The sequence below is a fragment of the Colius striatus genome, chromosome 2, assembly GCF_028858725.1.
Source record: "Colius striatus isolate bColStr4 chromosome 2, bColStr4.1.hap1, whole genome shotgun sequence".
Classification (NCBI taxonomy): Eukaryota; Metazoa; Chordata; class Aves; order Coliiformes; family Coliidae; genus Colius; species Colius striatus.
Window position 1 is genome coordinate 102,388,511 of NC_084760.1, and position 144,179 is coordinate 102,532,689.

Consider the following 144,179-nt stretch of genomic DNA (forward strand, 5'->3'; position numbering starts at 1 on the left):
TGGAAAAAGTAAATTCCAATCAACAGGGTTTTCACCTTTTGGCAATCCATTAAAGCAATGCACAGTGCATTATACTCCCCTCTCTCACTAATTCCATGGCCTTTAGGCTATTTTTACCATCTTGATTCTAAGAACAAACATAAATAAATGTAGTTATAGGAACCACAGAGTACAGAAACCAGAGGGATCTGTAGTCATCACTACAACAGCAGCTGAAACAGCAGAAGAAAATGGGGACACAGGGAGGGAAGGGAAAATCCAAATGAGAAAAAATGTAGAGAGGAAAAGGGAAAGCAAAACAGGAACAAAGAGGCTCCTGTTTTTCTCCCCACAGGGGAGGAAAAAAGACCCTAAACCAGCCCATCTGTCAGTCATTTTGAGCACATGCAAGTGAAAAACTTACAGTAGGGAAGGAAGCCATCCTCCACCCACAGCCCATGCTCACATACCCTCAGCTTTTACTCCTGCTGCACAGGGCAGAGGGTGGGGGCACACAAGGTTAACATTCTCACAGTCCCTGGGGCTTTTGTAGGCAGCTGACAGCAAGGGCTCCCTCCCAGCTGCCTCACACTTCTCCTTGTGTGTGCTCTGTCTGAGGGGAAAACAGCCTCTGCTGTAAGGTAAGCACGATCCTGGTGGGTCTGTGTTTTCTTACCCAAACCCAGTGTTGCTTCACCACCATGGCACTTGCATACTGGTTGCCTGATAGAGAAGATGGGGTGCCATGCATTTGTGCACCTGCAAATAGCCTGTATCTGTTAACCACTTACTTTAATCCTATGCAGGGAAAGCAGCAGAAATGTATGGCCCTGCAAGCACGTCTGAGAACACCTGCTCGTGGGGATTTCAGCTCAGTGTCTGAGACAGAATAACCAAAAAGACTAATCAGCTTGACCAAGACCAGCTGAAAGCTAGGCAGACATAGGAAAAGGGGTTCTTGCATACACATTTTTATAGTCTATGTGTGGCTCCTCTCATCCTTTTCCTCTTCACCTGATCACTCTGGAGGCCAGCAGAGAGGCCGCTCTGGGCTCTGCCTTCCTCTTCAGATAAATATGCTGTAAGCACACCACACATCTGCCAGGACTCTTGCTAATGACTTTGAATAACCAAGCATTTAAGCCATGAGATAAGACAAGCCTAGTTCACTAAAAGCTATTTTACACAATGGAACTAACAAAGGATACTTCCAGAGATGAGTGTACATTCCTGATAAAACAAAAACATCTCCCCATGTTATGAGACAGCTGTGAATTGCAAGTTTCTTTTCTCTCTCAGCCACATCTGTCTCAAGTCCTGCCTGGAAAGACCAGGGAAATCACATCAGGTTTGTTTGTGATTTCTCATGGTTGCACATCTCTCCCCTGTGGCTCCATGTCCATCAAGTTTAGAAGCAAACATTTCTAAATACTAAGAAAAAAGGTTTGCATGAAAGTTTCCAGCCCTGTTTTATGAAAATAAAGGTGAAACTTCGAAATCATATCAAGGAAGGTGTCAGTGCAGTGGAGGCTTCTTGGAATGCCACTCACTAGTTGTCTGCTTCCCTAGCTGTTTCTAAAATGGAACTTTCATTAAAAAATCAAAAACCAAACAAATCTCTTATAGAGTTTCTAACATTATTCTTTTTTATCTACTCTCATACCATTTCTCATTTTACACTTACATCAAATATTCGGAAAAAGCCTTTTTTCTGGTCTTTCTATCGCATAATTTTTATTGCTGAGAACTTTCAAGAACTTTGAGGACCACTAGCAGGTCAGTGTAACAAAAGCTCTAGCAATCATGTAGATGAAAAGAAAGTAATAGAGCAATTCTCCTAGATCACCACTGTTCATCATACAGACAGCTTGGTATAGAAAACATTTTGGGTTTAAAGGACTCCATCAGCCTGAACACCTAGCTGATCAAATTGCACATGAGAGAATCACAGAACCACAGAATGGTAGGGGTTAGAAGGGATCTCCAGAGATCATCCAATCCAAGACCCCTGCAGAAGCAGGTCCACCTTGATCAGGCTGTACAGAAACATGTCCAGGCAGGTTTGAAGACCTCCAAGGAAGGAGACTTCACACCCTCCCTGGGCAGCCTGTGCCAGGGCTCCCTCACCCTCACAGGAAAGAAGTTTCTCCTCGTGTTCAAGTGGAACTTCCTGTGTTCCAGCCTCTGGCCATTACTCCTTGTCCTGGCACTGAGTGCTACAGAAAAAAGACTCACCCCATCCTCTTAACTGCCATTCTTTGGGTATTTATAAGTGTTTATAAGGTCCCCCACAAGTCTTCTCTTCTCCAGACTAAACAGCCCCAGTTCCTGCAGCCTTTCCTCATAGGAGAGATGTTCCAGTCCCCTGATCTTCTTGGTGGCCCTGCACTGGACTCTCTCCAGAAGCTCTCTATCTCTCTTGAACTGGGGACCCCAGAACTGGACACAGGGCAAAGTACAGGAGGAGAAGAACCTCTCTTGATCTACTGGTCACACTCTTCTTGATGCATCCCAGGATGCCATTGGCCTTCTTGGCCACAAGGGCACATTGCTGGCTCATGGTTAATTTACTGCCCACCTGGGAACTGCCTAGTCTCTTTCCACAGAGTTGCTTTCCAGTAGATCACCTCCCCAGCCTGCACTGGTGCTGGGAGTTGTTCTTTCCCAAAATTCCTTTTTCTGGCTTTCCAAGATAATAACAAAGGGGTTTTTACCACCTCTGGAAGGAAAAAAAAAAAAAAAAAAAAAAGAGATATAGGTGTGCAGAAAATAAAAATGCAGCAGGAATGGGATAAATTCAGAGCAGCAGCAGAGCCTCAGTGCATTCCAAATGCACCAGCAAAAATTCATCCTGCGAAGATGATGGGAACAAGTAATTCCTCATCACTTTTTTCTAATCTCTCTGTAGTTGTTTTTGGAAGCTCTTAATGGTAACAATCTATTTATAGTTGACTCTGGGGTTGTAGTTTATCTCTGCTATAACATTGTGTCCTTTGTCCTAACTGCACAATATCAGCCCAAAGGAATTCTTTACAGCTAGGTTCTCACCTCCTGCTTGATTAGCATACTTTATTAATAGGAATAATCAGGCCACTTTCAGGCCACTTTCATCAGGCTGCTTAGCCAGGCATACACGCCTGCTGTTCACAATCCAGCACCTAGCACACTACTTTAAGATGGGCATTTTTTGATATGCAGACCTACAACAGAGTACTTCAGTTGCTCAGCACTTTCAGTTGTTTCAACATTTATTTGTGTTTAAACGTCAATATATTTATTACACCGATTTGTCTTGTTTCCTCTTCCATAGTAAAGGCTCCTAAGCATATTTAAGAAAAAAAATGCAAAGATGTAAAAATATGACACAGGTATGCAAAGCAAGGTGGATTCAATAAACATTTTAAAATCAAGAAATTGTTTCCATTGGTCTGAAATCCTGAAATTCTGAGCAACCAGATGAGCTGAAACAAAAGCCAGTTCAAGCTGAGTGTTACTGAAAAGCCTCCATCATTCATATCCGTTTTCCCTTTAAACAACCCTGCAGTGAATGTATGGAAAGTCTAACACCTGCATCTTGGCAAGCTGGACCAGACAAAACAATGCAGATGGCAGAGAGTTCCTGAGATGGTTGCTGTTTTTCTAGGCTGAGCTTTCAGTCATCAACAGACTACAGATCAAACCCATACCTTACAAGAGGACTTTGTGTAAGGGGAGTGCAGTGGTCAAGAAACTCAGGCAAGCAAACCCTGGTAGTGTCACGAGGATGCAAAGTATAGCAGCAGGTGGAAAGGCTTAGGCACCAGGAATTGGAAGGCATAATCTGTCAAAGACTGTTCCTCCTGCTGTGAAGTTGCTGCCCTTGGCAGCCAGTCTCAGCAGAAGGTGTGCAACCCTTGACTCGGCCCTTGTACCAGTTGTACGGTAACCTAGAGCTGGGGCTATGGAATCATGAAGGGACATCATCAATCACAGGCAAAGGATGGGACCACAGCTCCCCCACCAGCACCACACTGGCCAGCTGCAGGGCAATAGGGAAGTAGGGGGGTTTGGAAAGTGTGAGCCAGTGCAACCCACTGCCATGATGGGTGGCCTTCTCTGGGGGCAGGCCCACCACTAGTCCCCCGAGGCAGCCAGTACTTCCAGTCCCACCTATCTGTTTCTCCACGCTGACATGAGGTGATGGGAAATGGGCCAGTTTCAGTGAACAAGCAGTTACTGAACTAACTGCCAACTGTGTAAAACTTTGATATAGGAGACTAATCCAAAGATGAGCTTTATTAAAAGGTTGTTTGAAGCATTAGTTCATATGGTATTTTTACAAAATTATAGACAAAGAAAAGCAAAAGGGATTTACTTTGGGTTTGTTTAATAAATTAAAACAGCAAGGTTACCATATATGCATCAGCACAGCTGCTGTCACTGTCCTGATCCCTCAAATACCTACACCCTGTTACTCTCCTGTTCCATTAGTCCGGGGTGAAACACTGGCCTTGCGACCAACATAAGAGGAGGCCTTGGTCCTTGCAACCACAGCCTCAGCTGTGATCCCTGTTAGTTCATACTGTGCCAAGATTTGTTAGATATTCATTGTTTCAAGCTGTGTCCAGCTTTCTGTGTACAGAGGCAGCAGAAGTTTTGCCAGGAGGGGATTAAAGCATGTTCATTAGCAGAATGGGAGGGAAACGGGCACAAGCTGAAACACAGGAGGTTCCTCTGAACATCAGGAACTACTTTTTTACTGTGAGAGTGACCAAGTGCTGAGACAGCTTACCCAGAGAGGTCATGGAGTCTCCATCCTTGGAGAAATTCAAAAGTGTCCTGGACATTGTCCTGGGCAACCTATTTTAGGTGATCCTGCTTGAGCAGGCCGGGGCTGGACCAGATGACAACCTGTCGGTGATGATTCTATGTTTCCTTTTCTCTGCAAAGCCACAAGCAACCACAGCCTGCTACATATCCTAAGCCATTCCCTTCACTGGCTGCTAGGAAACATAGGCACGCTGGATTTGTCTAACCTCAGCTCTGCTTTCTTATGCTTTTGTCAGAAAATATCCCATCAGAAAACACAAGAAACTACAGTAGTGCCAAGTAACAAAACTGTTTCTGACAGTTGCACATTTTAGTAGTACAACACCAGCTTTGCTCACCAGGCTTTCAGTCTAACTCCCACACTACTCACATATATTGTTACACTAACACCTGAGCTAGACTAAATCTGTGCTCACCTCCAGGCACTCAGCTTTCTCTGTTGAGGCATGCAGGCAAACAACCAATCCTGACCTATACCTACATGAACAAAATAACTGCATGAGAAATTATAAGGTAACAACATGAGAAATGGCAGAAAAAAGAAGAATTCAATATATGATGAAAGGAAAGCAGTAGTTTAAAGGGATGGCTGATCCAGGTAGAAAATATGGAGGCTATCATACCAGAGATACCAAATGCCACTGTAAAACCAGGTGGGCAAGGTGTTAAGAGCAAACAGGGCAGTCTGTTTGGGAGGGGATGAAGATGTAGATGGGAAAGAGTTTGGGAGAACAGCTTTATCTGCTGCTGGTTTGTTCTGTTGTGGGCTGGCTGGCTGTCTCTGCTCACCTTCACCTGAACTCCTTGGTTTCTTCTTGTCCCAGGCTAATGTTTGCTGCTGCCTCTGCCTCTCTTCCTGCCTGCAAGTGGGTTTAGCCATTGGATACCTTACTGAGAACGAAGAGTAGTTTGTGGAGCAAAGATCTGTTTAAAATACTGTGAATTGGGCAAATGAAAAGATGTGCAAAGCAGGCAGCAGGCACGGAGAGAAAGGAGAGGAACTGCAGAGTAGACTAAAAGCCTCTCTTGGCCAAAGCCATGAGTGTCCATGAGATCTCTCCAGCACTGTTGCTGCAGTCAGTATTTCAGAGGAAGCTCTTCTTAAATAGGAAGAATTCTTCTTCAGAAGAAGGTCTGCTTCCTGTGCAGGGAAAAAAATGACGTCAGAAGCTGTTGTCCTAGATAGCACCCAGCATCTTACTATCCACTGCTGTGGCATCCATGACACATCCATGCAGCCGATGCTCTCCTGGTGGAAGTGAGTTTCCTTTTACCACTCATTTTTCTAAGAGGAATAAATTCAGAGTCTGTACGTGCATACGTGGTGGAGGCAAGCAGTGGCCAGGCCAGGTTGTGGCAAAGTGGCACAAGCTGCTCCCGAGGGGTAACTGAGGAGACAGTTTGTGTGCAGAGGCCTGAGGAAAGGGTCCCTGACTAGAAAAACTCGATCCTGAGTGTTTGCAGAAGAAGCAGGAATGCAAGGCACTGAGTCTGAACAGGGGTACAACATGACAGTATAACCCCCACAATCAAGGAGCAAAACAAGGATGTTCAGGGATGGCCAGAAAGCCCTATGGGTGACCCTGAACACACAGCCCAGCTGGCACTGAGTCGTGTCTTTCTAATAGAATAAACTTCACCACATCATGTTCTGAACTCACAGGGAGCTGTGAGGCCAAGAACAAGGGTTTGCATCACTGGGTGTCACTGTGGGTACTGCCTGGGCACAGGCTCCTGCCAGCTGCCATGCTGTGGGAGCAGGAAGGTGTCAATCCTCAGGAGGGGACCACAAGTGATCTCAGAAGTGAGAGGAAGCACAAGTGCTCTTCCAGTGGCTGTCACTCTCAGGTACAGATTTCCAATGCTGAAAATCATCATTGTTGACAGTTAATGCAGAACAAATAATGACATCCCCTCCATAGAGTGTCCATGGGTATTTCCACACCTCACACTCAGCTTGGGTCACCAGTCACTCCCAACACCTGCCTAGGAAACCTCGGCTCATTTCTTTGGAGCTTCTGAAACATTTCAGACATTTTTCGTCTTCTTACTTGCTATGCAGCAGCTTTTTCATAGGTTATTTTTTTCATAGACGTCACTGTGCCTGTAAACCCCAAGATAACCACAGCACAGACAGAAGTTTAAACAAAGGTTTTACATGCTAGCATCTGACTTACTGAAGAGCTTTGCTCTTAACAATTGTCACCTGTAATTATCTAAGAGCACACACAAGTGTTACAGGATGTTCTCGATAAGATCAGAGTTTTGCAGTCTGAAATGCATTTTTGCCCTGCTTGGTAACTGTCAGATTTGTTTTGCACTGGGTATGGCTTTGCAGTCTGTTGGCAGTGCGGATCAGCCCAGCGGAGCACCTGTATGTGAACCACCACAAAGTACATCCACCCCATGACCAGACTGTGGTAGGGTAGGTCCAGTTGGGTATGTAAATCTCAGCAGAGACTGCTTTCCAGCAGATAGCTGTATTTCTGTCTGTTATTCACCTTGTGCCTGTGGAGTCCAAGAAAACAGCATTTCTCAAGTCGTGAAGCCACACAGACACCAGATTTGCCTGATTGCATGGGAGTGTCTACACGCTACCAGGAGCAATGGCAGGCATGGAGGCTACAGCCAGCATGGCTGTAAGGCCTTTAGTGCTGGGTAAAAATGATGTAAAGAACTGAGCTGCCATAAATGCCCTCACTTGATTATGGTTTGTCCAGAAAGTACTGAAGAGAGCTTCTAGAACTAACTGTGCTCACTATCTGCTGGCTTGGATATCACCTGTCATCCTGTGCCGGCCTTGAAACTGATGTCAAAGCATACAGTTGGCATAGACTCTATGTCACATGCACTAATTCCACAGACCCATGTGTTTGTCTCCAGGCAATTACGGTCAACTTTGTGTGCTATGTGACCTGGGAACCAGCGCTAGTGCCACTGGTGTGAGTCAATTCTGCAGGCTGCAGCAGAGACATACCCTGAAATCAGGCGGAAAAGCTGAGATCAACTGTGCATTCTGCTGTAACTGAGAGGTAGATGCAGTTAAACATTAACATTGCTTTGATATAGCTATGGGCTGGCCCAAAAATGTATGTAATAGCACATACCTTATCACAGGTATGACTAAGAATAGTCACTCACGTGTATGCTCCCCATAGGTGTGACTAACCACCCTGCCCACCCATTTCCACTCTTAGGGTCTCATGCAGATTAATGACAGTTCAGGCTCACAGCTTCCTGATAACACTCGTAGTCTGCTTACTCTTGTATTTATAGGAGCAGCTAATAATTCAGAAGTTATTTGGAACCTCTTGTACTAAATAGGCAGCTTGCTCTGTAACAGCGTCAGGACACAAATTTTACAAGGTCACTCAGTCCAAAGTACTTCCCTGGAAAACACCCTGTTCACTCTAAGACTGCCCATGGCTCTGATCCCTCAGGAAACCAGAGTGAGACCAGTGCTGTTTGTACCAGTGGGGTGACTGTTTGTCCATCACCTGCTGAGTAACCCAAGACCCTTCCTGCACATATGCTGCCCATACATACACACACAGAGACACGCTGCCGTCCCTGGACTTGAATTTGCATCTCTTTCTGTGAATGCTTCCTGCAATTTGTCCTTGTTTTTATCTTTATTTGACTCAGAGAACTGAGGTCCTGCAGTCATTTACTTACTTAACAATCTTGACGCAATGCCTTAGTTTCTGTCTGCCAAGAATGTCTCTCCCACAGGGAGCTTCCTTGCTTTCCCCTAGCTAATTCCTCCTGACTTGAGAACAGACCCACTCCAGCCTGACAGTGTCTTCACATGGGATTTATCGTTCATCCACACGAAGTGCCAAGCCCAACAATCTCATTCCACCCACTCTCTTAGCTTTAAAGAGGCCAGGCTTTCCCATGGCTATTTCACTTCAAAAGTTGCTTGTTGAAGAGGTAACCAACCCTATAATGCTCAAAGGTAACAACATGATCACACTGAAGCATGTGGGCAACCTCTTCTCACCTACCACTGCCCAAAACAGGATATCTAATGGTGACCATCAGTGTCTCATTGCTTCCTTCACCACCAATATTCACCCATTGCCTCATTGCTTACACCAGCACCTACAGCAGCAGGTTATCTAGGCACCTACAGCAGCAGGGAGGGGAACACTGAAGCCTGATGGGCAGCACAGCAGGACAATTACATACCATGGGGGAAGACTTAACCAGAAGACATCTGTCTCCATTTCCTAAGTCCTATTCCACAACATAAATGTTTGGCTTCAACTTCTCTGATATCTCGTTTCCTTGCCCTTGAATCCAAATCCTCTCACTTCTCTAACCAGCCTCTTTTAGTCTAGTTGGCCTCACTGAATTTTCAGCAGCTGTGGGGATACAGTGAGGCAGGGCTGTCTGCATTCATGATGGGTCTGTTGCTTCCAGCTTCAGCCATCTACCAAAGACCACCTGCTTGTCAAAGAACATTGGGTCTGTATGTTCTCTTTAGACTTACAGATGCCTTCTTAACGTTGCTCCTTGGTAGCTTTATTTATCCCTGCAGACTCTAAGAGATTGTGTTTGCATTATCTCATTTGTAGCTGCAGCTGGCTTTGTGGCATCGAGATGTTTCATTATCTCCCAGAAGTGTAGATGCATTCCCAAATATTCATAAAACCAAGTTCCCAGATAACAAAACTCAAAAATCTACAACACAAGCTAAGATATGGAAATAAAACTTAAGAGCAGGAGTTCTCAGCTTCTCCAGAAAGGAAGAACTAAGAAGACAGTGTTGGATATCTCCTCCTTTACTGGGGAAACACCTTGCTTGCACCTATATGTTGTCAAAGGCAGCAGACCTGAACATGGAAGCTTACAGACAAGTGTGCCATTTCTCAGCTACAAAAGGGCTGGTTTTACAAGCAATCTGAACAGAAGCAACAGCTTCCTAGCCTCCTACTGAGCAGAAAGCCCTTTTAGAAGCATAAATACCAGGCCTAATAACAATTGTGTAAACAAGCACTGACAAACTGCATCACAGCTGTGTGTATGTGATACGTAAGTCCCCAAAGATTCGGGCTTGCGTAATATAGTTCAACTCCTTTTGCCTCTGGAAAAAAAATCTATACTCAAACTCAGAGGCAAAAAGTGTTTCACTAAATCTGTTGCACTGATTGACACTGTGACTATTTTTCTAGATCAGACTGAACTGCTTCACTGCTCTTCTTAAGAAGTGCCATGTGGCTGATTCCAGGCCCTCTGTCATGTGAAAAGCAGTTTATAAATACACCAGAAGAGATGGGTGTGTTTATTTATTTCACAGAAGTGCTAAAATGGTGTTTTAACTGAGAACCACAGAGAAAATCCAAGAATGACTGCCTCATGACACTGACACTGAAGCCTTCTGGCATGGTTTAGGTAGGAGATTCTGTAAGCACTTGTTTCTCATTAGACTGCAACCACATCAGTGATCCTAACAGCTGCGTGGTGATACACAAGAAATTCAGAAAATCAGATTTCAAAATGTTATACCACTTTTTATTCTATTAGGACTATCTTGAGACAAGCCACTACTCCAGGTAACTGTATTTTGCTGCCTCAAAGATCAAATGGGATTTCATTAAGGGTCAGGCCTAGGATAGGAGCTGCAGGAACAGACAGAGGACCCTGCCACAGGTTGCAAGTGCAACCACTCAGCACTTTGTGACACTGAAACCTGCTTTGCCACCAGCAGAAGTGTATGTTATGTTGCAGCCTCTGTTACCAGGTTCATTCCATCCTCTCTTGTTTATCAAGTCCCTTGTGTAGAATCTAGCCTTGTAATTCCTGTGCTGTTTGCACTACTTGTCTCATGTTGAGTGCTGCTACCCTTAGAGCAGGTATCAGCAGCTCAACTAACCAAAAGAAATAACAAATGTAAGGCAAATGTAAGGCCCCCTTTGCAGATGGGGCTTGTTCTTTCCAGCCATACATGGCTGTTCATCAGGAAACTGAAGCCCTGGGACCTGAGTGCTTCCCGGTACCATTAGTGCATGTGATGGCAGACTGGGCTGAGACACAAGGATAATTGGCAGACAGCCTGTGCTGTACCACCCCAGAGCTGGAAAGGCTGATCTGGACTGGACCAGCCTTAGCTCTGCTGCTGGATATAGTCACTTCTTCCAGATACCTCTGGGAGGAGTATTGTGAACAGGATCGGTGGGTAGGCTCAGGGGAAATCTCTGATCAGCACTTTAAAAAAACCTCTGTGTTTTTCCTAAAGTGCCTAGCACACCCTCCAGGCTCTGTGTTAGTAGTTAGAGGCAGCCTGGACTCCTTTGCTCCCTTTGGTAACCTGTTATCTCCGCCCTCTTTGATAAGAGTGACTGTGCAATCCCCAAGCGCATTGCACAGTGACCTTGCCCGTCTCCTTGGGAAGTCAGAGCAAAGCAATGGGACTCTGGGGACCACGGCACAGATTCACAAGAAGCCAAGCTGCCCCTGGGCCAATTCCCTTTTCCAAGACAGCGTGAGCATCCCTCATCCTAGCCCGAGCAATGCCTCATACAGCACCCTGGCAGCTCACGGACACAAATGCCAGTAGCATAGCAGTTCATCAGTGCTCCCACCCTTGGCAAAAGCCAAGTAATCTGACAACTGCAGAAATGCAGAAATGCAGTTGTTTGTTCAGAGAACAAACTCCAGCAACACGTCATGCTCTATGCCACAGCAAAAGCCAAGGAGAGAGAGGACTGTGCACTCAGCCATCTTTGTCGCGGAGGGAGGTATTCTTAGGTTGCACAATACCAAGTGGTAATTAGTGTTCAATAAGGAAATGAACTCAAGCTGTGACTTTTGGATCTATAAGTAAATAATGAGAAACTAGAAGGTTTTGCCAAATATAGTGTGATTATCATCTAAGAAAAACGCATTAGTAGTATGCAAGCCAACCATGAAGTACACTTTGTTTCTCTCAGTTGTAAAATACGTTCTCATGGTGAAAGTAAATGTCAAGTGCAAACACATGTTGTCTGAAATAATTTGAGTGGTATAAAAACAAGGTGTGTAGGCTCCCTCTATAGTCAGCTCTTAGATCACCAGCACTCAATGCTGATCTGAAGAGCTGAAATCCCTTGATGCAGAACACTGCTGTAGCACAAGACTATTTGGCAGTTCAAATTTGCTTAAACATTTTTTCACAGGCACCTTTCTCCCAGCAGGATTCACACAAAATCAGTTGCTGTCTCACCCCCTGCAGTCAGCCCCATCATGAGCTCAGCACTTAATGTCCTGGTTAATTTGTCAGAAATGTGCCCATGTGTCAACACCTTGTCCAGATTAGCTGTGTACTGTGAGAGGTTCCAATTACTATTAACAGCTCTAAGTACACAGATCTGACGTTAACCACTGCTGTAGGCTCCTGCTATGCAATGAGGATATATACCTGGAGATACTTGTCTTTCTCTTTGGACTGGAGAGCCTGGACAACAGGTACAGACAACTAGTTCTCAGTATAAATGCTCATCTTTTACATAGTTGTCTTGTATCCCGGGAGAAGCCCTACTAAAAGCTACAAGACAACTAGTCTTCCCATCACCATAAGGAGGACATCCTCCTTTTTACCTCTCCTTTCCAGCTGCCCTCCCAGTGGCTCCCAGATACGTGGTCCTGTCCCTTATGCTGATTCTTCCTCATCCCTTCACTGAGCCCTTACAGCTGACTACCCAGATATTTGGTACGACCAGCCTAACAAATACAGTGAGTCATATTGATCCAATTCATGCTGTACAGGACCATTAAGTGCCAGAACAGGCTGCAGGAAATGAGGAGTGTGACCTTCACACCAAGAAATCAGACTGGCTCAGCCTGTCTCACTTTCCTGCACCCCAATCCACAGGTAGCGCATCCCAGCGGGAGCACGACTTGCTGTTTGGATGTTTCCAGCTATTCTTCATCACATTCCTCTGAACCTAATAAGTCCTGTTCAGGTCCATGGTAGCACATGATTAGGGAAGACAGCATTGTGCTGAAAGCTCCCTGTTAAACATCTATGCTCTTGTTACACTCACAGTTAACAGAGCTATGATGAGGCCCATATACAAACATAAGCACCAGACCAAAATCATTACTAAATACTGTGAATGAAGGAACAACTCACCAGAAGGAAGCCAATGCAGAAATGTTTACCTGGGCAGGAAGGCTTGTAGGAGAACACCTAAGGAGGTATCTGAGTGGAAATGTCTGTCTGAGGAACCTCTAGTCGATCATTTTAGCCAAAACTCTCAAAGAACTGAAAACCAGTATCTCTGAAGAATCAGCTTGTTAGATCTCTCTGGCTCGGTTTCTTGGACTTCAGGAATTATTTCATGAGAAGATGCTTTCAGATATTCGAATCAGGGCTATTGTTTGACATCCAAGAGTTGTATACACTATCATTATTGATATGTGCTGGTTTTATGGATGGATTAGATCTGGTTTGTATCTGTAATTTTTTTACAGCAGTGCTTTAGGCTTCGCCTTGTTCACATTTCACCCAATCTTATGAGCATACATCTAAAGCTCAGGAAGGTCAGAGTACAGGAGTGCTCACTCCAGCTTTTGGAAGGCTGATATGTTTTAAAGTAGGTATGGTAATGCTTTACTACTGTAAACTGAAGGGATTACTGATTATACACAATAAACCAATCACATCTGACAGTATTTCATGAACCTGCCACTGCAGAGCAATATGAGTCTTCTGTTGGAGCCACAGATGCCCTCTGCTCACAGAGGTGCTCCAACTCTGTTTACTTTGCTCCTCTGGCTGCCTCATGCATTATATACTGATTGATGTCATGCCGCATCTACACTAATAAGTAAAACAGGAAAACCCGTTTTTATGAGGCATAGGGCATGGCTTACATCTGTATTCACCATCACCATTCGGGCTGATCTTTTCCCTTCTGCCTACCAGAAACAGCTTGTCCAGCATCACTACCCCAAACCTGCCTAGGTGTTGTATGCACATAGACCCACAGGCAGAATGTCATGCATGCTTACTCCCTGCTCTGGTCCTGGTGAAATGGGAAAAAAAACACTGCAAAACACCTTAAAGAGATCACACAAACACACTCAGGGGTGTCCAGGTGACAAGACTAATATGCCCTGTTGATGGGATGGACTTCTCAGTTCCTCCGAGGCTGGTATCACCATACACAGGGCAGAGTCTTATCAGGATATTCATAAGGCAGCTCAGTCAATAATAAAACCTCAGTACATCATGCAATATCTGAAGCTACTTACTGGTCACTGCCACTGTAGGACAATACTTACTAGCAATAAAAGAGAATACTCAAGTGACACCAGAGGTTTTGCAAGAGAACATAAATCTGCCTCAAAAGCAGAGATAGAACCTTCTGCTAGCATAACTGGCATATGAACACAATACCTCCATTGGTCTTCCTTCTTATTCTCCTCAGCATGAAACTACACTAGGCAGAATCTGGAAAGGGAGTAATGCAGATTTCCAGAGGCTTTGTGCACTTCTTGCATTTAAGTTGGTTTTGACTAGCCCAGGTTGCAGCTGTTAACAGATGCATCAAATGTGTGCACTGCTCAGTAGTCTGTGTGCAGGTGTGTGCGAGGTTTAAAAGCTGCTAGGGCAGTAAGCTGCTTGAGCATTAACAGTGGGAGTAGCTCGTTCCCTGATGCCGATTGAAACCACATCTCAGCAGAGATAGGTAAACAGTTTAGCTGTAAATGATCAAAGGTCTGATCTTTCCTTGGCTGCAAAAGATATTTATTGCAAAGTAGCAGTCCCATTTGTGATTCATGACAGTTACTAGGTATGAAGGTGGTTGTAACTTAACAAGGTTTGTTACTAAATAGCCCTTTAAAATATCACGTTATTTATCACCTCTGTTTCCCTCCAAGGTTCATCATTTAGTTTTGTGCTTCATAAAACTCAGAGAGATCACCAAGTCCTCCTTGGGGAGACATTAACTCAGCGGTGGCAGCCTGATGGGGGATTCCCTTCAGAAGCACTATACAAGCTACAAAGCTGTTACACTTTGGCTTGAAGGTGAAAAAAATCTGTCTGTGAAAAATTTGCCTGTAGATCTTTTTAGACCAAATCCACACTTTCGATGTTTAGCTGCACTGAACTTGTAGTCCTCCACCATTATTACATTATTTGACACAAGCTAATTGTTTACAGGACAGGCAAATGGGGAGCAATATGAAAGGATCACAGGTGATTCCCATATATAAATCATCCCCCTCAATAGAAGAGTCTGAGGATGTCTCCATCATTTAAGCATACATTTACACATCAGCATTGTCTAAAAAATTCACATGAAATAGTTTGTGAGACAGGGCTGTGGTTTAAGGCAGCTTCTATCTGCTGTGTCCCCAGGGTGCAGGGCAGGAGGCAGAGGGCAGGGTGGGCATGTGAGGGCTGGTGACAAGTCTTGGGGTCATGCTAAGCTCCTCGAGTGCAGGGAAACTACTTGTGAACTCCTACAAGTTCAGTCTGGGCATCTCTGACTAAAAGAAATCTGTCCTGTTCTGGCTTCTCTGTGTTGTCTTCAAAGCAGCATGCATGCAGTCATCTATATCCAGTGTAATTTTGAGCATAAGGTTCTTCAGTTACATATATAGGATATGCTTTATATAGGATATGCTTTCATGGTATTTGTCCTCTGAAAATGCTGGACAGAGGAATTATTGCCTACTACACACTGTTTACTGACAGACTCACTGACAGTCTGAAAGGGCCATAATCTGACACATCAGAGCTTCTATATCCAGCATGTAATATACAAGAGAGAGGCCAAAAGAGGAGAGCTAAAGTAGGTTTAGAAATGGCACTGGAGAAACAAAAGTTACAATGCATGCCTTGACAATTGACAAAGTTAATTATTTGTTTGTGAGCATTGAGTAAACATGTCAGCTGTTATTTAAGCATGCAGTGAAAGGCAAAGCCCTGGCAAGGAACCGAATTAGGCATTTTAATGAGTTGCAACATACAAAGATGCCAACCCTGGATGACATTTTAGAGCAGATTGGAGAATTTGACTTCTTTCAGAAACAAACCCTCTTTGTCTTATGCCTGCTTTCTGCTGCCTTCACTCCTATTTATGTGGGGATTTTCTTCCTGGGATTCACCCCCGAGCACCGCTGCTTCAGCCCTGGGGTGGCTGAGCTGAGCCAGCGGTGTGGCTGGAGCCTGGAGGAGCAGCTGAATCACACTGTTCCTGAGTGGGGTGGCCATGAGGCCAGTTTCAGCAGCCGCTGCAGGAGGTACGAGGTGGACTGGAACACGACGGGCGTCAGCTGCACCGATCCCCTCCGCAGTCTCGTGGGCAACCGGAGCTCCGTCCCCCTCGGGCCCTGCCGGGATGGCTGGCTCTACGACTTCCCAGGCACCTCTCTTGTGACTGAGGTAAGACATACTTTATCCAGAAAAATCACTCTTCCCTGCATACTTTGGCACTGGAAGACAGTGGATTGCTAAAGCCTGCTTTTGGGGCACACTCTGAGCCTGACTGACAATAAATACTGAATATCAAGACTGGTTAGCAACTTAGAGAAAATATTTATTTGGATAAATAATGGGAAATGATTGCTTTTCCTGAGAGGATAATATCACAAGCTTGTCATCAATCAGACAATAGCTATTCTCATACTTCAGTATTTCAGTCACCAAAATGAGGGTAGCACTCTGTAATCCAAACTGAGCAACTGCACGTTTGGGTGATAATCCAAACATATACTCATGTACAATGAACTAGAAGTATAAGATGGGGCTAAATTATTGGCTAATGAGTTAGCAACAGGCTGAAGTCTAATTGCACCTGAATGTGTATTTCCATCTGGAGAGAAATTAACATCAGTTTGCCCTCCTCCCCTGGCTGGGTGTGGGTTGATAACCTGTTAATGGCAAATCAAAAGTAAGTTACAGAGTTCCAGTTCACTGCAGAGAAAAGTCAACCAAATCCCGGGAGTTTTGCCAGTGTTAATGAGGAGCAGGACAGCTGTCACTTGGCCTCCCTCTGGCAGAGCTCATGGCAGCCCCCTCACCTCTCAAATCTGGCACAGCTTTCACACAGTGGGACAGTACACGGTTAGACACACGCCTTAGCATCTGGGAAGGAAATGTTGCTCCAAGTGTCTTCCAAACTTCAAGCAGACAGGAGGGGAGGAGAGTGTGAGATTTTTCTGAACTTTTAAATGTGTTTATTCCAAGTTTGTCTGCCTTTCTCGCTCTCCTTATGTGCCATTGTGCAATCATTTTCCAGGGTGTAACTTTTCCACAAGGTTTAGGAAAACTCAAACAAAGATATATTGTAGATGTCAGTCCAAAAGAGTAGAAGCTTTGTTTCTGGAGCCTGTGTTCTAGTTGTGTCTCCTTGGTTTCCTTCTAGCTGTGTTCCATTGCTTTCCTTCCTCCTCAAAGAGCCATGATTTGCGTTGAATGTTCCTGCACTTCTAACAATGATTGCTCTTGCAGTTTAACCTGGTCTGTGAGGACTCCTGGAAGCTAGACCTCTTCCAGTCCTGTGCAAATGCTGGGTTTTTTATTGGTTCCGTGAGCATTGGCTACATAGCAGACAGGTAGGTTCTATGTAGACAGCTGTGACATGAACTGTTTCCTCTGGTTATCCACAGTCTGCATGTTGCTGAATAACGTTCACAATTCAAAGAGGAAATTAATGTGATTGAAACTTGATTCAAAAAGCCTTTGTGTCACTTACAAAGGGGGAGGATGGTGGTTCCTCAGCCGCTGTTTTCAAAGGCTGTTGTGACCAAGGAACCCATGGAAATGCCACAGTGTTGCTCCAGTTTTACAGCCTCTCAGTGGGGAATCTGCACATTCAGGAGTGAAGGGATTTTGTTTTCTTTCACGGTGGCAAACTGCAATGCAAGCTCAGAATTTTAGACTACATTTTAACTCACATGCTAAGAACTATTTGCCCATCTTTGAGATAAATTTGTTTCACATTAATTTTTAAGAGTATCCAGATGGGTATTAATCAGTTTCAAAATAGGAGAGCTTTTCTCAGATACAGAAATAGAAGTTGCTCCTTCCTAAATTTATTTTTATTCCCCTTTCTCTCAGTTGTCTCTGTATGTAGCCAGATCTAGACCTAATTATCCCTCATCTGCTCTTTTCCACCACAAATGTCATTGTACCATGTATCTGCCCAGCGAGTGGGATTTTTTTAGGTTAGTTTGAACAAATTTAATGCTTTGCAGATGACCTTTCTGTGCATGTTTACCAAATTTTTCAGTAAAATGTCAAGTGAGTCTGAGACTAGAGTTTGAGGAGGTAGAGGTATGAGAGAGTGAATAGTCCCTCTGAAGAGTTAGACTGTCTTGGAGAAATGTGGTTCTTGTATTCTCAGAACATAGGAGAGCACAATGAGCAAAAGCATTTTCCTCCCACTCTGATCAGTCCTCAAGGTCATCTCCATTGGATGGGTATTGCCCATTTCCTTAAGTTCATTTTCCCCCTCCTCCAAGGGGAAAGATCTACTGGAAGGGGCACAGTGTGTGTGTGTGTGTGTGTGTGTGTGTCCCCAATCATTGGTTAGGTTGTACACATCATCTCTGTGGGGAAAAAGCAGCTACCACAATCCTAGCTAATCTCAACCTGTCCCTCTGCATGGACTAACCTGCTTGTGTAGAAGCTCATCAATACAGGGATTGAGCAGACCACTTTCCAGTCCTCAGTAAACCATGATCTGACTGCCAGTGAACCAGAACATGGGGTTTTTTTGAGCTTTCTGCTTAAAGAGAGTTTTCATCAGAAGATAGTGATTTATCAGAGTAACTCATTCTGGGAACATCTTGTGCATGGCTACACCTTCAGCAAAAAGCTTTCTCAGGTAAAAAATAACAAATGGCTACAGCAGTACTGAAAAGACAGGGAGATGTAGGCATCCAGGCTTGAGTCCTGGGTTGGAGTTCCCTGTCTGACTTGAAGGACAAACGTTGGCACTCTTACACCAATTTTTGCTTTTCTTCACACTCATTTTGAGAGATCTTCATTTCTTTTTTGCACTGGAAACATAAATCAGCTCCATTCCCCCATCCTCTCTTTCCTTTAAATCCAATCTTCCAATGAATTTGAAAGTATTCCATCCTTTTTCCCAGAACTGACACTCCCATAATGATGCATAGTTTATGGGAGCAAGGGAAGCAATAAGTAGCAGTATGACAGGACACGAAACAGCAGTGAGCAGATCCAACAACCATCAGAGGCATCACTCTCCAAATCACCTTTTCAGCATGGAGGTGGATTAAACAACCATTTTCACTAGCAAAGGCACTTCTTGGCAGCGTACAGCTGTGCAAGACAATAGAAGCCAGAGCTCCTCAACCCACAGCCATTTATATCTGAAATGCTCAGTCTCTGCATCAAAATACTGAAGGATCTTTTTACTAAGTCGTATTATCAAGCAAAAGTAAGAAAAGACACAAGGGAGTGGGATATCATTGCTGCTAAGACAAAGCACATACATGTCATAGCATCGAGGAGTTTCCTGCTACCCAGCTCACTGCCATCCTGCTTCAAGTCTCTGTGGTTCCTGCACAGCAAACACCCAGGACCAATACAAAATCCCATACATACCTAGGAAGTGTTAGGCTTAGGGCAAAAACAAACCCAGAATCCTCAAATTTTGTAGAAAGAATTGGAAAAAGGCCCATGAATTCTGTGTTTCCTGGATTTCAGGTATCCATCCTCTGCTCATCAGACAACCAAAGTGCAGTTGGAGTGTTAGTTTTCCTGTGCATGAGTTATTGCTGCAACCTGCTGTACTCAGGACAGCTCCTGCAAACGTTTCAAGTGCTTTTAGGGAAGGTTTCAAAAGTTCTTTCCAAATGTGCCTCTCTCCGAGGGATTAGAAGCAGATCAGATTCTGGGTGATTCATAGGTAGACAGATAAAATCCAAAGGCTGAGGTAGGCACATTTGGTGGATAAATTCCCCATGTTCCCCAGCACTGCAACAAAGAGTACCAGCTTAATAGTCTCATTGGCTATTGAGTCCTGATTGGCTTATTCACGGCATCATGGGCACACATCCAGGCAACAACTTTGACCTTCAAGACTTGTAGGTGTCTTGGAAATGAACCTCTGTGTCCCTGGAAAGCTCCCCAGGATTGCCTTTCAGAGCTGGGGCACTAGGAAAGGAGAGTGTTCCCCTCATGGTCTGATGAGGCTCTCCAAGGCTGGACTTCAAGGTAAGTAAAAAATATCTGTATGTCAGGCTCATGACAGGAAAATTTGAGTGATGTGATCTGCTGATGTTATTCTGGAGAACAGAAGACATTTATTTTGGCTGACATTTATCATCATGGTATTTTTTTGTTAGTGGACATTGCCTAATTCAATAAATCATTCTTTTAACTGAATATATATCCCTCCCCAGTGTTCCAGTAAGCTTGTTTCCTTTGGAAACAATTTATTTTTGACTATCAGTGAATCACAGTGATACAGGGAATGGTAAATAACAGGGATGTGAAAAACACTCTTCAAGAAGAGCTCAACATTCACCCAAGGTTGATGAGAAAATAGGTAAAGGTCAAAGTTATCGAATGAGATCGCCATTAATAAGCTATTACAGCTTTGAAAGATGGGCTGAAGAGCCATATCAGAGCATTTCTTATACTCATTAGTTAAGTCATTAACCAGAAGTGAGCAACAACTTCAAAACACAGGACAGGAAAGTTCCCTGAGTTTCCACCGAGATGAAAAATGTTGCAAAGGAAAAAGCAGATACAGACTCCTACTCAAAAAGAACAGGGCCTTTGTTCTTCAGCCTCTCTAACCTCTTCAAACCCTTTGGTTTGCCACCCTACACAGCTTGGCAGACTCTTTCTTCTCTTTTTTCCTTTCCCTCTGCAGGTTTGGCCGTAAACTCTGTCTCCTGGTCACAGTCCTCGTCAACGCAGTCTCAGGGGTTCTCGTGGCCTTTGCGCCAAGCTACACATGGGCAGTGATCTTCCGCCTGATCCAGGGACTGGTCAGCAAGGGGGGCTGGCTGACAGGCTACGTCCTCAGTTACGGCACCTTGCAATTACACTTTTTGGGTGGGCAGGCAGCTCCCGTTCAGCAGGAGAGTTGACTTTGGCTTGTGCCATCGACTTTTAAGTAGCCATGTGTAACCAGAGCAGACAGTGACACTGTGCTATGTATGACACTTTTCTGGGAAAGGCAGCACGCAGTGCTGTGAGAGCACAGCCTTTGTGTCAAAATGATTTTTGCTGTGCTGTTTCACATACATGGAGCTTAGGGAGGCTCTTTCCAAGTTGTATGAGAGGAGGGAGACGGAGACAAGCAAGTGTCAACTATCTTATTTTCCCATTTAGTTCTTAGCTGGAAGGAATAGCAGGAAGAAAGCACTGATTGCCCCATATTAATGGGTGAGGGCCTGACAGATTTGAAGGCAGGAATGAAATTGCCAGCTGACCAGTAGAAAAATGAGGGTCAGGGCTTGTCCTGTGAATTTCACCAAGCACTTGCTCTGCTTTCCCATCCAAACTCATGCCTGCACAGCATACCACAGAGGCACAGCAATGCACAGGGGTTCCACGTGGATTTAGCTGGAAGGACTTCCATTCCCCCAGCTCTCCAAACTAATTTCTTTTTGCTCATACCACTTGTACTTGCAGTAGCAGAATTTGTCGGCTCAAACTACCGGAGGACAACGGGCATCACTTACCAGCTTGCATTCACCATGGGACTCCTTGTCCTCACTGCCCTGGCTTACCTGCTTCCACACTGGAGGTGGCTCCAACTTGCAGTCACGCTGCCCAATTTCTTCTTCCTGCTCTACTATTGGTAAGTGCCTGCTCTTATTGCTCCCAGCGACATCAAGCCAAAAACAGGGGACTGTGGCAGCTGAAGTTTTCTATAGGGGTCAACCATAGAACTACACAAAGGATTTCTAAACCAACATCAAATCAGATCTGGCATTTTTCTGTTCTTCTGTTCCCCCTGACCAGGGGGAATCATCTAAGAGCAAGATTAGTCTGAATCATCTAAGAGCAAGACACTACCTGCTACTGGGAGAAGTGAGTTTTTTAATTATCAATTAAAACTGGGGTTTTTTCCTTAATGAAGTCAACAGACTTTTGTTGAGTATTTGAAAAAAAAAAAAAAAAAGAGTGAAAATGCTCCTTAGAAAGCTCCCTAACTGGAAATAGGGAACAGATTTGGGAGGGATGTTTTGTTTTCTTTGAGGTTTTTTATGTTTATTTTTAACACAAAGAAGTTGGAGGAACAGTTTGCAGCTGGGGGCGGGGAGGGGGGAGTTATCCACAGACTATTAGCCCTTTCTAAAACATGTCAACAGAACTTAACTCTGACCAATGTTTCCAAGCTATGAAAAACTGCTTTTGTCCTTAAAAAAACCCAAAATTAAATTCAGTCTATTTTGTCATTCAAGAGGAGCACAAACCAGAGCATAATCACTGACAGTCTCAGCTACCACGGAGTTCATTATCACTCTTGGATATTCAATGCACCATAGGATCCTATTTTGAGAAACTCATTCCATTTCCATTTTGTATGTACTAGTAATGTGCATCTTCCTTCTCCATAGCTGCCATGAGTGTATGTGTTGCAGGTGCCTGCCCGAGTCCCCAAGGTGGCTGATGGCTCAAAAGAAAAATGACAAAGCTATGGAAGTTATTCAGCACATCGCCAAGGGAAATAAGAAGAAGCTACCCCTCTCTTTCCAGGTGACTGCACTGCATTTCCCGCACATATGCAAAGCTCAAGGCAAATAACGTTGTGAGTTTAGGATTGGTTTGGGTTTAGAGTAGGGGGCATCTTAGAGACCAAAAGCACTGCAGTTCCTTAAAGGAGAGGCAAGTGATTTTTCTTCTTTTTGACTGCCTAGAATCCTCACAGAGCACATTTGGGAAGTTTGAAAAAATAGCCAGCAGACAAGAAAAATGCTTCCATTAAGTAGTATCAATCACCAGTAAACTTGTCAAATCTCATGACTGAAAATTCCAGAACACCCTTACTCATTATTTTTTAAAATGCTGTTTCATGCCATGTAACAGCTTCATAAGCCTCATACATATAGATGCATAGATCTGAAGACTGTCTATGTATTTTCATGATTCCCCCAAAACACTCTGAAGAAGTTATTTTGCACTGTTACTTAACTGGCAAAAAAAGCCCTCATCTTCCCCCTAATCCAGAGGGAAATATTCATTGCAGTGCCCACCATCCTCTCCCCTGTGGACTGTATTCTCTTGTCCCTCTCTTGCTTGTGCTCCCAGAATCTCCATGCTGAAGATGAAGATGGAGAAAAGCCAAAACCTTCATTTCTAGACCTGGTCAGGACACCTCAGATCAGAAAACACACATTCATTTTGATGTACAGTTGGTAAGTGAAGGTTTTTGCAGCCCAAATGGAGGTGTGTGATTTGTTGCCCTAAGTCACCATCATTGATTTAAGCCTGTTTTGGTCCCGATCAGATGCAACTCTCAGTTCTTTGCCTAAACTCTCTCCGAAAGGGTTTGGCTTCATTTTCACCATGTTTTCTGCACAGGTTCACGAGCTCTGTCCTCTATCAGGGGCTCATCATGCACATGGGAATAGCCGCTGGGAACATGTATCTGGATTTCCTCTATTCTGCTCTCGTCGAGTTCCCAGCCGCCTTCATCCTCATGCTAACACTGGATCGCATTGGCCGTTGCTACCCCTGGGCTGCAGCAAATGTGATGACAGGTGGTGCTTGCCTCGTTGCAGCCTTGCTCCCAGACAGTGAGTCATGCAAACCACCTTAGTCAAAGAATTCTCTCCCTGTCTCTTGGTTATTGCCCTGGAAAATGGAAAACAATCAGTGCTAACCTCACCTATGTCAGCACTGTGATTCAATGAAGACAAACACCATAAAAGCTAATGTATGTCCCACCATTGGCATTTACACCGGCTAACAAGACGCAGGGGAAATGGGGTGAACTAAATTTCCAAAATGGCATCAAATCCGATGGCAAGTCAGCAGGTGCTGGACCACAAGACATGCCATGTTAAGGACACAACTTTTTTCTGGGCTAAAATTTGGATTTGAATGTATTGTATGGGGTTTTCATTCAAAAATCCCCATGGTTTCTGTTTCTGAAAAGGAAAAATATATGGGCACATGCACACATTTAAACACCATCTGGGTGCAGTAAGTGCTTTCTGCATCTCCACATCAATGGTGCTACTGCCATAAATGTAGGATGTTGAGCAACCACAGTGACAGACACTTGGCTTTTGTTCAGCTAAGCGTTCTCTCTGGGGCCATCATCTTAAAGCAATGCGTCCCTTAAGGGACATCAAATGAAACAGCTTTTCTTTTCCTTTATGGGATACAACTAGACTGAAACCACAGACATAATAATGCCAAACAACTATCAGTTCATGGCAGGACAAGGACAAATCCACAAAATGCTACAGAAAAAATGTCATAGAAAAAAAACCCCAAAGTGTCTGGATGATGGAAACTTATTTTAACAAGGAATGCAGGAGTTATGCAAGGGGCCACTGGGCTTTGCCAGGGGACCATGGGGGTGGGAGTCACATGGCCACACAACCGCTGCACACCCTGGCATGAGGAGTAGCAGTGCCCTGGAGAGTACCTGCCACCAGGGACAGACATGGCTGATGAAGGTCCTGCTGCCAAACCAGCTCACCTCATGGTTCAATGTCCTGCCAGGCAGAAACCCCAGCCCTCCTCGTTTGCCTCTGTCAGCACTGCCATCCCCAACAAAGCCCAAAGTCCACTCCTCCAGAAGAGGGGTGTTTTTCACCCAGGCCAGTTCTGTAGGAGCAGTGGGGCAGAGCCCTGGAGCAGAGACAGGGATGGCCCTGGACTGTCACAGTTGCAATTGCTGCAAACCACATTCAGCAGTGGCTGTGTCTCAACTCTGCAGAAGCTCTGCCCACAGGGCATACTGGCAGCCATAGCTGGACAAACGAGGGAGAAATATCTGGAGTCCTGTGTCCAGTTCTGGGTTCCCCAGCTCAAGAGAGACACAGAACTTCTGGAGAGAGTCCAGTGCAGGGCCACCACGATGATCAGGGGACTCTGAACACCTCTCTCATGAGGAAAGGCTGCAGAACTTGGGGCTGTTTAGCCTGGAGAAGACTGAGAGGGAACTTCATCAACACTTACAAGTACCTAGAGGGTGGATGCCAAGAAAATGTCTATGGTGCCCAGTGACAGGTCCAGGGGTAATGAATGAACACAAAAAGTTCCACTTAAACAGAAGGAAAAACTTCTTTCCTGTAAGGGTGAGGGAGCCCTGGCACAAGCTGCCCAGGAAGAGTGTGGAGTCCCCTTTGGAGGTTTTCCAAACCTACCTGGACATGTTCCTGTGTGACTTGATTGAGAGGAACCTACTTCAGCAGGGGGGTTGGACTGAATGATCCCTAGACATCCCTTCCAACCCCTACCATTCTGTGATTCTATGAAACTGGATGCTTCATGTGCTCTAACAGCTGAAACAGCTGAAGCCATGATCCAAGGTCAGTTGGGAATCCAAAAGCCCATGTGGCACACCAAAGATATACCTGAACTGACTCTACTTGGAAGGGCTCGGATGATCATTTATTTGCAGCAGACACCTGTAGCTGCAGATGTGAGAGCAATTGTAGAGAGCATACTGAGAGGCAGGGAGGCAACATAAACTTGTCCCAGACTGAAAGCCATCAGAAGCCTCATTGCAAAAGTACAGAATATCTTGCTGATGAGCAGATTTCAACTACCAAACTGTGAAGCTGTCCTCTGTTCAGTTTCATTGCAAACAAGAAATGATGTCTCACATAAGCTCCTGCTAGTGCACTGGTCAATCCAAACTACTTTGTGTCACTGATTTCTCTTCTCTATGACAACAACCTAGCAAAGTCTCAAGTCTTGGTTATTTGCTGGAACCACGGGACAATTGCATTATAAATTCTTTATTGAGTGAAATGGAACACCATCATGTGCTATCCTCTTGACCTTTCATAACAGCAAACTTACTGCTTCCTTAAATATTTTATGTCAAGAAAAAAATCATAGTTTTGTATTCAGCCTTAAGGTGCACAATGTCTTTCCAGCTCTTTATTGGCTCAAAATGCCTGCAGCTTGCCTGGGCAGGATGGGAATTACCATGTGCTACGAAATCATTTGCTTGGTAAATCCTGAGCTGTATCCAACATTTCTCAGGTAAGTGCACCATCTTCTGTTAGCTGGTAAAAGCACTGTGTGTTTCTTTGGAAGTCACTGTGAGGGATCAACTCAAGGCTGTGGGTGCAGCTGTGGAACCTGTGGCTCATATGCTGTCCTGGAAAAGGCATTTGATATAGAAAATACAGCTTGCAAAGGTGAGGGGCAGATGCTGGGTGATATAGCAAAAACTCACCACCTTCCCTGAACAAAGCCCCTTCCCTGCTTCTGAGACCAGCCCTGAGGCAGCAAGTTTCTGAGAGGATGTGTAAGAAACCTTCCCAAATCAGAAGGCAAATGCTCATTAACATCTCACTTCCAATATAGGGTTTGTCTTAATGTCTTGCCTTGTCACTTTCTCCCTATTCACTTGTTTCATCTTGCAGTATTTCTCCACAGGAGAGTGTTCTGTCTGTTCTCTCTGATGATGACCAGGCTCTTTTAAGCACCTTTCTAAGCCCCTTGGTGTTATCTGCCTTTTGCTTCATGAGGCTCACAGCCCATCCCCTCTCCCATCAGCTGCGAATCCCTTGAGCAGGGTGTTTACCTGTTCTTCATGTTCTGCTCCCAGGGGCTTGGGGTGCAGAGGTGTGCCAAGCACTCTGAGGCAGAGACAGTGATACTGTGGGGAGCGGAGTGATTCATGTGTGTGTTCCTGCTTTGCAGGAACCTGGGAGTCCTTGTCTGCTCATCCATGTGCGACCTTGGTGGGATCATAACACCCTTCCTTGTGTACAGACTAGCAGAGCTGTGGCACGAATTGCCTCTGGTTGTCTTTGGTAAGAGCCATGAGATGGGTTGGTTGGCCACAGCCTAGAAGAATGAGTTTAATGATCTATTTCTTGCCTTTTAAACAAACATAGAGAGGTGTAGATATGTGTGTGTGTATGTGTGTGTACATATGTAAGGCACAGCTTAGACCTTTCTGCAGCAGAGGGGACTCCATGTTTTTGGAACAGGTCTTTCAAGTTTTCACTTCCTCCTGCTGAGCCCTTCCCAAAGAAAGGAACATCTTTGGCTTCTGTCCCTCTCATCTGCACATAGTTACAGGACTAAGTGGGATGGCCTCTCATCTCCCTACAAAAAAGACACACTCCATCTCAGGGACCCAGTCTGTCAAGAATCCTATGGCAACCTAGGAAGGCAAAGCAGCATGTCAGCATTGCTTTTGTGATCCTTGTTCTGTGTTTGCAGCTGTGATTAGCTTAATTGATGGCGGTTTGGTTTTGCTCCTACCTGAGATGAAGGGAAAAACTCTGCCTGAGACTATTGAAGATGCTGAAAATTTGAACAGGTATGGTATTAAGGAGCCTCTCAAGGAGCGCTGCAACTCACCTTTACATATGCAAAATCTGCTAAGAAAAAGCTATGCATATCTCCAAGGGTCTGTTGGGTTTTGTTATAGATGTATAAATACAGTGGATGGCTGGTGGGTAACTCACCCCTGGGTAGCAAGATTAGGCTCTGGGCTCTCCTGCATGATCTGACCAGAATCCACTAACACCTTATGCAGGAGCCAGACAGTAAGAGAAGGTTTGGAGGGAAGTTTCAGGCCATCTGAAAAGCATTGATCTAGGCTTCAATAGCAACTTGGGTAGCACATGCAGCTGCTCTGCCTTGAGAGGCATTTATCAGCACAGGAAAATAAGTCTTCTTTGCCACAGCTGGCCACTACTGACCTCAGAAGGTGGCATTTGAAGCAGAAGAGCACCTTGTAGCAGGAGCTTTTGACAGTTCATTCAGATGTCCTACCTGCTCGAGGAAGGTGAGGTAGAAGGGGCAAAGGCATGGCTCCTCAGAGACAGGTGAGCAGGGTGAGAGCATGGAGACTCTACTCAAGCTGGCTGTTGAACCTCTGCAAAGTAAAGCCAGAGAACACCACTCTCAGACACACCATCCTCCCAAAAACTCACTGATCCTGTTTCAGTGTCTTTGGCTGCCAGCTATACCCAGCATATGCCCAGGGGTGCACACCACCCCAGTCTCATATCCCATATGCACCTGTGCCAGTGAGGGGACTGCTAATGTCCCCAGATACGCTCACAACCAACAGGGACAAAGCTGACTGAGGTGTATTTTTAGATATGGGGAAGCAATGCAGGGAATGTCCTGTGGTTTCAGTGCTTTCTCCTTCTGATATGACTCGCACCTCCTAAAACAGCACCCAGAGTGAGTGTAGAGCCCCATAGGCACTAAAGGAACACCTCGGATTTACTCAAGCTGATGTGGAGCCAAAAGACAATTGGCCTGGTAAAAAGAAATTGAGTATGAGAGGGAAAGGACTCAATCTGTCTAAAAAGAAATGGCAACATAGCAAAGAGTAGAGCATAGAGAGATTGCTTCTAGAAGTTAGGAAGTCCATACATGCAATGATGTACCCAGGCACTGCTTTAGAAACCACCTAGAATAACAGTTTTTATGGTAAGAACTGACAAAGCAACAAATACTTTACAGAGAGCAGCACGGCTGCAACAATGCCACAGAAAGTCTTCAATTTGCTTCTTATTCTACTGTTCTTCAAAATAATTTGAAAAATTTCCAGTGATGAGACATCCACTAAACCTAGTTTACAAGGAATGCAAGCATATAGATTATTTGGTGGATTGGGCCATTAGCCACCAGGAGCATCATCTGTCTTTTCCTTTTTCCTTCCACAGGCAAAAGAAAAGCAAAGAAAAAATGATTTATCTCCATGTTCTGACTTCTGAAGCTGCCCCCAATTAAGAATCACAGGATCATAGAATCATTTAGGTTGGAAAAGACCTTTAAGATCAAGTCCAACCATTAACCAAGCACTGCCACATCCACCACAAAGCCATGTCCCTAAGCACCTCACCTACATGTCTTTTGAATATCTCCAGGAATGGTGACTCCACCACTTCCCTGGGCAGACCATTCCAATGCTTGACAACCCTTTCACTGAAGATATTTTTCGTAATCTACAATCTAAACCTCCTGTGGCACAACTTGAGGCCATTTTAGCTCATCCTGCAACTTGGGAGAAGAGACCAACCTCCACCTTGCTACAACCTCCTTTGAGGTAGTTGTAGAGAGTGATCACGTCTCTCCTCAGCTTCCTCTTCTCCAGACTAAACAACCCCAGTTCCCTCAGCCACTCCTCACAAGTCACTCCAGACCCTTCACCAGCTTTGTTGTCCACCTTTAGATGTTCTCCAGCACCTCAAGGACCAGATTTTGCCCCGGATCTGCCTTTGTTGGGGCAGAGAGGCAGAAAGGGGGCCAGCTGAGCAGACATAGCAAACTCAGCACTCAACCCCACATGCAGAGGACGAGCCAGGCCAGTGTGACGATCTTGTCCCCATTGCACTTTCCCAGTTGCCAGCAGTCTGTGGTGTGGGGACTTCCAGAGTCAGAGGTCATCTGCCTGTATTTATGCTTCAGTCCTATTTACGGACCGTCCTTCCACAAATTTTGCTATTTGCCTTCTGAACATATTCACATCTTTGCCACCCTAGGGCCTCTGACAGCAGTGACTCATCTACCTTGAGTGGGAAACTCATGAAGGAACATTTTCTTCTGCTTGTTGTAAAACCAAAGATCTCTTCAGGCTGCTCACTTGTAGTTCATTTCTGAAGCACCTGAACTCTCCTCAACTCCTCCAAGCTACAATTAATTCTGCAAGCACAAAAGCAGTAACTGATATTGTCACAATTCCCCCTACACCCCTTAAAATCTTGGTAGTATCTCTCCGTCTGTGGCTCCTGACGCCCAGCAGCTAGTACCACCCTTGCAGTGTCTTCATCAGGAGCCTGGGGCATCCAAAAGCCCCTGTTCCCTCCTAGTTTCCCTCTCTTCTTCCAGAGAAATAAGTAAAAAAACCACACAGTTCTAAGCCCAGATTGGCTTTCAAGCTTTGGCATATCAGAGTTTCACTGGATATTAAGCACGCTGGAATATGGAAAGCAAGGTGAAGAGAAGCTGGTGGAAGTGAAGCCTCAGGCCATGAGAGGCTGCATGCAACTACAACATCATTAGGGATCAGTAGCGGGTTGCAGGGAGAAAGCTTCATCATGGACACTTGTTTGGAGTGAACAATAACAGGACCCTGCACATTAAAGCATATTCATGTCTGTGTTTATACACGGCTGTTTTCCTAATGCTGTATTTTTGCATGGCCAAATTCCAAAACAGCTGTAAGGAATAAGGCACAAGGCAGAGATGAGCCAAAAAAGGAATATATATGGCTTTTTAAGTAGATCCCCCTCTTTCCCATGCTAGAAAAATCACTGCTGTAATGCTTTTGAAGGCTGAAGGGTCATCTATACAGCCTTTGGAACGCACTTAAAACATGATTCACATCATACTCATCAAGTTGTGTATACTATCTGGATTTGGGCTTGCCTCATGATCAGCCCCACTTTGGGGAAAAGGTCTTTATGCTTTGAAAGATAAGGCACAGCGCCAGACAGTAGAGATGGGATTGGTCCAAGCTGAAAATGAAATCTAGCATGAGCATTATTTTGACCACAATAAACAGAGGAGCTGGAAACCCCAAAAGCTTTATACTGGCCCATAGGATGTGTTTTTCTGTGAATTCGTGAACACATGCACACAAGAACACCTTGACAAAACTACCATGTTAAGATTACAGCTTGCAAATAAGAAGCCTAAATGAGTCTTTGATACACCACAGAGCCTGTGGCCACATTTGATGTGATAAAATTAGCAGTGGAATTTCCAAACAGCAGCTGTGCTGACAGGACAGTGCAGTTGTTTAGTAGTTGGGTGAGGGACAAGGTCTTAAAAGGTCAGTCCCATTTTCATTAACCTGTACACAGCCCTGTCCAGGTGCTTCTTGGGGTGCCTGCACCAGTCCATGGTCAGGCTCTGAAGTGCTCATGCCCCAGCTCCAGGGACAGACCTGCCACTGAGCCGGTTATGCTCCTGCAGGCCCAGGAGCCATTTCAGCTGCTATTAAGGGGAAGGTGGCAATAAAATCTTGGACCACTTCTGCCATACTCAGGAGGAGATCCTCTCCTACCATACATCCAGGACACAAAAAGCTCTCCCTGCTTTGAAAGCAACCATGTGCAGCTGGGCCAATTTTGACATGTTTCATTGACTTTCCAACTCCAGAAGGGAATACATGAAGGGACAGGTGTCATGATTTTGTGTGGAGCCATTTCTGGTAAGGGGGAAGGGGCTGTAAAGATGGCTCCTATGAGAAGTTTCTCAAAACTCTCCCCTGCTCTGAAGCAGACACCCTTCCAGGGCTGAGCAATTAGACATCTCCACTATCACTTTTTAAGAAGCAGCAGGCAGAAGAGGAGGGTTGTTCCTGCTTGCTGTTCTTCCTTCTTTTCCAGCTGGTAGTGGTACAAGGAGTTGGAAGAGAGAGAGAAGTAACCATGCAGACCCCCAGATCAGTGAGGGAAGAGTGGAGGAGGTGTACTGGAGCAGAGACTCCCCTGCATCCTGCAGTGAGGACTGGTGAAGCAGAGATTTGTTTTCACTTCATAAAAGACCCCACACTAGAGGTAGGGACTATACCCAGAAGAGACTCCATCCCATGGGAAGGATCCCATATCATAGGAGGAGAAGAAAGCAAAGAGTCATCCTCATCTGAGCAGAGAGAAGTGGCAGAGCTCATCTGTAAGAGACTGACCACATCCCCCATTCCCTGCCCCCTTGAGTCATTGAAAGGGGAGGAGGTAGAGATAGCAGGAGATATTGGGCCTGGGAAGAAAGAAGGGATGGGGGAGGGAGAATGCTGGTTCTATTTTTCTCATCATCTTGCCCTGTTTTTGCTGTTTATTCTGTTCTGTTTCTTGTAGGTAGTAGAATAAACTTTCCTACTCTCCTCTAAGTCGAGTACTGGAGTCTGCTTTGCCCAGAACTGTAATCGGCAGCGAGCCCTCCCTGCCCTTGTCTCAATCCACAACATCCTTCCTTATCTTTTTTCCTCCCATCTTGCTGGGGCCTCCACCATCCTAACGAGGGTGGGGGTGAATGGGGGGACAGAGTAAGAGACTGTCGTGGTGCTTCATTGATGGCTGGGAAAAAACCATGATAACAGGGTCATGAGTAAGGAAATGGATAAAGCGCATTTGCTCCTGTTCTCATCAAGGTGCCCTCAGAAGCAAATGACCAGAAGGCGCTTGTAGGTGACACTCAAGCAGAGTTGTACCAGAGCCTGCCACTTCCGTAGCTCCTGTTGTGGCAGTAACAGTGCTTAGGGAAAGAAATGCCAGTGGCATAGGTAAGGATCTCAAAAGTCAGCTTCTCTAGTTACTCTTTTATTCATCCCCGTATTTACCTTGCTTGACTTCTTGCGACCTCCTCTATTTTATTTCTGCAGCATTTTTAACAAGTTTTGAATCAATGAATTGTAATAAAGAGAGTTGTTGTGATAGATGTGTTGCAGAGTAGAGATCCTTCTGCAACCACAGCACGACATCAGCTCTGAAGACCCATAATTACCTCCCCACTGGCCCACTTGACCATATCAGAACAAGCTTGTTCCCCTCCGACCCTGAAGTAAATACTAGTTTTGCAACTGCCTGGTTCAAAGTCATGTCATTCTCACTCTATCCCTGCTCTTCTCAAAGAGATCTCATCATTGGCCTGCTTTGCTAGCTAACATACTTCACTGCCTTTGAGGCCCTCACGGCAGCACTGAACATTAACCTGGGCTCAAGCAAGTTGGAAGGAAGGGCAAGGTCACTATACTACTGCCCTGGGAAGCAATCCTGGGGGAATTTCACCCTGCCTACAAGAGTCCAGCAAGCAACACTTTGCTCAGCTGGGAGGTCTCTCCCTGCAAACGATCGTTAAAGGGAAGCAGTATCATGTGCCCTGCTCACAGCATCCTTATTGAGAACTAGTGTTTCCAAGCAGTACTAGGGCCCAACCACATGAATAGCAAAGCAGAGGTGCAGAACCGTTGTGCCCACTTTCCTCTGCAACCATGAGTCTGTTACAGTTGCACAATGGGATGGACTAGGAAATATGTGAGAGGTGCTGGATATTTCCCGGCAGACCCAGTGTTGTCCCTAATGCTCTCTGAAGCACAAGACATCTGGCCAAATCCCTGGTCAGAGCCCTGCAGATCCTGAGGCCTGAGCCCAGGTGTCTCCAAAGCAGTGCCCCTACAGGGCTGCTCCCTCCAAGCAGAGATACAGCCCTGTCCTGGCTCCAGTCCCATTCTAAGCTGTCAGCACTGCAGGACTGGTGGGCTCTCAGTCCCTCATCTGGCAGCTTTTCCCCTGACTGGACTCTCAATGTATTCTTTAACAAAATTCTGCATGTCTGTGCTTGCACACATTTATAATGCTACAGTGGCCTAGGAAAATAAAGAGTTTTGTACAAAAAAAAAAAGGTATAGATTATCCACTATGAAGTTGACATCTAATAACAAAACTTGGTTACACATTGAAAACTGACCAAGGAAGACTATGAGTCTGTCCCATTCACGCACTTGCTCTGGAGTTGCCATATGCCTACGGCCAAAAAAATCCACAATGAGGGCTACTGTATAACCATATGGACACACTATAAAGCTAGCAAAAAAGTGTGCAAAGCTGTTGCAAGTTGTAACTAGATTTTACAGGGTTTGTGGTCACCTCAGTTACACAACAGAGGTAAATCTGTTAAATTATGCTGCTTCTTCATAAAAACAAATTCAAGCTTTATGGAGGCTTAGAAGATTTTGATAGGATGGACTCTCAACCACCACCAAAGTTAAGATCTGTCCCCATATTGAGGTCTATAGAGATGGTATGAAAGTTTCCAGCCTTAAAACATAACTATCTTACCCTGTAGAAAGAGGAAAGCAGCTATTAATAGGAACAATCCCATCAGAAAAATCTAAACATAGGCATAAAGGATAGGCAGATTAAAAGAAAAAAAAAAGAAGAGGCAAGACTTTTGAGAGACTATTTATTCCAATTTGCCTTTCCATGCCCTAAAGCAGACTTCTTAAGCAGTTATGCCTTCTTCAGTCACGTCCTACTTCTGACGTCTGAACATGGAGATAGATGGTTTTGGTCTTTGGAACACTTTTCCTGTAAGAATATTAAGATATGAGCAGCAAATCAGGAATGAAGTTGTTCATTGAGCACATAACTTCAAGTTCTTCATTTGCTCTTCCTCTATCCCAGTGAAAATGAGCATCTAATCCTCTAGGTTTGCTCTGGCTCCTTAGTAGATACTGGTGCTTCACTCATCATAGAAGTAGCTGCTACCAAGATTATCCTTTTTCTGTTCCACTGTTAGTTATTTTGAAGCACAAATAACATTTATAACAGTGTTACACAGAGACTGGTGCAGTTGTTATTCACAGGCTAGTAAAGGACTACATGGCCTGTTTACAGATATCTAGGCAGACAAATGGTAAAGAGAGTACAAAAACTCTCCAGCTAGAGTCTCAGAATTAATTAGCAACTTCCCTGGGCTTCCCCAAAGAGCTTTTGACAATGATTTTGCACAATTTTGAGTTAAAGCTGTGAAGAACTCATCATCCTGACTCACCTGTGAAAGTTTTCAACATCTTCAACAGTCTCAGGCAAAACTCTTCCTTTAGTTTCAGGTAGAAGCAACACCAATCCACCCGCAATCAAGCCAAGAACCGCTTCAAATTGAATAGATGTACATATATGTTGGCATACATCAACCTCCAGCATATACACCACGTTCTACTCCCTGACACAAGGGATTCTTTTACTTTTTTCTTCACACAGGGTGTGTATCAAGGGTAAATGTAAAACTGTCATGCCGATTCTGGAGGATGTGGTTGCCATGTGGAGACAGCAAAGTTCAGCTGTGACTCGTGCTCTGAACTAGGGCATCTTAGACTGGGTAGGTAATTCTTCCTCTATAGAGGAAAGAATCCTTTCTAGTGCGACAGTATGCCAGGAAACACATTGAACTTTTCTGCTATCCACATAAGAAAATACATATACAAGGGATTATATATTATATATAATATATAATTATATATAATATATTTTATATATATATATTGTATATATTATATACAACGGGATAAAAGAAATTATCAGTGGAAAAATTTATCCACTTTGTTCTTTGGTGTCTATGTCTGTGGTAGTTTAACCCCAGACAGTAACTAAAGACCACACAGCTGCTCACTCATTCCTCCATCCTCCACACCCTCCAACCACTGTAGGATAGGGAGGAGAACTGGAACAGAAAATAAAACTCATAGGTTGAGATAAGAACAATGTAATAACTCAATTAATAAACATTATTATTAATAATGATGACAACAGAGATACACAAAACCCAAGTGATGCCCAGTGCAGTTGCTCACCACCTGCTGACCGATGCCCAAGCAGCGATCCACCCCTCCCCGTCAGCTCTCACCAATTTATATCCTGGGTGTGACATTCTGTGGGATGAAATAGCCCTTGGGCTAGTTTGGGTCAGCTGTCCTGGCCATGCTCCCTCCCAGCTTCTTGTTCAAGCCAGCCCACTCACTGGCAGGGCAGGGTGAGAAGCATCAAAGGCCTTGATGCTGTGCAGCACTGCTCAGCCATAACCAAAACATCCCTGTGTTATCAACACTGTTGTCAGCACAAATCCCAACCACAACCCCGTACCAGCTGCTAGGAAGAAAATTAACTCTACTGCAGATGAAGTGAGGACAGTATTTCAAATCTACTAATCATCCTATCTGTTAAAACCTGCAAACTGCCATTCCTGACATTTTTTTCTATAAATGTAAGTGTGCTGATCTAAAGATTCAGGAAAGCTTTGCAGAACCTAAGAATTCAGGTCACTAGTCTGCACAAGTGTAATAGCCACACTTGTACTCCATTAAATGGGCAATTGGGCGAAGTTCTAGGTTTTGGCTCCTAGACAATATACTTCACAGAAGAGCAGTAACTCATCAGATTTGAATACATCAAATATTAATCCCATCAAAATGTTTCTTGTCTCCTAGCCATCTAGGAGACATTGAACCTGTATTTATCACTAACTTCCTTTAAAATGCAAGGAACAATCATAAGGGCAAAGGAGACATAAATGCATAAACAAGCTTCAGGTTGTTACACATTGAAGGTTATGGCTTGTATAGACAGGTAAGAGCTTCTGTTGAACTTGGAACAACTGCTCCAGTGGCTTTTCCCTCCCTCTGAAACTCAGGCCCCACTGCTTCACCTCAGGAATGGCCAGTAAGGAGGTAAGGTGGCACTTACTGAAGACTATCAGTGGCAGATCAGGCCAGACTTCCACCAGTCTGTAGACAATGAATGGGACGATCATTCCACCAACATCACACAAGGAAGAGCAGACCATCACTCCAAGATTCCTGATTCAACAGCAAAGAGATCACGTTAGTGTCAGAGTACTGCCAATGGAAGGTGACAGATCACAACTCTGACCCTTGTGCAGGACAAATCCAAGCACCACATGACACCTCAGATCTCTCATCAACCCTGATTGTCTCCGCATTTTCCTTTATTTCTTATTGATTAAGGGAATTAATTAATGACTTAATATTTTTCTAGTTATATATCATTAGAAAATAATTATTTGATAATATATTATTCTAGATTAAAAATATAGCATAGATAGAATGTTATGTATTACATAATTATTAATCGATTGCTGTTTCATAATTAACTAATACGAAGGGGGGGAAAAAAGTCACATTTCCCTTTGTCATGAGTTTTCATCTGCCTTAAAATACAATTGTTTTCTTTATTAAGCTACACCTTTTCAAAATTTTTTACTCCATCTACTTTATACTCAATAGTACTCACATAGCTCAAGTATTTGAGGATAATATAGCATAAAATGTAATATACACACCAGCCTCAACTATTTGTTTCCAAGCCAAATGCCAATAAGGAGGAGGATGCACCTACCTGATGTATGTTGGATACAGTTCAGTGTTTACAAAGCAAACCATTTCAAAAGCCATTGTGATTCCCATTCTCCCAATGCAAGCAGTGACCACTTTTAACCAATGGATATCTGCAGAGAAATGCATTCAGACATTTAGCAGGTGTCAGTCAATACACCAGTGTCTTTTTAGGGGGATCTCCGATTCTATGTCACTCGATGTTTTTAATGGGTCTTGTTTCTCCTGTGTGAATGAGGGAAGGAGAAACAGTCATCACCACGTGAGCTATGGCATGGAGACCCTCCCAAAGCAGCAGTGGAGACCCAGGTGCTTTGAAATTTATTGCTAGCAGTCCTACAAAATTGACCTCATTTCACTTCCGCAACACAAGGAGCATCACTAAAAGTCAGAGAGACGGCATCCAATGGCAGAGGCACGGGTTTGCAACATCTTTGGGGCTGGACCTTAGGGAAAGGGAAAAAGCTAGGTGCTGTCCCCCAGGGGCAGAGGTGAGAAGGTATTACAAGGCCAAACAATGCTGGGATGTGGAACTGCAACAGGGTCCAATGCCAGCTTAGGGAGGTGTAACAAAGTTGTGGTAAGGTGGAGGTAGATCTCTCCAATAACGAATGATAGGATAAGAGAAAATGCATTCGAGTTGCACCAGGGGAGGTTTAGTTTGAACATTAGGAAGATTTTTCTTTCACCAAGAGGGTTATTAAGCATTGGGACGGACTGCCCTGGGAGGTGGTAGAGTCACCATCCCTAGAGATATTCAAAACATGCACGCATGAGGTGCCAAGGGATATGGTTTAGTGGTGGGCTCAACGGTGTTAGGTTAGCGGTTGGACTCGATCTTAAAGGTGTTTTTCAACTGAAATGGTTCTCTGGTGGGCCCTCCTGCAGGTGACTCACCGTCTGGTATGAGGGCTGTGACAAGGCAGGCAGCCCCAGCCACCAAGTTTGCTGCAGCCCAGGGGTAGCGCCGCCCGATGCGGTCGATGCTGATGATGATGAAGGCGGCAGCTGGGAATTCCACAAGCGCAGAATAGAGGAAATCCAGGTACATGTTCTCAGAAGCTACTCCCATGTGCATGATGAGCCCCTGGTAGAGGACAGAGCTTGTGAACCTAGGCAGAGAACAACATCGCAGCTTTGTTAATCAGAGAACACGGGTCTGTGTCCCACTGGAGCCTTCAAAACCAGAGCTTCTAAAACAGTTCTTCAATATTATCTCCTTACCAGTTATACATCAAAATTAACGTGTTTTTTCTCATCTGTGGTGTCTTGACAAGGTCAGTGATTGAAGGACTCTGCTTCCCACCATCTTCCTCTTCAAATGTAATATCCTGTGGGAGAGATAGTGCAAGCTATAAAATACAGTAAGTTTCTACTGGGAAGAACCGATGGAGGGGACTAGCATGATGTTTACTTATACACATAAGCAAACCCTGAGCTTACCTCAAAGTGGGAAGGCGTCTTTTTCCGATTTATTTTAGCCATATTTCTGACAATTTTCATAGCTTTGTCATTTTTCCCTTGAGATATCAGCCACCTAGGAGATTCTGGAAGGCACCTACAATGCAAGTGAATCCTATTATATGCCAACACATGAAGTCCATATAGTGCTCTCACGTATGCAGACTACGGAGAGAGCACTTAGGTTGAAAAGAGGCAGGTGGGATTTTTGTTTGGGGCTTTTTTGTGTCATACTCCCATCCACTTCCACCACCATCTCCTGCCCCATCAGAGAAAGTAACAATACTGAAATGGGAGGAGAAGTAGTTGTGGTAGCAGCTTTAGTCAGAGGTGAGTTTAGAGATAAATCAGGGAAGGGGTTTGAGTGAGATTAGTGTTATTTCATTCAGTCCTTTTCACCATAAACTGTCTTCCCAGGGAGCTATTTTCTAGTTGTGCCACCACAAGTTAAGAAGAAGTAAACAAGCTAGAATTGGCTTACCAATTTGCAAATATGGAAAAAGGAAGACAACGAATCTCTTCCTACTATTCCTAACTTCTTGACCCATCCAGACAATTTCCCAAATCCAAAGCACTCAAACTGAAAAATATCAATCAAAAATAAAGATGAATCCACGTGCCTTCTTTTGGTTGGACCGCAAAAAGATGCAACTTTTTTCATTAAAAGAATATGTAAACAACCTGTTGGAGTTCTGTTAGCATTCAGTGATCTCTCAGCAACCTTTCCAGTTTAGGATCCACTAGATTATGTCAAGGCATTGCTTTTCCTTAACAAAATACTTCACAAAGATAATTTATGATCCTAAACCACTTGATTTCTCAACATCGTCTTTCTTTTGAACAAAAGCCAGCTTCTTATTTCCCTCTCCTTTTTGCTGTGTACCTCCTCTTTGCACTAAGGTGCGCACAACCGAAAAGTAGTGTCAAATCTTGCTCAGTATCAAGCCTTGAGAAGCGGATGAAGCTGGGGTTTGGTTTGTGGGCAGGGCAGAGGTACAATGAAAGCCCGTTTACCAGTAGTAGAGTAGGAAGAAGCAGCTCGGCAGGGTGACAGTGAGCTGCAGCCACCGCCAGTAAGGAATGGCATAAGCAATGGCATCAAAGACCAGGAGACCAACGGAGAAGGCTGTCTGGTAGAGGATGCCCACTGTTCTCCGGTACTTTGGGCCCACAACTTCTGTCACTGTAATCAGAAAGAGGGATGAGTGAATGACAGCTCAGCCACGACTGCTCAGCACAAAAGTAACTTGCTCTGCAGTGAATTCTGGAACAGCACCCTGAAGAAACCTTCTTGGTAATCCTGGGCTTCCTGGCATAAAGGCTCCAAAGAAACATACCCTGGTGCTTTGCAGACAAATGCTCATTGTCACCCAAACTCTCAGCAAAGGAGAAAACGCTGCTCCTGCTCTCACACTGACCTAAGGCATCCAGTACTGTCCTCTGTCACAGAAAACTCTTGAGGAAATCAAACATTCCTCAAAGTGTACAGATGACTCACAGTAAAGCCTAACATCAACCTCCTTAAGTCCAACCCAACATGTCTCCAACCCTATAACAAACCATCATATTTTATTCTCTAAGAGCAGCCTTTCAGCCTGTGTCTCACTCTAAGTATGTAAGAAACACTTGTGCCATGAGATGGCATAAAGCTTCCTGGTCACCATGGCTTCACGACTCATCTGCACTTTGCAACTGCATGTCGCAAGAAGAGACCTACATTGTAAGTCTTGTTAATACCAAGATAAAAGTAGCTATTCCACCAGGCTGGCACAAATATGCTCACAATTCTGATTTTGTGATTTCAAAAAAGAAAACCAATTAGAAAAAGAAAAGAAAGCAGCTATTCAGAGGTGTTGTGTTTAGGAGCCTTGGATTAGCTAATACTACTCAGTTAAATAATGCACAGAAATAAAGACATGTCCTCAGGCTCAGCAGGACTGAGCTAAAAGCAGCTGAAGAGTAGAGAAATGTCACAGGAGAGTATGACAAGAAGGTTGCTCTGTCATCCTACCCTTCCCTAGGCCTTCAGTATTGGCTGCTGTTAGGGAGAAGATAAAAGTTTAAAGGGGCTTTGGGGGTGATTCTATGTGACTTTTAACTCATGATAGAGTTTCAAGGAAGTTCCAGAAGTAACAACGTGTAACGGAGGAAAAATATCAGGACAGGGCAAGTCATTGTCTTGATAGCAACTTTATGCTCTAAAATGGCATCAAGTTCCCCAGAAGAGGTGAAGAAAGATTTAATTTGTGCCAGGAAAATATTTAAGAGCCAAAGGAGCATCTACAATATGCACAGGAAACAGCAATCACGTCTTGGCAGATGATGGCCCAAACTGTGGGCTAGACATTTTTATTTATATCAGACATCTGGATAACTGCATTAGCAAGATGTCTCCACTAGAAGACTTCACATTTCAGAGTGTTGACATGGACAACTTTATCACCATCACAGTGAACTGGATCACTCAGAGCTACTCTGTAGAGCAACCTGACATGATCTATTTCAGATAAAGCCCTATTGGGCAGCATTTAATGTATTTAAATTGTTGCTTTGGTGATTCCTTGGCATTGGGCTGTTTCAGTAACAGCCTGAAATCCACACAAGAAAAGTCCCAGGCAGGTATACCATGTACCCAAAAGCTGAGCTGGCCCCAGCCCTGCTGCCACACAGCTGTGATTCACTGCCAGCCATGATCAGTGTGAGGTGCTGGGAGAAGCACCAGGCAGGTGGTGGAGACCCCATCCCTGGAGATCTTTAAAAGTCATGTAGATGAGATGCTGAGGGATATGGTTTAGCAATGGGCTTGGCAGTGCTAGGTTCAGCAGTTGGACTCAAAGATCTTCAAGGTCTTTTCCAACCAACCAATTATATGATTCTACAGCCTGTCTCCTTGCATTGCTTTTCAGCCCCCTGGGTTGGCCTGCACTCAGACAAGCGCACAGATACCAAACAGCTTGTCTTTTTCTCAACAGGTACATGCTGTTCTTCATTTGTTTTTAGGCTGTAAAGCATCTGTTTGCCTTTTAATACTCTTTGTGTCATAAAAATACCTCTAATTTCCCTTACCCTATGCCTGCTTCTTTAATGGCCTCCTCTGTCATCACACTCTCAGAGACTGGGCTAGAGTAGCTGCAGTCTGCCCTGGGACCATCACCTTCCTCAGACCATGCCTAAGGGCCCTGATCTGTTGCACCATAGGAGAAAGCTTATGTTGACATAACAGCCCATTAGGGAGAAGAAATAGTGTTGCTATTGGAGGCCTTTTTAAAAGCAGTTCATTGTTTTGTTTGGTTTCTTGGAAGGTTTTTTTCCCCCTCATCTTCTGCATCTAGTCTGAGTCCTGGGCAAAGGTCTGAACTCACCCAGGATGTAGCCTGCGGTCCAGCAGCCCTTGCTGACAAGCCCTTGCAAGAAGCGGAAGATGACTATCCACAGGTATGTGGGCACGAAGACCAGAAGGATTCCACAGATAATGTTTGCAAGAATTGTAATCAAGAGGCAAAATTTTCGGCCAAATCTGCATTGGAAGAGAATAGGAATAAAGCAAAACACTGGTCATGAAAACACAAGTGTTTGAGTAGAAAGAGCTTTATGCATCTTTGGAAAACAAAATCCAACTTTGCTATACAAAGGATAGATGAATATTGATTTTTATTCTTAGCCCATTACTCAACTGCTTTTCAGCTCCCTAAGAAATTACAGTGCCAATTGCTCTGCAATTCCTCAACAACTTTCAGGCTTCTCAAAGTAAGAAAAACATCCCAAGTTAAAGAGCAGCAATAGTCCCAATATTTGCACATATTTGGGCTGTGACATCTCTAAATTTCAGAACAGGCAGTTTAGTGATTTGGGGTTTATAATGACATGAAAAATGAACACGGGTATTACATACCCCAACCTAACCCCAAAAATCTTGTCTGGAGGGGCCTTGCTCTAAGTGGGCTGCATTTCGCATCTGGATCAGCTCACAGTCTGTGTACTAACAGTGTCTAGGTAGGAAGGCAACAAGAGGGAAAGGTTATACTGGCTGCCTGGGCAAGAGTGGCTATCTCTGAACAGAGGTGTTAAAGATAAGATTCTGTGATGCCAGGATATGGGGGTTTCCAAACCGACACTCCTGCTGTGTCTACCTGGCAATCTCTGTGGATAAGATTTCAAAGTTTGTCCCGAGGAAGAAAGATGTTTCCAAGCTCCAAAACAGCATTTCCTGGCTTTTGTTACACCTCCAGGCTCTGCTGTCGCACAGTAGGGAGTTTTGGGTGTATGGTCCTAAAATAGCTTTTGTAGACTCTGTAGGACCCAGAGCCAAAGAGATTTGTGCACATCACCAGGTAAGACCTAAGAGACTGAGTACTCCCTGGTAATGCTGTGACTGAACATCCAGGTAGCCAACCTTGAGAAGAACAGAGATGATAGCAGTTGCACAACTTTTCTATGCTTTTACCTAAGCTCAACTGCTGAACACTGATCAGAGAGGTCAGAGGGTTTTATCACCAGCACACACATACCTGTCTGCTATGTAGCCAATGTTTATGGAGCCAATAAAAAACCCAGCGTTCACAGCAGACTGAAAGATGTCCAGCTTCCAAGAGTCCTCACACACCAGGTTAAACTAAAAGAGCAACCACAGTTAGAATCAGAAGAGTAAAATGAGGAGCTTGCTTACATTCACAAGTCTCCTATGCTTCAGTTAAAGATTTTGGCTTGTTTATGGGTCAATGCCTGTTCTCTCAGCACTCAGAAAACCTACTAACTTAATTATATGTCCCACACTAGAATCATGTTCAAAGCCCTTGAGAGTTTTCTGGTCTTTCCCATTCATATCCTATTCTGTGTTACTGGAAATAACATAACTGACTTAATACCTGGCATGATCAGCACACTACCTTGTGTCAGGCCCTGTTGACCAAATCAGCATGGACCTGATGATCACCCCGAGTTTTTCAAACAACCTTTTTTTAGGGCTGTTAGTGGACAACTCTAACCAGTTCTGGTTGCCTCATCCCTTCATATGCTCCAGTAGTCCCTACAATCCCCTCAGAACCAAATATGATGCCTTTGCTAAGTGTACCCTACATGGTTGCAGAAACCTGCCTCATCCCAGATCCCATGGAGCAGCAATTCCCTAAAAGGAGGGTGGGAGGAGATTTCTGTACCTGAGGCCCACAGCATTTTCTCTCTGCTCTGGCCTTTTGCTCAACTAAATTGTCCTACAGCCTAACATGTCTGGAGACCAGGTATTTCTTAGCACACGAATGGACACATACATTTGCAATCTGGCCTTAGCTCTTCTTGAGTAGATATACATAAAAGCTACTACAGAATAAGCTATTCAAAAAAATCTCTCCTAACATGACTGAGAATCCCTTGCTACCCTACAGGTAGCTGTGCATCTTTCATCAACATAAAGCCAGAGATTCCTCCTGATGCTCTGTGGTGTTTACTGCAAAGATATTATTTCATGTGTAATTTTTCCCTTCAAGCAAAGTAACGTGTTTTACTCTGAACTATCCCTTCCTTTGCTTATCTGCCAGAGCAAAGGACAACGTAAGAGTTGAGAGCCTTCACGGGAACAGTCAAATCCAGAAACAAAACACATTGCCAAAACACACAGACATGCACATGACATTTCTGGTTATCCTGTGAAAGAAACAGCTTGCGTGCCTGGCCTTAGATACCCTTCAGAAAACTAACGTGAGAGTGTCGATTACACAAATCCACAGAAACTGCAAGCTGTCAGCTTCACACAATCTCAAGAGATCACTGGGAGGGGGGTGCCATTTGGACCACAGCATCTGCACAAGCCTTTTGCAGCAAGACATGCCTGCTGTGCCACTGCTTTGTAGAAGTCCTGTATCACACCCCACCCCATTCAAGGTATCTCAGTTCTATATCACACAGTCCATACTTTGCTGAAAGTACACTTATAGTACATCACCCAAAACCTAGCTCCAACCTCTTACAAAGCTATTAATGTTGAAGTTGCTAGAAAATAGAATTTACCTGCTGCTGTTGTACATGCTAGACACGTTGGTGACAGAATCCCGACTTTCACCACCTCTTGAAGCAAGGTAGAACTTTACGACAAAATCACATTTGTCATCCCTGATACTGATTGACAAAAACCCTGAAGTACCCCAAGTAACTTAAATACCATTTTCAGTTTATTCACATGCATTTTGAGAAAAACAGTCATATTTTATGTGATTTATTCCTGAGTTCAGCTGTTTCATTGTAGGAGGTGATCACCTTTTCCCCCATGAATTTTAAGAGACTTCATTAAAAAAAAAAAACCTAATATCTTCACATCTGGGCACAGCTCCCAGGAAGATTGGGAGGTCTGTGTAATACACTTGCTGAGGGATCAGCCAGTTTTGTTTGCAGCCCTTTGAGCCGCTGCTCCCCCAGCAGCGCTGTTTACACACCTCCACCAATCGGACCTCTCATGGGACGGGAGTTTCTTTCAGCACTAAACTTTATCTACTGAGGGATTTATTTGCTGAAATATGCTTTGCCCCCCCAGCTGGGGATATAAAACTCCAGAGCAGCCAAGGCAACACTTCACAGCAAGGACAGAAGGAAGACAACTTGCAAAGCTCCCTGAGGCAAGTTCGCAGCAAGAGGATCCCCCTCATCCAGGTAAACAGGCCGCAATTTTAACGCTGCCTTTGCTATACCAGCCCTCTCCTACACCTCTCAGCTTGACTGCAACTGAGGGGCAAGGGAAGGGAGATGTTCATTTTTACCTCAGTCACAAGAGAGGTGCCTGGGAAGTCGTAGAGCCAGCCATCCTGGCAGGGCCCGAGCAGCACAGAGCTCCGGTTACCCACGAGGCTGCCGAGGGGATCGGTGCAGCTGACGCCCGTCACGTTCCAGTCCACCTCGTACCTCCTGCAGCGGCTGCTGAAACTGGCCTCATGGCCACCCCACTCGGGAACAGTGTGATTCAGCTGCTCCTCCAGGCTCCAGCCACACCGCTGGCTCAGCTCAGCCACCCCAGGGCTGAAGCAGCGATGCTCGGGGGTAAACCCGAAGAAGACGACACCCACATACACTGGGGTGAAAGCAGCAGAAAGCAAACACAAGACAAAGAAAGTTTGCTTCTGAAACCTGTCAAATTCTCCAACACTCTCCAAAATGTCATCTAGGGTTGGCATTTTTGCATCAAAACCACCTCAAAAACCTTCATGTAGGTCTTCTCTGCAGCACTGATATTTAGTTGGCAGCGAAGCTATTTAAGTAACGAACACATTTGACCAAAAGTCAAGACTAACTCCATAAATTATTAAACTACATGTTGCAAGAATTTTTTTAGGTTTCATTTCAATTCAGACCTTAATCCACCCAGGGAGAACTTGCATTTAATCCTTAATCAGAGCATGTATGTTCCTTTTCCATACATTCCGTACACACTCACAGGACTTCAGGGCTTTTTTTAATCAGTCCAACCAGCTTCCCAAAGGAGAAGCACTTTACGGAGCAAGTACAGATAGAAAATTCCACCAACATGCAAGCAAATGAAAAGTTTAGTGTAGAAGATGCCAGGCACCACATGTCAACAAAGGTGACCAATCGGGTTCTATAAAGAATCGGTAAGTAGACTGTGGAACAGAAGTGTCTCTACATCGAGCCATGTAACAGCAAAGGAGTAGCGTTTCTGCAAACTCCAGTATTGGCCACGTAGCCACACTTACTCTCCCCACTCCTCCATTTCTACATCAGAGAACACAATTATCACCTGACCATATTTTTTCAGTAATATAGGAGATAAAAAGCATTTGCTAAGGAATTAGGCACTGGGAATAGCTTTTGGAAGCCATAATATACCTAAAGCCAAAACAGCTATTTCTTACCATAGAAGACCTGTAAGACCTCAAGTAGAATTCATGGCAGAGCACTCACAAAAAATCCAGTTATATCAGGCTCCAATGATACTCTGTGCTGTCTATAGACAGATTTGCTACTCCAAGACCTTCTGCTGACAACTGTTGCTTCCATTAGAAAAAGCGTAAGTGAAGGCAGTATTTTAAAGATGGAACAAAAGTGAAAAATGGTCTTAAAAGTGACTTGTGCAGTTTTAGGCATCCAGGCAAAAAAATTAAGAGAGACTTCTGCTCAATCCACTCCAGAAAACAAGCAAGTTTAGAAGGCCATTCTGGCCTGGGGATAGAATCAGTTCATTTGGTCTTGCTGCTTCTTTGCCATCAGAACAACAGTGGCTTAACCACCTGGGAAAGCTACTTTGTGTACCAGCACTCTCTAATATCATTCCCTGCACTATATAGACATGCCCCTTCCTCTCAGGCAGGAATGGCTGAAGCAAAGCAAGAACTCCTCTCTGCAGCCACTGGCAGATGCATTACCCCAAACCTAGCCCAGCACCACCCCACACCAGACTTTATACTCTGTGGCTGCAGGAGCTTCCATGTGGAGCTGAGAAGGGGGATGAGGACATAGAAGTCCACAGCAGTAGCCATGCTCACAGGTGCCCCCACAGCCTTCCTCAGCAGGAGGCCGTGTGCAGTCATCCAAGGCCAAAGAAAATGAAACCAAAGCCTACATGGGAAGTGGGAGAAGCTTCAAGCCATTCATCTGTATATTAAAAAACACATCCAAAAAACCATCACGCTTCTTTTCTAGTAGCTTTGTTTAGCCAGTTAGTAATGGCATGCATAAGTTCCACTTCACTTTAAGAGCCAGAGCCTTTTGCACTGATTTCATACCACCCTCTCTACAGTCCACAGGGGCTGGGTGGCATGTGCCATGTGGTCTCAAGGGCTCACTTCCCAGGGAGTTGGGCTGTCCACTGACAGGGTTTCTCCTCCTGGCCCAGTCACTTGTACATACTCATCCAGTCCGCACTGTCCTCCTAAGACTTTCTGTCTAAGCAAGACACTCTACCGGAAAAACAGTCCGGTGAAGTGAGTCATACATCCAGCACTCAATAAGACTCAATTAGCTTACCTACAAATGCCCAGACAAAATGTGGGCAATAGTTCCAAGACTAGGCATTGAAGCCACTCACCACTGTCAGCTGCATATTACAAACATATCACCAATATTGCTCAGATAAGCATCCCTTAGGTGCTTAGGCAGAGTGCCTCTGCTCTACCTAAGCCTTCTTAAGCACAGTCACAACAAAGAGATCACATAGTCTTAGGCCCTAATACACGGGAAGTCATTTCACGCAGTAGGCTTAAACAGCTCCAAGATGCCAGCCTTGAAGACCTGGGGGAGGGCAAAACCAGTCTTCAACATCCATTGAGAACTGTCACAATGACAGTATTAAAAAAAAAAACCCAAAAACCACAACACTGCCAAGCCTCTCATTCCTTCACATCAGTCCAAGTAGAAAAAATGCTGCTTTTGTTTTAAGTATGACAAGATGCAGTTTTAGTTGATCTGATTTACAGCTCTGCTGGTAACAGTACAAGAGAAAGAAAACCCAAGTCTGATAAAAGAGAGAATACACCACTGGGGCACTTACCTATATATTCTGATCTGTCATCCAGCATCAGTTCTCATTTTGAGTGATGGGATTAAGATATTCGCTATCACAGCAGAAAAGGTCATCACCAGCCTGATGAGCATTACAGACTAGCGTAAGAAAGATTCCAGACTTGAGATGTGGGATTTGGAATACCCACTTCATATCTTTTATTGAAACTGCTGAATACTTTATATTACACTATTTTGATTCAAAATGGAGTTTTTTATAAAAAGAAACCATTGTTGAAACCAAGTAAGCCAGCCAAAAGGAACAATGAGATGTTTCAAAAAAAGGTAACTAGTAACAATGCTTTGAAACCCTATCATTGCCCATAATTTAACTTAGGAAACACCTGGAGGAGAGCAAGACTGCTAGAGAAAATTTCACTTTCATTCATTGCCAGCAACATTTCAAATCAATGACCACAGCCAGGACTAGCATAAGAGCCAGAACACAAGCTATCAGAAAACAATTCTGCTTCTATGTCCTTGGAAATTCTGGTTCTCTGTGCAGACAGCCTGGTCCTGACATAATCTAGAGAAAAAAAAAAAAATATATCTTTGGGTGCTTATCAGCTGCTTAGGCAAATACTGATGAAGTCAGTCATATGACCAGTACCAAAAAAAACAATATTCATGCAAAGAACAGTAACCATTTCAGGCTAAAGCGATACCGAGCCGTACCTTTCAGTCAATACCTTTGAATCAATGATCTGTTTAAATTAGAATGGATACTCAAATTTACAGGATAAATTAGACCAGTTCCAAAATTTACATCAAATCACCCAAACACACAAAAGTTATAATTTTTCCTTTTCTTACAATAGGTGAACCCATAGAATAATACCCTGCCGGCAGGAAGAACGTGTTGCTATTACACAAACCTGAGTAGTGAGGATCAATAAATACAGGAGTTAAAATGCTAGTAGTCAGATAACTTGAGTCTCAGGAGCCAGGGGCTTCATTGAGCCTTAATCCTTTCCTTTGAGGTTTTTCTCCTTTTTAAGCAAGCAAGTAATATCTACACTGAGGCTTTAAAAAACCAAAAAGGTGTCCTGGCTAGAGAGAGTCAGTATAACTGAGCCAACTGGATGTTAGAAATCCAGTTGTTACGGAACAGATCATTGTAAACCACCATGAAATCTCTCTCTTCTTCCCTTTTCAATGGTTTCTTGTTAAAGGCAAAATTCAGAAAAATCTTTTCAGGCTGAAGTCCTCATATTTGGTTGGAAATGTTGTCCCATTATATATAATCTCTCTATATATATCTTATTAGGCACAAGAGGGGTTATTAAACATTCAACAAGTCCTCGTCACTATCATCATGAAATGATACTGTATTTCTAGAGTTCTGTGCCTTCTGCTGGCTTGGCTTGGCTTTTGCTTTCCTTTCATTTCCCCCATTCAGCAAATAAGCTTTGTCATCGCTTCCAAGACTGGGTGGCTTCTTTTGTGGGTGCTTGCTCTTCTCTAGTCCTCTTCCTGTCTGAATCTTTACATCTGGAATGGTTAACACTTCATCCTCACTGTCCAGATCATCCACACGAAGAGAGGTAAATGCTTCAGATGTAACAGACTTGGTAGTTACGTGACCATTCTCCTGCCCTCCTTTTGTTGTTTTATGATTCGGTGCTGCAATTTCTTCCATGAGCCACTCTGTTTCATTTTCATTAGATTCCTCTTCACTGTTTATCTGCAAGAGTGAGATTACATATTAATAAAAGCTTCGAATTAAGAAAGCTTGAAAAGAAACAAAATCTTCGATTTTGCCACTGTATTACCTTTGTATATTTGTAGGAAACACCAGATGTCCTTCTGCAGCAGTTTGTTATCTTGTTTATGACGATTTCCCTAAAGAAGGGAAGAATATTGCGTTAGGGAGACTGTATTCCCCTCATTAGCCCTCACTTTTGCTCATCAGATTTTTATCAACATAAAGCATTTCACAAAAAAAATGTAGATCTTCCCCTTTCCCACAGCTTCACAGTAACTGTTCTAAAACACCTCTGACCTTTAGGTCTACAAGGTAAAAAACCAAACTAGTCTGGAAAGCAGAGAAACAGCAGAACTTGCACTTGTTCCTTGAAGCTGTTGTCTGGTTCCAGCTTGACATCAAAAAAGGAGAGAGATAGTAAATACTATTGCCACATTGGTTTGTCGTCCTTAATTAGCAGTTGTCCACAACAGACTAGCCCAATTCAGTTGTGTTCTCTGACCTTCAGACAGTAATGAGGAATTTTGTGAATAGAAACCAGCAGTTAGACAGTGCTGCCAACTGAAAACCAGAACTTAAACCTCTGAAGTTCACTACTTCCCTTTAACTGAATAAATCAAGTTCTACACAGGAAATATCTAAAGCCTCACAATCATTTCTTACCTCCTCTCTTTTTTGTAGAAGAGCAAGATTATTAGGCATGCAGTGAGAACAACAAGGAGGACACTCAGCACAGCACCAACAGCCTCACTTCTCCTTGAAAGGCCTTTAGATACTTGAGTCTCCTGATCACTCTGGTGCTCATTGTTTTCTGGATCGCTGGTTGATCTAATAACAAATCAGGGAGAAAGGGATGAGCATGACCTATTGACTGGTTGCATCAAACTGGACTAGATGCACCAGATTCTAAGAAATTAAACACAGCACATCATCCTGTCAGTCCTACCCGACAGCTGTAAAAAAAATGAGTTTAGAGGATATCACGGTAAGTAAAAAAAAACCCAAAAAACTCCACTGAAAAATGTATGTATTGTCTCTACATCCCAACATGCTTTCCAACAGTGCATAAAAATGATTACAGTCAAGACTGAATTGCATTATTAGGCACTGCAGAGCTTGCACAGCAGCAGCTATTCACACGAAACTGCTATTTTAGAAACAAATCTGCACCTGAGCAACCTGCAAAAGCTAGAGCAAGTATTTAGCTTCCAGATGACGATGGCACCTACACAGATCTCAGTCACTAAATGCCTGTTTAAACCAGAATAAACAGTTTCCCTGTGTTTTCAAGCTAGCAGCCAGAAACTGAACAGTCCTAGAAGCAGTGACTCCATTCTTTACTGCAAGGCTGCCTACACATCAAGAATGCTGGTACCTACACGCAATCACTCAACTTGTAACACAGCCACCTCACTGGGTTTTTCTGGATCTGTAGACAAGCTGATTGTAATTAACTGCAGAAATATCACATTTTTTCCTCTATGACCTGTAATGAATTTCACTCCATCTTAAAGAAGTAGGCAGAGAGATGGGAAGGCCAGCCTTTGCCATGGCTTTCAAGTTTTCCAGACTGTTAAGGCAACGACAACAAAAAAAGGTTACCCAATACTGGGTACTCCTCTCACTAACAGGAGACATCATGTTCTGTTACCTACAGTAGGTTTTACTTAGTGAGAACAACAATATTAATTTCACCATGCCTCTCCCTTTCTGTGCAAACGAGCAGCTTTAGGTCCAGATCAACTTGGCAAGTTTTTATTTGGTGGTCATGTGCCAAACATGAACATCAACTCCATCGGGGTAGATGGAGTCTACTGCTTTTTTAGCTTTTCCTTTTCGCATAGTCACTGTGATGAACAAATTCAAAAAGCCCTTCCGCTGAGGAGTGTTGAGGAGAGCTGCTTTCAGAAGATGGTGAACTACTTACATTAACGGACACACAGCATCTGTGTACCAGGTAAATAAGTACTGGCAATCTGCTGTCTCATGAAGGAATTCAGGAATGCCTTCCTTCACATGTGGATTACAGTGGAAGAAGATGGTTGAAGACACAAATTTTGATTTATCTTTACCACATCTGGAGTCTGATGAAAATATGACATCCAAGTCATCATCTACAACGAGAAGAAAACTTTACATAGTTTAATACTTCCTTGAGAACATGCCATTAACTCTAGATCCTGGAAAGTTATGTACTGTTCTACAGTCACAGCTTACAACTTGGCAGTATCTGCAGTTGAGCTTACTTTTACGTGGTTGATCCCATCAACTGCTATGGAACAGGGAGCTAAGCTCTTCACAAGAAAAAGTGGCTAGATGGAGATTATTCTTATGTAGCACAAGCACAGAGTGAAACAGCAGACCAAGTCTTTTATCTTATATTGTCTCTACGAAAATCTTTCCGAAAGTGGCATGCCCAGAATCTGTTAAGCCCCCATTTGCAACTGAGTTTATACTGTAATTAAAAAGAACAACCTAAATTCTGCTAGACAAACTCTAGCTACCTTTAGAGAAACAGACTAGCACAGACACTGTGAAACAAGAGCCATTTTCTGATGAAGCAATTCAGAGTATCAAGCAAGTCTGGCTAGTGAGCAAGTACTTACCATCAACATAATATTTAGCTTTTCTGGCAGAGCCAATTCTCCGAAAGCGACGTTCATTAGTTTTAACCTGGCAGATGTTTGCTCCAGAGCATTCCGGGAAACTTGAGTTTCTAATACCAGAAAGTTGAATTTCATATGTATATTTATCACCATTTGTCCTTATGTCACCAGAAGCCATGTGCAACCTGAGGAAACAAAGGGCAGGCTTATCTTTAAATCTAAACTCAAGACTTAGGTTATTCCTACAACAAGCCTGACAGTGGTAGCTACTACCTCTGATTGATTCCAGAGCAAGTTGGAGTGACAGGTCTAGCAACCAAAAAAATGCAGGACTGATGTTCCTTCCTGAACATTACATATGAGGATTATATTTAGCATAAATACAATCTTTCTAAAAAAAAAAGCACAAAAAGTCAGCTTTTCTTGTTGTATTGCCATCAGTAGACATATGAACAGGTAAATACCTCCAAAGAATTAAGAGAAACTGGAGACAAAAGCATGATTCAGCAGCTCATACAGTGACCTAGCTAGCCTACTGATCAGAAGAACCACATTGTGTGCCCTGTAGCCATGAAAAACAGCGGAACTTAACTGCCTTCTCCCAAAGGGCAAATAGTTCTAATACAAGTGTTACCTAAGTATTATTTACAACTGTATCCTTTCACGCTGCTGGTCAGAGTGAGAACGCTCTAAGATCCATAGCTCTTTGTTCTAGCTCTAATCTAGCTCTCTAATCTCACGTTACATCAAGCTCTATTTTTGTCCTGACTTCCTCTCCTCCTTCAACCAAGTCTGGTTTAGTTTTGTTTTTTTCTCTATGCTTGTAATGCTACCACCACATCTGCATAGCAGGTTTATTCACAACCTACTGCTCACTTACTCCAAGTCTGTACACTAGGGGTCTGTACCCTGCAAGCAGAGTTTATTTTCCCCCTAACACTAGTACGGACAGATTTCCTTCCACAACACTAACTATTGATGTTCATTATAGCAGTTTATACAAGGTTCTCAACCAGAGTTATGTGCAAGGTGTAGTACAGTCAGTCTAACTGCTGGTCTTGCCTTTCATCTCCTGAGTTCAGTCATGTTGGGACTATTCTACGATTTCTCCAAAGCTGTCCTTCCCCACTTCTAAGGGTTCCTACTTCCATACAGATCACCTAAGTAGGAAAAAAGTTGCTATGTAAAAAGCCAAGAAGTACTCCAAGTGAAAAAAAAACAAGTTCCCTGGCAATGAACTGGTGCCTAGGTACAATGGAATGAGTAATAACCCACAACTAACATCAAGTACGTACAGGCTTTAGACTAGTCTTCAGTACACCTGGACATGCTCAAAGCTATAAGCCCAGCTGTGAGCTGCACTATTAATTAGACCTTAAGTCAGTCATCAGTACAAAGTGACTTCATTGCTATTTCTACTTGACAGCTAAGAGGAACATTCACACCAAGCTCTCTTTTCTTGCAGTACAGTTCTGCAGAACTAAGGTATTGTGGATTTTCATTGTTGGTGGGGTTTTGTTGTTAGGGATTTCTTTTTACTTACTTGTAATAAACATCCCCCAAAGAGAAGTTTTTCCCAGTTGCAGGATTAATAACTGTTCCATTCACGACCTCCACCTCCTGCTGCTTGACAGCACAAGCGGCACGTGTGTCCCAAGTGATGTAGTAAGCACAATTTTCTTCATCAATCCTACCAAATAACAGATAAGTCATGATTCCAGGAAACAGTAACAAGCTCTTAGTATCTTGAGAAAGGAAAGACACAGCTTCTAACTGACATGTGGTAATGTCCTGCCTAAGCATCATAGAATCGTAGAATGGTAGGAGTTGGAAGGGACCTTTAGAGATCATCTAGTCTAACCTCCCTGCAGAAGCAGGGTCACCTAGATAAGGTCACATAGGAACACGTCCAGGTGGGTCTTGAAGACCTCCAAGGAAGGAGACTTATGCCAAGAGTAAGCTAAAATCATCAAGGAGCACTCAAAAAGAACTACTTGAAGAGTTGCACTGCACTTTTCTCCAGTTCCAAGATCTAAAGAGACCTTGGCTGCACTTGAATCTCCTACTTTAAAAGTTCAGAAGTCACACAGCGTATCAGAAGGTTTTATCAAAATATTCTAGTTAACAAACTTGTCAGGTTGCTCTTGGCAGGTTTAAGGTGCTGTCCATTATTTAACTAGGACAAGGAGTAAAAACTAATTGGATTTTGCCACATGGTTCTTTGGCTTATACTGAGCATCTTGCTCAGTTTCACAATTCTACAAAGAATATATTATTAACCAAAACAAGACTGAGCAAAAAGTCAAGCTTACTTAATATTTATGATCATACATAGATACATATATCTATCTCAATTTGGACAGTTTCTAGTTAAAGAATCTGTACTGAGGCAGTAACTAGCCATGTTTTATTAGCTCCCTTATCTACATTAAGTATTCTCTACTAAACAGATTTTGAGCAAAGTTACAAAGTGATTGTACTACAACTGACATGGAAAACAACATCGCAGCCTGTAAGATATAACTTGGAAGTATAATGCTTAAATTTTTGCCCAGAAATTTTAAGATAAGAATATAGTTGTGTATGGAAGTGAACAGGTGCAAAAACCCCGGAAGATTCATGTCTTACCAGTACAGGCCAAGGACAATTTTAGAGACTGTTCGACAGAATGGACAGTCACTGTCCCAAGACTTACAGTTTACTTAGAGAGGTACAAAGGAATAAACCATGAAGATCAGTGCTATATTAATTTGTTACTCACCTCTGCAGCACGGGCATGCCAGCTGTTTTTGCACATTTCAGTTCTATAATTGTCCTTACTTTCTTGTTTTTCCTGCATTCCTGCCCACTGGAATAACTAATATACACTGTATCACCTAGAAAAGAAAAATGATGATGCTCAGTCTTTGTAAGCAGCTATCAAACTCCCTTTCCACATTCTCCAGATTTCATTAGTTTAGATTAACTTGCAGAATTTTTTCTCCCCTGCATAAACCATGTATCAATTACAGCACTTGAGTACTTAGAGGCTGTCACACTGATGGTCATTAAAAAGTTTTTTAAAAAAATCCCTCCTCAAATTCCTTTGTATGTGCCTCGTGTGTTCACAGGATCACACAATTGTTACAGTTGGAAAAAACCTTGAAGATCATCAAGTGCAACTGCTAACATAAGAGTAAATTAAGATATCTAGCAACAGGACAAGGGGTAATGGGATGAAGCTGGAACACAAAAAGTTCCATTTAAACATAAGAAAAAACTATTTCACTGTGAGGGTGAGGGAGCCCTGGCACAGGCCGCCCAGAGGGGTTGTGGAGTCTCCTTCCTTGGAGGTCTTCAAGACCCACCTGGACACGTTCCTGTGCAACCTGATCTAGGTGACCCTGCTTCTGCAGGGGGGTTGGACTAGATGAGCTATAAAGGTCCCTTCCAACCCCTACCATTCTATGATTCTATGATAACCATTTATAAAGAATCTCAGGGACTAAACACATGTAACAGATACCATTGTTTTTGTAGCTGGATGGGAAATTTCCCTCACTTTCAGAAACTCAGCAGTAATTTTTTAAAAATACTCTTTCAACTGCAAACTTGAGATTTCTGGGTTTTTTATTACTCTTTCTCTATAGTGAAACCTATGAGTCATCTCTCACATGCAGCTTCAATTGAAGAAATTAATGGAAATGGAACAAGACTTTCAAAATGGGATGAATAATTACTCCTTCCACAATTAGAGATTCACAGACTGGTTGAGGTTGGAAGGGACCTTTAGAGGTCATCTGCTCCAATACCCCTTGCTCAAGCTAGAGCCAGCTGCCTAGGACCACGTCCAGGCAGCTTTTGAGTATCATCAGGGATGGAGACTCCACAGCCTCACTGGACAACCTGCACCAATGCTTGGTCATCCTCACTGTAAAAAAGCATCTCTTGATGTTCAGATGAACAATTCACCTACAGCTTTAACAACAACACTATTTCCTCCAGTGTTTCCTCATGGCTTAAACATCAATTTTGAGTAGTAGCATTTATTGGTTTTGGTTTTAAAACAGAAGATTCAGTGATAAATGTATTTCAAAATAAAGGCTTCACCATAATTTAAGAACCACTATGGCAAGTCTGTAAGATTTAACTATCTGCAGCTCTCCATGGGAAAGAAATTAACTCTACCTGTCACGTTGAGCTTCTGTGTATGAACAAGTCCAAGAACTTGAACATCTCCACTGTTGCTTTTTCTGCAAATACTGGCTCTTTCAGGGCAGCCTGTGGGTCCCTCATGTACCCTCTGACAGAGATTCATGTAGTACCTATAGAGAATATGCAAAGTAATTTAGACTAAACTGAAAAAGTGAGATATAAACTTCAGAATCCTCATAGGAAGCTAGCTAAGGTGAAAGAAGTTAAATACCCAGATAAGTTGACAGAATAAAGCACATACTGCTAATGTTCAGCAGATTACTTCTATTGTTTTCAAGTAATGACTCTGTGAAAAAAAAGTTGATCATTGACCAGATTAGTTCACTAGTTCATTTTGACCTAGGACAACTAGCAATTAGAACTGAGTCAAGAAATGCCTGGGAGTTTTTCCAGCTATAAAGGTTATAGTACTACCTTAAATTCAGCAACTTTTTGAAGATATACCAGTCACGTTTCATTAGAACAGATGAACTACTAACAATATGGTGAAAGAAACAGTTTTGTTACTCCACAGTTTAACATAAATTTAGAATTAAATGCTCTCCTCCTTGTCACATTGTTTCTGTTTGCTTACTGGAGGGGAAAGGTTGGAGATGCTGATGACTTCCTGCCTTTTATATTTTCCTCTGAGTTCATATTTAGAGGAATAGAGGGGAAAAAAGCTCTACTTAAACTTCAGAGAAAAGTTACACACTTGAGTCAAAAGATACCAAGTCATTAAGATTTTTGTTCAACGTGATCAAGAACTCCAAAAGTTGCATTTAAGCTAAAAAACTACTTTAAGATGGTACTTTAAATAGAAAGCTCTTAAAAAATTTTTATCCTTTAAAAAAGGGTTACCAATAGAAGGAAATGGTGAGGATGATGACAAACTATTCATTTTCTCCAAAAAAAAATAGGTTCCTTTGTGGTTTTTAATGTCTATATGGAGTGACAAATATCAACAGTTTTGAGATGCTGTCAGCAATTTAAACAGACTCTGAACAGCGAACAACAGAAGTACTATGCCACATTACAACTTGAAGTGTATTGATTAGCAAGCTGCTCCCTAGGAGTTGGCTCATTACTCACGAGTTTCCATTGTGGAAAATGATCCATGATCCTGTCACGGAAGAGAGCATTCTCAAGTCATAAGTTTTGTGTTTTTGGACAAACTTGCACTCCATCCTCTTGGGAGGACAAACAGCCTGAGTCTTCCATTCAAACGTCACAGCACAATCAAGTGTCTCACTCAGAAGGTACGGTCTACCAACACCAGCATTTTCATCACACGTGAAGATAATGGTAGACTCCCTTCTTGCAGTTGCTATAAAGGAGGAAGATTGAGGGAGAAAGAAAAAAAGGAAAAAACTTCCAATAGGCTTTCAGACATGCATGAATTTTACTGTAGCAATTTTGCAGTATTGATAAAAATTTTACTCAGATATTGCTTCAGACAGCAAAAAGGCACAAATGCTCTACCCAGCAATTTTATTCCCTAGGTTAGCTTTCATGCTTTTTAGGAAGCAGTGCTCCTTCCAAAATAACTGGTTACCACCAAAGCAGAACTTGTGACTTGAACATTCGTGATCTAAAGGCATGAACTTTTTATTTCAAATGTATTATGCTCACTCACTTGAGCAAAGTCAGGTTTGTCCCATCGATTCCTTGTCTTGCCCACTCCTGACCTTCTGCCTCTGCTGTATTGCACCAGAGACCTTTTTGCTCTTTTGCTCAGCCTGATAATGGTTAATTGTGTTAGTTCAGATCTTTACACATGAAGTAAAAGAGATTCTTACCATTGCCACAAAACCCCCATTTTCCATCTCCCTGGTAGTTTTCAGTTGTAGCGCACCATGGCCTATTCTTTTCTGCTGTAATACACTCCTCATAGGTCTTCCCCTGGTACTTGAAGGGGAACACACAAAGCTCTCCCTTTTCAGTCACTGAGAAGGAAAGGCACATCCTCTTAACATGCAGGTATATCACTATGCAGTACCACAATCAAAGCCTGTATTTCAACACTACTGAAGAATAGTCATATGCAGAGACACACAACAGAAACACTGAGACACTGAGTCTAAACTCAATTAGTAAACTAAGACGTAGTGTCTAATTAGATACTATAACCCCTACAGAAAAAGTTGCACTCTCTCCTGTAGGAGATACACATTGCGTGTGATTTAATGAAACTACATGTTTTAATTAACATACACAAAACCTATGTTACTTCCCTCGTTTTGCAATAAAATCTCACATCTTAAGGTTAAAACAAAAGCTGACAAGTTTCTACGTCAAGAACGGCTCTGCTTCGCTCTCACCTGGAGGGCATCGATCACCTCCTGTATACTGCAAGATGACTGTTTCATCCTGGTGGCTGTAGTCCATTTTCATTTGTTTCACATTTCCAAAAGATGAAACACCACTTTCAGATGTCAGACACACTGCCCCATCTTTGCATTTTCCCGGGGGCAAGTCTGCTGCCTTACTGCAAACACCAACATGGTAACTTTTGGATCCAGAAAATACCTGTGAAGACATCCACAAGTGTCACAAACAAGGCTGCCTCAGAGCCTACAGGGAGCACTTACAAAGAACCACCCAAGTGCTTTATAAGCCAAGTTTCATGCAGTACCTGCATAACCCAGTAGGCAAAGACAGTAATTTGTCAAGTCTGGCCTTCCTTAATTTGGCACAACTACTTACTGGTACTACAGATATAGTACCAGTAAGTCTGTTCAGCAGATTTCTTTTCATGTTCAGGACTCTGCCACAGGTGAAGACTTCTCCTTCCTTTCCCCATCAGTATATGCATGAATTTCTCTCTCCAAAACATTAGAAATCTTAATGTTATTCCCATTGATACTATTCCCTCTGTCACAGTCCAAAAACCAATGCTGATCACAGGTGCAGCACATACTTAAGTCTCCTCTGAGACTCCAAGGTGCTCAAAAGAAACTCTTGCCTCAGTTTTATAATGTTGACAATGGGCATTTGGAAAAACAATTAAAAATAAAGAAATAAAATGACACCACCAGAAGGCATTACCTCAAATGATCTTCCAGAAAGGCTGGTCAGGTTAAAAGTATAGTGTAGCTGTTCATCAGTCACAGAGCAGCCTAAAGTTTTCACTTTGTCAGGACACACCACTGGAGTTTCCCACTCAAACACAAAACTGCAGTCAAGTTTTCTTACCATCTTTGGTTTGCCCTGTTACCAAAGAACCCAGCAAGATACATTAGGTTTACTTTTTTTGAGAGTTTGTTTCTCTTTCTGCATTCCTGCCTCATCCAACAGTTAATCTCAGTTATTACTGAGGCTAGACTTTACTGACTCTAGGACAAACACCAGGTCTTTCTATTACAATCAGTACCAAAAAAGCTACAAGTGAAGAACATTCTACCGAGCTCCAGAAAACAATCAAAGCAGTAACTGAAGTACACAAGCTTGCTTATTAATTAGCGTTAAAGATTTTTATTTCTGGCTTAGTTGGAAGCAGTAAGAAGAGTGTGTGTGAGACCAGTGTTTCCTCATGATAAAGAGCATTAAGAAAGTTCAGAGTTAAAGTTCAGAAAGAATGCTGTTTCCTTAGTTATTTTTTAAATAGAAATACAGAGTATGGCCTGTGTAATATTCAGAGTTGCCTGGAGTTTCAGCTCATGACCCATGTTGACAGAAAATAGTTTCACCATGTACCTTCAATACACTCTAGTTTGCCACACGTCCTATCCAAGTGTTTCTCTACAGTTTGTTGAAGCAGTCAAAAAATGCGTGTCAGTTTCACACCACCATACAACCTCAATTTAGCATTTAGGTGTCAACACAAAATTAAAACCTAAGTACTTAAAGGCAATTTTTTTTAAGTTGTGTATGATTGGGGAAAAGGTTACAACATAGGGGACACATTTCATAGTTATAGTTACATTTTACAGTTACACTGGTTCTTGGGTTAGCTTGTGGTAGAAGTACAAGCTTTTGGACCCAGACAAGGTGCAACACAGCATTAACATCAGTAGTAAGTTATTGCTACATTACTTCTGTGGAATCTGATCCCTGAAACTACCAGAACCTGGTACTGTCAAAGCCTAAAGTCCAAGCACTCTGAAATGTGGCAGTGTAAGGTTAGTGTTTGGACTTTATGATCTTCCAACCAAAATGATCCCATAAAATTTTGCCCGGTTAAGAACAGAAATACTAAATATTGAAGTGTTAGGTATTTAAGTAGTCAAGAATACAAATACTAAGTATATTCCTTGCTAAAACTAAATCAAGGATTTGTTTCGAACAAAGCTAATACCGGTTACTACCAGTATCAGTATAAGTTAACATATGTCTTACCAGACTACTTCCTTGGCTGCAGTGAAATACAATAAGAGAAGAATAGTTCAATTTGTTGTTTGTCTGACACGGAGTAGTGCTGTTGTAAGTGATGTAAACTTCATTTACCGCCTCATTTAACTTGGGAGGTTCAGTAACACGACCAATATCCTACAAAGGCAAAAATATGTAGAGACATATGGATCATACCTAGATTTCACATCAGATTCAAATCAATTCAGACTCATCTGTGTGGTTTACACAGAAACACAACTATTGTACTTTCAAAAACTGCATTCTGCACTCAAAGAACAGTTGTTACATTTCAGTCTTAACAAAACACAAGTTGGGCAGCTCAAAACACTCTCTGATTAAGCTTGACAAAAGCCAAGGACATTCTGCATCTTACAGACAGTAAACAGGGTAATATCTGAGTAAGGTCTCTGGATCAATTTGGAAGTTCATGGAAAACTATCGCAGCTTTTTCTGTGTCTCTTCTATAGCTCACAAACTAGATCTCAAAAAGTAAGAACCTCCATCTAGAGGTAATAGCACAGACAAGTCAACTAATATTATATCACAGGCCTGCTGTTCATGCCACAGTCAAGTTCTTCCATTAAAGTACAAAATGCATTTTGGGGCATACTAGGATATATTCTACTTCATGTTGTAACTGGGCATGTTTGATTCCCTGACAGCCATTTCTGTGTCACAGAATGGCATACTAAGATGGATTCTGCTTCCCAGACTCTGCACCTGGCAGACAGCACTACATAAAAAAATTCTTTCTACACATTTTTCCTATTTGTTGAGGTATGGAACCTTCTGACACCAAAGAAACCATCACTGAGGTTCAGGATAGGAAAATACTTTTTCATAGGGAAAAAACTATGCAAGGCATTTGGTTCAAATCAGGTCTCTAGGAAGGGACAGTGCTTTAAACTAGCAGAGAAATGCACGTTTCAGTGATTCTGAGCATAGTACTTACTACTGGTGATCCATTAACAGGAACCATGCAAACAGCTGCTCCAGGTGGGCAATTGACATCTTTGATAGGATTGAGAGGCTCACAAATGTTAACATAGAAGTCTGGAGAAACATCTGTTGTATCTCCATCCACAAATGCCTCATAATACCCAGTGCGATGAATCAGAGGAGACAGGTCAATAAGGGAACTTCCATTCAATACAGAGCACTTCACCTACAAGAAATCACATTTTATTGCACTTACTCTTCTGTTATTTGCTCTGATTTGTTGACAAGCATCCTGTTCTTCATATGGTCAGAAGTGTGGCTGCATTTAAAAGTTTCAAATTTTATTGAATTCAAGCAGAATTACTTTCAGTTTGTCTATAGATACTAAGTACCTATAAGCTACATATGAAAAACCTCTGTCATTTGAACATTCTTACAGAATAGAGTCCATATCAGAACAATACTAAGATACAAAGCTCTGGCTTGTAGACTCCAGCATACATAGTCCCTATGTTTTCATAAGATCAGTAGATGCTACCATTCCTTCCTCTCCTCATCTCTCACTCATCATTGGACAATCTCCAACAAACAAAGCTTAGTTGTAATAAATGACACAAATAAATAGCAAGTAACGTAATTAATGTATTGAAAGTTGATGGTTTAAGCACTGTGTTTCCTCAGAAGCTATTTCATGCATTCTTAAAGCACATAAGTTTACTGACAGCCTATTGGAATTTGGGAATTCTACTCTTGTTTAGATACCAGACAAGAAGCAACAAACAAACCATTTAATTTCAGGATAAGTCATCATTATTGCCACCTAGCTACCATCACACTGATTAGCCAGAGTCACTGTGGATACACTACAGAAAGTGATCACAAACACACTGATGATCACTGAATAGAACTAATAGGCTAGAAAATGCAATGGATTTAGGCACTGTTAATTTGTATTGCAACATATCAGATACTACTGAGGAGGAAACCAGAGTTATGTATAAAGAAAACATCTAAACTCACCTTATAGCTCATTTAGCCCTGTATTACCTTTCCTGGATTTTAATCTCTCCACTCACTACTGGTAACAATCTAACTAGCTAAAATTAACTAAGGACTAGGCTCTAAAATATTGTCTAGAACACCAAGTCAGCCTAGAGTTAAGTGATTCAAATTATTATAGTACATGTTACACAGCAGAGGCAGATTCTAAATTCATGCTGTCAAGATTTATCAGCTTACCAAAGACGGTAAGAAAACTTGCCTGGTCACTAGCACTTGCTTAAGGAACAGACTAGTGCCATGCACAGAATCACTGAATCGCTTTAACTGGAAAAGACTTTTAAGATCATCAAGTCCAACCACTAACCTCACACTGCCAAGCTCATTGCTAAACCATGTCCCTCAGAACACCATCTTTGTGTTTCAAGTATCTCCAGACGTGCGAAATCCACCACCTCCCTGGGCAGTGTATTCCAGGGTCTAACAACCCTCTCAGTGAAAAAGTTCTTCTTGATCTCCAATCTAAGCCTTCCCTGGCTCAACTTGAAGTAATTTCCTCTTGTTCTATCACTCATTATTTGGGAGAAGAGACTAACCCCCACCTCACTACAATCTCCTTCTAAGTGGCCATAGACAGTGATCATGTCTCCCCCAAGCATCCTCTTCTCCTGACTAAACAAACCCAGTTCTCTCAGCTGCTCCTCATAAGACTTGTTCTCCAGACCCTTCACCAGCTTCATTGCCCATCTCTAGACATGCTCCTGCATCCCAACGTCCTTCTTGTAGTGAGGGGCGCAGAACTGAACACAGTATTTGAGATGTGGCCCCACCAGCATCGAGTACAGGAGGACAATCACTTCCCTTAGTCCTGCTGGCCACACTATTTCTGATACAGGCCAGGATGTCATTGGCCTTCTTGGTCACCTGGTTCATGTTCAGTCCACTGCCACTCAACATCCCCAGGTCCTTTTCCATTGGCCAGCTTTCCAGTCATTCTGCCCCAAGCCTTTAGCGTTGCATGAGGTTGTTGTGGCCCAAGTACTGGACCCAGCACTTGGCCTTGTTGAAACTCACACAATTGGCCTCAGCCCATCACTCCAGCATGTCTAGGTCCCTCTGAAGAGCCTTCCTGCCCTCAAGCAGATCTACATACCCACAAAGCTTGGCATCATCTGTGAACTTACCGGGAGTGCACTCGATCCCTTTGTTCAGATCATGGATAGAGATGTCAAACAAATAGGCCCCAGCACCAAGCCCTGGGAACGACACTGGTGACTGGCTGCCAACTGGATTTAACTCCATTCATCACCATTCCCTGGGCTCAGTTGTCCAGACAGTTTTCCACCCATCACAGAGTAGATCCATCCAAGTCATGGGCAGCCAGTTTCTCCAGGAGGATGCTGTGGGAGACTGTGTCAAATGCTGTGGGAGACTGTGTCAAATGCTGTGGGAGACTGTGTCAAATGCTGTGGGAGACTGTGTCAAATGCTGTGGGAGACTGTGTCAAATGCTGTGGGAGACTGTGTCAAAGGCCTTAAAGTCCATGAAGACCACATTCACAGCCTTTCTCTCATCCACTAAGCAGGTCATCTCATTGTAGGAGATCAAGTTAGTCAGGCAGGACCTGCCCTTCATAAAGCCATGTTGACTAGGCCTGAACCTTTGGTTGCCCTGTTATGTGCCTCAGGATGGCCCTCACGATAATCTGTTTCATAACCTTTCCTGGCGCTGAGGTCAGACTGACAGGCCTGTTGTTCCCAGGACCCTCCGTTCTTTCTTGTTGATGAGGGGTCACAGTAGTCATCCTCCAGTCCTCTGGGACCTCCCCAAGAAGCCAGGATAACTGGTAGGTGACAAAGTGGCTTGGCAAGCACTTCCATCAGCTCCCTCAGAACCCTTGAGTGGATCCAGTCCCATCAACTTGTTCATCGAGTTGAAGCAGTAGGTCACACCATTTCCCCATGGACTAAAGGGCTTAATTCTGTCCCCTGTCTCTGTCTTTCAGCTCAAGTGGACAGGTATCCAAAAACAAGTGCTTTTACTTTCAAATACTGAGGCGAAGAAGGCATTAAGTACCTCAGTCTTTTCCTTTACCCTTGGTTACTAAGCTTTCCTAAGTCCATTAAAGGATAAGAATTCTCCTTAGTCCTCTCCTTTTGTTGCTAATGTATTTATAGAAACATTTTCTATTGCCTTTTATAGCGCTGGCCAGTTTAAGTTCTAGTTGGCCTTCGGCCCTTCCAATTTTCTCCCTGCGTAACCTTAGAACCTCCTTGTAGTTGCCTGACCCTTGTTCCAAAGTCTCTTTTTCACAAGCTCCATCATAAGCTCCCTGTTCAGCCATTTGAGTTGTACAGAAAAGCAGCTAAGTAGGTTCTACAGAGAGGTTGTTCTCAAGTGTAAGGTTTTAGCTTGGCTCATCACGCAGACCAGAAGTTTGCCAAATATTGTTCACCTCTGCTGCAAAGTCAGTAAGAACAGTATTTGTGGAGTTCTATGTGAATTTGAGTGCTGTACTACAGGAAGCGATATTTCCTTGAAGAATTTAAAACATATGCTACCATTATGCTTAACACCCCCAAGAAATTCAGGCAAAAGTAATTCTTACCTCTTCCTCACAAGCCAAGGAAGTATGCCAAGAGAAGTAGCTAGTGCATGTCTGCTCATCAAAAGACAGAAAAACAGGTGAGCTGTCATCTCCAACGTCAGATTTGCACACAAAGCTAAAATAGCTCTTATGTTTCAGGTTAGGGTCTGCAGGGCAAGGATCTCCATCTTCATAGACAAGCTTTAACACTTGATCTTCGTAAGTTAAAGTTTTACTCATTTTTCCAGCATTAATTGGTTTTGGACCACCAGTGATGCAGACAGCTAAAGTAAATGAAGCAAACATGTCAAGTCTGATGTAACTACCCTTCAAAATTGCACCATACACCATGAACAGCAGGGAACTTCAGATGTTAGCCTCACTTTACTTTTCCTATGAAAGACAGGCTTTTTCACACCATCCAGAGTTGCCATTAAACTGAGTTTAACTCCACTGAAACAAAGACCAAATCGTGTCTTTAATACTTCATTAACCAGCAGACTGTATTGCATCTTTACACATCTAAGCCATTACAAGAGCACAGTGTTTGGCTACCACTTACCTGAAATCCAAGGGATTAGCATAAAATGTCAAGTCAGATTATATATAGTTTTATTTGGATGCCTGTTAAGTTAACCCAGAATTGTATTCTAACTACACAAAAAAATAATGTCAAATTCACAAGCAATACTCTCATTTTAGCATTTAAAATGCTTAATTTTTCTTATTTTGACAGAAGAGCCAGCAATTCAACCTGATAGAAGGCAGTTTCAAAATACAAGTTAACTGCCACTGATGTTTCAGAAGCACGCAAAACAGAACAGAAAGCTAGGAAGACGATTAGCAAGGGTTCAAAGTGTGGACACAATGATCAGTACATCACCACAGAGCACTGTTTGTGCTCAACTCACTCTAGCTGGAAGCTTCTAACTTCCTCCTTTTCACAACAGTCAAGAAGTGCAGTAGAAGCATTTACAACCCTGCCTTCATCTCCAAAAGAACACCCATCCATTCAAATCTAAAGGGCTTGGACTGGATCAGAACCCATGTAAGTTTAGGAACAGAGTTTGATAGGGTATACATCGCTTCACTTCCTAGAACAGTGTTGCAATCTTCTCAGACAATTCAGCCCCACAGTTATTCTCTTCGCTGCCTAAGGACATATCAGCAATAAAACCTGCACCTCACATTTTACTGTAAACTAGAACATAATTTCCTTTGGCTACTCTGTAGTCAGTGATTACAGGATCAGAGGGTATAAGATGCTTACCAGCTCCATTAGCACATGAACTTTTAGCTTCAGCGCAAACATTCAACTCAATCTTTCTGTTGTGTGAATCACTGATGGTATAGCCAGACTCACGCTTTAGTGACTTTAAATCAAAGAGGTGACCTGTGGGCAGATCAAGGAGTAATTTAACCTTTTCTCAGTTTCAAAATGAAGACATTTCTTGGTACTATGTGCTTTCAATAACTTAATTTAGTAGGCAAGTCAACTAGCCTCTCTACCTTCCTGCTAACTTAGAAAGGCAGTTATTAATGCTATTAATAATTAGAGGTAAAACTGATGTCAGAGCTATAGACTATCTGTGTTCCAAAGGACATTGCAGAACCTTATTTCCACCCATCAATAAACTTGAGACACTAGCCAGAGGACACATCACATTGCCCTTTTCTAATGAAATCCCTCAAGAACTCAAATGCAGTAGTGCTGCTTCCAGCAGCCTCTTCCACACACAAAACCCAGAGGCCTCCACCTTACCTGTTGCAGGATTGGTTACCCGGCAGTCATTTTGCACATTGCTTTTAAGAGGACATGCAGCAGCGGTGAACCATAAGAAGGTGTATTCACAGTCTTCAATGGCTGTTATAAGCTCTGGCTTTGATTCCTAAACGTGAAATAGTGAAGAGCGACAACTCACAGAGTGATACTATAAGATTCATGCCACAGGATTATCCCTGAAGCCTGCAGCTGAGCTCAATTCAAATATCAGTCCTAGGGCTTGAAAGACCATCATGGTCCACTGAATTAACTGTGTATTTAACTGCGACTATTTCAAGTACACAACAGTATAGAATCATTATAACAAAAAATAAAATTGATGAGCTAAAGACAGTCTAGCTAGGCAAAGGAAAATCCAGAAGGTGAGACAAGATCTCTCATTAAAAAGAACAGTTATTTAATGGTATGGCATACAGATGTGCAAGAGTTAAAACCTACATAGTCAATGCCATTATTTGCTACTTGAAACACTTCCCAACCTGCAATACATTCATCTTCAAGACAGACAATTTGAAGCTATTGCAGATGATAAAATCTGTGCTAGCGGACTGTACAAAGAACATACCTTAGAGACTGTGCAGTATCAAGTAAGTTCAAGCACTTACAAGCCAGTTTGCTTACAGGACTGGCTCTCATCCAGCTACAGATGATTACAGAATGTTACAAATTGCCCATCATTTTTCACACACATACAGTAGCATGAACAACTCATGAAAACGTAAAATCCTAACAGAAGGAGCCCACTTACAATTCTGCTTTCATCACACTTGAGACGCAATATTGTTGTTTTCTTGCGAATTTTATCTGGACACTGCTCCCCATTAATGTATTTCAGAACAGAAATACCATTTTCCCAATGGGGACCATCAGCCACTTCCCCAAGACTTGTACATTTTGAACCTTCCACAAGGGAGGCCGCAGCATCAGGAGGACAAGAACCTGTACAGATGAACAAAATCTGTGTTATTACTCCAAATGTTAAGGCTTACTTGCCTGGAATATAACTCCCCTACTCTACTTTATTATGTCACAGCTCATCTATCTCCAAGCCACTGTCCAAACCATATTCACTGGAGCATTTTATTTCTCAAAATCATAAGTAGCAGCAACCATCTCACCTCACTCAGTCATGCAGAAATTGGTGGCAACTACAGGGAAAGTAGACTAAAACACAGAGCAAAAGGCTAGAGTCTGTCACCTGTCTTCCACAAAATGTGGAGTCAGAAAATGTCACAGAAAATTCTGAAAAGAACATCTTGCATCAAAAGATTATTTTCATCTTTGAGAGCTACAGCAGACTCTGGGTAAGGCTAGAATAGTTGGAACACTTGGGAAGGGAAAGGGGAGCTAGCAAATCTCCTCTGCTATGGAAATGGAAAATCAGGCCCATCCTTCCTTCTGGTGTTGAAATTACACCGTCTCCATTCTTTGGCTTTGGAATTTTTCACTCTGAACAACAGCCAGCAGTACTGTTCTACCACTTGCTTTCCCTAGATACAGCAATAATACATTTTTATTTTGCTCTTACGTGCAGCACTATATGGTACTAAGGGCTTGCAGATATTAATATAGTATTTCTGTGCAGAAGCAGTTAGAGTCATTGCCTCCCAATTTTCTTTATGTCGTGTTAGAGATGAAAAGTCATAGAAGTTTCCTTCATCGTCCCTGCAAGAAAGTCAAAAGACTCAAATTAAGAGGATTTTCTTTAAAAAGAGAGAGGAAAGAAAAGTAATTCCAAGCTACAATTCTTAACTTACTACAATAACTTTTAATCTAATAACTCCATAAGCAGAGTAACATGCTGGAAAAGAAGTTTGCACCAGACTCCCTGCTCCCTACAAACCTCAAATTCAGTACAGAGTTGTATCACTGTCCCTGAGCACACAGCCTTCAGTCCGTACAAGAATAATTCTAACTTTTCATTGAAGCATGCAGGCATTCGGTGCCCAGCGAGCACAAATACATAGTTTTGGTTGATTGTTTTAACTTATAGTAGGAACTATATTCCAGATGTTAAAATTCTGGTCCAATTATTAACTACATTTGCCCCTACTTATCAAATCTTAATGAGCTAATACTTGATTGTAACAGAAATAGATGTCATTTTTTCCAGGAGCTTGGTTTGGTGAAGACCAGATCTCAGTTGCATTCTTCTTTAATTTAGCTGCTGTAGTTAAATAATAACTAGATACTTGTAACCACCTTACATACTTGGAATTCAATTATCAGTAACTGCATATCCAACAGTTCACTTCAATATTAAGCTTATTTTTCTTCAGGGAAATGAGTTTTAGAAAGTACAAACTGCAGGAGTTATTTTAAATACATTGCATCAGCACTGAAAGTCAGTAACCAGCTAAGTGGCAAAGTCAAAATGCAAAACACAATAGTTGAAGTGGCAGTATTACACTGAGTTGTATAATGGAAAAAAATACAGCCTTATTGCAAGTCTACATTAAGTCTGTAGAAACAACTTACTTGTAGGAGCACTCAGTAGATTTAACAGGTGGGCAAGCATACTGAGTGTGCCATTCGAACATGTAGGTGCAATCTGGAGTTTCCTTCAAAAACACTGGCTGAAAGATCAAAATACAAAAGGAATGTACATTCTTGTTTAGACAAACTGAAGCTACCAAGATGTGTTAGTCTCACTTCAAGAAGATCTAGGAGTTTGTATTTACATTTTATCTGAGAGTCACACTATGTCTCTTGACTAGTTGAATGCATTGTTTCTCCCAAACCAGACTTTAAACACAAGCACACCTCTGATAAAAGGGCAGTCATTAGGAGTTTCTGCCTCCTCCATAAAATAAGGGAAAGGATAATATGCCCTGACTTTTCTGGGACATGACAAAGGTACTGCCCTTAAAAAGGAAATTCAAAACATTTTACATTACAGGACCTTTCTCCTGTCTAATCTGTAAATTATTAGTTAGTCCTTGAAGGAAACTAGTTCATATTCTTAACCTTACTCTGCCATACATTAAGGAGGAGGCAACTCTGAAAGATAGTATATACAGGAAGCATGTTTTGAAACCAACCTCAGATGTAGTCTTGTCACAATAGAATAATATGGCAGTCGAACGTTCATATATTTTATGACATTTATCTCCACTGGTGTAATTAATCATTATTAAACCATTTTTGAAAGTCAGTTTTTCTGTAAGCAAGCCTAGAAGCAAAGAGTTGAGAACCATGAACAGCTAAATTCAGTAAATAAACGACTGCAGCAATGCCTCCGACAACAGAGTTGTCTATATAGCAAAAACATGCACGTGCACTGATAGGAAGACCTCAATCATTCTCTAAAACTTGTGATCTAGTCATTGAATTAATACCAATCCAGCATAGTAAGGTTGAGCTCATTCCTAATTGTGTGTCAAGATAATTACACATATGACATTTTATTTGCAACACGAAGCAAAAGTGGTAGGATGCTTTATCACGTAAGCTATACAAGATTAGTAAGAACCTCTATTCAGTTACACTTTGATTAATCTTTCCTTCTGATCAAGTGCTATACCTGCTACTTTTCTGAAATTGCTGTCCATCTTCTTTACTTGACATGATGACACATGATGAACTTCTGTTTTGCAAGCTTCTGTTATTTCTCCACAGACTCTGAAGTAGTAGTCATACTCATCTGTACTCACTCTTATGTCCTTATCAGAAAGTGGCTTCAGGTTATAAATATGACCATACCTTGGGTCTTTCACCTGGCAATTATCTCCTTCAAAGAAAAGTTAAGAAATCAAAATGTAATTTCATATTTATGAGTCATGCCAAATAGCCTGAATTACTCTAAGTGTTTCTGGCACAAACAATACCACAACGAGTAGCTGTCACTTTAGTGCAATGAAACGGAACAAACATTTTAGCCCTGTACAGTAGCCTTGTTTTGGGAAGTCACCCTATCTAGAACCATGAGATTGATCTACAAATGGAACATTTCTTTTATAACTGCCACTAAAGCAAGGTGCAAAAGTCACACTGTAGTTCAAAAACCACCTTCAAGTGGCTTCGCAGGTTCTTCCGTCAGTCATGCTGAAGGTTAAGTACAGAATCAGAGACACTAAGTCCAGCGCTTGCTTAATTATCTGGAAAGAACAGCAAGGTCACAAGGCCAAAGTAAAAATTGCCCTAGATGATCTTGCATCATCTTCTAACAGCTATGAAGTTTGTAGAGTTAGGAAATAATTGATCAAAGGAAATGTTAGCTACAGCTCATGCATCTACCAAGATGCATACAGAAGACCTTTGGGAAAATTCTACTTCACGAGTCTAGTCAGCTGATATCTATCAGTAACTTTGCTGACGATCAAATCTTCAGTTTTAAAGTACCCTTTTCAATATTCTGAAGCTTTTAAAGAAAACATTAGATTGTATCACACGATTATTACGTTCTCCCCAATCACTCAACAAGTTGGTACTACGTTAAAGATATCACTTTCCTTCCCTTTAAAAGCACAACTCCTGTCACCAGCATCCTGCAGTAACTGTGTGATACAGAGTAGTAGAGCTAACATCTATTCTTATGTCGTGTGAGATCACTGGCAACTTCAATACTGCCTAGGACTGCTGCATCGTAACCTTTATGGTAAGTCTGGATGTTTTATAAGGCATTACCTAAAAGTTACAAACCAAAGCCTCCAAAGGCATAGAAGGTATCTGTACATTCAACTTCACATCTAGAAGCCAACCAAGCATCAGAACTATAACCTGCAATTCCTTCTTGCACATTCTGGAGTCAACTGTAAACTCTGATATTCTCCTGCTTGTCTCTCCCTCAAGGGTCAAATTTACAGTATAGCTTCTAATCTTCAGTAGGGGACAGGGATTGACTTGCCAGGCATAGGATCAATTGACTCACAAGCTGCAGTTCTCATGAAACTTCATTTTCTTAAAGATTTACAAGACACTAGTGATTTAACAAGGTAGCACTTATGATATTGTTACTTGGTCTTCCTTCTCTAGATGGGGAAGTATATTTGCCTGTCATCCTAAACTGTACTTTTGATTTCAGATGTGACTCTTAGTTGGCTTAAAACTCAGAAGAAACATTCCTCCACAATCCAGCACCTTTTACAGACACATTCACAGAGCAAGAAACAAAACATAGCTTTAATAAGCATTTACTTCTTGTACAGATTTGACGTATTAGAACTCAAACAACTACACTTACCTTCTGCTTTGTGAACAGGACATGCTGCCAAGGTTCTCCAAACAAATACAAACTCACAGTCATCCTCTTGCTCAAACACCGGTGATCCCTACAGAAGAGGGACACATGAAGGAGGTTTACTAATAATTACATTACAAGTCTCAAATCATACATGCAGAATCTCTCTTTTATTGCAGCTGCACAGTCTAAGATCCCTATTGCCAAATTTCAGTACTCATTTTCAGCAAAACACTGTTTGTAGTTGCTAACAGGATTCCACAATAGAGTTCACAGTTACATTCTACAGGCTCGGGAAAGCAGTTGCGAGAAGAGATAAGTTAAAAGCCTGCATACAGGATACCACTCTTGTATACAAGCCTCTCCAGTCCAAGAGGAATAAACACCATTTATCTTGTTATAACACGTCTAAGCTCTAAAATCCTCATTAATAGCAATTGGTACAGAAAATTACCATTGTTTGATCACACTGGAAGATTATACGTGTAGAATAACGTTGCTTATCTTTGCATGTGTCACCATTCAAGTAAATAATGCTTAATGACCCATCAGTAGCAGCCTGTGGGTTCATCTGAATGACTCCAAGGTTCTTGCTTTTATCAGCGTATTTCACACAAGATCCTATAGCACCACCTACAGGAAGAAGAAAATGTCTGTATTTTAGTTCAAAGCTTTGACACTAGAATTATTGTAAAATAAAATAATGGAGTAGCTTTGAGCATTAAAGCTGACTGACTCAACAGAAGGGTTTTCACAAATACAGTTAAGAGACATTGTGTGCCTAAAGCCTGTGAGGAACAGAACAAGTTACTATCCTATATTCACTGAAATCCTTAAAACTGTACTGACTTGCCTGCTCCTACAGACTGATAGCAGACTATAGCAATAGGTTAAATAAATCCAACTGGCTAGAAGTGCAATAAGAAAAGCCATAAGCTTCTCTATCTGGCCTCATTCAGTTAGGAGGCTTCAACAACTTTTAACTTGCCTTTCTTCTCCAAAAAAAAAAAAAAAGACTGTCCAATGCTGCCCTCCATGAATTTTACCCAAATGCATTCCCACACGTCTCAGTGCAAGGGTTCTGATGAAGATTAACACTGTACTCTGCTTGAGAAGGTCTGTTTATTATACCCTTAACATAGCTCCCCCAGGTCTATGCAAGTTCAGTGACTGAACAAGCATGATTCAAGAAATCCTACTAAAATAAGCAGCCATTTAATTCTGCATATGAAGTACTACATCACAAGTCACAAGCTAAGAAATGTCTGCCACTTGGCTTACCAGGGCATCCAAGCACAAAGGGCAAAGGCTTGCAGACATTCAAGAAAAATGTTCGTTTCTTTGCTTCATTTGAAGTGTCTATAGCAACCCATGGCTCATCCTCTTTGCTTAAGTCACTTAAATCATACTCATTGCCAGCAGCATCTGAAAGATGATATATACAAGTAAACTGAACCATGATCTCTTAGATACCTGCAGCAGTATTGGATTTGAAATGATACAAGTTTCACTGAAGAACACACATAATTCACAGCAATGTTCAGAATCACATTAGATATCCATTGTGAGAAGGTATTGTTTCCATTTAAAATGTCCTAACACCAAACGTAAAACACTGGTCCCTTGACAGTTACTTCTCACAAGTAACTACTACACAACCTACGGGTGCATTTTTCCAAAGGCCAATACTAAGTTAAACCATTTTCTTCAGAGTTGAGCTGAAGTAGCACCAAATCAATGATAAGGATTAAATGTTTTCAAAGTAACCATCCAGCTCTCTTGTGCATACCACCATGTTCCACATTAGTTTCTTGCCTGTCTTCCTAAGTTAACCCTGCTTCAAACAACTCATCTCCTTTCTTGCTCTGCAACTCCAGTCTTACACAAATGTTTCCCAACAGGTATTCTTAAAGAAGTCTTGCTCCACAGGAGTTTGTTGTTCAGTTAATCCTTCCAACATTTGTTGGACAAAGCCCACCCAAATTCCCAGTACTTACCTGTAACCTGGCAGTCTACAGGAGCAGGAGCACAGGCCAAAGCTGTGTGGAACTCGAAAAAGGTATCATGGATGTTCAGCATACTGTTTATCTCTTCACGCACAAACTGAAGTTCTCCAGGATACGAATCATTACAAATGAAAGTCACCGTGAAAGTGTCTGATGATCCTGTAAAACAAGCACTTTGCTGATGGTTTGCTTGGAAATATTTGAATTTAAGTTCAAGGCAACACTTGAACATTTTCTAACAGTTTCTTATTGCTAACCTTACTGTTTATGGTTTCTTAATTGTAACTACACAAGCCCTCCTTAGAGACCTGTATTAACTTATTTAGGAGTTACAGTTGTGCCTCCAAATGGGAGACCAGAATGCCTTGATGCATTCCAAAAGCACAATTACTTCCAATGAAATGTGCTCGCTGATGTATTTGAAGAAACAGAAAACGTCTAAGTCAGCAGTACCAGCAACCTCTAAACTACATCACACACAAAAGAATTTTAGGATTTGCAGGTTTTCTCTGTAAGAAGTTCAGTGTAATGGCTGCAGAAAATAAATATTACTGATACTGTTTATGCTGTACATGTTCAGTTCTTCCTCCCACTCAGTCATACAATTTGTTGAGGGCTGTGGGGGCAGGAGTAGTCTTTGTCAATCTATGCTAGCGTTATCAGAATGGTAGGAGCTCTTAAGCAATATATGCAAGAGCTCAATCACTTGTTTTGCATTTCACATTAGGTATGAAGACATCATGACTGCGAAAATAAGAGACACCGTTGTAGCAATTCATACAGAGGGTGGACATTCAGAAACATCTGAGGCTCCTGAATCAAAAGTCCTCTTCTATTAAAAAATTTTCATCATTAAAGGTATCATGTATCTATGACAATTCAGTTTCAGTACAGATGGAGAACATTTAAAATGCAAAAGTTACACATTTGCAGACAAGACTAAAGAAAAAGAGACAAATCAATGTAGGTAGTACAGAGGTACAGGTAGTACCAGAGGAGTTATCAAAAACTAGTTCATTTAAGAGTATAAGTACTTGCAGTCATGGAACCATTTGAGAAAGGATTATTCATGAAACTGAAGCTTAAAGCAATGACTTCGCAAGCCAAACTTCGTTTTGCTTGCTTTCCCAATTTAACTATTTCTCCATGCAAGGAGCAATATTTTTCATCTACTCAGTAAAGAAAAAATTCTGTATATATTTGTTCTGTTTCCAAGAGTTTTGAAATGTACATATATACTACTGAAAACCAAGCCATTACCATTCTGCATTATTTTATTTCTTGCTAAAAGTTTCCTATGAACTAGTTTCAGTGACTAACATCAAGCCCAGCACATTTCAGTACACAAACAAAGGGAGGAAAGAAGAATATTCACAGGAAATTTGTACAATATCTGCGCCCATCTCCACTGTCTACTTCCTGAACTCACCTGACTGCATACGAAAAGGACCTCTGTAGGTGAGAGTTAGAAATCCTTCACTAGACAGATACAGGGTTTTGTCCAATTCCACCAGCCTCACCGATGTCAGATTTTCTGCTTCACATCCAGCAATTGTTTTGCCATTGATTTCACCACAATCTGGCATGGGTCCACAAATGTTTAGCTAGAAGATTTAAAAACATGTGGGTGTACAAGACTACTAATTGCATCAGAAAAATCAGGTCCACATAGTCATTTCTGTATCAGTAGAACTCACTTGTCAAGAACTGCTATTTCTTTTTCATGCTGTTTGAAATCTCATTTCTAGACTACAGGACAAGCAACTATAATACAGGAACAATATCCTCAATCTTCAGTTTACACAGTCCACAAATTCTCCCCAGTACAAGTTTATTTTTAGACTACAAAACAGTATGAACTATCTCTGGACAGTCTAGGACTATTGATACATGCAGATGGTATTAAGAACTTGATAAGGACAGACTACATTCCTTTCTAGGAATTCCCACTATCCATTTCTTCAGCACCAAAATCCATAACTGGAAAACCATGCATAGCCTCAAAAGTGTGGCTATCTTGTGTTTGCCAAGAACAAGAAGTTTGATGCACAGTACTCCCCTCAAGCACAGTACTTTCCTGACAACTTGAAGTTCATGAGAGGACTGAGCCAAAGCTCCACTTGCTCACTGTGCAAGACTGGAAAAATGCAACAGCATCCATGAGCAACAGATTGTACAGTCACAATTCTTACCAAGAACTTCTTCCCGATGCCAGTAGCCATATAGCCTTTTTCAGAAGCCAATGGTCGCAGATCGAACAAAAAGCCAGTGTTTGGATCTCGCACTGAACAAGACTGAAAAAAGAAATTTTATGACATCATTACTTTCTCCTTACATATTTCTTCTGTTTAAGTTTTTGATGTAACTTGTTTAAGGAGCCAAAGTAATGATTTACACATATTCTTAGCCTGTGAACCAGTCAGCAAACTAGTTTGGAGAACCAGGATAAAGCTCTGGCAGTAGCAGTACTTCATTCAACTGTTTTGCACAGTTCTCCATTGATATTCTATGACATCAGACACATACTAACATTTCAAAGCACGGTTTAGCCTAATTGGGTTAATTAAGAGCAAGGAATTTTTAGCTCAAGGTTGTTTTCACACTAAAATGTGTTTATGTTGAAACCTGTAAGGCCAAAGAAACTGAATAGCTCAGTCTAAAAATCAGAAAGCCTCATTTGACAATCTGTACATGAACAAGGACAATACTTATCTTTAGACATAAACTCACTTTTACTAGCGAACTTGTAACAGACTGAAATATTCAGTGCCAAGTAAAACCAGCAAGCAAGCTGATCTTGAAAAACGCTTGAATACTTGGGTCAGAAGTTACACATTTTAGGGACACTTCAAGAAAGCAGTAAGACAATGATCAGCTTCAGACTTCATTGTAGTTGGCATAAATGACTCCAAGAGTCATTTAAAACACCAAAAAATCACAGTGTTAGGGAAAAAAAAATAGCATATTGAAACTATGAATACAATTATCACCCCTTTTCTCACCTGAGAATCATCTTTTGTTTCCCTGATTGGGCAAGCAGCCTCTGTTTCCCATAAGAAGGTGGCCATACATTCCTGAATAGCTATAAATCGTGGGCTGCTACTCTGGAAACAGATTTAAGAAAATAAACTAGAATAAGTATAAGAGCAAACAGCTTCTCACGTTCGAAATTCCACTTTGAGAAACTTCAGGTTCTTCTAACAGACTTCACTACAAGTGCACACAATTTCCACCCCATTTTTATCTCTCCCATTTATTTTGAACATCATTGTCAAAAGCATTGTCTACCTAAACACTTAGCATATCATTAAGCTTTAGTAAAGAATTGAATCTGATATTCAAATATTCAGATGAAAGTAATACTGAGCCTAGGCATGTATAACACCATACTTTGCCTCAGTCTATGCTCTGAAGAGTTTTCAGGTATAATGCAAAATCCACAACACAAAAAAAGAAGTAAAAATCAAGAAACACAACTCTGTTAGCTAAGGTAACAAGGGAACAGAAACATTAATTACACAGTCTTCATTTCAGGGTTTTCAGGCAAAAGCAAAGCAGTTCATTGCTGCTCCAAGTGACAGATTTCCACCATATCTTTTGGACTGAAGAATGAGGGGAGTAAGACCTGCAGATTCACAAATCAGCAAAAGCAAATCTAGGCAAGCTTCAGTCTAAGGTTCCCCTCGGTACATGGAGTTGTGTCAGTAAAAGCTCTATAGATTTAAGAACTTAGCTACAGTAGGTACAGAAGCTAAGCCTGAAGACACATTTTACAGTGTTCTTCCTCAGCCTCAAGTCCTTACATATTTTTCATGTTAATTACACTAGTCTGAAATATCACTGTCCACTGCTAGATTTAACTAGTTCCTGCTTATGATAAAATACTCAGAGACACATGCTTCTCAGGCATTTAAGCCAGCTTTGTTTTCACTTCTATTTTAAGTCCTCAAGAAGTTTCCCTATACACTATACATTGTCACGTAGATTTATATTCTATGATGGAAAACCTACTATGACGAAGCAACAACTGAAAGATCATTTGTCCTTACAAGAGTGCCCCTGGAACAGACAAAGTGGATGGTGGTGGTATAAGTCGCCTTGTTTCCATCAGCATCAATGCACACAGAGCCATTTGCGTAGGTTAGAAAAACGTGTCCAGGTCTTTCAACTACTAGCTCTTTGCTGGTAACACCAAGATTACTAATAGAGGTGACTTCAGAGTAAGAACCCTAGGAATAAAGAAAACCATGTCAGCAATTCTAAACTCAAGGAAGGAATAACAGATAGTCAGAAAGAAGAAAATACCTACCACAATAGTCTTGTATACAGAAGGTTATATTGAGAGGTTTTGAGATAACGAAGGCACAGAGATCCCCCTACATTTCTCCCCAACTCTGTACTGAAGTTTCATGTATTTTACAGACAAGCTCCACAAGCAGCCGTGGTTTGGGTTTTTGCTGTTTTTATTTTAGTTCAATAAGGTGCCTGTAGTGCCTTTCATCTCACCAGCTACACAGCTTAGTTATTTATGCTTCATGCATTTAAGTTGTGCTCACTTTTTATTTACTCCAGAGTCTTCAGCAACAAAGTAATGGAGATACATTAGGACTTCATTTGTTAAGTAAGTAGCCTTACAGAACAAGGACTAAAAAGCCAGCACAAGGAACTAGTAACATTTAGCTGAAGTGCCATTATGGCAGAGTACGGATTCAGTCAACTCAGACATCCTCTTTAAAGTATGCAGGGAAGGATCCTCTGTTTCACAGAACTAATTCAAACAGGATGGTAAGCCACTAGTTAACTTTCCCCACAACTTTGAGAAGTGCTGAAGCAGGCCACGGGCAAAATGTTTAACCAGCCTGTCAGCACAAACAGTCCCATGATACATTGTTCAGGTAAATACAGAAGCCCATCACCACAACCCTCCCTCTTTTCTTCACTTGGCACTTTCTACCTAATCTACTCCCCAAATCAGAAGAGCTCAGAATAAGGTAACAAAAAAATCTTGAAACGTGTTTCTTCCACAATTCAATCTAAAACAAGCCAAAAGCAAGACAGAATATCCCGGAGAGCAGCCTGTTCCTCAAGCAATGCTTGAAGTCTCTGAGGCTGCAGCAGTTTCACAGAAGCAGTTTGTCTACCTCTGCAATACAGACAGACACAAGTCAAAAATATCCCAAAAATACACAGGAAAGTTATAAGGGTAGACTCTGTGTACATATGCAAAAATTTAAGCTTTTGTCTTTGAAGAGATGGACAGGAGGTCTACCATTCTGCAACGATTACATCAACATTACAGATACACAGAACACCACTAGATTTTGCACTATGAAGGCAGAATTCATGTGCTTATCTTGCACATCCCTTAATCTGGCACAGCAAACCACCTCTGAGCTGAGATGGCAAGGCTACTCACATCATCATGCCGATATGCCATCTGACAGACAGATGCTCGCCGGTCACAGCCTGGGACAGCAATCAGTGGTCGACAGACGTTTATGTAGTACTTCTTGCGCTCACTTGGTCTTGAATTATCCATGGCATACCAGTTTTCACCTCTCTTCTCAGATTTTGCTAAGCTGAGCAGGAAGAGAAAGTTCTATGCTAAAACCAAACATTCTTCATAGAGCTGTTCTAGCTTTCTCTGTCAGTCTTGAGAAACATAGGAAGCGTAAGATATTTCAGAATAACTTTTTGCCCTCAAAACCATACCAAAATGTCAGTTTGCATCTTAGGAGACAAGCCAATATACTAGAGGGAAATACTGGTTTTGTTCAAGATATTTTCAGTTAAGACTGACACACAGATGAAGTTTCTAGTGCTGTCTATACAGGAAAGCAACTTCCTCCAGTGTGAAGTTATCAGCCAGAACACTAAAATAGCCAAGTTAAGTTGCATATGTTAGTTTTGTACCTTGATAAGTCATATTGGTCCATGGTGTTAGGATCAGTCACAACACATTCCAGAGGCACTTCAGGACAAGCATATTCAGTGTACCACCTGAAGTTGTAGGTATAGTTATCTTCTTTCTAAAAAGAACAGCAGAATAGGTCAGTGAGGCTTCTCACACAGAATGCTTTGACTCATAGATACTCCTTTGTAAGTTGTTTTTACTTCTACTTGGTTTTGCGATATACCTTCTCAGATTGATTTATGTAGATATGCTTTGTCTACATCTTGTCATTTCTTGTGTCATCAAAAATATTGTTTCCAAAAATACAGAACCAGTGCAACTAAAGCAATGTAACTGTTGTCTGCCGAGTTACAGGACACAGTCCTGCCACTTGTTACTTCTCAGACAGTCTGTATTTTTCAGCTAGAAATACAAGATGATCAAAAGCACTAGTAATTACATGGCCCGGGGACTACAGAAGATTGAAGTAAGAACCTGGATCCAGGTGTACAGTTTACTGTTCAGTGGTCAAGATAAGTTCTATGGCTGCAACAAGAGGCAGACATACCAAGAGAAATAACTATTTCTCCTAGTCTGTTTTATAAACAGTGGATACTTCCATCCATCAACCTCTGCTTGCACTGGCCTAGTGCAATTACTGTCAGGATTTGGGAGTGGAAATGCTTTTTCCTCTTCATATAGAGCTTCCTACCTGATATTCAGGTTGACCAATTCCAGCCTGACGGTCACACAGGAAAGTTATAAGGGTAGATCTCTGTGTTTTCTTCTCATCATTGTATGCTGTACCATTTTTGTAGGTCAGCTGAATCAGACCATCATAATATGAAAGTTTGGAATTGGGCAGTCCAAGACTCCAAGATTTATCCTGACTAGAAAAGAACGAAGGCTTTGAGACTGGACAGAACACAAAATTCATTCTAAGTGAAGTCTTACATGTACTAAGCACACAAGTAAGTTTATAGAAGGCACCATAAGACAACATAAGAATTAAAATAACGTTGACTAGATGTAAGCGAGACAGGATGAACTGAAAGAAAAGGAAACTTAAACAGGAATTCTCCTTTAGAAAGGAAAGGAAATTCCATCATGCTTAGATATCTAGAAAGAGTCTCCTCTCTAGAAAGAATGAGAGATATATCTAAGTAGAATTTGACCTGCAGACTCATACTGATTCCAAGCAAACACATGTGGGCAGTGAAGACCTAGCATTGCACAACAGCACTTCTACACTGCTCTCACTCAGTGAAATCACCTGCCTTCACATGCCCTTAGCTCAGGACCAGGTCTGATTGAGGATAATTTCTTTACTCTCACTTTACATCAGCTCTACCAGACTTAGCCTGACCACCTTCCCCTGAAAAACGTTTTTAGGGTCTGTAGCAAACTCTCCTTGGCTGTAGAGTTACTCAGATAGAGCCAACTCAAGTATAGCTGCATGTGTTTCCACTGTACCATATCTCTGGCAACAGGCTGATCTGTTGTATATTTCAGGCAAAGCACATGTAAGACAACAAGCAATGATGCTGTCAGAGCAGCAGTATACACTGGGACCATGCCTGTACAGCACTATCTCATGGGAATACAGTGCAACACCCAAGTTCTGGCCTCCACCATTGCATAAGGTAACCACTACTTATCCCAAGGGCAGCAGTGCTGCTTTAGGCCACCTCATGGAACCCATTTGACCCTGAACCTAAACTGCAGGTTGGCTTAATACAGCTGCAATAGTTCATCTACAGCTTACACTCCCTATGGGAAACATAAGGGGGAGCAATGAACATATTCCTTCATTCAAAAGCAAGCTGTAAACAAGATTAAATGTGTGTGCAGTTTGCCTTAAACAGCTGACAGAGCAATTATCGCACTACTAAATAATATTTCACATGCAAATTGCTTCAATCTATTACAGGCAGCGAAGTAATTACTTTACATGCAAATTGTTCACTGTTACATACAGACAACACATCATGCAACAAGAGATCTTGTATTACAGACAACAGAACTAGTGTTAACTCACCTTCTTGTTACTTGGCATGCTGCTGATTTTGTTTGACACAACTTATCTGGTACACTGCCACAGACACTTATGTAAAACAAGTATTCAGTAGTGTTAATTATATAGGGTCCATTTTTCTTGGCCAGAGGTGATAAGTCAAAAGAGATGCCTAATTGGGAAGGGATAAACTTTATCAATAGTTATGTTTTTTCCTGACATCTCTCACAGGTTTTGATTCTACCAGTCATGCAGCTATTTCGCCTCCCCGCAAAATAAGTCTCCTTCCATGTAATTATTGTTCCAGAAATAATTTAGACCTACTAAAAGCACCTTTTCTTGCACAGAGCAATTTACTACAGTAAAATACACATTACATCCATTTTCCTACACACATACACTAGCACAGTATTAAGTTCACGCTGTTCTGATCTTCCACATGCATGTGCTGAAAACTGTTGTGCTCTAATGCTGTGGTTACTTAAGACTTTTCGAGGCTGAACTCACTTTGTTCTCACGCATCCAAAGGACTCAGTGTTGTGAAAAGTTCCCTCCCTCACAACCTTTAAACTTGACAAACATAAATACACACCTGCCTGAGGATCAGAGACTCGACAGTTTTCCCCTTCAGTTTTAGACAGGACACATGCAGCAGCAGTATACCAATCAAATGCATATGAACATACGCCCTCAGACATCAAGATTGGAGCACTTTCTAGGTCACCTGATATCACAAGAACAATGTGTTACACATACAGACAGTCAGGCTGCCAAAAGGAACTAGAAATTTAAGCCCAGGAACACTAACTCCTTCTCAACTGCAGGTCAACATTAAAAGTACCTCTCCTCTGAAAAATCAGAACTAAGTAGAACCAAAAATTCCTTGCACAAATTCTTTGCCATCTTCCTCCCCAGAATAACCAAGAAGTAAAGATGCACTGCTCAGTCTGTTGTCAAGTATTACCACACTCTTCAAAAAAATCTTTGCTTTGCTGCACAAACTTGGAGTTTTGATACAAAGCAGCAGCTTAATAAGTAGTGCATCACCTGATCCCAACAGACAGCAGACTGAGGATTTAGCTTCCTCAGTCTGAGGTTGTGGAACACAGGTTTTCCCTTTCCCTGGGAGACAGTTGAACTAGTGTGCTATTATATGTAGATGACAGATCTGCAGATGTAGATATGTATTAACAGCTTCTGAAAATGCTTCTGCTTTTTGTAAACTGCAAGCAGTTTAGACACAACACATACTTATCAGAAGATCAAGGTATCTGATCTCAGTTCAGAACCAGTCTTTTCCACTAAGACAACCTAGGTATAGTAAGTGCTTTGTATATCTTCCAGGTATTTGTGGAGCTTTAAATACTTCAACATACTTTCATTATGTTTGGGAGAATCTTAGGTCCTGAGACTTACTCAAGGGTCTCAAAAGGGTGCTTGCATAAAAGGTGAATAGAGTTAAATATCTGTAATTACTTATCCTCATGAACAAGCCATAATGCTTCTGCTTTTGCATAGAAGGAAATAAATGTCAAAGGCACATGCACTTGTGTCTGGGCATATTAAATGACCTCCAGTTTTTAACTGCATCAGAGAACACAATCTGGTTATTCTCACCTGGTCTGCAAATTAAAGTGATGACAGTTTTGATTTTTTTGTTAACACCACAGCTGTCTCCATTTGAATAGGTAAGTTGAATATTTTCTCCAACCTTTTTAGGAGAAGATACAAATGTCCCAAGATTCTTGGTCCTGTTATGTTTATCTGTAGAGATGGTAAATATATCACTTTCATTTCTCTAGAAAGAAGTCAAGTTCACACTATTATGATAATATTAACTTAAAACTTTCCTTCTGGCTAGTAAGTATATCATTAGTTTGGTTTTCTCTCTCCAAAAATCACACTACAAAATCTGAAGTTCTTTAGTTAAGAAAAGGCTACTTGCATCATTTCTTCTACAGTCTTTAGGAGCACAAGAAAAATGTGCTCCTAACTTCTGTTTCCTCAAGTAACTGAAGCACTCAGGGCAGCCAGCTTCATTTGCAGAGGAAATGACAAGCCTTCAGAGCCTTAAAAAACCCAAGCAAAGAGACTTAGAAAAAGACTCACCTACAGAGCAAATTGCAGCAGCATCTGAGCAGTTGGAAGCTCTTCCTCTCTTCAACACTTTATGGCAGACATTGATGTAATAATGCTTCCTCTCTGCCTCTGAAAAGCTACTGTCCACAGCTTCCCAGTTTTGGGCTACCTCTGTAACATACAAGGTCATTAAGAACAAATGCTCTGGCTTAATTGTTCTAGCCTCTCCATGCCAAAATGCCTTTCATCACAAGAAAAAAAAGTCCACATTTAAAACCACTTAAGATGACAACAACCAAAGCAGGCACAGATATGGCTACATTCACAAGGCACTCACTCTTTTTGGGACAAGGGAAAGCCAGTACCCCAAAAACTCACTAAGAAAAACAAAAACTGATTAACATTCATCTAAAGAACTACACTAGAGATGGCCTGTAAACTCCAGACAAAAGTAACTGAAAGCTAGTTTTCATTGCCGTACCTGAACTGCGGATCAGTGGTGATAAGTCATAGTGTTTTCTCTTATCAGTAACTCTACAAAGGAGATCTTCTTTCTCTTTAACACATGCATATTTTGTATCCCAAGTGAAAAAATAGGTGCAGTCCACTTCACCAGTAAACACTGGAATTCCTCTACCATCATTACCTTAACATTGAAGATGGATAAACAGATGTTAGATTTCTAACAAGGGAAGGGGAGAAAAGTAAGGAGACAAAGACTAGCAGTGAGCAAGGAAGATAAAAATCCTTTTGCTGTGCAGGACTTGCATTTGTGGTTTGCTTGGTTTTCATGTTTTTACTTTTGGCTAAGAAACAAGGCTCTTTTATACCTTGATATTCCTGATCAGAGTAAATAGCAGTGCTCCTACAAAGCACAAAACAATCCTGCCAGCCATATGAATCAGTGCTTACTCTAACAATATTTATTCCTTGTGTTAGCTGTGGCTCGAAGCATGCATTCTTTGAACATAAGGTCTGCTAGCAAGCACAGAAGTCAAATCCTGAGCAGAGTCATGACAGCTTGTTAAACTCACCTGCCGTTTCATTGCACTCAAAGTTTATGACAGTCATTCTCTGAAAGCCGGAACTACATGCATCCCCATTCGGATAAATTAAAGTGAGATCCCCATCAGAGTATCTGAGTAAAAAGTCAGTTTTAGATAGAAACACGGGATCAGACACAGTCACTCAGTGTTCTTCACACAATAGAATCCACACTCTTATTTACTGTCTCGCTCAAAGAAAAAACAAATGCTTGTTCAACATTAATACTGACATTTCTATGGCAACAAAGGCATGCATCCACTGATCCTTCTGGTTACTTTTCATGAATTTGTATGGAGTTTAAAGAATGCTCTAAAGCTATTCTGGCTGTGGTGGAATATATATTCTCATTAGTTTATTGCATGGCTATTTTTGCAGCTGGAGGAAGTCATGTCTTCTGGAAGATGATTCCAACAAGTCTGTCATGTGCTTACAGATGGAATGGAAGATCATATTTAGGTGAATAATCTCTGCCTTGTAATCTTATGCAAACTATTATCCTGTATGCCACTTGGGAATCCTGAAGTTCTTAAAAAAGTAAATTTAAAAAATAAAAATAATAGTAATTTTTTAAAAAACAACCAAAACCACAAAATCCTGGACCTCAGTAGTCTTGGATAATGCATGCTCTTGCAAAGGAAGCAGATGCCCTCTTGGTGAGCACAGCTTCCGAAACATCCAATCCTGATGCCACTTTACATGCAAAACTCGAAGAGGGCAAGAGGCAGCACAGCACAATCTGCAATTCTAACACCAAATTTGGCGAGTTTCTTCCCTGTGTAGACAATAGCCTTTACAAACTTCACCTGCTCCTTCATTTGATAATGCTATCCTGATATACTGTTAATGTTTTTCTGTTAAAAAAGTGAACAAAAATACTTGCATTTTGTATCAAATATTGCTTACATGACAAACAAAATGCATCCAAGTAAGAAACAGAGGTCAATTAATCAGAGGAGTTAGCAGAGTAATAGAGCCTTGACACACCTTAGGGTTTGGTTCTCAAATCTTCCTGCCACTTTTTGCTGGTTATTCGATGATTTTACTTGGCAAGATGACGCGTATCCCGTGCTGTCCTTGCAGTTACGTGCACTGGTTTTCTCACATATGTTCAAATAATAGTAATACTCCTCCTTGTCATCTTTGGCAAAATATGGCACATCATAATCTGAATGATTAACAAAAAGAGAAGTGTTCTAATACACAACCGAACAGATGCGAAAACTCAGATATCTACAAATGACGTTTTTCCTGTCTCTAAACATGGCACCAGAAAACTGGCTAGTAACACCACAAGTACCAAAGAAAAACTGTGAGCTTACCTGAACTTAGAGTAAGTGGTCTTAAATCAATGGAGATATCATGTTGTTCATTAGTCAGAAGACAGTTCTTACTCTCCAGGTAATCTCTGTGACAAGCATACTCCGTAACCCACTCAATTTCATACCGGCAATTTGTTTTTGCTGTGAGTTTGGGACCTGCACTCTGATACAAAAGTGAACAGAATCTGAACTGCCAGTAGAGATTTAGCTTTCAAATATAATCTTTAAAGCAAGAATATCACATTCCTCTGGGCTAAGTAATAACTAACTTCACCTGTAAACTGCAATCTAAATACTGTCTCTGGCCTTTCAGACATAGTTGTTGAGGCAAACTATTAGGAGTCCAAACAGAGGTTAAGCAACAGGCATTAGCAGGAGGACAGCAAAAGTAAAAGTACTTTAAAAAGCACTTTTCCTTAATGTGTTGGCAAAAACAGAGATACAAGCCCAAACTGTTAAGCAAAGCCCAAACTGTTCAGCATAGCTTGGATCCTGTTTGCCTCAGGAGTTCTCAAAGAAAGCAGAAGAGATCAAGTGTTCTCTGAAGGCAAAGCAGCCTGGCATTTTATAAACTTTGATTCCCTCGGCTCAAATCAAGACAAAAAGACATTTGAGAATTCTTCAGCTAACACTTCTGATGGGTGTTTTGTAGTGAAGTATTTTTGAATCTCTGGGAGAAGGAGTAGTCCTGGTTTCACTCACTTTAATTAAGAAATACACTTTGTTCATAAATCAGTATTTCTGCCACCCACTAAAACAAGCAGCAGATACACAGGTAAGCATCAGGTAGGTTACAGGCACTAGTAACACTACTCATACTACACATGTGCATAGCTGCAGTGAGGTACTGCTACAAAGTGGTAGCAGAGAAAAGCCTATAGTTAGTTTCTGCACCAATGAGCATAAAGTATGGTACCTATCTAGGTCAGAGGAGGGACAAAACTTTAAGCTGAATATTAGCCAGACAACCTAACCTGCAACCAAAGCATCACAATATGAAATGGCAGAGCACTAGAGACAGCCACTCTGGATCAAATCATGCAATGTGAGATTACCCAGCATCACAAAGTGATCATCATACTGCACTGAAGATAGGCTAAAACTGACTGCAAAGATCGAGCTACTCCTTAACACTGATTTTACTTAAGAGTTCAGGAGTCTGCTTAGTGATAGACTTTTGCCATGCAATTACACTTCCTAACACCTGATTCATAAAGAAACAACTTAGAGACAACAGCTATAAACACACCCAGTCTGACTGACGATAGGGGAGTGCTCCTTAGCAGGCAAAGCTCTGTGCCAAGGATTAAAATAATACCAACTCAAATCTATTCTCAGAGGAAAGCTTTGAACACAAAAATAACCAAATTCAGCAAAACAATGAAAAAGACACTCCTGGGGAAATTTATTCCTGTTGTTGTTTATTTCTTAAATTCTAGAAGACTATATTTTAATCTCTCACACTCTTCACAAGCTGCCCATCTGGAGAGTTTCTGTTCTCTTCAGCCCTGAATAAAAGTGGAAGATAACACACACAAAGTTAAAGACCAATCATTTAACACAAACTAAACAACAGTTACCTCTTCTCCTCTCTTTGATGGGCAAACAAAAGTGATTGTCACTGCTGGGTTATGGCCTAGGCAGAAGTCTGGCTTTTCTTCATCACTATATGTTCTCTCATAATGCAATACCAACCTAGAAACAGGAAATGACAACCAAAAAAACCATTCATACACTGTGCACTGTACAGAAGAATATTCTTGAAAGAACATCAACTCTTGGCAAGATATCCAAGCAGAATATACCAATGTAGTCCTGCTCTTCAAAGTAACCTTTATGAAGGTCTTTATTCCTTTAATGTTACAGCAGTTAACCAAAACAAAGCAAAATTACTTAATACAGCATCTTCTTGCACCTCTAAGACTATGTGGAATGCCTTGTAACCCATAGTGTAGCAAGAACTCAGCTGATGGTCACAAGAACACTCTCAGCTTTGCTCTCAAAATGCTGGAGAGCAGATGCAATAAACACCCTTGTAACTTCTGAAGTAATAAGCACTCATGTTTTACCACATTCCTAGACTTCACCACCTCTATATGTATAATGACTTGTCATTCTGCCTCCAGATTTAAGAGCAATATGAACTCGTTAGCAATCTGACAGGGGTAAGGCAACTGGCACAGATCAGAGGAGACGGGAGAATGAAACACGCTAACTATCTGACAGGGAGAAACAAGTGGCAACATAGCTTGGATAAGCGGGCATGGAGATGAATACAACTTCCTAACTAAGCATTACTGTTCTATGCAGTCTAACAGGCACAAGACAACAGCTCACAGACAGGGTGATAGTCTGGCTTCCAGTTAGGCACACCTGTAACTGGCCTCTCTACACAAAGACACATGTATAAAACCATTTTTCTCCCTTCTCATGCCACCCTAGTCAGATTTGGCACATACAACGAATTTTCCTCAAGCAATGAAGAGCTCTTCACTCCTGGAAAGGATAAGATAAAGCTTTCTTGTCACACGCTTTTATAGAGTAGTAGTTATACGTTAATACGAGAAAATGTTTGTGCTTACTCAGATATGAGCTTCTGCCTTGGTAGAGAACACCTCAGCCACTTGTCTTATGCTGGGGAAGAAGCCCTGCACTGAAGGACTAACAACTTCATTTGTAAATTTAAAGAAAACTCTCAGCCTTATCACTGATAGGTCAGAACCTTTGACCTCCCTGCTAATAACTTGTTTCTTCAGTTTGCATCTGAGGTAAAAAGAGTACTGCAGAGGACAACATACTATTGACCCTCCACACAAGTTAAGCACACTCAGATAACCTGAACATGCTGATCCTTCTCAGCTTAAGTCAGTCCCCTGAGCCACACTAGGTTGTATGGATGGTCTTGTGGATTTTTTGTTTGTTCAAGGTTTATTTTTGGGTTCATTCGGTTTGTGTTTCGTTTTTGGGTTTTTTTTCTTTCAAAGTACACTTCCATCACAAAAGGCAGAAAACAGAACAGAGGCATAAGCAGAAAATAGTTTCCCCTAGTGTCAGCTCTGCTGTTACAAGAAATACCAAGTCTAGCATTGCTTATCTTTTTCTCGTACTAAGAACTCATTAACACAAAAATACAGAAGGGGAATCTCAACTTTAAGTACTCCTGGGCATTAGAGTGAGCAGAATAACAGAAATCCACAAAGCACCAAGTGTATTTAACCTGTGGGCCCTCAGATGGCAGGCAGATGGAGTCAAATCTCGTCCTTCCACTTGCAGACAGAGAGCAGAAATCACCCCTCACTTCTGAGAGTTCTGCAATTCTGTGAACCAGACTCTCTTACAAAGAACAGGAAAGCTTCATCTGTTATGGCAGTAGAGCAGGATGCCTGAAAGACTCTGCTCTGCCAGAACTTGAAGAACATTTTTCTGCCAATGCTTCAAAATTGAAGTGGTATTGATGTTCAGCTTTAGAAGACTCATCAGTCACCAACTGTTTTTTCCAGACCAGGTGACTAAGAAGCATTCACAGAAATAACACCATAAAAATTATGTACCTGTCTTTGTTTTGAAGTCTCAGCTGTTCCTGTGGATGGCCAACATCATATGCCTGACCTTCGTGTAACAAGCAAGCGGCACTGCCAGCAGGGCAGTTTCTGGTCTCTCCACTTGGATTTCCTGTTATACAGAAAATAGAACACAGGGCTCAGTTTCCAAGCTCTGTTGTATCTGAAGTATCTTGGCACTGAGCTCACTTACCATTCACTGCTTTACCCTTTTCTAAAACTACCATTAAAACAAGGTATGTTTAAACCCAAAGTGCTTGTGAAAATTCATGCTGCCCTGGGTTTGGAAAGCAAATTCAACCCTCCTGTCACATTAGCTGCAGCAAGTTACTAGTTGCTAGTACAGCTGCTGGATGCATAGGGCTTTGAGAACTTCTAGAAGTGTGACCAGTATTATTTTTTTTTCTACACCACCTAAATGCTACTAATTAACAAGTAACCCATCCTCACAGTGATGGATTTTCCCCTGTCTTTGTTTCTTATAAACCACCGCATTCAAAGATGTCAGCAAAAAGTTTCAGACTAGTGGGATTTTAAGATAGACCTGCCACTAAAACTAGAAGTAAACTCTTAATAGGGGCACAAAAAGTATATTTAACTGCATAGTGGAAAACATAGTGGGACTACATAGCTCAACTAGCCCTTTCAGCAAGTTTCAATAGAGGGATTTTACTGGTTTAAATCCTTATATACGTAGCTCCCAACTGACATGAAAGTGCCAGGTATACACCATTACTTATCCAAGCACTTAAACACTGGTTTAGATGCATCTCAGGACATTCACTTGGAATTAAGCAACAGCCTGAACTGGAGCCCACAGTAATAAACTTAAAGCATGTAAAGTGCCATGAAACACCTTGGTCCTATTTGGCAGCAAAGAGAAGCAGCTACCAAATAAGCTGAGATTTTCGACTCAGTCCAGTTTAAGTCAACTTTTGGAAAAGTACTTGCCATTCAGAAGGGGCATTATCTCTGAACACCTTAATAGCTGAAGTCAGACTTGGTTTCACAGAAAGTAATTTTCATCAAAAGTAGCTTGAAACAATAGTGCAAGTCCTACAATACTGATCTTTGGTGACAGGAAAAATCTCAGTTGAGACACTCAAAAAGAATCACACTACTAGAAATTTATATACCAACACACGACAGAAGCAAGTGTTCACACCTAAGTCCCTGCAGATGTTTATGAACAAGGAATCATCATCGGAATCATCCACCAGGTAGTGTCCTGAAACTTGGATGAGAGGATTCAAGTCATGTTTCTTCAAATCTTCATCAAAGACATAGCAAGGAACCTAGAACAACAAAAATATTACATGCAATCCAGAAGCTCAAACACTTAAAACTAGACAAACTTGACTAAAATGAGGCATCCAAAAGTTACAATGTTCTACTCTAGCTTTTAGAAGACTTTTACCAGAAACCACCATCCAGATCACAAAAAAGGTTGAAGAGTTATTTAAAATTCATCATCAACAGATGCTTTCTATGCCTTTGAAAAAGTTAGGTTTATGGAGTTGTTGGGATTCATTTGGAGTCGGGGCAGGTGGTTGGAGTAAAACTGCCAGATGTGTGAAAAAGTAACTTCTGCAGGGAAATTACACAGATTACCTCTTTCACAGGTTTAAACAAGTTTTTCTTGCAAGCCAAAAAGGTCCTCCATTCAAAATAGTGCACACACTCCGTTGCTGTTACAAATTCAGGGGTACCCTATTTAAAGAAGAAAAAAAAAATAATTCTTTGAAAAACAGACCAGTTTTGTTTTACACCTGTAGACAGAAAGAAGTTCATCCAAGAGATTAAGAAACACAGTATACAACACATCCGAGGACAAGGGCATATAGTTTCTCCAGTGCACTTGTTAAAAGCAAGTTTGCTATTTAATATTTAATTGTTGGTAAACTCAGGAAGACTCAGAGTGCCAAATCCTTCTCAGTCTGCATATGCACCAATTCAAGCTAACATGTGCTGGTCCTAACATGCAGTAATTTTACTACACCTTTTAAAAGTTCTCAATACTAACAGAAGCATCAGTCACACCTAGTTACTAAAAAGGAAAACATCAATCCAAATCTGTATAAATAGGCGAACATCAAGGCAACGCACCATTTACCAGATCCCTCTTTTATCCTACAAAAGAGAACTAATTAGCAATCTCTTCTGCTACACAGAAAGAATATCTGTGATCTCAGCTACTTATTTTTATAGGCTCACATCATCCACATTTTTCTGTGTTTCAAGATGGAAGTTCTACTATGGTTCAGGGCTAGAGAACTTACTACTCTATACTTAGACAATCAGATTTTTCCATTCTCCCTCTATCACCTGAGCTAGAAGCAATTTAGCATATTTAAACCGATTCACCATTTAACTCTGACATAAAAGTCTTGCAAACAAGTTGTTCCAGAAACTATTAGAAAATCCATTTACTAGGTCACATGAAGAATAACTGCTAGAACTACATTAACTAGAAGTAGTTTGAAGATTGTTATGATCTGGTGTTACAACTGGAGTCGAGCACTAATTTTTCATTTAGTTTAAAGAGTCATCTGCTGAAACAGAACAGAGAACAGGAAGCATTTTAATCTCTGCTGCACTGGCACTTTGTTTGAATTGGCTAGATTTCCAAGAGAGTGTGCAACAGCATCTCCACTGCCATTTGCAGCACTAATAAGCACTTCTCTGATACACAAATATGTAAACTGATCACATTACAGAAGGCCAAGCTGTGGTATGTTAAGTGTGTGGAAGGTGTAACTCCAAAAGCATATTGAGGTAAACTGCATACATACAGACCTCCAGAAACTTTTCAGAGATCTCCATTCCCACTTTAAGCAGATTCTCACAGCTAACCGCTCCCATAGAAGCCCAGCTGGATGAGTAAGCACTGTTACTTAAAAACGCGCAGACAAAACCTAACGCTTACTGTTGCCAGCTACTCTGACCCTTAACAGAGGTCAGTCATTTGCTTCAATGTTGTTTCATTAAATAGCTATGCTAGGTCCACAGCTTGGGCACAGCCAACATTTAAACAATGGCTCTCATTGTTACAGCATCCTGTCCACTGTTGACTCCATTTCACACTATTAAATACTACAGTACAATCCCTGTAAAAACAGTAGATGCCCAGAAGAGTCCATGATCAGAGCTAAGCTGCAGATCTGCAATTACTTTCTACCGGGACTGAATTTTGAAAGCCATAGTAGATGATGACCTTAACTTGATACTAAAACAAGCCCTTCCTTAAGCTGTGAAGCTTAGTAATTAGCACATCCACACTGCAAGTTTACTTAAAACTCAAGTCAGAAGGATGTGCCATTTCAAAGGAGGATAAGAACACATGATTTAGACTTACCAGTGTTTTCCCACACAGAAAGTTAATGTTGCTTTGAATTTTGTGATGACTGCCTTGCTGCAAGCATGGAGATGTGGTGTTAAGTTCCAGAAGATTTTTAGAGAAGTGTTGCAAGTTTATGTCACCTAGGGTTAAGAGGAAAAAAAAAAAAGAAAAAAAAAGAAGCCTTATCAGTTCTTATAATACAGCACCTTCACAGAAGCTCAACAGACAGGCAACTGAGTACCACACGACGTACCAGTCCATTTGAAGACAGTTTTGGAACAGAGTGCAACTGAAGAACTTCCTTGTAGTTCTTGTAATTTGGAAGACTGCATCCAAGTTAGGGTAGCATTTGACATCTATAATCACACTTTACTTTCTCAAAGTATTTTAGCAAATGTTTTCCATTTCAAGAAGCTCAATGGTAGATGCTACTACAAATTAGTCAGTGACTTAGGAACAAAGGGTAATGAACTCCACCCGAAAACTGTTACCAACTAGTTTCAATTGCCACATTTCACTCCTTCCTCCCACCACCTTTTATTAATAAGCTTCTCAGCCTTTATACTATTTATACAAATAGCATCATCATGATGAGATTCTTTCCACATAGTGGCTTGGCTTGAGAAGGACCTTTAAACATCATTTAGTCCAAGTCCCCTGCAATGAGCAGGGACTTCGTCAACTAGACTAGGTTGCTCAGCTCAAATCCGGCCTTGAATGTCTCCAGGGATAGTGCATCCACAACCTCCCTGGGTAACCTGTTCCAGTGTTTCACCACTCATCATTCAAAAATGCTTTCTTAACATCTAGTCTGAATCTATTCTCCTTTAGCGTAAAACTATTACTCCCTATCTTATCACTACAGGCCCTACTGAAAAGTCTGTTCCCATCTTTGTCATAAGCCCTCTTTAGGTACTGGATGCTGCTACAAGGTCTTCTCCAAGTTGAACAACTCCAACTCTCTCAGCCTGTCCTCCTAACAGTGGTGCTCCAGTCCCCTGCTCATCTTTGTGACCCTCCTCTGGACCCACTCCAACAGGTCCATGCCTTTCCTGTGCTAAGGGCTCCAGGACTGGACACAGTACTTCCCATGGGGTCTCACCAGAGCAGAGGGGTAGAATTACCTCCCTCAACCTGCTGCCCACACTTCTTTTGATGCGGCCTAGGACACAGCTAGCTCTCTGGATTGCAAGCACACACTGACAGCTCTACTTAAACTCACTCTTAAGTCTACCTAATGAAGATCCCACTGGAGCCAGGGCTCAGCCTGGCACTGCTTCAGTGCACATGCCCCTGCATCTCCCATGCCCTTTAGCAGAGTTCACACGCTGCATCACTGTACATCCCTCTCCTCCCTAGCACCTGACACAAGGGTGAAAGGTGAAACATATTTCAAGTCATGATGAGTACCTGCTCAGACCACCAAAATGTTCTTGTTCAAGACTATTTTGGATATCATTAAACATCAAGTTCTTTCAGCTCTAGCATGCCTGTTTATTTTTTTATTCAATTTTGCAAAGACTTTGGGTTGAACTTTGGGTTCTCTCTAGAACTACAAAATGCAAGTATCGATCAGCTTCCCCCTTTATATTTTTGATTCTCAAAGCAGGTAGAAAGCAAGTAAAGTCTGTAATCACTGGAGACAGCAGCTTTGCACCTAGACCAAATGTTGCTCCATCTTAAAAACACACGTGCTGGACCTTTGTCCAGACTGCCTGTTATCTCCTCACTCAGGCAAGCAAAACTACACTACTCCCAAGTAATACAGTCTTGAGAGCAAAAAGAGCAGAAGTAAACATACTGGGTGGGAAGAAGGTACAAGAGTCTAAAAAATATTCTGTTGAACTGCAGCAGAGAGAAAGCAACTATAGCCACCAGACTTGCAGGTAAGGCTGATATGGTGGCAATCAGAGAGGAAACTTGGTGCTAATCCACATAGCATCTGCTTAGTAGCTCAGGGCTCTTCTATACATGTTGCAAGAACACAAGGCACATTAAGATACTCATACCTAAGCAGTCAGCATCCCTGTATAACTAGAGATACAAGTACCACAGCCCACTGAATAACCCTCTGCCTTCAAGGGATGGTAAGAGTGAACACACGTCAGCACAGATCAGCAACAAAGACTAACTGTACACAGACACATGTGTACGGGACGAGTGCCAGGCTGAGAACCTGCAACAGTGAAGTACATTACCACAGCTGCAGCTCAGTACCACCTTCCCAGTACCTGAAGGCTGTCAGTGGTGTCTACCTTTTCATATTTTCTGACATTCTTGTTAAAGGGCTATTTTCAGGTTAAGACTTCCAGCATTGAGGCTGGCACGTGTGCCACGTGGCTCTCTTAAACCCACTTTGAAAGCAAGAGTGCTACTTATCACATCATTGCTTAAAAGATGCTGGCAAAGCATCCTCTTTTCTTCTGTAGATTAGCAGAAAGAAGTCAACACAACTTTCTAGGCAAGAGCTGTGTATAGCAACAATATGCACATATGACCAAAAGCTCTCTAGTTATAAATGTATACATATAAGCCCAAATTTAGCAGAGAACTTACAACAGCATCATTTGAGGACTTACCTCAATGCTCTGTAAGCATTATTTTTCTGTCAACTCTAAGAACACACTACATTGCCCTAAAGGCACTTGTAAACTGACTTCAATTTCCTCAGTTAAAGAGATATTCAAGAAAAATCAGGTTAAGCCAGTACATCTTGTTTACTACAGACCAATATGCATGCTCTCTTCCCCCCTGCATGCTTAGAACTAGCTTGGGAACTTGCTAGAATCTCTTGACTCTGGGAACTTGCTAGAATCTCTCTCTTTAGCAAGAATCTCTTCAGTCGTACATGACTCACCCCATCCCTGCTCATAGATCAAGTATTTTTATGAACCATTCCCTGACACCATCAGTTTCCCATGAAATCAGTTCTGCCACAACCTTTACCATAACATCAAGCTCCCTCTTTAATGATCACTTGTGTTTCTTCATGACTTTAGAGACGTGTTGCTTCCACAAAATAACACACTACAAATCAGCTAGTACAGCTCACAAAAATTAACATCAGATACTTCATATTACACAGTTGTGCTAAATGAATATCAAAACCACTGTTCACAATACTTTTTGCTCATTGACTCCTTTATCTGTTCTGCTATTTGGAGGGAGAAATGCAATCATAGAAGATACCAAATCAGTTGTCCAGGAGTCATTTAAGTGGCAGCTATAATTTCATGTCCAGTTCCCCTACTGCAGCTGGACAAAGTGCACATTTCACCACTCCAGTTAACAAACAGTTTCCACTTTCAATTTTTGTAGTTGTCCAGCTCAATGGCAGCCAAGTCACTAGGTGTCACACTTCAGTTAAATAAGTACCATGTAATTTCCATCCTCACTGACATTCAAGAACTAAACATTTACCTACACCTTGGACCTACACCATGGAAATTTCTCAGGTCAATCACAGTTGAAGATTTTTTTTTCTAGGAGAGCCCTAAAGGTCTCAATGCCTGCCCTGGTACATCACACTGATACACAGTTAATGTTAGCCACAAAGCTTCCCTTGGATAGAGACTGATTACTGTCACAGCACAGGGCCTTATCAACTATCAAAGCTGGGAGCAACAAACAGAATCAATCCTACGTGCCCTTGCACAGTTGATATTTAAATATAAAAATATTGTTTGCAGTGAATTTTTTTTCTGAAAGAATTAAGAGATCTGATTAGACTCATATTTGAAGAAAGCCTACAACTGAGCAAAGTTTGTCAGCTGGCAAATTGTCATCTTTTCCCCAAATCAAAGCCCTTAAGATGCATTCAGCTTTGGCATACAAGTGATCTCATATCAGATGTATTGCCTGAAGACAAATATGTGGCTTGGCTGTTTTACATAACTGGAACCTACAATGAGAGTCTACATCTGTCTAGACCGAGATCTGAAAGATTCTTCTCACTGAAAGCGAGTTTAAGTTTTTTGACAAGCAATAAGCTCGATAACCCATTAGTGTGATCTTAGCTCAGTGCGATGGTGCTGAAGGTCCCATGCAACTAGAAGCAGTAGAATGAAGCATGACAGCCATCACTAATAAGTCTCAGACTAATCATGAATAAGAAAAAAAACTTAAGAAGATCTGACCAATAAAATAAAATCCAATGTTCACATTAACTGCATTGCCTTGATTTCTTAACTTATTGTATGGTCTTTAAAAACGTATCTTACTGCAACAGGATTTGCACCTTAAACCTCCAGAGTCAGTTCAAACAGCCTCTGCAAGACGAACTTATGATTGCTGTCAAATTTACTTCCACCCAGTAGCTACAAGACAGGCAATAAGACACTCAAGGTCTGCATACAATGGAATATTTGATACTGCTTGTAATCACCACACCCAGCTCTGTTCTCCCTTCCTCTTTCCACAAGAAGTATGGAACAAAACCTACACAAGCCTCCAGGTCTCACACTTCCCTGAGGAGAACAGTCTTCCTCAGACTCGACTCAACCTGCCACATTCCAGTCTCACTCAAAAAAGAATGGTGAAACAGACTCTCAGATGCTGCTTCCTTTTGTAATCCACAGGCAATTCAAGCCTCAACTGCAGGAAACAAAATTCTTGCTGTACATTTCAGGAATAAAACATGTTAGCAGCATCACATTAGCATGGTGGTCTAAGACATCACACTCCTCAGAGTACAAGATGCTATTACAAGCAATTGCAGCTTGAACTCAAATGCAATCTTAGTCATCTCAGAAAACTTCAGAGCTTGGATAGTCTGCATTACATAGAAAAAAAACAAACAACATGAAACCATGAACTGAGATATACTTTTATTTATGCACCCAGAGATTTTGGGTCACAACATCTGCAGTTCGTTTGAAAAGCATAGATTGACTACAGCCTGAAACCAAAGTATCTCTAGAGTTAATGGAGCGGGGAGAATGAAGGCTGACTAGCTGCAGTGCATCTACATACAGGTGAGAACCATCTTCCTCCTCACCACATTACAGCTGTTCAGGCTCTAACACTTTTACTGAAGACTCACAGCTTCTCTAAGAGCTGCCAGACAAAGGAAGGCAAGATTGGCAAGCATGTTAAATTCAGACTTCAGACTTGCAACTACTAAGAAGCGGTCTGAAGAGATATTACTCTTCAGAAAGCTATTGCTTTACTCTATGAGAAGTAGCAGCCAGCTATCAAAAAAAGTTCTTCATCAGAATTTACATATTATTGTTTCATCAGCTGAAGCACTGAAGCAACCTTAAAAGTGACAAGTATCCAACAAAATAAGCACACAAATTCAAAGCACAAAGTCTTTCTAACTGAAAAAATCATGTGCAAGCATGTGTATAGGAATATGACAGTTTCATATCTAGATCAGCATGCAGAAGTCCATTGCTCCTCCAAACACCAAGGACATCTGCAAACTACTGAAGCAGCCACCAGATTTGACAAGCATAACTGATAACAGAAGACTGTATGTAATTGACTTCCGCTCTGTGTGACAACTCAAAGACAACACGCCAGAAGCTTAGCGATACTCCAAGATTGTATTACAGAGAGCAACCTGATTGAACAAGAAGCTAATGCTACATCTGACTAGGTTGTGGCACAGTTTAGACCTATAACTGAAGCTTTATCCTCTGTTCAGTATCAAGCTTCAAACAAGGCTGTGCACAGCGCACAGCCTGCCACAGGCAGATGTACTTATTTCTGCTTGAGATATCTTTGCATAGTTTCACACTAGACTACAGTTAACTAGACCATCAGATAAGTTTAACTGTCCTGTGAAGGGATTATCTGCAATCAGATCACGTTTTTCCAAATGTCTCCAATAAAGGTACAACAGAAAAAAAGTTTTATACTATTCTGAGGAAAAAAAAGAAATCTTCGCTAACATGTCAAAGTTTACAGCAGTTGTAAGATCATCCCTTAATATTACTCCAAACTACTTAAAAGACACTTTTTTTACTTACCTACAGACTGATAGGCCTTCTTTTGGATGTCATATGCACAGACTGCACTTGTGCCTTCACATTCTTCAATACGGAAACAGAAGTTTATTTTATAAAGCACCTGTTTGTCTGCATCAATGGCTTCCCATGTGTAACTGAAATGAACAAAAAAAAGCCTATCAGTTGGTATTCATGTTGTCTGCACTGTCATCTTCTAGATGTTAGTCTCTGAAACAACCAAGTTATAAAGCTAAGAGTTCCACTAACCCAAGTTTCGTATTCATGTTCTATATCTGTAAATATCAGAAACAAACGTTATTTTGTCAAGGCCAAGAATAAAATAGATTTAACCACTTGAGGTGCATATATCAAGATCACTTTCCCCTCTCTTGAACACCCAACCATCCATTTTTCCCCATCAAATCTGTGAAGGCCACTCCAATGAGGCGTATCACAGGTGGTGAACTGTTTTTGTTGAGAGACTGATAAACCTATCAAATGTATCTGTCAGGCTGCACTTTAGCAATACGCAAGAACAGCATCAGAAGTACTAAGTCTAAATGGAACAGAGCAGCCAGTCTCACCCTGCCTGCCAGCAGAGGAGCCACCAAGCTTCAGAATCAAAACTGAGGTTGAGATTCTTACAGCATTCAGACTGAAAGATGCTGATAATGCTTATTAGGGCCTAGCTACATCTTAATGTCTTTGTATATATAGATATCTACCACACTATTGAACACACAGATTTTGAAGGGTGATGTCTGAAGCTGGAAAGCAAGCAGACCTATCCACAAGAGACTAAGTGAAAGATAACACTACAGTCATCTCAAAGCCAGCTGTCTAAAAACTGGTAAAGCAACATGAAGTCCTGGTTAAATACAACAGGGAATAAAGCAGAGTAACAGAAGAAAAAAGTTAACTGCAGCGTAGTTCAGAGGTAGAGTAAGCATTCATTTCTCTCATTGCAGGCACCAAGACTGCGGTGAGATGTGTTCAGCCCCACAACACAGCATCACCCAGCTCCAAGGCAGGCCCAAGTCAGCTAGTTTGGAGTCAGGCGCTCTTTAGACAGCCTGGCTAACTAGCAGCAGTGCTGGGGCCAAGCTCCATTAAAGATGCACAGCTTAGTAAACACTTGCTGCCAGCTCGGCTCAGCTACAACTCCTCTGGTACTGGCAGCAGCCTGCATCTTCTGGATGGTATTGACTTCTGCAACATAAGAGATTGCCCAGCTTCCCTTCTATCCCAAGTGGAAACTTCAGGAGGATTAATACAGAGATTCTTCATGTCAGAAAACTAAGGACAGCACAGAGACTTATTTAGGTATTCCTGTTATTTACAACTCAAACGGGATTTAATGCATCCAACCCACTGAAACATTTACCTTGATCTCCAGGTGATGCACTACTTGACATTATCATACTCCATATCCCCTCAGGAGAATCCTTTCTTGTTCCACTCCAAAGCCCAACCCTTGGGTGAGGAAGAGGCAACAGCAGCTCAGCTACTTTACTCTAGACTTTGAATCCTAGGAGAACTCCTCTCAAATCCAGTGCATCCCACCTCTAATCAAAGAGTCAGTAGCAATGTACTTTTTCCTTTAGTTACTGACTACAGGGTTCTTCGCTTCCCTATACTACAAAACCCTTAATAATGTCAGTCTGCTAATGGCTGGAACAAGTTAGGGAAAATTCTTGAGTTCTTTCTGCTAATTGAAAAGAGTATCTTTATATCCTAATTACAGTGGTATATAAAGATTTAAATATAATAAAGCTCAAAAAAAATAACTTACCAAGTACTGAGTCGTGACTAAAATCCTAATAAAATTACTTTTTAATAAGATTCAAGGATCTAGACAAATACTTTCCATTACTGTTTCCTCATAAGCAGGCAGAGTTGACATTTTACAGTTGTACTGATTGTACTGAGCCCCTTTCTTGCATTTTTGAAGTGGAAATACAGACAATCTCAATGCAGGATCATTATGAGAATCAAGTCACAGTATAGAATAACCAAAGTTCAGAAATGGAAAAAAGCTTGACAACACACAATCACCAACACACACAAAATTAGGAGAAACTGACTCTACCTTAAAGGGCTCTAAAAACAGCAAAAGATTAAGACTAAAGCCATTTTTACCTCCAGAAGAAAATATATTTTCATTAAAATACAATTTGCTCACAATGAAGTCCCAGAAAGTCAGTGTTTCACTGAAAGATCCCCAAGGGCTCCAGAACTCTTTTTTGACAGGTTGACTAGTAACATATAATACTCATATACAAAGTTTTTCATCAAGCTAGAGTGTTCTTCAGCAATTTTTTTTGATAACTTGCAAATTAAATCTGATTTTGAACAGAACAAGAATCTAAGTCCTTCACAACAGAATTATCACTCTATTACAAGTTTTGCTTTCCCCATTCCATGTTATGAAACAGAGGAAATCAATATCTTCAAGTAAGTTCATCCACTTCAGAAACAAGAGAAAGAAGATGAGCAGCTTATAGACCAGTAGCAAAGTAGTCACTAAAGCCAGCTCTTCCTTCTGCCTTTTCATAGGCCCCTGGACAGAAAAGGCTGAGTCCTTCAAAACAAGATACAAAAAGGAAGTAAGAAATGCCATGTTTATTCAGTCCAAATCACAACTTCAGTGGCATACAAAGATGAAAATCTAATGCAGTTTCAGAGTAGCATTACTTTCAAGGAAGTTCAAGGGACTTTTCTTTAAATGGTTAGTAGGTGCAGGGCAGGATTCAATACAGTGGGTTGTATGTAGCCTAAGCAGCTGTTCTTACCCGAAAGATGCGAAATATACTTTCACAGTAAAACCAAGAATTATTTCTCTCAAGTCAGAGTCCTGGCATTAAATCAGTTGTTGGGATCAGTTTCAAGTTGCATGTGCTCTACTTTCCAATAAGATACAAGCTGACGTCTACACTGCATTGTCTAATGGAAAATGTTGGCAATCACATCACTCAACCTGACCATGGCTGAGCCACATGGGACAGATTCCTCCAGCTGCTCAGTGTTCACTTCCACCAGCAATGATGCCTCATGAATTTCCCCCTCAGCAGCGCCAGCTGAAGTTATCCCATTTGAAGGGCTTCAGATATCCCAGATTCAATACAATTGAGCTAGTTTAGGGAGCTGTAATATCAACAGCTTTAAAAACCCTTGGTTGTGGGGTCCAGGGGGCTACTGCTACCTCATGGATGACACCATTCAAGCAGCCATTTCTGGTGCAGTTCAAGATCTGAGCTCAAACGCAGCATCTGCCTTGATTAAAACTGTCAAACAGCTGTGATTTCAGCAAAAACAGCGTTAACATCTGCTTCCAGATAAATCCAGCCATAGACTACCCCACAGTTAGAGGCCTGAAACACACCTCCACATCAATCTGCCTGCGGCAGGCTCTCCTCCTCTCCCCTGCACATTGTTGGCCTCAGTACCCGACACAAGCTGGATCCAGAGACTGCCCTCTCTCAAAATTAACTCAGAAAAAACAACAGGTGCCTGTGCATGTGCGTGGAGAAGGGCCTGAGCCCAGTCAGGTCCTGGTCTGGCCCACAGTGGTTTCTGGCCACACACCAACAGCAGCCGGCAAGGAGGCAGGCAGGGTCAGCCCAGACCACTGCCAAAAGCAGTTGTGCAAGCGAGGTTCAGACAAGTTACTGGGAATAACCTTGCCTGTAGGTCAGCTTTTCCAGCTACACATCTTTGCTTTTAAGAAACTGAAGCAACAGAATGAAAAAAGACTTTCCAGCAAGTTGTAAGATCGAAAAAAAGAAAAAAAAAGAGATGCATTTTTTTTGACAAATCAAAGAAATAACTCACTGAAAAAAATAACATGATAAATGGGAAAGGGATATGAGCATTACAGAGTCTAGTTTGCCTTGAGAATCAGTAGCTGGGGCATTTGAAGCCAGACAAGCTGCAGATGGCTAACAGCTGCCACAGCCCCACACCAGAGTAACTCTGAGGTTTCAGCACTAGGGAACTACTTCAAATGTAATACAGCACCAAAAATACTATTGTTACCATTCTCAAGTTTTTGGTTCTCAAATTCTTACTCAAGGGATGACTGCTAGGAAGAAGGGCACTCTCTGCTCCAAATATCTGTAAAATGTAGTTACAAGGAAACATGCATTTGCTTTCTGGGGAATGTAATGAAGTGTCTCATTTTGCTGAAGGAGTGTTACACAGACAACCCAGCACAGAGATGAGGCAACCTAAAACCACAGAGTTGGAAAGCAGATCTCTGTGCAGAGACATATCTCCACAAATTTGTGCCCAGCAGCTCCTCTGCTATTGTAATACTGCAGAGATTAAACTAATACCTGGAGGTCTTTATGATCAGATTCAATCAGCATGATAACAGGTAGATAAACCTGGCAAGAACTTCCAGGATGACCGCTTCAAATTTGAAGCTAGCAGCTCAGATCTACCAGTTGCCACAATAATCACCGTCAGATGTGACTAACATTTTGGTACAAATATACATGATAAAGAAACTTCTATGTCAAAGCAAGTTCTTCTCAACAGAAAATGAGAGCTTGAATGGCACAAGGTTCAAAGCTACCACTATGCTTCAAGAGTTTTTTTCATGCCCTACTCATGCTTAGCTCTGCCCTAGCTTACCTGTCACTTTTTCAAACCATCACGCCCTGTGCCATGACTTCGGGCAAGTCTTCTTGCAAATGCGTCATGCGTAATAGCCTCACGGTTACACCACAAGACATTTCGGCTTTCACACCACACTGTAAACCACATCTACTACATCATCGTCGAGAAAACATAAGAGACCACAATTTGACGTTCAGGCACGCAAGAGCTGCAAGAAGCTCATGTGCTGAGAAATCACATTTAAGTTCTTATAACAGCAGCTCTGTAGGCATGTGAAGCAACCAGCCACATATGCAAATAAGGCCAGTAATGAATTATTACATCTCTCACTTAAATGTGTCAAAGCACTTAACAGAGCTGAGCAAGTTCACCTAAAGGTCACCTCTCCATACCCAGCAAATGCTTCTTTATCGAGGCTAAGTTGAACACTAAACCCACAGTTTACAGTAGCACATATGAGCCCAGCTGTGGTTTTGTGACAAAGGCTGAAAAGACAATGTGTGAATAAACTGTACATTCAGTCAACTGTAAGAGTTGTGTTATTAAAAACACAACACTCAACATAGACTTGACTTACAACCCCAGAATGTGGAAATTCTGCATAAGAGCAATCCTATGATATACATCAGTTTAAGGAGTTTCCTGTCATCAAATCTTCTCACAGCCAGATTAGATTATCAGGCAAAATGGTAAGTAAAGGAGACAGTTTGGATTCGCTGCTCCACCACGCTTGAAACATTTCCTGCACTTTTTTAGAGGGGAAGGAAAGTTTTACAGGCACTTCCCCAATGTTACATGTAAGGTGAACCCAAACTGTCAAACCCTCTTTCATTTCTGAAGTAGATGGACTTAAAGAACAGTTCACAAAAGTAACTGCAACTCCAGAACTTGTTTATCCCATGTTCTCACATGAAAAATGTAAAAGGAATTAGGAGAAATGGGCCAGGAAACCAAAGTGGCTAGTAAATTCCTATATCCAACCATTTTCCTGTATTCTTTCACAGGTGACATATTGCAGCAATGGAGGTGACACCTTGACACAGAAGACAAAAAGGCAAGTTTAAGCTGGGTCATGCCACACTTCTTGCACAGAATGGTTCTGGCACTTTTCCCCTCCTTCCTGCAAGAGGACTGTCCTAACTTGGGTATCACTCTAATGTTAGTTAAAGGAAAGTCAGGACCTCTACCAAGCCCTCACATTTTCCTTCCTTGCCCAACTTTTGACATTCACACACTAGACACAGAAGCTGCTGCAGCTTCACCAGGCCTATTAGGCCACACAAAAGTCAGAAGACTTTTCTTAACAGTTCTAAACCAAATCAAAACCTTGAAAGGTTTAAGGCAAAAATCGGTTGTCAGGGACTCATCCCACATGCCAGCATTGTGTCTTTTAGCTGAGACATCAGCACGTAGCATGTTCATGCTACGTAACTGCATCATCTTTGGCTTGGTAGCTTTTCTGCAATTGTGTCTTGAGATGATGCTTCAACACTCATGTCCACAGGGTCTTGCCACCTGTCAGACTGCAAATTCTTGGGTTTTTCCTTTACAATTCTAGATTACTACGGATAAGTCCTTTAAAGCAGCTTTCCCCACCATGGAACACAAGCCAGTGCATGTTTTTGAAGCAGGCTATCTTAAAAGGAAAACTGACAATTAGGCTGTTTATTCACAATTAAATTTCACTTGCCAGTAACAAAAACAAAGCTAGCTTAAGTAATCTGCATCCAAAAAGAGAATGCATGTCTCTCAATGGCAATTGCAAATATTCCTCTGGTCACCAACAAGCAGCAAAACCCCAACAGACACTGATAGGACATAACACTATTGTGAGATTGGAATTGCTTGAGAATCACATCATTTAGGATAGGGTTTTTTTAAATAATCATTAGAGCCAGAGGAGATCCAAAAGCCACACAGTAGCTTCTCATTTCTGTTTCAATTCTACATCTGATAAAACCTCTTTTTTTTCTTTTTGCCATCCCATATGGGTTAATCTTGCAATCAAATCTCCTCTGGCTAAATAATGAGCACTAGTAATATAGTGTTGCCAGACTAAATTCCTAGTTGAATTCAGAGTAGGAACATGTCAAAACATGAAGAACAGTGCCATTTCCATAGAGCAGGTCTGTAACTTAATGGCATTTGGCAATAGCCGTAGTAAAAAGAAAACAGATGTGACGACCCTTCGAAGCTGCTTTGGGTTTTTTTCACACTAGAATGCATACAGTAACGTAAACCAACAGTCCTGACCACAGGCGACTTAGGCAGAACAAGTCTCCCCATCTTCGCACCTGCAAGCTTCCTGGATCTGCAGGGCGACGCGACGAGGCCCCCCAGGGACCGCTCCCGCCGCCAGCCCTCAGATCGCACTCTGAAGAGACTCGCGCAGCTTCACCGACCTCCCAGCACTGCCGCGCCTTCGCGACACACCGCGCTTGCTCCTATGCCCGGGGACACCCGCACGCCCGGCCGCGGCCGGCGCTTCCCGCAGCGCTTCCCGGACGGACACTCACCGGAAAGCGCGGCCAGAAACGCGGCTCGTCCCGCCGAGCCCCCGAGCTGAACTCCCGCACACGGCCCCGCGGCGGGCAGGAGGGAGCAGGGGCACCGGGAGAAACCCCCCTCCCCTCGCACTCCGCCGGTTACAGCCTTTTCCCCGTGAGAAGGCTCTTTCCAGCCGCCTCGTTCCGCCTCAAAGCTGCTCACCTGCACAGATCCCGGTAGGCGTCGCTCAGGGCCGCGGCGGCTCCGCCACCTCCCCCCGGCTGCAGGGGCAGTGACAGGAGGCCGAAGAGGAGAGGGGCGAGCGCGGCGGCGCGGAGTCGGTGCCGCGGCAGCGCGGTGCGGGGAGCGGCGAGTGCCATGGGCTCAAACCGGGCCGGGCGGGGCCGAGCCGGGTCGGGCCAGGCAGACACGGCTGCCCCGGGACGTCAGGCGGCGCCGGCGAACAGCGGACTCGTCATGTGACCGCGGCCCGCCTACTCCCCATCACGTGACCGCCATCATGTGCGGGCGCGGCGCTCACATGATGCGCCCCTTCCCCTGCCGGGGGGTGGGCGGAGCCTCTCGCTGCCCATCAGCCCCGCGGCCCCGGCACTGCACGTGCTGGGCGCGCCCGCTGGCCGCCTGGCTCCCGCGCGCACGGCCGTTACCTGGCGTCAGCGGTGCGGCGCGGCCCGCAGCTTCCCGCGGTCTGTCTGTCAGCCCGACAGTCAGTCAGCCGGCCGGTCAGTCATCAGTCTGTCCGTCAGTCTCTCAGTTAGTTGGTCAGTCAATCAGTCTGTCGGTCAGTCAGTCAGTTTGCTGGTCAGTCTGTCGGTCACTCTGTCAGCCAGCCAGTCAGTCATCAGTCTGTCAGTCGGTCTCTCTGTCGGTCAGTCAGTCAGTGAGTTTGCTGGTCAGTCAGTTAGGCAGTTTGTAAGGCAGTCTGTCAGTCTGTCAGTCGATCTCTCAGTTCATTGGTCAGTCAGTCAGTTTGCTGGTCAGTCTGTCAGTCATTTTGTCAGGCAGGCAGTAAGGCAGCCTTGTCAGTCTGTCAGCCAGCCAGTCAGTCACCAGTCTGTCAGTCGATCTCTCAGTTAGTTGGTCAGTCAGTCTGACAGTCAGTTTGCTGGTCAGTCTGTCAGTCATTTTGTCAGGCAGGTAGGCAGTATGTAAGGCAGCCTTGTCAGTCTGTCAGCCAGCCAGTCAGTCACCAGTCTGTCAGTCGATCTCTCAGTTAGTTGGTCAGTCAGTCTGACAGTCAGTCAGTTTGCTGGTCAGTCTGTCAGTCATTTTGTCAGGCAGTATGTAAGACAGTCTTGTCAGTCAGTCTGTCAATCGGTCTGTCAGCCAGCAAATCAGTCATCAATCTGTCAGTTGGTCTCTCAGTTGGTCAGTCAGTTTGCTGGTCAGTCTGTTAGTCATTTTGTCAGGCAGTTGGTCAGTGTGTCAGGCAATTTGTGTGTCGGTCTGTCGGTCAGTCAATTTGTCAGGCAGTCAGTCAGTCTGCCAGGCAAGTCTGTCAGTCAGTTTGTCAGTCACTCTGTCGGTCTTTCAATTTGTCAGCTAGTCGGTCAGTTTGCTGGCTGTCTTTGCAGTGGGGTCGAGTGTGCAGAGCCTCACCCTGGGAAAGGCACTGTGGACAGCATGGTGGCCAAGTCAAACATATACTGTGTGGAAAATCTTAACTGGGGTTTTAAATGCTACTCAAAATGTGCAGTGATGTATTGGGAGAGAACAGAAAACTTATCCCATTAGAGATGGAGACTAAGAAGGTGATGACAGCGATGTAGTTGATTTTAAGGCTGCAAGAATTGTTTCCACAGCGAGGAAGCTGGCCTGATATGGAAACCATCCCCCATTTCACACAGTGTGCAGGAGAGGAGCCTTGTACAAGTCAGAAGCCTTGTCAGATGGAACAGATACTGCCCTACCACCTCTGCCTCCTAGACTACTGAGAAGAGCTAGCCAGTCCAGAGCTTGTACAATAGACCGTTTCCAGGATCTGTCAAATTTTAACCAGGTTGCTTAAGATTCAAAAGAGGGACATTGGATTTAATTTTTGTGAAACTGCAGTTAAGAAGCAAAGCAGCTTAGAGTGGGTAGAGGCATAAAGGTGGGGAGAGTGAAGAAAAACAAAAAAATTACACTTGTGGAGCTGACAGCTGTCTTATTTGTGTGAAGAAATTCTATTCACTCATTATGAGTGCTTTCCAAAAGAAATTTCCTTGCACAAAGAAGCGTAAAAGGCTTATAACTGAAACAGTCTATGGTTTTCTTGCCCCATTCCCTGACATCCAAAGGAATAAAACTGCACTGGAGATCTGTCTCTGTGGCAATTTAACCTGATTCCAGGCTGCTGTGATGTACTCCTTTCCTTGTTTTCTTTCTCAGCTACATATACCACTTCCCTCCTTTAGTAGTTCCGTAACAAGGCGGTTGGACAGTCAGACAGGGCAGTCAGACTGTTATAGACTCTGACTTGACCGAAAACTAGCATACTGTTTTGACTGCTCTAGATCAGTTTTCAGCCATATCAGTTGCCTGATTCAGACACCAACACCAGTTCGAGAACGGGGAGAGAAAGACATAGCTGGTGCTGCAAGAAGGAGGGCTCAAGTAAGATTAGTTTTTGCTGCTGTGAAATTTCACCCAACTAGAGAAGCCAGAAGTTCTAGCTCAAATCAAGCCAACAGCTCTCAGCTGCCATGCCTGGCCTCAGCCCTCTGTCTTCTCTGCTTGTGTGCTTGCAGGCACTTGTGTAAACCACTCAACTTGATTCAGCCCATTAGGTCCAACAGAAAAAAGGTCTGGAATAGTTTTCTGCTGGCTCAGCAGTTGTAGCAGCTTAGTGAAGTGATGAATCCTGGTACAGAGTCAGAGGAGAAAGAGGAATGTAAAGCAGAAAGAGGTCCACATAGGTAGATCTGTTCAGCTATGATGGCAACTTAGCTGTCAAAGTTATCACAGCCTAACCTAAAAGAATCAAAGAATGGTAGGGGTCGGAAGGGACCTTTAGAGATCATCTAGTCCAACCCCCCTGCAGAAGCAGGGTCACCTAGATCAGGTCACATAGGAACATGTTCAGATTGGTCTTGAAGACCTCCAAGGAAGGAGCCTCCACAACCCCTTGGGGCAGCCTGTGCCAGGGCTCCCTCACTCTTTCAGTGAAATAGTTTTTTCTTATATTTAAGTGGAACTTTTTGTGTTCCAGATTCATCCCATTACCCCTTGTCCTGTTACTATCTATTATAGAAAAAAGAGATGTCCCAACCTCCTGACACCCACCCTTTAGGTACTTATAAATGTTAATAAGATCACCCCTCAATCTCCTCTTCTCCAGACTAAACAGCCCCAGTTCCCACAGCCTTTTCTCATGTGAAAGATGTTCCATTCCCCTCATCATCTTGGTGGCCCTGTGCTGGACTCTCTCCAGCACTTCCATGTGCTGGAGATAATAATAGCAATATCCTCAGCTGACGAACAGAGAGAGAGGCCTTCTGTTTTATGCTGGAAAGAGAATTGTGACGTGAGACTAATCAATCTATCTTTGCTCAGAACTAAAGAAAAAAAATACTGAAAATAACTGGGTAAATGCTGTTATCTTTGACAGTTTCCTATTACTGTATGAGGGATTACTGACAAGTCTTGCTCTGTTGTTTTAGCCTTCAGTGGATTCCTTAAAGCTCCAAATCTGATTACCCTATCCAAGAATCCCAGTTGTCTGCTTTTAAGACTCTAGCGTGTATAATTTAAAGACAAGCTTGATGGTATGAGCTCAAAGGCTCAAAAGAAGACAAATGAAAGGGACTAAAGGACTATGAAATTTATTATTTCTGTTGTAATGTCTCTTAAACTTTGCTGCTCTGCTGACAATACCAGCATCACTCACTCCAGACAAAGCAGTGAAAATATATAGGACTTACTGGTAAATTCTGTCTCTGTTTACCAAGTTGAGTTAAAAATTTATTGACTGGGAAATGTGCTGCAAATAGCAATGCAGGCAGACCCACTTAAGCTTCTGATCTTATTAGCTACCTGAGTTTCAGCAAATAGAGCTTTATTCCTTATCTTTGTGAACATTTAAGCTTGAGGATGACTCCAGTGAAGACAATGTGACTGCTCAGCTTGCTAACATTAAGAATGCCTGTAACAATCTGCACTGTCATGCCTGGCAGTGTTTCTACACTGTCATGCCTGGCAGTGTAGAAACAGTTAATTTCAGCTATCTGATAGGAGCAAATTCAAAGTTGGTTACTGATGAAAGAATGAAGAAGCTTACATGAGTTACATTCTTCATTCTGCATGCTGCTTTGTATGCATAGGCCCCTGTGTTTGTGCAAGGCTCAGGCACTTCGGAGCAGTTTCTTTGCATGCAGAGAAAAGTATGGGAACAGCTACCTAACAAGAGGGAAAGAAACTGAAACATCAGGAAAAAAGTCTCAGAACAGAAAAAAAAAGAAATTCTGCTTTCATCCACTAAAACATATACATCAACCTAACAACAAATCAAAGTTGCAACACAACAAAGACAGCTATGGAGCTGCAGAAATACTGACATATACATTGTAAACACAAATACCTTCCAAATAAAATTATAAAGTAAATATTCAACAAGTACAGTCGTGTGACTGTTGCCATTTCCTATATATATTCCTTAAATTTTATAATCTCTGGGTTCCAGTGGTTCTCTCAAGAGCCATGAAATTTCTCACATGTTTAAAGCTAAGCATATGCACAAAAACTGAAGGTAAACTATGTATCATTCATTTTTTGCATCCTAAAGGACATTTTGCAAACAGGCAGGAATGTTTCATTCTAAGTAGTGTTTATAATAATAACTTAAATGCTTACCACACTTGTTGAATTATACCAGCATCTCAGCTAAGCAGGTACTGTGAGACAGTGTTAAAATATTCTGAAATGTAACCCCATAATCTTACCTGTTCCTCAGGAGAGGCTCAGCCACATGACTGCTAGTTAACACTGCAGTAAATCCCACTGTACCTGAAGCCCAAGCTGAAAATTCCAATTTAGGTATGGTTTTCAGTAGGCAGCCTATTGTGAAGAGATGTTGAATACATAGCTCCTCTAGGATTTTTCCTTGCAGCTTGCCAGGTGTCAAATGCCACATTACTTCATGTTCTTCTGATTCGCAGTCTTGCTTCATGTGGCCAGTATCGGCTGTGCAGTACCAACTGGGTGAGAGGCAGCTCGATTGTACTGTTACTGTCTTGGTTCCCTTTAACACTCATATCTGATATCTGCCTTTTCAGTAAATAGGAACAAAAACTCTTTAAGAATCCAGAGCTATTTCTACATTTGACTGTGGGAAATTCTTTCTCTGGTGAGGTTTGAACAGTTTATTTCTATCTGTCTGTTAGCTACACTATAATAAAATAATTATGCTTTGTGGATAATTCACAGGGCTTTTCCATGGAGCCCTGCTGTTCTTCAGAAAGTACAGAGATGCTGCTCACTGGATTGTTTTCTCTTCTTTCCATTTTTCTTGCTCACTACACCTAGATTTTTGTCTTCCTAATCTTACACCCATTGCCATTATTTCTGAATGCTCCTTCAGAAATGGTCTTTTTGCTGCTCAGTCTTTCACCATTTCTGTAGTGCTTTCTACTCCTTTTTTTTTCCATTTTCCATTCCGCTTCTACTCTTCCCTGTTTCTTTCTCTCAAGCAGTTTTCAAAAGCAAGCTCTTGATACAAGTTACCTCCTGATTTGTTATGGTGAGTTATCCCACTTTATAACATTTTAAAATAAGACTGTTGAGGAAAACTGCCCGGTGACCTTGTTTGGCAGACTTAGGTTTAGGCTTCTCAATGCAGTTAGAGAGATAATTAATGACGTTTCCTAATCTAGCTGATATTGTTCAATGTAACTGCAAAAGATTATCAACTTCGTCTTAACACTTTGACTTTCTTTGAAATCTTTATCTTGTTGGGAAAATCCTCACATACCGTACTCGATGTGTGCGCTGAAAGGGCACTGTTTTGTCCTGTGTCTTAGAAGATTAGAAGAAAGCCCTAGTCAAGGCCATTCTTGAGCCACTGAATAGCAAATGTATAGCAGCTTTTCTGTATTCCTCCATCTCTTTTCACATTTTTGGTATAGATTTCAAGGACTAAGACTCTTGGCTAATTATGCTTGGGTCAGAAGTCAGTATTTCATAATAACAAAGGATCTGATTCACCAGCTAGGACCTAGGTTACTTGGTAGAGTTACATCAAGTAGAGCAAGAACAGTGAAATACAAACCACTTTACCAAAGTAAACCAATGGTACTTTCATTGGCAGTCAATGAAATTTCACTAGTACAAGTTTTTTATGCCAGAGGAATTTGGTTTGATTTCTCTGCTAATCTTGTTTCATTTGAAGGACCTATTAGAAATGTAACACTATTTAACCTCAAAGCACCTTATCAAGGCAGAAAATGTGGAGTGAAAGACTCTGGTATTTTAAACCTTGTTACCCTGTGTTGCTCTTCACACTTTGGTCTGTTTTCCATTCAGGAGCTTCTGTCTCTATGGTGTGTTGTTGACAGTCATCTCTGAACTAGCCGCCATCCTTTGGTTCTGTGACCTGTGCCTATACCAGATGGACATGCAACACAAACTTGCTCTTGGCTGGCCTTGCTGTGTTGCCAGAGAGCATTTTGTCAGACCGGCAGATATAGTGTGGTGGAAGCAAACACAGTCCCCCCTTGTAAGGCAGGCTTTGGAAATGAAAACATCCCCAAATGTATTTGTTATTTTAGAGTTGTTTTCTGACAGTTCCCTCTATTCCCTTCCTGACTTCAATTTGTCAGCAATCTCCGAGTCTGTTATCTGCTGTCAGTAGTCATGTACTCCAAAAATATCACCATCTCTTTCCAAATATGATAATCTATCATGTTTTACTCTCCAGTAACTTGATTTTTCCAACCATTTTTTAACTTCTGGAGATCAAGTGTTTCTCTTTCCTGCATCTGGGACCTCATCTGTAACATAATTATCTCAATGTAAGTTGCAGCCCAGCATGGAAGAATGTGATAATGGGAAAAGATAACCTCCTGCTCCCTCACCTACAGTAGCTGAAGAAACGGCTGTGTTTCCTCTCCTCTGAGAAGTGCAAGCTGGCACAGGACAAGTAAAGATCACTTGCCGTGCAAAAAACTGCAGGTATCTCTTGTGGAGCTGAACTGAATAAATGAAACTTCTTATATGTAGATTTACTGCTTCATTGTGTCATGTTTTTATTCTGGGACAAGAAGCAACTTTTCTAATTTAGTAGTTATTTCACCCAATTCATGCATTATGTATGACAATAAGTTCTCATCTGTTCCATCTTGATTGGCAGCTGATAAACTTGTGGTTTGCTTCACTTTTCCTGGCTCTGTGTAGCATGGTTTCTTTCCTTCATAAACGAAGGACACTAAAACGAAAATGCCATCTTAAAAATTAACAAACTTCATACACAGCAGAGAATTACCAAATCAGTTTTGTTTAAAGCAGCAAAGGTCAACCTACATTTTCTTTCTTCATACTTCTCTCAGGGGAAAGAAGCTACACAAGACACTTCTTGCATAATGTGCTGTTTGTGGAGGACTGAAATATGTGGTATACTTTATTCACTTGATTTTTTTATCACCCTGTTTTGCTAGGATATATTTTTATATATATATATATACAGATTTTTTTTTATAACCACATTCATAAATATGCTTAGGCCTCTACTGAATGTCTTCTAGATATGCATTTTATTTCCATTACATTTGCCTGTAAAACAATTTAAGATATCTGAAGTAGAACAAATAGAAATAAGCTTACATATAAACTCATTCAGAAGAAAAGTAATGGTCTGTTTCTTTAATAATAGATACTGCATTTCCCTATGTGTTTTATATTCACAATTTGCTGAAGAAGATAGGGTAGAGGGAATTGAATATCAAAGCAATGTATATATGAAGGCCCAGTTAAGCTATTACAGGATCCATGCCAAATAACAATATTGTATAAACAGTTCAATGAAAGATTCACATTAGATTACAGAATAACAGAATCTCAAGGGCTGAAAGGGACCTCGAAAGATCATCTAGTCCAACCCCCCTGCCAGAGCAGGACCACCAAGAGTAGGTCACACGGGAACTCACCCAGGTGGGTTTTGAAAGTCTCCAGAGAATGAAACTCCACAACCCATCTGGGCAGCCTGTTCCAGTGCTCCATCACCCTCACAATGAAGAAGTTCTTCCTTGCATTTCTTTGAAACCTCTTATGTTCCAGCTTGTACTCATTACTCCTTGTCCTTTCATTGGACATCACTGACAACATCCTGGCTACGTCCTCCTGACACACGCCCTTTACATATCTGTAAACGTTAACAAGATCACCCTTCAGTTTCCTCTTCTTCAAGCTAAAGAGCCCCAACTCCCTCAGCTTTTCATCATAAGGGAGATGCTCCACTCCCTTCATCATCCTGGTGGCCCTGTGCTGAACTCTCTCCAGCACCTCCCTGTACTTCTTGAACTGAGGGGCCCAGAACTGGACACAATATTCCAGATACGGTCTCATGAGGGCAGAGTAGAGGAGGGGGAGAACAATAACAGATTGCACACGTAGATCATAAGACAAGAAATAGATCTCCTAACTGCACTGGTCTGAATCTGTGATATCTCCACCTGAGTCAGTGGAATTAATTCAGATTTTCCTTACCTTTTCTTTTTTTCCTTTCAGAACCTGAGTGAAATGAACAGAACATGTGTAAATATGATAGAGAATGTGCTACATGCATCAGAGAATGTGAAATATGCATCAGATTATCATGGAATGACGACTGTCCTGAAGAGTTCACTGACATTTTCTCATGTACTGACATGAAATGTAAAGGTATGATAAATGTTATCATGGGGATAAAAATCTTATGGTGCACCTTTACTGAAGTTAAAACTGCAGTAGACGATTTATTAGTGATAAATATTGATATTTCCAGATAGTTATTTCCTTAGCAGCTGAAATAAAGTAATATTAGGAAATACTGTATATGTCCTCCCCCAAAATGGGACAGAAGATTGGTGCCACACAAGAGAGAAAATAGTTTTCCCTGTATATTATTTGCCTTAATTGTCAGCTTCTCAGTGTTTTATGGTGCACTCAAGCCTTGGGACATGTGCTCTGAAACAAGTGTTGGATGAGCTGCTGCCTGCTAACAGGACCTGCTAGCACTAATGCTTCTTTGAAGCCTTCAGTAAAACTACTTGAAGGGATTTTCTGCATCTTTTCTTCTTGCCACTCCACACAAAGCAATAATGAAGAGAAACACTTTGTTTCATGATGGGCAGCAGTACTAAGAGCTTGTTCAATCCTTTTGGCTCTGTTTTGTTATCCTAATGCTACAGGAGGTACATGGTCTCACGAGTATGGCCAAAAGAAGGAGTAATGGCTGCAGTACATCTGAGTAGGCAGGATAGGAGGCATCTGATCTCTGCAGATTTTGACAAATCTTATGTTAAGGCTCAAACTGGAGAGAAGTATGAGTGGGGTACATAGCAGAAAACTCAGGATGGATAGAAGGAGGAGAGACGCATGACATACATTTTGCTGTGACTTCCCAGGGACTTAAAATAGCTGTGCTGTAGGCTTCAAGTCTTCTGCTGTAGGGATTAAACAAGGGAGAATCCACAGGATGGCACATGTAGTGGCTGAATGATGCTTTGGGAGGTAACACCAAATCCAGCCAGGGAAAAGAACAGATAAAAGTTTCTTGGTGCTGATGGATGCTAAGAAGCAGAGGCCAGTGTTATGCTCAGAAAGATATATGCTAACAGATAAATGAACCAAAAGAGAGCTGATTATTATCAGTATATAGATAGCAAATAGAGCTGCATTTACAGAGGACCTCAGCCATGCCAAGGTGAACAACGTAGGCATCGTTCATTGCTCTGACACTGGTCTGACTGGCCAAGCCTGTCCCCTAGATAGGGACAGGCCTCTTTCAGGCCAAGCCCAGGAAAAAAATCACCAAATAGCCAAAGCAAAAAATTGCTGGCTGTGTATATTTGTTTTCACCAGAATAATTATACTTTACTGTAGTATGTAATTGAGTTTTTTCGGTGAGCATAAAGTATGTGTTCATCTGAAAATTTTCACTTCTAATAAGAACTTTTTTTCCTATTAAAAATCATAAAGTTATATCTGAAACATATATATCACTCTTTGAGTCAAAAAATATATCCAGATAGACTATAGACAACATAGACCATAAAGCATCCTCTTTCAATGCATTTAAGCAAACATTTTTTTTCTTCTGAGCTAGAAGAGCAGGGTGTTCACTCCGTCTCTTGTACATAGCTGCTAAAAGTTTTGCATCTCTTTGTGGATCCTTTGTACATGAAAAATACTTGTTTCTATAAATATTTTCATTTATTCTTCACCTCAACAATCTGTTCTGTCATTAAATTTACTATTTATTTGCTATGATATCTGATTGTCAAGGCTCATATCTGTCATAAAGTAAATTTGTAATGGGGTAAATAAAGACTTCATTTAAAGTTACTCCTTTTCCAGAGAAACTTTGTGTTGAGTTCTAAAAAAAACCGCCAAAACTTAAATTAGTTATTTGGTGTCACTTCTTGCTTAGTGATGTTACAATGATAGAATCCAAGTAAGAATTTAGTCCTCCTACCCTTGAGGACAATCCTTCAGGGTGACCATGAAAAACTAAGGTACAAACTATAGAGGAAAGAGAAGTAGACAATGTTAGTGGTGGAAGAATTATAGCAAATTGGAGAAAGTTTAGGATTAAAATCACTGTAACAAATTAACATGTTAGACTAAATTTCAAACCTATGGACTAAAAAGTCTAGAAATTCTTACTATAACAGCAGCAGGTCCAGTCTGTGTATTTAACGAGGCAAGAGTCCAGTTTGGGAAAAAAAGATAGGTTGTAATCATACAATTAAAATTTGAATTGCTATATGCAAGGCAGAAATGTTAGAGTTATGCACGCTGCCTCAGCTCAGTACCTCTTCTTTCAATTTGGAGTTTTGCACCTCCAATACTTTCTTTGAAGCTTCATCTTTTAGGCTTGTAGGAGTCAACTGGAAAAGCAAAATAGTTCCATGTGGACATCACATAAGTCCCCAGGCAACTAAATGGAAAGCAAAATGGCCTTCCTGTTGCGTAGGTAGTTAGAAGCCCTGAGTAGTGGATTTTAATAAATGATTTCTGCATGGAGTTAGAAAGAGAAGCAGCAAAGCACACACGTGGCGGGCAGCACATTATAGCAGCTACATACAAGCTCACATTGATTTTCTGCTTTCTCGTGACCTAGGTACCATCTGAGAATTCTCTCTGCTGACCAGCTGCTCACTGCAACATCAGCAGGCTGTGAATACCACCACTTGAGCTAAAGGAGTAAGTGAAGGGCCCAGGTAGCAGTTTCCTTTCTGCTGCAAACTAGACAGCACTCAGGAAGGAGAGATGGGCACACAGCTGGGTTTCACCCTGAGACCCAGTGGAGGTAACAGTGGTGCACATACCACCATCAGGACTAGAGTACACAGTTCAGATCTAGTGTAACAGGCCAAGGGCTGTGGGTATTTGCAGGTCAAGAAAGCAGTGCAGGGAAAGAATTGCAAATGTAGAGGATGAAGGTCAGCTATGGATTCAAATGGAGTCTCTGGATACCTTCTAATCAGGTGTTCATGATGAGGGGAACTCAAGGAATCACATGCAATCCCTTGTATGGAACTTCTCTGCTTGCAAAACCCAGTGTCTGGATCATCCTTCTCCTGAGACTGACAGGATGGGAGGACTTGGGAAGGAATCTGTCCCAGGTGATTACAGAGAGAAGCTTAACAGGCTCCCACAAGACTAAATTACCTAGGACCTTGCAGGATTTTTTAGACCTATCTAGGATTTTTTGGAGGACTCTACAACTGAATTGCCCCTCCTATCCTTGAAGGATTTCACAGGCAAATCTCCAGGCTAAAAGTAAACTGAGCAGTTTGTTGTTCCTCACCCCTCTGCCCTTGCTGTCACAAGGATCATTCACAAAGTCTTTGAGTGGTAAAGAAAAGCTGCACTAAAAATTCATCATATCATTTTGGACCTGGACCCATGCAGCAGCTTGCTCCATGTCACCCTCTCTACCCAGGGGGTAGCTGTAACAGCAGAAATACTCTGTGCAGTGCCAAGACTTCCCTCTCTGCATGTCTGACCACACTTCTCTATCTCACAACATTCATGTGGTATCAAGTAGAACAAAACTGTGTTGAAGAGAGTTTTAATAAAGTAAGCATTATACTGGGCATTTCTTCCCTGAATAATTCCTTGTCTTGACTGCACAACAAAACTGATTCCTTATTGCCCTGGATGTTACAAGAGATAGCAAAGAGATAGATGCTCTTCTGAAGTGTCCATAGCATAAATGTGAAGACACAACACTGGAAACAAAGTAATATAATCCTCATTTTATAGGCACAAAAGGGAAGGACAGAAAAATTAGATGGCAAGGCTGCATTAGAACAGAATCCACATCTCTAAACTCCATGGCTAGTACTTTATCCACAAGGCAATTTTTCTTGTTTTGCACCACTGCAAAGTGCTTATTAACACCAAATGATACACAGAGTTATTCCACCCTCTCCCACAGATGTAAATCATTTTAAAAAATGGAAGCTGGTGAAGAATCGCATTCTTGTGCAACAAATGAAGTGTCACATTTTCTCTTTTTGGGGATTTTTTTAATGATGGAATAATGTGCTTATCAGTTCCCCTTGTATTGCAGCCTGCACAGAGAAGAGTCATCAGGTGCTGTGGTAAAGAAGAAATAACATCTCTGAGATATTTTTATCTGTGGACTGGGAAACATTAATCATTTATCAACTGCTAGCTGTTCATTCTTACTCATCCCTCTGGGCTTTCTTCTCATGCTGAATCATAATTTTGTCTGCTCTGTGAACTGTCAACTGATGGTTGTCCAAATCCTGAAACATTTGATGGCATGGCCAGACACAGGTGAAGAGGGGTAGGAAGCTAAAAGTCCTAGAGCACCCATTCAACTCGTGAGCATCCAAATTGTCCTCCTGTGTATTATTGCCTCTTCAGATCTACTGCTCTGACTGCATACATAGTGACCCTTACCCTCAACCTCTTATGATAATCTGGGTATGCTTAAGCACTGTAAATAATATGCCTTATCTCACCTAAGTCCCGTTGAGGGAACTGGGTTACAAGTGTGATTACAGTGGGCGCATATTTTGAACATGCTTCCTGTAACTTTGCCCCTCTTTCTGGTTTTCTGTGTGATTGTCATAAAGGGTCTTAAGGTAAGGGTAGGGAATGGCTTTAGAGAAGAGTCTAAGTTTTCTTTTTTCTGGTCTGGATCTACCCTCGTATTCAAGTTTATGGCATTTGTCAGCTTTGACAAATTTTCCAGCAATCCGTTAGCCCCCAACAGGTACATGCACGCACGTGCCACATACTCATTCCCCTTTACCTTCCCAGCATGTCCACAGACCTGCTTGTGTATCCTTCAGTCACCATTGATAATGGGGACCTGGTCTGCTGATTTATCATTCCAGCAGTACAGTAGATCACTGCTCTAAGAGAGAAGCAGGCTGCACTCATCTAACCACTTGAATCAATAGGTGACTACCGTGGGATTCAAATTTCAAAGACAAAACCTGGGACAAGTAGAGGGGCTGTCATAAATAAAGGTTTCAATGGAGTTGGGGAATTAGAAAGATATAAGGGTAACATCTCTTCCTTTTCCTGAGTCTTCTCTGTAATCAGATATGGCAACACTTTAACATAAGGAGACAGGGGCACATACGTAGAAGGAATATTTGTCCTGAGATTTCTTCTCGCTGTGAATTCCCATCCAATCCTCAGTCTTAACCTACCATCTTTATTCCAGGACTGGCAATCTTTCAACAAAGGAAGGCTAGGTTGTATTTTTCTTTCCCCAGTTAGCTATTAAGTGTGCCAATGGAAACTTGGCGGGAAGCTGAAGATGCTGCTTCTGCCTGTGGCATGAGGTCTCAATTCCTCATGAATTTGGAGCTCCATGGGGGCCAGAAGCAGATGCATCTCCCAGATGCCTATTCGGAAGTGCCAGAGCTTTCTGACTGGTCAGACATCCTATATTGGGCATCTCTGAGATAAACCTGACCTAGCCTGATGCCCTCCTTGCTGTTGTCTTCCTCTGCTCCCTGCATCTTGGCTGTTGTTGGGCAAGTGGCCCTGGAAATCAAACTCCACAAAATACCAGCCCCAGTAGCTTGGTCTACAACAGAAGGAGGCAGTCAGCTGGAACAGTGGGGCAGGAGTGTAGCCCCAGTCATGTGATACACCTTTCCTTTTTTCTGTTTATCCAAAACTGATTGTTACAAAACAGAAAGACCACATGTGAAATATATATTGTCCAGAGAACAGCTAAATACTAATTAAGTGGCTGGGACAGCAAGTGTTGGGACTGACTTTCTCATAGACTCCTTGAATAACTAAACCCACAGGAACAATGATATTTTGGAGATAAGCCAGCCCCACCTCTCATAATTAGGACAAAAGCCCTCTGTGAGTTGACAACATCCCTATGTTGCCAGCTACTCCTGTATGTCAGGTACCAAATTATCCAAGGACTCAAAGAAATATTGATGTCACTGGAAATTATGCAACATGTGGTTTGAAAACAGATTCCAAAGTTGCCCCCTAACCAGGGAGGAACTTGACCGTTTGATATATACCTAAATGTCTTACTGGACCAAAGCTGCAAGATATGGTTTTGAGTGTGTATGAGGACTTAAGTGGATTTCTTCCTCTGTTTCCCCCAGGGAGCAACTCTTTTGCGCACTTAGACAAGCTGGAAACAGCTGAAACTAAATCCCAGTGTGTAACATGAATACTGCGTTTAGTGGGCTTGACTTTTAAAAACGTGAATACACACAGGCCCTGATGACTTCAATAGCATTTATGGGTGCTCAGTGCTTGTATAAATGTCACACTATTTATAACATATTTGTGTGTCCTTTTTTTATATTCTCTGCTGGCCCGTCTCTTTTCCACTGTGGTATCCTTGACTGACAGAGTCACATCAGGATGTAGCATGTGTTTGAATAATTAAGAAAATACAAACAGAAGTTATCTTTATTCTAGCCTGTATTTTTCCATTGCTCAACCACCAAAGATGACAGTACCATTTCACCACTGCTCTTTACATTCTATGGAAGAAAAATTACCTTTTTTTTTTTTTTTGCAGTGGTTTATTATACCTTCCAGGTCCAATTTTTTGCCCATAGAGTTTCCCCTCTAAGCTTTAGAAAATTGTTTCCGCTATATCCAAACTCACGCCAACTTCTTGACTTCTCGGCCGCAACCCATCAGCAAGTGCTCTACTGAGAACCACTTTGAGACTTTCCTTGAACCTCTTCTTCTTGCTGCTTCCTACAAAGAAGTAAACAAGGGGGTTGATGCTACTGTTAACAGTGGAGAGAACAACGGTGACGTGGTTCTGCTGGCTGAGCAAAGACGACCAGTGATGATAATTCAGAAGATACAACAGCCTCATAGGCATGGCAAAGATGAGGAAGACAATGACTGTGGCCACAATGATGATGTAGAGCTTTGATGAATGAGGTCTCAGGGAGTTACGATGAATCCTGATAACCAAGATGAGGCTGGACAGGATCATTAGAGGAATGAAGATCATGAAAGTCAGGATCCATGTGAAGATGAGCAGTGCTCGGCAACGGTTGTCAAATTGTTCCTTCGTTGAGTCATCTCTGCACGTCAAGTATTCAGCTACTGTCATCAGAAAAGACAGAGTCCACAGAATTGCACACACGATTGCCGATTGGTGCTGGGACCGGTGGCATCGGTACCAGATGGGGTAAACGATAGACAGACACCTCTCAATACTGATGGCTGTCAGGAGATAGAGACCAGTATTATATCCAAGAAGGAAGACAATAGATAGTGTGGTGGTTATATAATAGTAAAACCCATATGCGAATCCAAAACCAGCAATGTACTCAATTGACAGAATAAACGTACAGAGCAGTAGGGAGATATCGGCAATGGACAGGTGTGTGATGTACGCAGTGAATGGATTTCTTTTGATCTGGAAGCAGAGGCACCAGAGGACAATTCCATTTTCACAAAAACCCAGGAAGGAGATGATCATAATTACCCAAAGTGGGGTCAATATCTCCCAGACCCTTTCCTGTGCAGAAGTGTTTCTGTGCATTGAGATGTTCTCTGTGCCTTCGCTGGGATGAAACGTTATGTTTGACTCATCCATGGGGAAAGCTCAAGTTTGGATAGCACAGCTCTTCCTTCTGTAAATATGTATAAAAATATACTGTGAGCATTGTGTGCTCCTCCCCTCCCCCTTCTCTTTCTGTTTTGTGGACCCTCCATTTCTGGTCATATCTGAAAGCCTTAGCAAAAGGAAAAAATGCTAGCTGAAGCCCAGTTGGAACTACACTTGGCAATGTTAAAGATGGCTAAACCCATTAAGCTGAGAGAAATACTGAGCTTTCTTCTCTGGGATTCAGTGTACGAGTGCTAAACCACAGCAAAGGGTATGTCTTGGACAAGGAATATCTCCATTGCATTGCATTGCAACGTTTCATGATATAGTGGTCACAGATAGCATTGGTGGTTCTTTTCAGAGCCCTGGATTGTTCCCATGCAGATCTGTTCAGCTCCCATTGAAGCTAAAGACATTAATTCCAAGTTAAATACATGTATTTCAAGATAATTTGGTTGATAAGTGTGTTTAAAAAATAAAAATGATACCAACATCACTTTTCCAGGAAGGGCTTTAATTAAGTAAAAATAATATGTAGTTACTCAGGGTTGTATTCCCTCCAAGTACAGAGGTGGAGGGAAGGCAAAGGGCCACTGTTTTGAGACATACATTTTTAACAGTGTCATTTATCATAGTAAAACATAATTTAACCATGTCTACACACTCTGAACGCTTTACACAACTACAAATACACTGCAAACATTACAAATCCAACCCGCCACAAGGAAAAGTATTTGTTCGGGTTCCCTGCCATTTTTACAATGGTTTTAACTGCTGTTTTGCAGAGTTATGGAGCAAGCTCTCCTTTTGTATGTCTGCTTTTATCTCATAACAGAGAATTAGCAGCATTGTTTTCATCTGATTTGCATGCAAATATTCATGCCTCCTTCCCTATCAACTTCCTGGCTGCACCTGTGAGAATACATTCACATTCAGGACCCTTGCTGATTCACTGGTTTTACTAGAGACTAACCGTTGACAATAAGCTTGCCCAGGTCATTTGGTTCATTCACATAAACAGCCTTGATCATTAACATGGCATAATGAGAATTAACCCATATTCTCAAGCAGTTAAGAATATCAAGTGCAAGGTAAAGATGTTTTACTAGATCAGTTTTTGCAATGATTATTTCAACAGAGCCATTCACCCATGAGCCCTGTGTTTCCTGGGTTCAAAACAGCTTCTTAAGACAGGGTATCACCATCTAAAAAAGGTCATTCAGTAAACAGCCTATGAAGCCTCCAAATGCTTGCTGGCATTGAAACCTGCACAAAAAATGACGATCCCACCTGCCTGTTGACCATCTGAGACATAGTTGAGAGGGAACAAACAACATAGCCAGAAATGTGGTAGAGAAGCAAGCGTAAGTGCAACAAGCAAATACAGTGACTGGAATGAGTGGCAAGCCTCTCAAAAGCAGTGTTCTGAAAAAACTGCAGAGGGAAGGTGTCTAAACACGGTGCTGCTGGAAGCATAGTAAAACTTGACAGGAGAAAAGGAGAAGCTATCTACTTCAAGAGTTAAAACAAACTGGAAAGAAGAAAAAGGAATTAAAATATTCAAGTATGAAAAAAGACTCATATTATGTAAAGACTAAAAGAAGTTATTGATTCATATCTCTGAATAAATGGCATATTTTTTTCTGGAGAGTGAAATAAAGAGGACTTACTATGGTCATTCCCACATGAGAGCACTGAGAGATGAGAATAGAAAGAATCCTCTCCTTCCAGATACATCCATTGTCTGCTCAGATTTCCCTGAAGTTGTTGCAGAACTTCTGTGAAGAAGCTGAAGGTTGCTTTCTTCAATCATTTGCCTTTGGGAAGAGGGGAAGCAGATAGTGACTCTGACCATGACTATCTCAAAAAGAAGTGTGCAGTTCTGCTATTGCTCCAAATGTCTGAGGCATGCCAAATAAAAGGCCCATAGGCTCATCATCTGAGGCTGTGTTTCAAATGGCATCGCTCAGAAACTGGCAACTCATCTAGCGAAAAGCCTGGGAGTTAACTCTTATGGGAACTGAATGGCAATATATGGAAAGTTGTCCTGAGCTGCTACAATACCAAGAGACATAGTTTAAACAAACAAATGCAAAGTGAGTAGGAAATCTATTTTGGGATGATAAGATCTGAAGGAAAAATCTCAATTTAGAACTATGCCACCACATTCTATCATCTAAAATAATACAAGTAGATTTGTAAAATTGTCTTGTATTTTTCAACATGAGAAAAAGAGAAAGTGAGAAGGTAAGAGAGAAAGAATTAATCAGAAGAAAGTGAAAAAAGAAGAAGAGGGAGAGAGAGAAAGAAGAAAGAGGGTAGAGGGAGAGAAAGAAAGGAGAGAAACAAAAGAAAGAAAAAGAAAGAAAGAAAGAAAGAAAGAAAGAAAGAAAGAAAGAAAGAAAGAAAGAAAAGAGAAAGAGGGAGAGAAAGAGAGAGGAAGAAGGAAAAGGAAGGAAAGAAAGAAAGAAAGAAAGAAAGAAAGAAAGAAAGAAAGAAAGAAAAAAAAAGAGGGAGAGAAAGAGAAAGAATGAAAGAAAGAAGGAAAAGGAAGGAAAGAAGGAAAGAAAGAGAAAGAAAGAAAGGAAGGAAAGAGAAAGAAAGAAAGAAAGAGAGAGAAAGAATGAAAGAAGGAAAAGGAAGGAAAGAAGGAAAGAAAGAAAGAAAAAGAAAGAAAGAAAGAAGGAAGGAAAGAAAGAGAAAGAAAGAAAGAAAGAAAGAGAAAGAAAGAAAGAAAGAAAGAAAGAAAGAAAGAAAGAAAGAAAGAAAGAAAGAAAGAAAGAAAGAAAGAAAGAGAAAGAAAGAAAGAAAGAAAGAAACCACAGAACAAAAAAGCCACATAATTGTACCAGTCTCATACATGTGTTCCACTTGGTAAAAACTGTATCTTGAGATCATGCTACCAAAAATCTCTAGCTATGCAAACCAAAATTCTGTTCTTGAGATCTAATAGTCTCTCCTGAAAAGTTCAAACAGGCCTAGGAGCAGATACACTCTTTGAAAAGTCCCCTGAGGATGTCCCCTGCTTTTGCCCCAAGTATTAGGTTGTTTTTATATTCAGATATTAGCAGACCAAACATTCTTAGCCAAAAAAGGAGAGAGTTTGCTTGGTTTTCTCCTTTAGATGTTTCACTAAAACTACCAAATCCCAAAATGGGAAAAACTATGAACTAATGTGAGAAAAAAATGACCTCAAAGTGAGGGTCAGAATAAAGTTAGGAAAAAAGCAGAGTGAAATAAAACAACTTTTAATTGCTGTTTTTTGGCTTAAGTTGCGATCTACCTGACATTCAACAGCTATGGGACCAACAACTTCAAGCCACATCTGAAAGAGAAAAAACCTTGTTCCTTTCCCATAAGATGAAATACTTGCATGACAAATGAGAAGGGTCATTGAAGGAATATGTTAACATTTCAAGATTGAACAGGTACCTGGGTTTGTAGCCCACTCAATCTGCTGCTCAAACACAATCTGAAATCAGGGATGCCCCGGCCTCCATGTCTCCATGTGGCAGATGGTTTGTGACACCTCACTCACATGCACATGGCACCTCCTTTGTGACTGGTCTCTGGAGCACCATCATCTACGTGGTCGGGGCAGCAGAATGAAATTGAGTCTTGAGGTCACAAACACAGCTTATCCTCTGTGACTCTGGGAGTAACGGAAGGTTGAAAAGCACTGGATGACCCCACACCTGCTGACCATTGGAGTGTTTATACCACATGCTGCTGAGATGGAGTGGCTATTTCTAAGTCACTATTCAGATATTGAACAAGGGGGCCTACAATAACAATTCATGGAACCCCAATAGATCTGGGACTAGAAATTAGTGTCTATGATAAAGACGTGATGGACAATAAGGATACTCTGCTAATTTCACTATGAATTGAATATACAGCAAGATGCAACATGAATGAGAATTTATCCTAAAACTTTTATCTCAGACACTATCCTGGTGGGAGAGAGCAGCTTTGCAATGGATGCAAATTGAACATATTAACACTTTCAAATCCCCTCTATGTACAAAGCTAGCAGTGTTACCTTTTGCTTTTAGCCTTTGAATAATTTTGTGTTCTTTTATCTCCAGTTCCAGGAAGCAGAAACCAACCTGAAAAGAACTGGCAATTCATCCATTTAACACAACCCAAGAACCTAAGATTTATAAACCAAATTAGAGGGGGTTTATGTTGTTGATACAGGTGCCAGTATATAAAAGAGCCTTTGTGTGCCTGGAAGTCAGAACCAATTATATGCTTATACGAGTTGTAACAAAAACCCCTAAGGGGTGAGCTTTGGCAGTGCTTTCAGGTAGTGCAATTTTTCCTGATGGTCATTTAGTCATTACCACTTTCTAGATGAAATTCATTCCATAATTATTCAGCTCAATGGTTAGAAGTTGGGCTTGTGTTTCAGAGGAGTGTGGACTGAAGACCTGCACTCAAACAGCTAACAGAGAGATGAGAGGCACACCGACAAACAGAAGCGTTGCAAGATGACCAAAGCTCAAACAGAGGGCTCTGTGGTGCCATGGAGAGCAATCAGTGGATTCTGGGGCACAGCAGGGACAAATCCACAGGTCGTAAGTGTCTAAAGAGCTATTAAGGCTTAGAAATACTAGAAGAGCCAGAATGACTTATGGTTACTCCTCAACAGGTAGTATGGGAATGTCATTAAAGTAGGAGTTAGGCTTAGGGTAAACATTAGTGTTAAGGTTACCCTAAACTCAAAACCCAATATGGAACTTGCTAGACATCTTTTATCCAGCCATGATCCTAGCATACGCCCAGTTCCGCAGAGTCGTAGCTGGAGGATCGTTTTTTATAGGAAACAGGCGTGAGAGCTGGGTCTGTTGTTGGCTTTTGCAAAGCAAAGTGAAAGTGTGTGTTGCCAGCTAGTTTTGAGGCCAGCAGGCATCATGTGTTCATAGTTAAAAGGTTATGGTAGGAGTTAAGATTCAAGAAAACAGAAGATAAAGACTAAGAGACATAAGTCCAGAATCAGGGTTGGGATGAAGATTCCTTGGTGGCTGCTCAATGGTTATACGGCCAGTTGTAAAATCCTGTTAATAGCAATCATAGGATTATGTTTTTATGAGAACAGTATGGAATATCAGGCTCGAAAAGCAAGGATTACTGCTTAATCCTGAAATCCTACTGAGAGGTTTTGACAACTGAAGATGGCAGAGATGAATTAATCATTTTTTTTTCTGGGTGGTTAAGACCCACCACATGCTGTTCATGATTTAAGGCCTGTAGCACAGGCCTTGAAAACTATGTGTGCTCTGAGAAACTGTGAACATCCTTATCTGAGATAAGAATAAGGCAGCTAGTGAGAGACAAGCAGTTTATGGTTATGGCTGGGGCCATACAGACACCCAAAATAGTTTGATAATGGTATTTGCAGATTACTTTTCTGTTCTTTTCCAGAGATGTTTTTGGATGATTCATGCATTTGAGGCTCTGAAATGACTGGTGAGAAAAAGGTAGTTAAATAGCAGATAGAAAGCCAGGAGTATAGTGGCCCAAAAATGGTGTGTGGAGGTAGCTCTAGAAATGAGGTGTCTGGCCCATTGTCATGTTGCCCACACTGGTAGCAGGTTAGAGGAATTGTTCACATGTGACTTCATGAAATGACTGTGACTTGAGCATGGCAGGATTTGGAGATGTCCCTACTCCTGACCCAAGCCGCACCTTCCGTTTTCCCATCTGCCAGTCTCCAGGAGGCATACGCCAGGGCTCAGCAGGCAGGCAGAGGCGATGCCAGGTGACAGGAGAAGCAGAGCTCTGGCTCTGCAGGTGAGATGTGTGCTGCCCAGGCACACTGCTGATGGCAGAGGGGGACACAGTTCCAGGCTGGCTCCGCTTGTGCAACCAGTGGGCAAGCCAGCCAGTTTGGCTACAGCAGCGATACAGATGCACTTATATTATACCAGCAGACTGTGTTTACCCATCTGGATGCAGAACAGATGGTGCTCTGGATCTGAGCTCATACCTCTATGTCCTGTCACAGTGCTGATGAGAAGCAGACAGAGGGTAATTACAGGGAGTTTCTCAAATGAGAGAGGAGTGGAGACCAACAGGGGAGTACTAGTGTGCAAGGTCCTCTTAGTGATGCTGTGAGAAATTAATATAAAATAACTGGCTTTCTTATTGCCCATCTTTTTGTGGGTTTTGAGGAGGAAATGACAAAAAAAGGAAAATGTTAAGTTATAAAAAACTAATGGAAAAGGTATTCCTGGGGCAAGGAAAAGAATACATATCTTTACTAAAAGCCACAAGTGTTCACCTCTCAAGGAATGCCATAGCATATTTCTATATCTGTGGTTTTAGAAGTGACCTTTGCAAGTGGAAATGTATTCCCACTCTCTGTCTGCCTCCCATCAAGTCATGGAGAGGAGAAACCTGGGCCTCAATGAAGTATAGAGCATCACATTTTTTCAGTACTGTAATCCACTCTTGGTTAGACTTTACCTGTTTGAGCCTTTGGTCCTTAGCGGTGAGTCCCCTGACAGATGTCACCAACGTTTTGTTCCCTATCTCTCTCTTCAAGAGAAATCAACGAGACTCCTTCACACAACCTTGCTTATTCAAACACACTCAACGTGAGGAGGTCTCCTTCATCCTCGGTTGTCAGAGGCTCTTCAACTGGCTGGAGATCTGCCCTTTAGACCTAACATGCATAGCAGGTGGTAGCTTTTACCCTGGGAGCAGTGGGTCTGTCCCCAGCAGAAATCTACCCTTGCTAAAATCAGTCTTATTTCCCTCTCGGGCCAGTCACTGATGGCACAAACCCTATCAACAAATCCAGCATTATCACACATCAGAAGAGAAAATACACAACATCTGCCTACTGGCAGCCCCATCAGCTACCAAGCATTAGGACTGCCACTGCTGTGTAGTGTAAAACAATATAGGAAATATTAGTTCTACATTTTCATTTTACATACATAAGACAACACTGTAGAGAGAATAGGATAAGAATGGAAGTAAAAACTTGGCATATATGATGAACTAGTACAGACACTTTATACCAAAAGTGTTGTGCAAAGTGGAAGCTACAGGAATGGAAAATATGAGATGCATGACAGAGATAAATCAGAGCTTTCCATATGAGAGGCTGGAAGAAAAAGATTGAGTAACAAGTAGGCAGTAAACTTAGGTTTCGCTTTGTTTAGGTTGAAATAAGATCTTGTGGTTAAATCCAGTTACCTCATATATACCAAGACATTTTGTATTACTGTTAATGAAAGAAGGGTCTGCTGGAAAAGTTCTCAATCCTTCAACCTGTGTTGTTTCTGCAGACTCCAAGCAACAGCTGTCCAAATCCAGAGTTGCTGGTCAGACTAAGTCATGTGAAGTGCCTGCCCCAATAAGAAAGACTGCCCTGGAATAATCTTTACTTCTGATTGCATTCATCTACCCCTCTTTTATTGTGTATCACATATGCATCATTTATTTCCAACCTATCAGAGAAATTAGCCATTATTCTCTCTGCACTCTGCACTGCGGGAACAGGTGGTGAAGTAAAATCTTTGATGCTTGTTACTGTGAGACCTTAGTCTCTTTGCTTGGGATCACTGAACACTCATAATTTTTCCTGTGAAGCCTAGGGTCCTCATAGACTCCCTGCACTGCCTGCAAATTATTTAAAAGAGTGATAATTGTTTTATGAAGGCATCAGTACTTTGGAAAAATGAAAGTAAAAGACATAGGAATTGTCAACAGCCTTTTCTGCATACCCTTTGGATTCAGTGAGGATACGTCTGTGACTCCTTAGGGCAACACCTTTACGAGTCATCTAATGGCATGCTTGCAAATGTAACTACTGTGAATGGATGTAATTAGGTAATAAGCCATAAACAACAAGAGCTTTGTACTGACAGGACTGAAAGAGCTGTCTATTGCTCTGTGATACTGGGATTTAATAATTTCCATCTAAACTGTGAAAGTGGTCTAAAAGTCCACAGAATTCAGCATTTTAAAATAAAAATGTCATAGTGGATATCCCATTGTGGTTCTACAAGGAAAGTGTACCCCAGCTTTCTTATGTCTCATTCCTCTTGTATTGGATTGAACCTCCCACAGTGCACCATGGAATAGGACTTTGCATTACAATCCTCTTTTCTCTCGCTGTCCTATTGGGAGCCTATCTGACAGAGATGAACCAGAGCATAGTGCATCAAAACATCATTTGAGAAAATAAATACTTCCTTCTACTTTAAGATTTTTCCTAAGTGTTGGATTTTTTAAAATTAAGCATCTCAAGAAGTCAAACATTTTCCTTTGAGAAAAGTTTATTGTTTTTAAATCACTTCTAATACTAGTCTCTTGTCAAAACCAAAACATACACTGAGTGATAAGTGGGATTTTTCAAGGTGATCCAGCTTGAACACAAGTGGAAAACATGCTCAGGCAGTAGGTTTACTGCATAAAGCCAGAAGGTCACTGAAAGAAAACACTGAACTGTCTGTCTCTCTTATCAAGCATATATACCTGAAGTCAATCTAGACTTCTAAAACATAAAAAAATCCATCATATTTTCTGCAAAAGGGTATTTTTAAACTGTAGCAAGAGTACAAAACAATGATTGTGAGGGCAGAAATCATGAGGCCTGTGTTTACTCTGTCCCAGACTTCCTCATCCTGATCAAAATTCCTCCTCTGCAAAATAGGAGTAACATGAGTGCACTGGGAGGATAACTTCAGTGAGACGTTTAGCTAGCATGGTAATATAAATACTTAAAATAGAAGGAATTCACCTACTACTTCAACATCAGTAACACAATAAGAACAGAGTTTGATTATATTGCAGTAGAAATTAGTGGACTTGCCTTTATAAATTTTTCTGCCTTTTTCAACTTTCTCCTTTATATCTGCAACAGAAATGGGACAAGATACTCAGCTGTTGTAAGTCACCATAAAGCCATGGAAATCAGTGTCAGTAAAGCAGGTAACAATTCAGCCCCTGCACATGAACAAAGGCTGCTCTTGAGGAGTCCAAGTTCAGGATTTCTAGCTCCTACAGCGATGTGCTGGTAACCTCTTGCCAAAGTTTCAGCACGAACATCAGTTTGCTTCCAGAAACAGTATTGACTTGTCCTCTTCTATTCATGGCATTTTCTCTGCGGAGTTGAGATAACACAAAATAAGTTAGGTGGTGAACAACAATGAACTGAATTGCAGCTGGAGATAAAGAAACTGAAGTTCTGTGGGTTTTAGGTATTCTGCTTCTTCCTGCATGAAAACATGAGGTTCTTTCTTCCTCTGAGGTGGAGAGGTTAAAGACACCACGACATTCTCCCTCCCTGTTCAGCCTCACTTGAAGTCTCAGTCTTCTGTTAATAAGAAATATTTTCTTTGGAACTTAGATGCTCTGGAGACTACTGCTGAACATGTTTCCTAGGACTACAGGGGTTTTTTTCTTGTCATGCTTTGCCTTTGTCTTTAAAGTCAAGGAAACACGACTTTTCGTGGCCTATGAGCAATTCATCAGCATTTCAGTGTGGCTCTTGGCCACTCAATGTGTGCTGCTGGCCACAGTGGAGCCAGCCGCAAGGAAGGCTTCATGGCATGTCCCAGGTGGGCAGGTGAGCTGAGCTGGCTCGGGAGAAGAGATCCAGGGTAGCACAGAAAAGTTTGGTTACCACCAGCCCCCTAGCCAACACAGTCCCAGAAAAAAACATGGGGTGTAACCCTGACAAGGAAGCACTTAACTGCACTTTATAACTGCTCACGAGGCACTTGGGTTAAAAAGCTAGAAAGCAGGCATCTCTATATCATCTGTTCTGTTTCTCTGCTTCACTGTGCTGGTTTTTTTTCCTCCCAGTTCCTGGCTTAATCTTTCAATGCCTTGTGGTTTACATGCACTCACTTTCCCACTGATAGGAATATACGTTCTCATTTAGGCACAGAGTTTACATGCATGCCTCCAGGTACACAATACCCTTAACAGCTTGAGTTTCCTCCATCTGTGTTGTCATGCAGACTCTTTTGCTGTGGTACAAAGAAATCAGGCTCTGATCTGAGATACATTCTTAGCAAAACTACTTCTGCATTACTCTTTCAAATATAGATTGATGGAAGGAGAGAATGAGGTGTCAGTCACAGAGCTAGGCAGCACCTGCTCGTCAGGCTGAATGTACCAGTATCGCAGATGACTGTATATAATATGTACAACATTTATACACATACATATATCTTGTCAAAATTAAACTTACTACTCTCCCAGGTGAAAAAAGGCTAAGCTTCCAGTGTTGGTTTTTTTAGAGGACAGAAATGAGGGAAAGAAGAATCTGCAAGAGACTACTTGATAGAATTAATCTAGAATTAGAATATGGAGTAGAAACCGTATCAGTTAGAAGCAAAAAAATAGGTAGAGATTAGTAAAATAACTAGATGGACTGCATCTCTTTCTTTCACCCAAAAGGTTTGGAGGCATTGTGATGGCTGAAGATCAAAATCAGAGCTGTCTTTTGACACTGTGTAGATATTCAGTGCCATCCTTCAGAACTGCCAGGTGACTCCAGGGAAAGAGTCCTGAAACAGGCATCAGATGGGTAACAGGCTACCACCTCCTTTTCAAATTAATGATATACTAGAATTAATAGGGGAGGAGCAGAACTGCAACAGCACAGAGCGAGGAAATGGTGTCCAAGTGATCTGGTGCCAGCAGGTGCCCATGCCATAGTGCAGAGGCCCAGCACCGGTGCTGAGCTGCCATGGCCTCCTCAGTGTGCGCACCCTGCTTTGCCTGGCCCCGCCTCGCCTCACGTTGGTGCCCAACACCACACCAATCAGTGAACTGCTGAAGCTGGTGCTAGAGGTTCTACCACCAGTCATACCCCTGCACAGTGATGATGAGGGATGTCATGGCACTCACCATCTCCTGGCTCCATACAGTGGTGACGAAGTACATAATGGGGAGCTCCAGGAAAGCTATCGAGACAGTGGCCAGTTGCCCCAAGAGTCATACATAGCACCATCACAGGATGATGAAACAGTGGGGTTCATCCCTCGCATGACAGAGGACTCACTGGGGTCCACATCTCTTGGATCATGACCATCAGTTTGACAGCTGCGCTGTGACAGAGGATGCAATATGAGAGGATGCTGGCCAGGACCCATGAACATGCATTTTTTGATCCCATCACCTGTGATAGTGTCTGTGTGCTTTCAACTAATCCTGTTTTGGCAGAATTAAACTATAGTGCAGGGTTAAACTGGAATGCAGAATTCGTGAGACCAACAACAGCGAATGAGCCCCAGGCAGGGTGCTTCCTGATCCCAGCTAACTAGTTTTACAGGGATTTCTTGCATCTTCTCAGCTACTTAAGCAAGCTGGTATGTGTATCTGAGGATGAGATCAGGGTGGAGCCTCAGAAAACAAAGGTTTTGTATGGTATACAAATCGTTAACTCTAATGAAAGGCAAACTCAGTTCAGCATGGTGTGAGTACATGGCATATTATATAGCATCACATAAATTCAAGCCCGTGTTCAGGCACTTTATTCAACCAAGGCTGAAATGCTTCAGCCTTCACATCTTCCTCAGCTGGGAAGAAACAGCTGAGGGGGTGGCACCGTCTGTCCCATAATTGCAAATGCAAATGTCTCTCGTGATGATCATGAAAACTGTAGGTGTGGGTTTCCTGAAGGCACATCGTGCCAGGCAAAACAAGGCCAAGCTTTTCAAGCATTCACCCACTTGTGTTAGTGGTGAAACAGACTTCCCGGGTGGAAACATGTGATTGAGTAAACCTAATTATACCTCCTGGCTTCCAAGAACAGGCTTTCATGTTAATGCAAAAGGAACATTCTCTGCCCTAATTCACAGCCAAGAGCACTCCCCAAATGCAGTAACTGGCACAATCTTCCACAGAAGCAATACTCATATTTTTGCTTGTTCCTCACATATCTCAAATACACCTTTGTGCCACAAGCAGGTCAGCTCCTTTTATCGCTATTGGGCATGGCTGTTGTAGTACTGTGAGGCAAGTTACATGATTGTGCTTTGAAAAGCCTTTCTTTCCATGTAAAACGTTGCATAAGAGTCAAAATCCTTCTGGAACAGGCACAGGTGGCCCCTCCCTTCTAAGGTCATTTCTTTCTCACATGCCAAAGCCAAGCTGTTTCTCTCAGATGAGGCTTTGGAAACACTTTTGGGGACTGGAGGGGAAGCATTTCCTTTTTGGGCCTCTGTCCTGGTCTCTCCTACTCTTGGATAACTTCAAAATCTGATGAACGTACAAGCCAGAGATGCTCTCCTGGGGCTAGGCAAAGGTCTGGGCTGCCAAATTGCCTGTTTGACAGCTGATTTGAAAACAAACAGACCTTAAAATAGTATTTCAGCCATTGCATTGGCTTCAAACTTTCAGCCTTGCAATGAATTGGATCAAGCAATAGAAGCAGAGTAAGCAGTGCTACAAATGACTGTTGTGCCTCCTTTGTCTTCCTTGTTCCTCCAAGATCCACAACTTAAAACCACCAAACCTCTCTTCTTCCTTTACACCTTTTTCTTGATGGTTTTTTTTTTATGCTCTGCCCTTTATCTCATCACCTATGTGCCCTGCAGCCCTCCCTTGAGATATTAACTTCCTTCTTGTGATCAACTGAAGTTCCAGACAAGGCTTGAGAGATTGAAAATGAAAAGAGAAGAATGATGGAAAAGAAAAAAAACTCTAGGGAAAAAAAGTGATGTGACTTTTCCCTTTACTTCAGTGCAGACAGAGCCCTCAAAGCACAAGTAAAACTAGTATGGAGAGCACACATCCTCAGCGTCTCCCTGTGACATCTCATCATTGCACTTCTAGCCAGGAGGTCTCCCCATTCAGTCTAATCTTAACCTGCTTCATGCCCTCGTCCTGTTACATCTCCAGCAATAAAAGCTCGTCTATCTCTACACGCTCTTTCCAGAACAACCTGCTGGCTCCAGGGGTTTGCCATCACCCCCTCTCACAAGGTGCTCCTTCTACCTCAGATAGAGGATTGACTTTTGTCCGATTGTTTACATGAAATCTTTATTTGGTACAGGTCTTCCAGGACACACGAAATGGAATCACAGAAGTTCCTTCACTTTCCTAACTTAGGCATAAAAGAAAACCTGTTTCACTTTAACCCTTTAGATTCACTGAGCATTGAGAATATGCCGCCTTTTTGGAGGATTTGTGCTGTCCCTGCAGTTACGATATCAATCCTGGAACTTGTCCAAGCACAGCTGGTGGCCTGCCTTGGCTTTGCCTTTCATTTATCCTCCGTCATGGCTCATCTACAAGCTGTGAGACATCACCAGCCCGCTTGATGAAGCAGTCATGAGCTGGATCAGCTGGGGTTCCCCTTGCCATGAGCATAGTGGCTGCCACTGAACATGTGCAATTTTTCATATGCACAGCTACTCATTTTCTGCAAAAACTAGCACATTGGCATTATTCAGGATAAAAGTAATGGCTTTTAAGCATGTATCTTAAACATTTTAATTACTGCAGCAGCTCCCATTGAAACCTCCAGCAAAGTTCACCTCTTGGTTTGATTGGGAGCAGGACCCTGCCTGAAACTTGCTTGGATCTTATATTTTTGTTCTGAAAAAATGCAGAAAACTGCATGTGAAGCACATTTTTTTCCTCCAGTTAAGAAATGACGCTGTTACTTAAGTCAGACATTATCTAAAACAGTCAGCATGCTTTGGCCCAACTGTCAAGATCCTATCACCTCTAGCGTCACAGTGCATCTGGGCTGGAAACTGATCTGGTTGTCAGAGGACTGCAGTTTCTGGACAAGATGCGAGAAGAATGGGCAGAAAATCTTGAATACTTTTAGGAAGGAGAATTATCAGCTTAAACATGGGGTGTTTTTTTTCATGTTATAATAAGAAATTGGGCTTTGGAAAGTAAGAGCTCCCTTCTAGTCCTGCGTTCTGACTTGCTTCAGCACATTAATGGCCTCACTTCAGTTTATGGCAAAAAAAAAACAGTATCTTCTCCTTTGCATCTGTTCTGCTCTAGGGAATTCTGGATTCAAGTACTGTGTCTGCAGCAGTGGTACTAATAAAGTCTGCTTATTTAGCTTTAATCTACTCCATGGGTATGTCTGGAACTTTCTGTTCCTGTACAACCAGCAGAACCTTCAGCATCCCATTTGTTTTGTTTTGCAAGTCTTGCAAGCAAGATTGCTGTCTGAGAAAGAAGGCAGCCATCTCCTGTGAGTCTCTGGAGAACAGAGCAACCTTAAACAATTACAATAGCAGGTGTTACGCCCTTGTGCCCATGGTTCCTCCTTCAAGGCAGTTGAAAAAGCACATGAGGCTGCCACAAGGCTCACGTTCCACCCCAGCGAGGACAACGTGGGGATGGTGAGTGTGGGCACTGTAGGCGTAAAACAAGAGGCTTAGCAAATGCCTCCTGGCCTACTTTGCTTACGAAAGAGGAAAAGTAATGTGAGTTGTAATACCAGTTGGCTTATTGTTTTAAATCCATGCCACCTGGCACTCAATTTTTTCAGAGTTCTTTTTAATCAATGGAGAACACAAGGAAGTATTTAAACAGACTAAAGGGTCTAAAAGGGACTAAAGGGCCCTTTCATTCAAAAACTCTGAGATGAAATGCACCAGAATAAAGGTTTCATCCCAAACTTAAAATCTTGTCTTTCTTTTCAGTTTCCATGGTCTCATTTTTAAAGAGCAATGGAAGGGTTTTATTCTTACTTATATACCTTTAAAATGTGCCTGTTATCTCTCTAAAAGCAGACTGATAAGGTGGTGCATCGACCTTGTTGACAGGAGATAATCTGGGGAAGGTCACAGTAACAGAGCCGACTATGAGCCCTTCCTCGCAACAGCCCTATGGAGTCTGTGACTCAAGGGAACGAGACACAGCCTCAGGGAGCACAAACCTATGACACAAATGACCTCTCCTCTTTCCTGTTGGATGTAGAGAATGACTGAAATCAGCATATCTGAGCTGGAGAGATCAGTGTTGCACCCCTCAACTCTCCTACATCCATGGAGACAAATTGCAGCAAAGTTCATGACTCGTGGAAGATGCAGGCCCTAGTCCCAGAAAGCACTGAATGTTATCAGCTATTATTACCATAAATGGGGTAAAAGATGTTTGGTGTGTGGTAGTTTTTTTCTCAAGTCTATATAAATACAAGCAAAATACACTAGATAGCAAAAGGTGCAAAATCAAACAATATCCCATGTTATGTATATATACACTTGTGCAGGTTTATATGTTAACAAATTGCATTAATTGCCATTATAACAGAGGGACAACTCTCCAACAAGCAGCTTTCTCTCTGCAAGAACGTATTCTTACCTTTCTCTTCTCCTCCCTGAGCCGAGATCTCTGTTATCCTACTGTAATGGGGAACTGGGAATCACTCTGTAAAACATCTGTGGTAAGGACTTGCAGTACAAAATGAGCTTTGGCTTTAACTCTGAGGTGTTTCATAAATCCATTTCTCACATGGTGAGGTAATTTGTTTAATTAAAATAACATCCAGAGACTATTCTGTTCCTAATACATTGTGCTCATGAGAAATTGTTTGCAATCTCTCCGAATTGTAATATCAAAAAACTTTCAAACTATTTCATAATAATTATATTTTTACATCAGCTTCAGTAATACAAACCAGAGAAAACAGCTCAAATGACACCATGATGGAGTCAAACACCATGTTTTCCCTCATTACACACCCAGAAAAGCCTAACAAGACCAAATCCAAGGGCTGAGAAGACAGGGTGCTATTTCTGCAGGCAGTATTTGTTGCTTTGGGATTCCATGGGAATGGCACCATCCTCCGGTTTCTGTGCTCCAGGATGAAGAAGAGTAAACCTACCGTATCCTAAATCTGGCACTTGCCAATGTGACCTCCGTGCCAACAGTAATGGGCCTGCTGTCACCTGCAGTTTCAAGGGAGCTTCTCAGCTTCTCTGGTGCTGGGTGTCGTTTTCTCTGCTGAGTACAACGTTAGTCCTTTCTTTTTGACAGCTCCCAGCACAGTGTGGTACCTGAGAGTCCTGTCCCCTACATGGCACCAGCACAGTTGGCCTGAGCTCCTCTCACCTCACATATATGCCTGCTCAGTGGGATGGGAGATTTCACCAAATGAAGGACTTGCAACCTCTGCTTGCCAAGGGCTCTGGGAGCAACAATGCAATAACTGTCTTCACTTCTGTCGTTAATTACCTCATTTTTATGCCTCTCACGGTTCTCTCCAGTTTGATCCCATTCACCACTGTCCAAAAGAGGCCTCTGCAGCAGAGCCCCTGCATGGGGCTTGACCTCACCGCTGTTGTCACTGTCATGGCACTCCTCACCTTTGCCACAGCTGTCAGGCTCATGAGCACTGTGAAACACAGAACTTCCTACCTCACTGTCATTCAAGCTCCTTTACGTTTCTGCTTCATCCAATGTTACCAACAGCATTCCAAACCCCTCAGAAGAGGAAGATGAGACTCAGAGAAGCTGAGCACTTTGGAGAGCCTTAAAGGATGAGAAAGGGAGGGCAAGGTGAGAGCAGAAACAGAGAGGAGATGGGATGGAAACCCAGATGTTTAGCTACAAGAGCCTCCAGAGGGAATGCACTCTGCAGGTGAATGAGTTTTCCAGACTTGTGAAGACTTATAAAGGTAATGAGTTACTATGTGAGATCACCGGGGAAGACTTCAGCACAAGCAGATTTGAAGGGTAGGTGAAATGAGCAGGAGGTGGTATTGTCAGATCCCCAGTGTGACAAAACCAAAACATTTGTCCATTGGCAAAGAAAGGCAGTTTTTGAAAAGCTGAAGCGAAATTTCCATATTTTATTTCCAAAATGTGCCCTGTTATTTTTGATGAAAACTATTTGTAGGTGAATTTGGGATTTCTTGGAAAAAAACCCAAAAATCCACAACACTAAATCCTCAAATCTTCCATGAGGTAGAGCATTTCACATCCACAAGAATGGAACATAAGTGGCTACAGGATGGGAAGCTGCTTCTTGGATATTGCAGGGGTAAGGTGTGAAGGAAGCAAAAAATGTTCAAGCTACCTTACTGGGTAGGGATCCTTCCCATGTCTAGAAAATGAAAATCACACAGGGTCCCTGAGGGAATTTGGCTCCCAGCCTGCTGGCTGAACAAGCCAGCTGAGCAGACTAAAGGGGAAGGAGAAATGGTTTGCTTCTCCAGGAGCCTCCTCCAGCAGTAACACCACTGGAAGCACACCAGTAAAGGAGGCTGAGCTCAGTAAGGAATGGGTGTGGAGTCAGAGATGCCAGGCAGACCCTACAAATATTTGGGAGTCTAAAGGTGTCAACAGGTGCCTACTGGATTAGGAAGAGCTCCAGTTGCATTCCCTTCTCTCATCACCCTGCTCTTGTGCTAAGTTATGGTATATGCAGGATAATCACTACTGCAACCTGTGGAGCCAGAGCACATCCCGCTCTGCCTTGGGGTGGCTGTGGCTGCAGCCAGCCCCAGACACCCCTCACTGAGCAGCCAGCCCCAGCCCCTGCCCTGAGGGCTGCCCAGCTGCTGGAAGCTGCCGGCCCGGCCCGGCCCGGCCCAGCCTGCAGGAGAGGCCTAGGAGCCCAGCACGTCTCCTGTGGCATCAGTTCCCATGACCCAGCGGCCTGATGGAACAATTACATCAAACTGCTCCAGTCCCGCATCCCAGGGGAGGGGGCAAGTTCTGAGCACTGCAGGCAGCTGTGGGAGCCTGTGGGTTTGCAAATCCTCATATTTCTGAAGGAATGGCTAAGTCTCCTGTATGTGCTCCATGCACAGGGCGGATGAGTTCCAGTGGGTGAGCGAAGGACTGCCTGTTTTGGTTATGCTGGCTGTGCTTGTAAGCACGCAGATTGTTAAACAGTGAGAAATTATAGACAGCATGACCTTTGGTAACCAAAAGCTAGAGGCAGAGCAGGCATTTCTTGCAGTATCTTTTCGAGCAAGCTCAGAACATGCCATGGCTCTGTCTGATCACTAATGCCAAGTGTTATGGGACAAATACAATAGTTTGCATTACTTTAAAACACAGAATGAGGATTGCCAATTAGCTTAAAAACCCAGGTGAACTCCAGGGCTATCAGTGGGTTAGACCAGGTGCAGACTTAGAACTACTTTAAGATTTCCTCAATTTGTGTGTGCCTGGGTGGTGCTGAACAATCTATTTTCGTCTTTTAAATAGCACTATATTTTATTGTTTTTTCTTCTTTTGAACTGGATGTGTTTCTGCCAGGACACCATGTATTTCTCCTGCATCATAACCATTACCTCTTGCATGTTTCCATCTCACAGGTATTCTGAAAGCAAGCCTAACTTACAGCACCAGCATGAGGTTTCTTGGCCAGTAGATTTGCTGTTGCCATTTTCTTTTAAAGCTTGGCTGTAGAACGTCTTGTAGTGGTCTATGGGTTGGAATAGAAAAAGGAGAACCAGTGTCAACCACTCCTGTACCTGGAGAAGGCCCTTGGCTGTCCAGTGCAAGGAGTGGGTACAGGAGCCTCATCTCCACCTTGCCTTTGGTGAAGCATCTGTTCATCTCTACATGCTCACTTGGCTGACGAGAAGTTGCAAGCGGCTTCGAGTACTCACCTGTTTGTTAGGATGCTGACAGGAAAGGCACATTTGAATCCCCCTATGCTGAAGATCCGGGTCTCATTACCTTGCCCAAGCTGCAGGGCACTAGTCTGAATGTCAGGAAGCAATACTTCTCAATGCATAATATTGAATGAATAATGAATGCATAATATTAAGAAGCAGCATTGATTCACACCATGAGAAAACAGAAGAGTATATAAAGTTTTCTTTTTATAGAAAAAAAACCCTTGATTTTTAAGAGAGGTAAATCCTTCTCTCCTCCAATGCCAGTGTCCATCTGGCATATCACCACTGAAGCCAGGAGCAGCGAGAACAGTGCTTTAAGGAGTATTTATAGTTTTATCTTTTCCATATATAGATGCATAGACAACTTTTCATAATTGAATTGCATTGTTTGTTGCTGGGTGGCCTTTTTTTTCCCAAATTAATGATATAAAATTAAATTTCTCAACAACAGTCTGGTATGACAGTATTTCTTTTCATCTGAGACAATGCTGAGCTTCTTCATTACAAGATTTCCACCCTGGATGTTCAGTAACAGGAGGCACCTCGAGAGGCTTCCAGATGGAGCAGAACTGTTATCTCAAAAACCACATATTTAATTTTCAACATGCAAAATTAAAGCCAATGTATCAAAAACCAAATTATTATTGGAAACTGATATATTCTGAGCTGCAATGCTTCATTTGCAGAGCTGTATTTCCAATGCACACCTTCATAACTTGAATTCTAACACTCAAGTTATGAATGTTAGAATGAAACATGTTGTTTCACTGAAGGTTGGAAGGCTAAGGGCATCCTGGCTTGTACCAGAAACAGTGTGGCCATCAGGACCAAGGAAGTTATTGTCCCCTTGTACTCAGGGCTGGTGAGGCTGTAGCTTGAGAGCTGTGTTCAGTTCTGAGCCTCTCACTGCAAGGACATTGTGGTGCTGGAGTGTGTCCAGAGATGTGCAACAAAGCTGGTGAAGGGTCAGGAGAACAAGTCTTGTGAGGAGCAGCTGAGGGAACTGAGGTTGTTTAGTCTGGAGAAGACTGAGGGGAGACATGATCACTCTCTGTAACTGCCTGAAATGCGGTTGTAGTGAGGTGGGGGGTTGGTCTCTTCTCCCAAGTAACAAAGTGGTAGCACAAGAGGAAGTGGCCTCAAGTTGCTCGAGGGGAGGTTTAGATTGGAGATCAGGGAGAAATTTTTCACTGAAAGGACTGTCACAGGCTGCCCAGGATTGTGGTGGAGTTCCCATCCCTGGAGACATTTAAGAGACACAAAGATGAGGTGCTCAGGGACATGGTTTAGTGGTGGGCTTGGCAGCATGAGGTTACTGGTTGGACTTGATAATCTTAAAGGTCTTTTCCAACCCAAACAATTCTGTGATTATCCTCACAGCTAAAGCCCAGGCCTCCTGTAGTACTGAGAAGCAGGTGTGCTATAAAGCTGCTGCTAGGGATGTCGCTGTGGTTTTATCACTGTCTTAGGGAGACAGGTTTGATTTTCTGAGCTGTCAGCCCTCAGAGCCACTCGACAACTTTGACACATACCTCTTCAGCCAGATCTACAAGGCAGGTTTCATCACCTTGAATTGGCTTCCCTAGAAGCAGAAGTACCCCCACTCCTGGCAGAAGACAAGCAGGAACAGGCATAACCTGAACTACTTTTGATACTTTAAACTTCATTTAATAACAATTCCCTAGTCTGGAGCAAGAGAGACAGCTGAGGTCGGAACAGCTAGATTGGAATGTTCAGGGAGACTCTGTCTTGATCTACAGATGCTCAGAAAAACTTGTAAATCTGTTCCCACAGCTGAAAGTTGCTGCTCTGATTTGACAGCCTAGCCCCCAGCTAACCCATTTCATGGGAATTGACTGCCAGCACATCTGATTGATGTCTTTAAAAGGCCCTGAGCAGCAAGTGACCAGAGGTTATTACAGACCGACAACTTGTTTCAGTAAATTCTCCCCTAGGAGAGAGATCAGAATATACAGAACCTGCTCTCTCATTTCTTCTTCATGCATTTACTCTGCCTGTAAACTTAGCTGCTTTACAGTAGGAGTATCTGGTAGATCTACAGCAAGTATCATTTATAAGTTCTTCCAGCTGTAATGCAGGAAAGCTGAGTCTCTTGCTTGACTAGACCATACTGCCACATGAGATATGTCTGTCCTATGGAAAAGGAGAAGACATGGACAGACTAAAGGGCCATTCCTCAAAAAGGGCTATAAGTATCTCTGATTTCTTCCATAGGGAAGCGTGTTTCTCCGCAGGGTGAGGACTGAAAGACAGGAGTACTGCAGGGAACTCATTTATTATTTGCCCGTGTGCCACTCAGAAGAAAATGAAAGGAGCAAAACTTAAACACAGGACAATTTCTTTGTTCTTTCAAAGCGGTTGCTCCCTTAAAAACTGCTGTGCTTCTCAAAGGTAACAGCATCTATACCTTCATGATGGCCAGACTGCAAATATTAGCTGCAAGGAGGGCTGCACACCTCCCCACGTTTAGGCAGCTAGCCAAATCCAGGCCCCAGAGAATGAGGGTATTATGTTTCCCAGACCAAAACCCATGAAGAGGGTTTTTATGGGAAAATGGATACTACTGAATCTGACACCCAGTGAAAGTTTTCCCCAATCTACACAACACACGGAGCCTACGCTCTCCTTGACACAAGCGGGATCAGAATAAACAGTGAGATACTTAACACACTGTGTCAGAGGAACCTGTCATGGAAGGTTACTGAGGGGGAAAAAAAAACAACACAAAAGAAGTCAGTTACTTATCTGGCTAGGAGCTGGCTTATGAAATAAGAGCCATAAACCACAAGCTGTGCAGAACTCAGGAAGCACACGTGAAGGCACATACTGCCCTTTTCCTCTCCAGAGCAGCAGTTACAGGCAGCGAGCGTGTGATCCTCGGGCAGAGCAC

General features: G+C 42.1%; 4 protein-coding genes across 11 annotated transcripts; 1 reads left to right on the forward strand and 3 right to left on the reverse strand.

Annotated features, from left to right (window-relative positions):
- Nucleotides 1–15,757: 15,757 nt before the first annotated feature.
- On the forward strand, nt 15,758–28,669 carry LOC104554216 (solute carrier family 22 member 2). The gene is made up of 11 exons (XM_010197152.2): nt 15,758–16,168; nt 17,237–17,340; nt 20,637–20,791; nt 21,404–21,572; nt 22,360–22,474; nt 23,027–23,133; nt 23,300–23,514; nt 25,837–25,945; nt 26,612–26,724; nt 27,140–27,239; nt 28,603–28,669. Exons 1-11 carry the CDS (start codon nt 15,758–15,760, stop codon nt 28,667–28,669), a joined length of 1,665 nt encoding a protein of 554 aa, XP_010195454.2.
- A 5,161-nt stretch (nt 28,670–33,830) lies between these two features.
- On the reverse strand, nt 33,831–47,824 carry LOC104554217 (solute carrier family 22 member 2). 8 transcript variants are annotated; one of them, XM_061991628.1, is made up of 12 exons: nt 47,740–47,824; nt 44,999–45,306; nt 42,761–42,864; nt 41,615–41,769; nt 39,267–39,435; nt 38,235–38,349; nt 38,016–38,122; nt 37,689–37,903; nt 36,796–36,904; nt 36,124–36,236; nt 34,436–34,535; nt 33,831–33,969 (listed from the first exon to the last, which is right to left on the reverse strand). In XM_061991628.1, exons 1-12 carry the CDS (start codon nt 47,765–47,767, stop codon nt 33,903–33,905), a joined length of 1,590 nt encoding a protein of 529 aa, XP_061847612.1. In that variant the 5' UTR covers nt 47,768–47,824; the 3' UTR covers nt 33,831–33,902. The 8 variants fall into 8 exon arrangements, 6 of the variants coding, with proteins under 6 accessions (XP_061847612.1, XP_010195455.2, XP_061847611.1 ...); XM_010197153.2 differs by lacking the exon at nt 47,740–47,824 and having other exon boundaries at nt 44,999–45,537; XM_061991627.1 differs by lacking the exon at nt 47,740–47,824 and having other exon boundaries at nt 33,831–34,173; nt 44,999–45,537.
- A 48-nt stretch (nt 47,825–47,872) lies between these two features.
- On the reverse strand, nt 47,873–106,867 carry IGF2R (insulin like growth factor 2 receptor). Its single transcript, XM_061991626.1, has 48 exons — nt 106,613–106,867; nt 99,305–99,438; nt 93,348–93,472; nt 91,604–91,702; nt 91,158–91,287; nt 89,984–90,104; nt 88,013–88,127; nt 86,433–86,595; nt 86,098–86,278; nt 85,101–85,204; nt 84,548–84,712; nt 84,097–84,237; nt 83,605–83,751; nt 82,580–82,711; nt 82,012–82,159; nt 80,686–80,863; nt 79,994–80,109; nt 79,497–79,659; nt 78,130–78,309; nt 77,083–77,184; nt 76,273–76,374; nt 75,510–75,684; nt 74,072–74,239; nt 73,356–73,499; nt 72,529–72,707; nt 72,078–72,165; nt 70,419–70,625; nt 69,937–70,067; nt 69,374–69,471; nt 68,424–68,560; nt 67,644–67,834; nt 66,875–67,001; nt 66,383–66,505; nt 65,134–65,396; nt 61,540–61,752; nt 60,573–60,722; nt 59,283–59,444; nt 58,556–58,763; nt 58,034–58,180; nt 57,327–57,561; nt 56,229–56,365; nt 54,823–54,937; nt 53,605–53,751; nt 52,062–52,246; nt 51,383–51,569; nt 50,119–50,283; nt 49,523–49,592; nt 47,873–49,434 (listed from the first exon to the last, which is right to left on the reverse strand). The coding sequence occupies exons 1-48, from the start codon at nt 106,768–106,770 to the stop codon at nt 49,033–49,035; spliced, it is 7,458 nt and encodes a 2,485-aa protein (XP_061847610.1). The 5' UTR covers nt 106,771–106,867; the 3' UTR covers nt 47,873–49,032.
- Nucleotides 106,868–121,691: 14,824 nt separating this feature from the next.
- On the reverse strand, nt 121,692–122,675 carry MAS1 (MAS1 proto-oncogene, G protein-coupled receptor). Its single transcript, XM_010206982.2, has one exon. It carries the CDS (start codon nt 122,673–122,675, stop codon nt 121,692–121,694), a length of 984 nt encoding a protein of 327 aa, XP_010205284.1.
- Between the last annotated feature and the right edge of the window lie 21,504 nt (nt 122,676–144,179).

Excerpts from the sequence above, each read along its gene's own strand:
- LOC104554216 (XM_010197152.2), top strand. The coding sequence starts at position 15,758 with ATGCCAACCCTGGATGACATTTTAGAGCAGATTGGAGAATTTGACTTC. Across the intron at positions 16,169-17,236 it reads GCACCTCTCTTGTGACTGAG|TTTAACCTGGTCTGTGAGGA; the intron begins GTAAGACATACT and ends TTGCTCTTGCAG. Across the intron at positions 26,725-27,139 it reads ATTGCCTCTGGTTGTCTTTG|CTGTGATTAGCTTAATTGAT; the intron begins GTAAGAGCCATG and ends CTGTGTTTGCAG.
- LOC104554217 (XM_010197153.2), bottom strand. The coding sequence starts at position 45,409 with ATGCCAACCCTAGATGACATTTTGGAGAGTGTTGGAGAATTTGACAGG. Across the intron at positions 38,350-39,266 it reads TTCTTCCTACTCTACTACTG|GTGCCTTCCAGAATCTCCTA; the intron begins GTAAACGGGCTT and ends CTTGCATTGTAG. Across the intron at positions 37,904-38,015 it reads TTAATTTTGATGTATAACTG|GTTCACAAGCTCTGTCCTCT; the intron begins GTAAGGAGATAA and ends TTCTCTGCCTAG.
- IGF2R (XM_061991626.1), bottom strand. The coding sequence starts at position 106,770 with ATGGCACTCGCCGCTCCCCGCACCGCGCTGCCGCGGCACCGACTCCGC. Across the intron at positions 99,439-106,612 it reads GCCTACCGGGATCTGTGCAG|TTACACATGGGAAGCCATTG; the intron begins GTGAGCAGCTTT and ends TGTTCATTTCAG. Across the intron at positions 54,938-56,228 it reads ACAGAAGCTCAACGTGACAG|GTGATACAGTGTATATTAGT; the intron begins GTAGAGTTAATT and ends TTTCTTTTCTAG.
- MAS1 (XM_010206982.2), bottom strand. The coding sequence starts at position 122,675 with ATGGATGAGTCAAACATAACGTTTCATCCCAGCGAAGGCACAGAGAAC.